Here is a 141,165-nt window from a genome sequence, read left to right on the forward strand (position 1 = left end):
TAAGCAATTGTCAAGCAAATAATAATTGTCAAGTAAGTAAGGGCAAAATTGGAAGAAAATTCTTATCTCACTTCTACAAAAGCTTTCAAGGAGGTTTCTGCAATGAATTGTTACTGTTCATGGGAGGTGAATGCAATTTTTAAATCTAGAGGGGAGGTTAGTGCAAATATCATAAATCTCAGGGGAGGTTTCTGCAATTATCCCTGAACTCAATGGACGTAAGAACTAAAAGTGACAAATAAATCACTAAAACAGCAATATATTAAGGGATAATTGCAGAAACCTCCCCTGAGATTTCTGACATTTGCACTGACCTCCCCTCTAGGTTTAGAAATTGCATTAACCTCCCCTGAACAGTAACAATTCGTTGCAGAAACCTCCTTGAAAGCTTTTGTAGAAGTGAGATAAGAATTTTCTTCCAATTTTGCCCTTACTTGCTTGACAATTATTATTTGCTTGACAATTGCTTAACTAATTATCTAATTAGTTAATAGTTAAACTAATTAACTATTAACTAATTATATAATTAACTAATTAATTAATTAACTAATTATCTAATTAATTAATTAACTAATTAACTAATTAACTAAAACTATTGTCTGTCCGAAACTAACAAACTATTTGCATGTTAAACTAATTAACTGCTTAACTAATTAACTAATTAACTAATTAACAAACTATTTGCATGTTAAACTATATGCAGTACGCATTACCTATTTAAAGTATCGGCTCTTTATAGGTATTTTACTTTCAAACATTTAATTTATGATAAAAATATCAATGTTTGTAAGTAAAATTCAAAAAGTGTTACAGTAATATTCAATGTTTCGATCACCACTTATCTGTATGGTCGTTATATCCTGCCATCTGAGCAGTCTCAAGTATCTATGCGGTATGAACCACTGCAACATGCACACATTGGAGCTTAAAAGGCACATCAATGTGAACAAATGACTTGCTACAATTTGTGATTCAGTCAAGTTGGTCCTTCTACTTTCTGACTATAGATTGCCCCTATTTAGAAGTTGCTTGCTTAGTCATTTTACTTCTTTTTTTCCCTCTTCCCTAGCTTAGACCTATTGATCCGCTTGTTAGGCAACGATTTGTGTTATGATTATTCTTGTTAAAAACATTCAGCTAATAGGAAAGGACTAATGCAGGATGGGACTTTGCTTTTCAGGGATTTGTCTGTACCGGATGGCAGGATATTACTGTAACACTTTTTGAATTTTACTTACAAACATCGATGTTTTTATCATAAATTAAATGTTTGAAAATAAAATACCCATAAAGAGCTGATATTTTAAATAGATAATGCGTACTGCATATAGTTTAACATGCAAATAGTTTGTTAATTAGTTAGTTAGTTAATTAGTTAATTAGTTTAACATGCAAATAGTTTGTTAGTTTTGGATAGACAACAGTTTTAGTTAATTAGTTAATTAGATAAACAGAAATTAGTTAATTAGTTAATTAATTAATTAGATAATTAGTTAGTTAATTAGTTAAGCAGTTAATTAGTTAATTAGTTTAACATGCAAATAGTTTGTTAGTTTCGGATAGACAACAGCTTTAGTTAATTAGTTAATTAATTTAACATGCAAATAGTTTGTTAGTTTCGGATAGACAACAATTTTAGTTAATTAGATAATTAGATAAACAAAAATTAGTTAATTAATTAATTAATTAATTAGATAATTAGGTAGTCAATTAGTTAAGCAGTTAATTAGTTTAACATGCAAATAGTTTGTTAGTTTCGGACAGACAACAGCTTTAGTTAATTAGTTAATTACATAAATAAAAATTAGTTAATTAGTTAATTAATTAGATAATTAGTTAATTAGTTAATAGTTAATTAGATAATTAGTTAATAGTTAATTAGTTTAACTATGCAGAAATAGTTTGATTAGTTAATAACTATTAACAATTAGATAATTAGTTAATAGTTAATTAGATAATTAGTTATTAATTAATTAGATTATTAGTTATTTAGTTAATTAGTTAAACTATGCAGAAATAGTTAATTTAGTGTAATTTTTATTAACAAATGTTTTGTTGGGTTTGATGAAAGTACTCATCACATTCATTTGGTAAAATTAAATCATGTCAGGGATACTTTAGTAAATTGACCCACTTTTGCCTATTAAATTGCCTCCAACTTTTGATAGGGGAGGTCAGTGCTATTTCAAAATTGATAGGGGAGGTAAATGCTATTACTATAAAAGTCAGGGGAGGTTTCTGCAATTATTCCATATATTAAAATATCGTAACAAAACTTGTCACTTACTAAACTTTGTCTTCCATAATCAATTTCATATGTCAATTTCAAATCAAATCAATTTCCACTATCCGCTGTCCTCTGGATGTGGTCTACCATCCATATGCAGTAATTATGGCTGCAAGTTTGACCCACCACAGGCCAAATCCCAGAAAAAGGTTCATCTGAGAGCGAGAAAGAGTAGTTGATTTGTTTGTTCATTTTTGTTCAAGGCAATTAATCGTGGCACTTTTTCTTTTTTTTTTTTCCGTATTATTATTATATTATACTCTCCTGTCCATAGGGGTGTGCATCGAAATTTTGGTACCTGATAATTCGACCGAATTCGATTTCGAATTCACCAATTTCGAATTCGAATTCGTACCGAATTCGGAATTCGGTAAATTCTGATTTCACCGAATTCGAAAAAATTTATATATTATTATATAATATAAAATTTATAATATAATAGAATATAATATTATATTATATAAATTTTATATAGTATAAATTTTATATTACATGTATACAAAATATATTTATATATTAAAAACGAATTTGAAATCGAAATCGGAATTCGAATTCCGATTTCAAAATTGTGAATTCGAAATCGGAAATTCCGATTTGAAAAACTCCATTACCGAATTCGAACCAAATTCGAAATACATGAATTCGGAAAGCCCGAATTCGATTCCGATTTCCGATTTACCGATTTCGAAAATTTCGAATTCAATTCGAATTCGGTCGATAAATCAATTTTTCGATTTTGCACACCCCTACCTGTCCATTTGTTAACAGGGATAATTTCAGAAACCTCTCCCTGAGGTTTGTAACAATTGTACCTATCTCTCTTGAGGTTTAGAAAATTATGAAAACCTTACCTAAAAAGCATGTTTTGGTAACAAATAGTGATGTAAGCACAAAAAGTCCAATGAATATCTTTTATTACCCCTATTTAATTTACAAAACAAATTAAATTATAAAAGAAATCAAATATCAGCATTACTTGCTAAGTAAAAAGTTTTAAGATAGTTCTTTGCAGCAAAATTTAGAGTATGTTTCAAGACATCATTTTTTAATGTTTGAACTTCTAAATAAGTTGTAAAGAAACTATTTTTTAACAAATGCATCCCTAGTAGTCGGCTATTTATAAAACTAAGCCAAAAGTCCATTTAAATTACCTTGAAATTGAATATAATGTATTAAGTGAGACGATGTTAGAACTTTTGGATAAAGAAATATTTACAAAAAGCGATTTTCCTTTTTTTTTTACACCCACTTGTCACTTAGAAGTTATAGAGTTGTCAAGGCTATCATAGTATTTTCATAACACCAAAAGAGGTAAGTGTAAATTTTCAAAAACTTCAGTAGAGATTTATGAAATTTTCCCTTGTTAATATCATGCATATTTTCAGTTTTTGAAAATCGCAAAATAAGAGTCATTCTTTTAAAAGTCAATGCAATATTTCATTAATTTTTTCACTTTGTCATTTAAAAAAAAATAGCCTTTTCCATCTACTTATATATTTCTCACACTTTTAAATTTTAAATATAAGGATAATAATGTAAAACTATCCAAATCCAACTCATCCAAATATAATAATCAATAAGTATATGTTCCCTTAAAAAATTACTTTCCTAAAAAACGACTCAATTTATGAGATGGAGGGCAAAAAGTATAATAAGCACACCATTTTAGAATAAAGAGTGAGCAAGGAGGCCGACTCTAATTGTGGATGTCAGCGATTAATTCTAAAGTGCCAAGATGAGAAATTCTATTCAGGTACGGAAGTACCTTTTCCTAGTTCAAACCTTGCTAGCAGGGAATGTTTTTGGGACGTAACTAACTACTGAGACGGACGACACAATGTCCAAAAAGCTGGCTCTTTAGTTAGTGGAATTTCGATCCTGCGATGTGATTTATGAAAAATAAAAAAGTGATTAAAAAGAAAAAAAGTATATTAAAAAATATATTTGTAATATAAACAACTAATTTTTTGACAAATAATTTCTATTCAAATGCAACGGTCAAATATTTTCCTTCAAGAAGTTGATTAAAGATGAGCAGCAATTAGTGCTCAATGAATCCACAGTTGCTAAGGTCACAAATTTTTTTTTTGTTCATAAAAATTTGGCGCATTGATCTGATTACTCAATCAAGACTTCTTGCTTAACCAACTTGATCTTTGGGTGCAGGTCTTCACTAAAGGAAACAAAGCAGAAAACTAAAGTGAAGCCCTGATGCAAGGAGCAGAAACTTACGGGTTTTTGAGTTTTTAACCCCTAACCATTTGCTGGTTAGGTCACATACTATATTCATAACTTGAAATATATACATATACATATATATATATATATATATGCGTGTGCAGTATGTACCTTTATTTTCAAAGCCATGGCCTGTGGGACAATTCTCCAATGTTGTAAAGCATTTCTGATTAGACTAATTATTTAGTTGATTGGTTGATCAAGTCGAAGGATCAACTATGAAGGTTTACCAACCTGAAGAAGGATATTCTTGCTTTCTCCTGTTTGGATTATTTTGAAAATAAAATTGATTAATAAATAGGTTTCTTAATTATCCTTTTTTTAACTATTTTCTTTAGCTATTAACTTTTATACATTTTCAGTGTATAGATTTTTTTTTTTTTTTTTTTTGCACAAGCAAGCGTAGATGAAAGACATATTATGACTGTTCAAATTTTAAATTCACTTTTTGTTCATGTGTCATATATCTATACTTGTTTAATGTAAACAAATATTTGCACTGATAGCGTATAAAATATTAATCAATTTTTTTTTAAAATTTTTTTACATATATCACATAATTATTCTTAAAAAATTTCAAATAATCTTCACTCCAAACAAAATGATTTGCTTTTCAAGCAGGCCCCAGCTCTACACCTACTATTCTATATCGTTTTCAAGCCGGCCCACTTCTTACTGAAGCAAGAGTCACCAGCTGAAACTAGTAGTAGTTGAACTTATTCGGTGAACATACCGAAAAAGAAGTTGAATGGACCCAACTTCGTTAAACAATAGCAACCCCTCAATTGGTGCACCATGGCCTCCTAAAGGCCACAAAAGAAAGATCAAGGAGGTTTTTCCAATGGGGGATTTTTTTTTTTTTTGGGTGGTTTCTACACATTTCTACACAAGTCTGTGAATTAACACACCAAATATTTAGCCAATAACATTTGTAGATAATAGTACAACAATACATAAAACTATGTATGGTGTACCAGTGTGTGCATTTTTTTAAGTTATTGGTGTGTTTGGATCATGAGTTCTTAACATGTTACATTATAGAAAAATGCTACGTTCTTTTTGCGTACGGTATTCTAGATTTTAATCCATTTACATCTTATCACATCATTTTATTGATTCAAAATCTTAAAATAATTTAAAAGTTGATAATTTTTATTTTATATCAAACAGCAGTGAATTTGATTTCATCGGCGGCAGAGTACCCCTAACGGAACTATAGAACTCTCCTATATTATAAGCACTCCAAAAAAAGGAAAGCATATTGACTATTAATGTTTTAAATTTACTAGTCATATTTCAAATAACCCGTGTTCTAAAATTACCACTCATAATGTATTCGAAGAAGAAATTTATCCTTTCACATTAAAAAAAAAAAACTTAATCCACTTCTTATTCAGTGCCCTAGGCCTAGGGAAACTAAATAGACAAGCCTTTTACACATCACTTTAATACGTAAATGCTTTCAGAACTGAATCCATGCTAAGGTGCAAGAAGCATTAAACAAGTCATGGCAAGTGTCTCAAAGGTCAGTAGCATGTCCTGTCAGTTTCGGGTGAGAATTAATGCACATTTATTCATTCACGAAGCTTCTGATGACTTCTTAATTCACACAACTCAAAAAGAAAGGAAGAAAAAAAAATCGATGGAGCTAAAGTATGTTAATATGAAAACCTAAGTGTAGTATTAAAATTTGTTCTACACCTCAAAAACTTCTAACTAATGCCATAGGTACTGTACCTACTGCACATTAATCAAAATTATTTCCTACTATTACCATTTAATCAAAATGTGCTACAAAGAAAGATTGAGGTCCAAGTCATGATGGTGTTCACCTCCAGCTTTATGATCATCTTGATCTTGAGCTACATCAGCTTCTTTCCTTGAATTTGAAGGGCCTGCTTCTTCTTGGTTTATAATCATACCAGGAGGCGGAGGAGGAGGAGGAGTGCATAACTCCTTCTGAGCTGGTTGATCTTCCATGAAATCTCCGGGCTGGAATGTGGGGTTCCAAACTGCACTGGGCTTGTTCTGATCATGATTAGCCCTTTTCTTCTGATCTTCCTCTAACCTTAACCTATCTGCATTGCTCATAACCATCCTTTCCCTGATATCTCGAGTACTTCTGATTAAAGCAAAGAACGTCTCCATCTTCTCTTCTTCATTATCTTCTTCTGCTTCTGCATCATCCATCTTTCTCTTCTTCCTCTCCCCATCCATACTGCAAAATAACAAGGCTGGAGATAATAAGGGCCTGGCTAGCAGCTTGTTTTGGAATTGAGAATGATGGATAGTGGCCTGAATAGCACTAGTAAAGATAGATATGATTTGGGTGATTGACTTCAACCTGGTCTGTCCAAGTGACCTGCTATGATTTGTATTGCTTTGGTCTTCGCATAGTTATAAAGAAATCAATTGTCTCTATAACTTTAACACCACAAAACCAACAATTTATTTTGAGATGGGGCACCAGTTCATCTTGGTCAAAAAATATCACGATGTCTCTTGTCAGTACTTTAATTTGTAGGTCATGATCAGAGCCACTTCCACTGATTTATAGCATCTGCACTGAAGAACAAAAATCTGATTCTTATCACATTTCACTTCTAAGGTGTCGTCGTGATGAGTGACATATTGCAGATAAGCGTCATTTCTTACGTCAGATGGTGAACGTAATGCTTTGGCCCAACCATTATTTAGTAGCATGATCAATGATGGCCACCCATAATGGTGACGTTAGATATTCTGATATCGGTGATGATGCCCAATTGCTGGCGGCTTCTTTGTACGATTTTTTTTTGTTGGGGTGGAATGTTTCTAGGTAAGCGCGTTCCCTACTCCACAATGTCACCCTCTATATTTTCCACACGGTTTTTGCCCGTACCTCCTCTGAAAGTTTGAATGTGGTTCAATCCACCCACCCTCTGAAAAAGGATGCCCACCACTTCAAGAAATCTACTCAGATTTGATTCCCATCCCATCCCTTCCCTCGAACTGGAAAACTTTCGATAAAAATCCTATGTCGATTTGGAGCAAGTATTAAGCATGTCCAGTAGTTATTTCAAAACAAATAAAAAAGTATCACGTGAGTATATAAAAACCCTCCTCAGTAATTCACATGTCAAGTGGAGTCTACTACTGGATATGCTAAATTGAATCAAGTATAACCCTTGTATATTTACGTACGACTCTTTTATTGATCTCGGAACAACTATTAGACCTGTCAAGTAGTTGCTCTTACCAACATAAAATTTTTATCCCTTCTTTCTACGACGATGGAATGGGAGAAATGGAAGAAACCTGCAATAACTATCGAGCAACCTGCCTTGGACCTTTGTAATCGTTTGGAGAAATTCTAGTCAAGCCCTCCCATAAGCAATCTTTTACCAAATAGTTAGGAGTCCAATATTGTGCCCCCTGCGGTTCTAAGATGTCCTAGGTGCATTCTTTCATCCGTAGAGAGTGATGGCTTTTGGAATGGTTTAACAAAATTTTGCGCAAAAATTAATGAGCTAAGAATAGGGTTGTAAATAGAAGAAACGCTACATCAAATTGGCCCTCACCAAGCTGATTATGAGGCTGCAGATGGGGCAAATGTTACATCAGACTGGCCCTTAACGAGCAAAATACAAGTTTGAGATGCAACAAATCTGCTGCTAAATGCTCACACCTCTGTAGTAACCACAACACGCGGACTTAATCACCAAAACATGACCAGAGCTTTAAAACCCTTATTCTTTTACCAGGCCCACAGATGTGGAAGCAAGGTTAATGACGAATGTACTCGTAAAGGAGGCCACACGTTCATGGAAATCGATCTGTCAAGGGCAAACTCTGGCAGGCAGGACCATTTCCAAGATGGACCCTTTGCCGTGCGAAGACTTTATCAGTCATCTACCCACTGAACCCTATGTTTTGCCCAAAGATAGATTGTTTTATCTGGACCCCTACTACCCATCTCGTACAGCTCCGATGGAATATTATTCTTGCCCATCTCCTGCAATACTGGGGATAAAATGTTCCATGCAGCTGAAACCTCATCGCTTCTCATGAATAGATGGTTGTCTCCATCTATGATATCGTGGAGAAGCTGCTCATATGAATCAGGCACCTCAACATTATACCTGACATTTCAAGACAATGTCAGGCATTATGAAGCATAAGGAAGAAGTTAATCTTTAGCATCATAGCACAAGATTGCACACGAAAGCAAAAAGGCTACTGGAAGAAAAGTAAATGGCATACTTGTCTTTGTAAAGCAAATTCAGTTCTGAGGCATCCAATTCCATGCCCAATCCTGGGACCTTATTGTTGACTCTGACTAGGATTGCCTCATCAGGAGCATCACGTAAAATTAGCTCGTTTGTGGCAAGATCATTATTCCGTGCAGTATTCTTGAGGTAAAGATTTCCTGGGACATGACGGAAGTGTATGCGTATTTCGACCCTGCAGAAGAAGTTCTCCAAGTCAATAACATGTCTAAGCCAAAGTCGAGATACAAAGGAAAGAAGTATGGTCAAATAGAGACAAAATTTTAGAATGAGAGCATGAGGAAGGTGATGCCAGTCCTGCACAATAACCAGAACTAGAATCTATGCTACCATTGAAGCTCGATAATCCAAAATACAACCAGAAAAGGTGAAAGTTGAAACAGATGGAACTTTATGAACTTCTGAAAAGATGCGTAAATGCACCATTCAATTCAACTACCCTCCACCGCTATCAAATATGCAAGTGTATTGCTGGCCGATGTATGGATTACAATGCACCATTCTTCTTCCTGTAAATGCTTCATTCTTTAACAGAGCATCGAGAATGTGCATCAGGTTGAACATTGGTCAAAAGCAGGTTTCACAAAAATGTCCATGTCCAGTGTACCCTTGTAATTGGTCATTGAGAAACAAATTAAAGTTTGAAGAAATTGAAACCAGAACAGAAGCTGAGAGAAGTAGCTCATTTCTAATCAAAGCAGTTCTAAACACCAAGTAAAATCCAGATTCCAGGTTAGAGGGAAATTCTCCTGAATTTTTATTAAAAATCACCATATTTCTCACTTATGCAATTAAATTGTTGAACAACTTCATGAAATTAAAACTTCATTGATGAAAGAAAAGTACACCACCTATTTTTTCCAAGGCCCCTGCCAGCTTTAATCAGAAAAGGAACCCCGTCCCAACGTGCATTGTCAATGTACAGAGCAGCAGCGAAGTATGTAGGAGCCAGATTTAGACTGTCAGCAGAATTGCCTACAGAAACAGATTTGGACCGTCCAATAATAACGTCACTAGGTTCCAGTTTCTTGATTGATCTCAAAACCTTGACCTACAAAAGACAAAAATTTGGACTTTGAGGAGATGCACACTTTCACTCAATGTACAAAGTTTAACCTCATTGCTCATATCCATCCAAAAACTAATCTAAGTTCTAAACCACACTTGACAAAATTGAAAGGTACTGATCCATTGTGCTGTCTTTCAATTCAAAATCATAATAGTAGCTCCCAGTAGATACATCAAAAAGCAGATTCAAACTATTTGTCTCAAAGAAACAGCAAAAACAAAAACTAAATCAGTACCCTGAAACCATTTAAACGATTCGAAAAACTGCACTGTAATATGTTTAAAAGTTTAGCGGAAGTAAGGTGTTACCCTCAGATAGATTAGTAATTTTTGCACAGGAAAAAGGTATCACAAATATATATATATATATATATATATATATATATATAAAAGTCACATGCCTTCTCATTGCGAACATCTTCACCATCAAGGGTTATAGGTGGTTCCATAGCAAGCAAAGCAATTGTCTGGAGTATGTGACTATGTACTACATCACCTATAATCCCATTCTCGTCCAAATATCTGATAGAAAAAGTCAAAAGTTAAAGGTACTTTCAAGAATTATAAATTATGTAATAAACACCAGTCATAAGACAATGAAATACGTTCAGCTGCTTATATATATATATATATATATATGTATATATGTATGTATGTATGTATGTAGTCGACCTTGATTGTGCATGCGTAGCCAAGTCATCCGACCAAACAACCTACAAAACTTAGTTAACAGAAGTGAAGACGGGAATAATACTTAAAGCCACATTTTCAACTCAATGAATTAGCTAGTAATATTACCTGAATGTTGTCAATGTAATTTCGGTTCCATAGTGGCATAAAAACTAGATTAGAAAACCTTAACACTGCTAGATTTTCAATGGTATTCCTTCCCAAAAGATGATCAATCCTGAAAATATGGGAAACAGATCAATGGTAAATACTTGATAAATAAATATGAATCTGATCCTATGCAATTTTAACAGTTGCACCTGTATAATTGCTTTTCCTCAAATTTTGAATGAATGGACCGAGTGAACTGATCAGAAGACAGCAGATCCAAACCAAAGGGTTTTTCAATTATAATACGGCTCCATCCTTTTTGTGTTTGAGCATGTTCAGAGAGAGAAAATGCAACATCAAGGAGTGCTTCTTGGGGGACTGACAGGTAAAACATTCTGTTTGCTTCAAATTGTCCCTGAGGTAGGCCAGCTGTTAGCGAATTACAAATCAACAAAATCCAAAATAATTTCAAGCGAAAGGATGTCAATCCTACACATAACAGTTCCAATAGATTGACATTATTTACCTCAACTTGTTCCATTCGAGCTGTGAGCTTCAACATTCCTTCTCTATTGTCATATCCTCCATCAACAAAGTATGTTCGTCTAAGGAAAGCATCTATTTTGTCTTCACAACCTTGTCTGCAGATGTTATTCAACTCGGTGATATACACGTGCATATTCTATACATGAATACATATTCATCATCTGTTTAGTAAATTAAGGAGTGACAAAACTCTACAACTTCCACAAAGTAATTTATCATTTGAAGTTCAACTCATTTAGAGCTTTTGGACTTCTGCATAGAAAGACAGATGTGAGAGAGAACTGAATCAATTCCAAGTTTTAATTGGCAGTCTAACTCAAGGTGAAGCTAAGGTGATCAACATATTTTGAGGATGCAGAAGTCCTTTTTCCTTCATTGCACTGTCTCTGTGTCACAAACTAAAAGAAACACATTTTGCGCATTTATTGTATAAATGAAAGTCAAGTTCATTTCACATCACTTGGCCAGTTTTCTGCGGAAGTGAGGCTTTCAGTTTTAATGGAACCATATACTACATTGCTAATCCAAGGTCAATTCTACGAGACATTATACCAGGGAATCCAACACACAAGTAGAAACCTAAAAAGTTTTCACTTACTCATAATTGCCCCTTTTTTGGATGTTAGTAGTGTCAAATTCCATGCCATGAAGAAAGTTGAAGGACATTGAAATTCTATGTTCTCAAGGTACAGGGGTGAATTGTGTCAAGAAGATGAGAAGACAGGATAAAGCAAGGATACTATCTTGCGAAATGGTCAATATCATTATGAACTCTATTATAGTTTGAGATAGAGTCGTCTTCTTATGAAAAGAGTTTTCCATGAAACCAAGAATAGAAGTTTTTCTGTGTTATTAATTGCTCATAAGTTACAAAAGTAAAAGGGAATCTAGACTTTGCAGCTACTGAATTCCCAAAAATGGTTATCTCAAAAAGATACTGAAGTTAGAAAGAAAAGGCCAAAATGTCTTTTCTAATTAATAAGGAAACTGAGGAGCATACTGATGATCGATGCGACAAGCTAAAGTTGATGCTATTATGGATCTCAGATCCTCATCTGTTAAAGTTTTCCTTGAATACCCAAATACAGCAACATTCTGCAACCATAAGAAGGCGAGTCAGACTAGATAATTCTGCTGAAAAAGAATATTAAAAAAAATTCACAATCAGGGATACTATTGGGAAGATGCTCATATTTCATCTTGCCAAAAAACAAAAACATGTTGCCTCGAATCTTTCCCTCCAAAGATCTTGCATGCAAAGATCTTGCATGCATTTGAAATTTTCTTGTGACTTCTAATTTTGATTCTTATTCTTAACAAGTGGGGAGGGAAGCATAAGATGGTAGGAGCACTCTCTACAAAGGGAGTGAGTAGTTGTCATCATACAATTCAAATTATAGATATCTAAAGCTATCAAATGGTTATGTAGTGTTTTCTCTCCAACTACCCTATAAAATGCCTCTGAACACTATTCAAACTAACAGCACCCGATATGCAGTTGACTCACGTGTTTGGGTTGACTTCAGGGTATCAAACAAAAACACAAATACCACCAAAGTTAACCCAAGTACAAGGCAAAAAGAGAGAGTCAAAATAATAAGACGACGAATGGAATGGAGGCCCCCTTTCCCCTTCCTCCATCCCCCCCCCCCCCCCCCCCAAAAAAAATGAAAAAAAACTGTTTCTTTTATATGTATTTGGATTACAATAGCCAATAGGTGCAAGTGAGGATCCACGAAGCACCCAACTCTTTCATACATCTAGTGAAAAGACCAGTAAAAGCATTTTACAGAAAAGGTACAGAAAAGGTTTAAAGAATAAAAAAAATAATACTAATAATAATTCATGAACTAAAAGACTAAGCTACAGTTATCCAAAACAAAGCAGAAGTCGTCTGTGCCATACCTCTGGAAGGTTACCACTGTAATAAAGAGCAAATAATGCGGGAAATATTTTTCTCCTCGCCAGTTCACCAGTAGCACCGATGACAGCAATGCTAAGAAATGGTGACCGACCAACTTCGGGGGTATAGCTCTGCAGCAAAGATGCTGGCGATTTCGTAGCATTTAATGTTTTTAATGAAATATTGAAATGAGAAGTTGGTTCAGAACTTTCTTCCTCTTGCGAACTTGCTTTTGCCTTGGCACCAGTGGAAGATAAAGATTCTGAGGAAGCATTCATTCCAGATCTAAATGGAAGCGCAAAATTTGATACTGGAACTGCTTCAGGACACAGACTTGTTCTCCCCAAACCTTCCTTAGAATCTGTGTGCTTCATCAATTGAAGCTATTATTTGTGAGGCCTAAATTATTATAAAAATAGCTCCTACATAGCTCGAGAAGAAATTAAACTTTTCTATTTGTTCTTTTCTTCTTTTATTATTATTATTTTTTTTTGTTGTTGATGGGGGGGTGGGGAAGAGGGGGGATGGGGTAAAAATTGGAGTGGTTGGATACAAACAAATAGATAGTTAACCAGGAAAAAAGATCCACGATATCTACAAATAACCTTACTGTGCCAATATGTACAATTTGGACTTCTTTTCTAGGTAGAGTTAGCAAACTTTTCAATATTCATTTGTATTTTAGATTCTAAATCTGAAAATTTAGTTAGTCAAATGCATAAAATTTATGTGACAAATGCCAACCAGATGGTAAGGCAACTGCAGTGAAATCTTGGCCTGTAAACAATGAATCTGTATCTGAATAGTCATTAGATTGATCTTTGCCTTGCAACTGTAGAATTTTCAACACATTCTGCTGTTCACAGTTTCTGTCGGTTCGAAAATTCAAAATTTCAAGTATCCAAAGCTTCAAGCGACAAAACTTACTGCAGAACTTTTTAGCCCTTCCATGAGCCATCAGACGGCTGGATGCTGTAAGGGATACATGATTAGCTCCAACCTAAAAATAATACACATGTATTGCGTTAGTTCTTCACAAGTTTAATGTTCATCAGATCATTGATCGATTGAATTTTAACACGTATATGCTCTACTGGAGCGGTTCCAACCAAATACAGTACTCCCTTGCATGCTATGACAAAAGGCCAACAACTGACTCGTACATGAAAATAGACAATCACCTAAAGTAGTCAAAGTATTTGTCAAAGCTGGCTTTGATTAAGCCTTATTATTCTCCAGCAGGTGCAAACTTATAATTTTACATCAAATAGTTGTCGCTACCCTCAGCCATCAAAATTTCAAATCATGCCGACAAACAAACAAAAATTACAATAAAAAGCAAAGACAGTCCCTTCTTGAGCTGAATACCTTCATTAGCAATGTCAAAATAAGAAACCCCAAAATCTTCAGTGATATATTTCATGGTATTTCATAAAATAAATGGGACAACTGAAACTACAGAACATCAAAAGAAGCATCACAAAACCACATGGTGGATGGGATTAACATAAGATATCATAAATCTGAAAAATACTAGACTAACTTAGCATATCACGTTCACCTTCATACAGACTTTCCAAGATAAAATCCACCCAAGAATATTCAAATATTGCAGACGGGAGCCACATGTATCTCACCGCCACAGATGCCAAGCCTTTGCTCGTACAAGGACAATGAACATGATCCCAACAGAAAGGCAGACACTGTACTCTATCCCATTCTAAGCCAGGCAATCTATTGCTAGTTCCTCCTCATGCAATGTACAAAATTGAACCATGAAGTAATCCCAATTCCATTTACTATGTAAAGCTTAGTTTCTCTTCTTGTTCTTGTTCTTTCTTGATCCCTAGGGAGGAAGGCGGAGGACTTCCACTAGTCGAACTCCTTAGCTCCAGCAATATTGAGCAGGCATCCAACCATAGCGCTACCAGCACGATACAATTCACGTCTGGTATTTCAAATGTAAAGATTGCTACTTTATTCAAAATTATTACATTCATGCAAACTCTGCTGAGTAAAACATCCAGTATACAGTTCAAGTTTGACGAATCAGCTCAGAAATTTTCAAAAAAAAAAAAAAAAAACCTCCACTGACTCATCAGGAGAAACCAAGAAAAGCAACATAATTTATGGACCATAATAGAATTTACTTCCGATAAAAAATTTTTTTAAAAAAAAGTACACTGAGAACTATAAAATGATTCAGTACCCAGGTGTTGAATAATTAAATAAGCTAACTCAGGAAAATGATCAGAAGAATAGATAAAAGCCCATTTTATCAAACGTAAATTAAAAGAGCTCTGATGGGTCAGCAAGAAATATAACGTAAACAAAATTTGACGGCACTTAACAGAGAAGGAAGAACTCCGAAATGGGGTGGCCGAAGAAACAGCCATCTTCCGATGAATGTGCCGGCCGCCGGAGGTCTCCAGAGAAGGCAGTGATAGTTTCTGGGATGAAAGTGATGCCATCGACATTTTTTTCACTATGATTGGATTCCTCAAACTTTGAGAGCTTCAGTTCTTCGATACATTCGAAGAATCAAACAAGAAAGTGAATAAACCCCTGAGACTGACAACGCACGAGGTTTATGCCCTTCGAATGAAAAATTTGCGATCCGGTCCTTATACTTTTCTTTTCATGCTCGGTGTTGAAGTTTATTTTGGTGTCAAAGTTTGGCCCTTGACATTTCAAAATATTGGAAATTAGGATTCCGTTTCAATGCACTGACACTATAATGATTTTTTTACACTAACATTTATGAATATATATCGCATGTGCATGATTTAAATTCATATTATATAACATAATCTAAATTTATTAATATAAAAAAAATTACATATTGACGTTGAAAGTGTGTAAAAAATTTGCTTTTTTGTTTTTTGATGCGTTTTGATCTAAGCAGAAACCATGGAAAGGTTTATGCATTCAATTTTTGTGATGCAAGCATTGCTTAATCCGTTAGATAGTAGACAGATTAATTTATGAAATTTATCAAGTGTGTTAATGAAACATGTTAACAAGATGAACAAAGTAGTAGCTTAAGATTTTTTTTTTTTTTTTTTTGTTTCACTAAAGTAAGACCAAAATCATCTTTCTTGTCAAACATAATTGCATCTATATAATGAGCACCACTATTGATTATACTAATTCTATTCCCTTGCTAGAAAAGACTATAATAGTTCTATCATTCCCTTCCAAGGCAGTTCTCACTATTGAGGTTGCCAGCAATTATATGCCACTTGATGCCAAACTCACAACTTAGACAGGGGTTTGTTTCATATCTTATTAGTATTCTTTCTTTCCATGAAAAAAAAAAGAAGTTAATCTATGACAAATGTCTTTGTGATGCTGATTTCTGGTTTTATCTACCTTCATAATTTGCACGGTCCAGAAACTTTTCAGCTAAAAACAATTATAATCAGCCGATTGTTTGGAGTTATTGAAACTGCACAAGAGTGGGTTCTCTTTTGAGAAAAACAAATAGAGGAATTTTAATTGCTGACAAAAAAAAAAAAAAAAAAACCCAGAGAATCTATTGTGGAACCAATAAAACCACATGAAAGAAACCACAGCTTAACTCATTTTTTAAAGCAAAACAAAAAGGGAAAAGAAAATAGTAATGGGTTTTTCATTTTATTTTTGTTAGTAACAATTCTTCTCCACCAACTAGGGGCCAGCATACTTATTCAGTTTCCTTCGTACTAAACTCAAACAATACTACGGCATTTCTATCAATATCCGTAATATAATTTACCTCTAATATCATGGCATTTCCACTTTTGACTCCTTAAACAACATAAATTAATTTTTTTTTTTTTGGTTTAAAGAGAGATTTCAAGTCTTATAAAGAGAAAGAATGAAAGGAGATAACTTCTAAGTTGAATCACCCCATCAATATTCTTATCACCTAAGTTGGATCACGAATCTCATTATCACCCCAACAATATTCTTATCACCTGAGTTGAATCTTGGAGATACAAATTAATTTCCATTTCAGCTCTCACAAATACCCCGTAGGCCCTAACCAATGGTTTTGTTTCGTAACTGCTGCCAACCTAAGTATTACTACTACATTTAGGGGCGCTTGGTTCATGCTTTGGAATTGGAAAGGGAAATGGAATAATGGATAGAAAATCAGTATGGGTTTGAATTGGTGCTATCATTCCCACAGGCAATGCTTGGTGTGGGATGGATATTAAAATTTATTTTTGCTTCTTTTTTTCTCCTTTGGACTTTTTGTCTTCTTGGCTCGATGCCTCCCCACCGCTAACGTTACCTGACGACCACCAATCAAAACTTCTTCTTTTGTGCTTCGTTTTGCAATTATCAATCAAAAATCCATGTCTGCAATAAAAGATTTGGCACATGGTGTCTTTTTATTTTTCGTTGTTCTGAAATTGGCAAATGGAACTTTAATTAAACAATCACAAAAACAAATCCCAAAATGAAATGGTGAATTCCATCCCAATCCTTTGAAATCTGTTTGCAAGCACAACTCCAATCCACCTATGGCCACCAGCATTCTTGCCATTAAACATCAGTTTTGCTTTTCACAAGGAGAAGAGGGAGGTTGGGTTGCCTGCTGAGAGGGACGATTTGATAGTGAAAGAGGAATTTAGCGGAGGAGGAGGAGGGGGCTTGGGAGCTTTGATCTCGGCGAGGTAGACGGACCCGATGTCGCCGGAGCCGAGGCAGTGAAGGAAGCAGAGGTCGGAGAGGGAGAGGGTGGAGCAAGGGGAAGTGAGTTGGAAGCGAGTTATTCACTGTTGGAACTTGGAAATGAGTTGAGGGTTTTGAGTGATTCCTCCCAATTTAGTCAGGAATCATGAATTGGGCATGATTCTAATATTTCAATTGCCATTAGTTCCCCTCAAACCAAGCGGCCCCTTAGTTCCCAGGTCAAGTATCACTGCCTCGAGTCCAAGTGTCGAGCGTCTTTAAACCATAATTATTAAATCCGATCCGGTCCGACGGTTCAACCGGTCAAACCTCAAACCTCAAGCATAAAACCTAAGCACACTCACCGCTAGCCCAATAGCTCACTTGGTGCTTATTCACTCCTTCTATATTATATATTAGATTTTTATTCTTATTTTATTTCTTCAAAACAAAATTTGTTTGGAATCTTTTAATAAAATTTTATTATTCCCTAAATTCTATAAATTATGAAATGGATTTAAAAAATAACATATTACACAATTCATTTTAAAAACAAATATTATTCTTAATAACCTTTTGCACTTAAAATTCGTAAATAAAGTAGATAATTACTCTTAGATAAATTTTTATACTTGAAGTTTGGTAGATTACTAATTAAATTTAGATTTTGTTAATTCTTATAAGAATTAATGATTCTATAATAAATTGGACTAATTGAGTATTTACTATAACATAGTTTATTATAGTTTTAATCATATCAAAAATTATAAAACATAATATTAAAATATATGTAGTGACCCACCGGTTGGATCACTTACCCACTGGTTGAACCAGTAACCCATTGACCCACCTCTTTCACCGGGTTCCTCCCCGGGTCGGGTTTAATAACTATGCTTTAAACCTTCTAACGTTTTTAGGGGTAATTTTTTTTGGGTCAATTCCAAAATCCCCCTTCCAAACTTTCAATTTCATCACTCTGCTCCCTAAATGTTCAATTGCATCATTATCTATCTGTGGTGTTTTAATTTTCCGAATCGAGTGTAATCAACAAATAAGTTTCAATTCCTCTCTCATTTGGTCACATGACATGCATATTTTATCGACAGATATTTCATGCTTAATTTTGATCCAAAAAATACATTGCATAAAAACTTTTTATGCGCACAATTCTTATATATAAAGTGAGACACGTGAAAGTTCTATGTACATTGAGAGGTTTTGACCTAGTAGTTAAATTTGAGACCCCAACATTTAAAGTTCTTGGATTGAAATCCTCCTTTTCCCTTCTCGTTTTTTAATTTCATCCCTGTTTTGTTAAAAAAAAATTAAAAAAAAGAGAATTCTATGTGCTAAAGTCAATTATAAATTTGTATTTTTAGAACAAAATAAAATTTTTAAGGATTATTTAGTCTTTTCATTGATGACATGCACACTAATCAACTAATGTCATATAAATGAAAAGATGGATTATAAGAACTAATATGCTGATTCTATTTGACTGAGAAATTTTAATGCCACCAGGAAAATTGATCAATTGAACATTTAGAGGGTAAAGTGATGAAATTGTATGGGGTTTTCTTGTATTAACATCTTTGTTTTTTCTATATTGGGATGTGTGGGGAATTATTTGCTAGGATTGGGGTAGGGTGGGGTAGGCAGTGGATAGCCTTTGTTTTGTTGGGACTAAAAAATCAAAAAGACATTATTGAAAAGTCCATCATATCATTTCTTATAGGCTAAAGCACAATAATTACGTACAAATACTTAATTGCAGGGATAATTTCAGAAACCTCTCTTAAAGTGTCTAACAATTTCACAAGTCTTCCTGAGATTTGTAAAAGTATACAAACCTCCCCTGAGATTAAGATTTTGGTAACAAAATTAGTCCAAATCATAAAAAAGAATAATATTAAAAATACTTTAAAAAGAGAGATGAAACTCTTATTGCATAAATATCCCTTATGCATGTATATAAGTTGTATTAGTAAAAGAATGAAAATAATTAAAAATTAAAAATAATTAATACACACATTTCACCATTCAAAAAGTTTACATTTAATATATTAGACAATACAAATATATAATAAAACTACATTAATGATCACAAGATTCAGCAAAACAAACCAATCATATCTCTTAACATGAGATTTGTATAATTCTTGTGATTTTGAACAGAAAAAAGTTTCGAATTTTGTCTTTTTTTCCCCTCATTTTTTTTTTTACTTTCACGAAATTAGTTTACAAGTATCATGGTTTTAAAAGTTTCAAAAATTTTTTTTCATGAACAACTTTCTTTGCTCCTGTATTTTTTCCTTCTACCAAAACCTCTCTTCTTACACTGCATACAATTGATTTTTGATCATTGTCAAGTTCTATCAATCACAAAATAACATAATTTGATATATCCATTGGTATTATTTTGTAATTGCAAGTCACCATTCATCATTAAAGAAATTTTCAACAGTTACTTCCATTAGTTAGTTACTAATATTTAATTAGTATTCTAATTATTCAACCGTTAGATATTACTTTCTAATAAGACATAATGTACTAGCGTATATGAGTAATTTTTCTCCATGTAATGTGAGTAACTAGGCCCATAATTCTGTCAAGGGAGGTAAGTATAATTTTACAAACCTTAGGAGAGGCTAATGAGATTATTAGAAACCTCAGGGGAGGTTTCTAGAATTATCCCTTAATTGTATTGTATGTATTCTCCATGTTGTTTTATTTTTCTATGATGAAAACGACCTGCCACTACTACGTTCTTAATGTATGTTTTTATTTAATCTAATCAATCAAATAATTAAAAGGTGTCAAACACTTTAGTCTTACAGCCATTATTACTACTGACTGCTTAATAGCTTTGTGTAGATAAGAGTGGTGGTTGAGCCATTTCTTCTTTTGGCTCCCTTGATTCCCTCAGGTGAGCATAAAGCTCTCATCTTTATACTATTTGCTTTGTTCCTTTTCTTGATTGCTGCATACTATCAAGTCCTTTATCTTCTTCTTTCTTTCTGGTGAAATTTCTGGGTCTTGATGATCCGTGTGGTATGTGATGATCAATTGCTTTATCTTCTATGTTTGAGTTGAATTTCGTCTGGGTTTGTGTGTTACCGTTGATTCTTGGTAAGCTCGACTCATTCAGTCATGAACTTTAGTATCTGTATGGTGAACTAGTCATAATTGGACTTTTGGAGGGGTTTTAGCTTTCTTGATGTGGTTTTGTTAGATTTTGGATCAATATTTGGGCTTTATTTGATCTTATCATGAATTCTGAAAAGTAGGATTTTCCATACTCATTCCGAACTTATCAGCTTTGTAATTTTCAAGTATGCATCTTTTATGGGACTGATTCATATGCTTCTGATTTTGGTGTTTTAATTCGTTTTGGAGCTTTATCGGTTTATTCAACCGACAATTGTCAGCATAGTTGTCATTTGGAAAAGCTCGATTTTGGATGTAGTATCATGATTATGTCAACGGGTCACTGATGGCTTGGCCCTTATGATTTAAATCCTTTATCATGTTCATTTAGATGACACTTTTTTTTGTCAATAAAACATATTTAATGGATACATTGATATGAGAAGTGGAGGATTAAATTTCAAATTCAATTTATAAAAGAACAATTGTAGATAAAGAAGATGTTTTCTTTGTAATTATAAATTGATTGCTTCCTTTGTGTTTGATGCAGGGATCTAGATATCTGTTTTTATCGTTGGATGCTTTAACAGTGTAAAGCTTCATACCGTAAGGCTTGTTGATTGATGGGGTCTGAAGGGCCTCCTGCTGTAACCATCCATGTGACTGGTTTTAAAAAATTTCATGGAGTTGCGGAGAATCCTACTGAGACAATTGTCAGTAATCTAAAAGAGTATGTGAAAAAAAGGGGTTTGCCCAAAGGGGTAATCCTTGGCAGTTGCAGTATTCTTGAGACTGCAGGACAGGGAGCAGTTGTTCCTTTATATCAGACACTGCAATCTGTTATCAGCACAGCTGAGAACGAGTCATCCACTCCTGGTAGAGTTATTTGGGTATGTTTGTTGCATTTGTTTTTCTCTTCATCTGCTTCTTTTCGTGCTACCATTAATGAAGAAAGCAAAGTATTGATTGATTGCTCACTTATACATGTATTAGCCAAACTTTGACATCTAATGACTCTCTTAAGGCCAGTATTTTTGACATTCTAAATTATTCCCTTGTTGAGTAAGACATTGGGAAAATGTGAATTTGGACTTTTGCTGGATTGCATGTTGAGTATGGCATTGACTGGTAACTGGTCTGTCATATTTGATACAAGTGTGCGCGCTTGTAATTCCTGATAAGTACTGGTTTTTCAAAATGTACCTTTCCTCTCAGTTTAGAAAGGCTCCTTTCAGTAGATATCAGGATCAAAATAAACTTCAGCATTGGTATTTGACTCTTTAAGTACCTTGACTAAGACATTCTAAAATTATGTGATGGATGCCTTCACGGCATTTATTAATTTGCATTTTTTGCTAGAAAAATCGAGCCTTTAACTGCAGTTACTAGTGACTAGTTGAATGTTAATTAAATGAGAGTTGATTGTTGAAAGTCCACAGAAGCATGTGCATCAGGCTGAAATCAGAGTTCTCAATTGGACATGATTCACTTAACTGCTGGTTGGACGTGTTGAAACATCCTTCAGGCATTTCAGCTTTAACTCTTGGTTGGGTATTACAAAGATGACTGTGAATGTGATCAAAAATTGAATAGTGGACTTACTTTCTGACACCTATCTATACTCTTTTATGAACAAGTGCTCAGACTGTCCACCTATAATATTAAACTATGGTTATTGGATGGCAAAGTATTTAACTTTAAACCAAAGTAATGCCTTTTTTCTGCTTCCGTGCTTCCAGTGTTAGATGTACAACCTGTATTGCAAAGAAGCCAACCTTCTATTATGTTTTAAAAGAAAATTACTAATAAGGAACTTTGCATGGTGAGTGGTCATTGGAAAGTGCAACGCGATCAGAACACAAATAAAATTCTAGAATTATCAGAGAGTGATTGTTATTAACTTGTTATGGTTGTGATTTGAATGTCTGCACCATGACTCTAGTGTAATCACATAGGATTGTTTAATGGGTTTAAACAGTTAAATTTCCTGAATTCATATAGTAACTTTTCCAATTATCTTGATTCTGAGTCCTTAGGTCCATTTCGGAGTTAATAGTGGTGCAACAAAGTTTGCAATAGAGAATCAAGCAGTCAATGAAGCTACATTTCGCTGCCCTGATGAGATGGGGTGGAAGCCTCAGGTCTGTTGTTGCGTTGATCACTTTCTCATTTTAAGTATCTATTTCCATTTCTGACTTAGTTAGTGCTTTAACATCTGTCATTTCAGAAAGTCCCTATTATCCCAGCAGATGGTGGAATTTCAAGAGCACGAGAGGTATAGTGGTTTTATGGCTTCCTTTCGCAGCTCCAGAAGAAACTTCTGTATCTTGCTTCAAGTTTTTTGTTCAGATAAGTTGACAACATGTGGTGGTGTGAAAAAATGAATAGAGGTGCCACTAAGCTGACTATAATTCTTAACAGTGAACGGTGGCCTATCTAGAACATGTTATAATTTCATCTACTCTTGCATCCTCGGCATGCTCTTTCACCTACTTGTTGGATCACTCTTTTCCTTGGATGTTATCCCTGTATTTCTTTTTCATCTCATTTCTGTTACCTCGGCATGCTCTTTCACCTGCTTGTTGGATCACTCTTTTCCTTGGATGTTATCCCTGTATTTCTTTTTCATCTCATTTCTGTTACCTCCATTTTGCATGGTTTATTTTGTTCCTTTTTGGATCTCTCTTTTAACTGGAAAGGCTTTTCAAGTATAGAGTTAATGGGTATGAAAATTGCTGAAGTTTCTGATATAGGTTTCTTTAGAACTGTATTTGGTTTGCCAACTGTATTATGAAAAGGGTGAAACTGAGATGATTAACTTCTGCACTTACAAATCATGGTTTTTGTTTGTGGGCATGATTCTGGATTCAAAGACACAAGTTTGTTGATTTAACTCAATATGTTTTGTTCCTGGAGTCTGTGGGGGAGGGTTTGGGGGAAGGAGAAGACTTGGGCTGTTTAGTAAGATGGAAATCGAGCAGGATTATAATGCACAACCTTTTTATGTCATGCAATTAAATTGATTTTTAGTCCTTTTCTTTTCTTCTTGTGTACATTTTTACCCAAAAATACCTAATTCCAGAGAAATCAGTAACTACAATAAAGGTTGAAATCGGTGGTTGACCTTCAGATTCTAACTGCTATGTTTTTAGATGCCATATATCCTATGCAAATGAAAGAACTGACCAAAGGAACATGCACTTCCTGGCCGCCTAATACTAGAATAAGAGATTAACACTGGGCAGTTGAAACTTACATCAGGATAAACCTTTCCTTTGTCAACCTTGATGAAGCTGTGTCACCTATAGTGTGTTTACCGTCTCAATTTAAGTGAATACGTAATTTTAGAAGAAATCAATGCCTTTCTATAGATTTTCCCAGAGTAAAGGGAGACACTACTATTTCAAACAGATGTATCTATATTTCGGTAGCTCTTCAGAACTCTCTAATTTTTTAAATCTTATCTCTGTAGTTACTCTTAGTATTCCTTAGCCTAGCTTCTGTTTTTCTCAGTACTTTTATTTGTTATGTTGTAGCATAATTCATTGCATCTTCTGGAGCTTGTATGATGAACTGGGGAACTGATTATTGGTATATGTTTGATTTTTTGTGCATCTAGACTTCTCTTCCTGTTGAAGAGATCACAAAGGCATTGGCTAAGATGGGCTATGAAGTGATGACCTCTGATGATGCTGGCCGATTTGTGTGCAACTATGTATACTATCATTCCTTGCGTTTCGCAGAGCAGAATGGAATCAAATCTCTATTTGTACATGTGCCTCTCTTCTTTACTATAGATGAGGAGACACAAATGCAATTTGCTGCTTCCTTATTGGAGGTACTTGCCTCTTTATCTTAGACTATCACATTCTTGTCTCTCTTTTCATCTCGATCTGGTGGCATATTTGCCTCGTCGTGGTGGTCGTGCATGTGACGATGGATGCAGATATCTGTGTGTCAAGCTTCAATAAACTTTTGATTGTATGTGGAATGGAAATGCGATTTTTGCTGGTGAATTATATCATATATCAGGGGTTGTGTTACGATATTTGAGAAGCACAATGGCTTTTGAATATTGAAGCAATGGTTCATGTTGATTTGGTGTATCTGATTGCAGCTTTTCAAGTTTCCTTTACTGAACGCCACAAATTTTCTCCTCCTGCTCATAAAATTTCTTTGCAGATGGAGACAAGACTCTTTAATTCAGGTTTTACTATTACTGTGTTTCTAAATGCTGTATTTGTTTGTTCCAATTTCCAGTAAAATCCAGGTTTGAAGTTTACACATTTCTTAGTTTGTGATAAGTGGTACACCATTTCCCTACTTTCCTCTCTTTCATTAAACTTGAGACGGAGGCCTTCATCCGTTCTCCATTAGGAGCGTTTTTTGGGTAAGTAAGAATTTATTAGTACCCAAGAATCAAAATAACATAGTACGAGATATGTTTCAAGTCAACAGCTTTAACTTGCACAACTCACATTTGACGCTAATCTCACAACAGTTTGAGATGCTTTGTGTATCGACTACAAATGTAGCAGCAGCAACTAACGATCAAACACTTTGCAGCCATCTATTAGTATCCGTCTGCTTGACTTTCTTGAAGGAGAACAGTCTGCATCTGATCACCTCAAAGATCTCTTCTTGAATAACCTTTGTATCCTTGCATTGATTACTAAATTGCCTTGCATTCCTTTCTTTTTTCCAAATGCAGTAAACAACAGATGCTAGCAAAACTCTTCCTCGGGTTTTGGCATGAGATTTGCCTTTGAAGTTAATTCCAACCCATTCATCAAATTGCTCCAATTGGTTTGAGGCCATTGGACAGCACATTTGGATTTGACGAAACTCCAAATACTATTAGTCACAGAGCAATCAAAAAACAGATGACTGTGGTGTCGTATGCACCCAGAGGCAGGAAACCCCATCACCTCCAAATTTTTGCTACTAGACATATATATATATATAACCACATTAATTAGTTTTTGGATGACTATAGGAAATCTCAACTGAATAATTAAATGAATGCACAAATTTTTGTCACTCGATGATATGTATTATTATACAGTACCATAAACAAATTAAAGAGAATTGGTGTTTCAACTTGTTCCAAGTTGCAGGACGGCCATTTTTTGGTCAACGGCATCTTTCATGCCCCCTCCCCTGGTGGGTGTCACCAAATGGTCGCTGCTTCAATAGCATATGACGGACGCATTTGTGTTAGTTTGGACTCGTTGGCCAAGAGCTATCTTGCTAGCCAATAACCACAAATTGGAATGTTGTGAGATGCTTCACCTTTTTTTTCTGATTGCACTCCTATGTCTAGTCAATAAATGAGGCAGGAAACCCCATCACCTCCAAGATTTGGAACAAGAAACTCCACTTTACAGTGTCATATGCTTTATGCAAATCAACTTTAATGGTACACCGTGGACTCGTTGTATCCTTGTGGTAGTTTCTCAGTAGTTCTTGTGCAAGTAATACATTGCCAACAATTTTCCTCCCTGGAACAAAAGCAGATTGTGAGGGACTAACTAGTTGAGGCAAAATCTCTTTGATTCTATTTGCAATAATCTTTGTAATACACTTATACGAAGTGTTACAACAAGAGATCGACCTATAGTTAGATAAAAAGGAAGGGTTCTGGACCTGAGGACCCAAAGTCATGATTGTAGAGTTAATTTCCTTCAAGAGTTTACAATCTCTAAAGAAAGAGATCATAGTTTTTGTTACCTCTTCGCCAATAATAGGCCAAACCTGCTTGAAAAACTTAGCATTGAAACCATCAGCCTTCCTATTAGCAATAGAGAACAAATTATGCAGAATTTCTTCAGCAGCAACCTCCCGCATCAAGTAGCTTTGTTGGTCTTGGTTGGGGACTTTAGCAACAAAAGGAGAAAAATCAACAGGAGCTTCATCAATATGTGATTGTGGTGGGTCGAGCAATTGCCGAAAGTGGGATATGACTTCCCTTTTCAACTCATCATAATCTTCTACTCGTGTCCCATCTTTCCTGGTAATTGACATTATTCTATTACACCGATTTCTTTGGTTAACCATTTTGAAGAAAAAACTCATATTTTGATCTCCAAGATTCAGCCATGAAGCTCGAGATTTTTGCTTGTAGAAGTTCTCTTCATCTTGACCGAGGTCTCTATACTTCTTTACCAACAAATTTTCTTTGGAAAGCAATTCTTCGTCCCTGAGATGGTTATCAATTTGACTTTGAATGGCCTTCAGATCATTTTTTGCCTCTAACACTTTCATAGATAAGTCCCATATTCCTTTTTGTTGAATTTCTTCTACTCCTGCTTCGTCATTTTCAATTTCTGACAGATACTAAACATGGGAGTCCCTCGAACATCAATATTCCATGTTCTTGCTACTAAAGGCATAAACTTCTCATTTTCAGTCCAAAAATCAAGAGAATTTAAAGGGTTTCTTGACTCTTCGCATTTTTGGAAGGATTTTCACAAGAATTTTAGCATGATCAGAGATACCTTTAGGTAAAAAACTAGCATTAGAGAAGGGAAAAATGCCTGAACCAACTCTCATTAACTAATACTCTATCAATTTACCTGTAAATAATATTCTCATCTTGCCAGTTATTACACCATGTGAACTGCATCCCTGTGTAGTTCAAATCCTCTAACTCAGCGTCAATACAACAGTCATTAAAATCATTCATGTACTGTGGCCAATCATTGGAGCCCCCGCATCCTTCATATCCAAACCTGATAGCATTGAAATCTCCAGCTATTATCCATCGAGTGGAGTGCATCAGGCTAGCAAAGTCTACTAGGTCCTTCCAAAACTCTTTCCTGTTTGTGGAGTCATTGTCTCCATGGACAAAAGATATAATGTACCTGAAGTCTAATATTATTCATTGAGTTAATCTTACAATGCATGACTTGGTCCGAGGAGCCAATACAAAAGACATTCAAAAAGTTTGGGTTCCAACACACCCAAATTCTACCAAGAGAAGACCAGTTGTAGTTATAAAGAAATCTCCAAGAGGGAGCAATTGCAGTTGAGATTTTATCTTTTTTCACAGCTTTCACTTTTGTTTCCAAAACAGCTCCTAACTTAATATTATTATCTACCAAAGAAGACCTAACTTCCTTTTGCATGATAGATTTATTCAATCCTCTAACATTCCAGCATCCAGTATACATAGACAAAAAGTTGGGATAAGATTTAATATTGATTACCCTTTGCAGGGGATGTCCCCTGCACCATCTTCTGACAAATGCTTGTTCTTCTTCTTCTTTTTCTTTCCATTTCTCTTCTTGAAGTTAGCTATGATCTCATTCAAAATTAGCACAAGAAGTTTCAAGTTCCTCGATAACTTCCGCATCAACAGCATTTAACTCCACAAAGGAATTGTAATGTGAAGAATCCTTGGGCTGGTTTTGTTGTGGTGCAAGTGCAACCATTCAAAATTCCATCTTGAACAATCTAGATGTTTGTTTCATCAACTCAAACAAACATGGGAATTAAGGGCAAGGGGTGCCATTTGTGAGCCTTCTTGACTTCTCAGAGTGTGTCCTAATGGTAATACACCATTAATCAGGCCAACTAAGCAAAGATTGGTTCTAGCAGTGAAGGAGTGTGTCGGGGCAAGACCAACACTAACCATAATCTCCACATCGACCATATGTCTATCAATAAAAATCACAGAAAATAAGTTATCCAAGTCCTAACTCATCAAAGATTTGTGGATCCCTCGTCCAAATACGAACATTTTTTTAAAAAAATCTTTTAGTTCATGTATTTTCACTTTTCGCTTCACACTTAATTTGATGTAATAATATACACTGTCAGTATGTGAAAAATTAATCCTAACCATATAATCGGCCTTATGTCTGTTAATTTGCAAACCAGAAGGTTGATAAGTATTGGTAACGTGGTGATGCTATTCTTCTTCTTTTTCTTTTATCAAGAAAAAAAATTAGTTTAAATTCATAAGCTCAGAATATCATCTCCTTCATAAAATCACATTTTGATTCCTATCGGCTAAACTGAGTCTTGGAGACAGATATGAGAATTTTTTTTCAAAAAAAAAAAAAAAATCTTGTGAGGTATTTTACGCAAGTGCAAGATTGACTTGGGCTGGAAAGCTTGAAAACCCAATCCAATTGCCGTTCGAAGTTTGAACCGATCTTGAGGACTTATCTGGGCTTTATTAGGATCGGGTGTTCTGTTGAGTTTGGGAAAGAACTATAGTCCATATCCGTTATTGAAAACACCGTCTAATTACATATTTACATAGATGCAGCCTGATTTGTACACTAATATATTTTTACTTTCTTATACACTGTCACTGTACAGATTTTTTGTTTTATACGAGCAGGTTTATATCATTACTACATGACATGAATTTAAATTTTAAATTCAAATCATGCACATGTGGTATATATCTGTAGCTATAAGTATAAAAAAATCACTAAACTGTCAGTGTATAAAAAGTTAATCCATTTTTTAATTCATTTTAAATTGTTTTTACAACTAATCAATTCTTGCGTTGTGCTTAACTGCTAATCATTATGACAATCTTGTCTCTTTCGACTTTCTAATCATTATGCTAATCCTTTCTTAGCATATTCAATGCATAAAATGTAGTCAAGTTTTTCATAAATTTTCTTTTTCCATGTGACGTAAAAGCCACTAATGTGCTAATCAACAACTAGTAACAAAGTAAGTATAAGGGCTTGATACCACATTGCAGGTTGATTAAAATTGATTGTCTCTAGGCAGTAGAATAATTAGGATAAATTTTGCATATATATACACGATTACATTTACCACAGCTCATATTATAATGTAATTAATTATTGGAGAAACAACAAAATATAAATTAGATTGTCACCCGTGTAGATTATAGTAGCTACTAATTGTCGTGTAACACCTATCTTAACATTGCAAATGGTGTGCTAAATAAAAAGAAGCAGCTTCCTTTATCTCTAGTTCTTTAACCGATTTTTATACAGGAGCAATGATCGACTTAAGTGATAGAATCGTTTTTTTCTCAAGACTGCAAGCCATATTTGGAGTCTTATTGTTGTGCTATTCCAATCATGCAAGCCCCCTTCTCCAAATAGCAACAAAATGTTGTACTCCCCTAAAACATATTATAACAAATAAATAATATTTTTGACACAGACAGTGTATATCTAATATAAACTAATTAAAATTATATATATAATATACATTAACGAGTATAAAAGCATGTCATGTGCATAAAATATGAATTTCAGAACAAAATTAAAACTACATGATATATATATATATATATATATATATATCTAAATATGCTAGTATTAGTATATATAATGTTGGTGTGAGAAATACCCATCTTTCAGCTAAGCACAAAATAGAGTTATGGTGCATATCTCTTTAAGAACTTGATGCAAAATTCCTCGTTCTCACATCTCTTATTACTTCCCTGCAATGTTGTCGTGCTCCTCCATAGAAGGGCACAAATCCAACCGCTTTAAATCATCTGTCCCAGATTTTGTCTCTATTCCATCTTTGTTTAAATGACATGTGTATTATACTATTGGACTTATCCCCAATAAAATTTAAGAGTTATTATCGCTGAACTTATTCATAATAGAATTTTAAAACTTATTAATCAATACACGTAGCAGTTGAACAAAGACGGAACAGACGGGATAAAGATGAAATTCGAGACAGTCGATTTCAAAACGCAAATCCAACAATCTTGTTGGAATACCAGCACATAGTAGTGTTGTGATTTGTCCATGAAATTCAACTGCATGGGAGTGCGTGCGAATGGTGGAGATCTGGGCATGGATATGTGCTTGTGCTCGTGCACCGGCCGTCAACTTTGGAGAGCATGCTTCCTCCTCCTCCATTGCCCTTTTGAACTTCGGAATGTTGTGCTAATCATACAACACTAGGAGAAAACAGCCGCCCCTCCACTTGCTGTTTCTACTATGAAATATATGGACTTAATCTGTTTTTTTTTTTTTTTTGTTTTTATTCCATGATTCTTTTCATTTTTTGGTCAATTTTAGAACGTGTTGAAGAAATTTTTATTCTCTTCTTCCACAATTTTTCTTTAGTTTCTTTGGAATACAATAATTCCAGATGTTAAGTGGATTTAATCTATCATTAGGACTGTAGGTGTCAACGCAAAATTGAAATAATTACATAGCAGGACCACCATTAGCTAATACGTGTATGGGGATGGTCAGTTGATGAGAAGTCAAATACGCAGAGAGAAATCTCTATTATAGTGTTTTAGGGATGATAATCAAGTAAATAGGGTGTGAAAAAAAAAAGTTAATAGGGTTTGTTCTAGGAGCTTTTTTTTTTTTTTAAACGAAGCTAATAGTTAAGAATATTAGAAGAAGCCCCGAAAAATGCAAACCAATTTGTGTCTGTTTATTTGAGCACCTTAAGTACAATAGATTAGGTACGTACTATTTGAGATTTGTGGTAAAGGAAACAATTTATGCTAACTTAATTAACGACTACTTTGTCCTGTCTGTTAATAAAACACAGGTGATTAACCCCTTGATTATCTTTGTAAAAGGAAATTTTTTAGTCAACTCCAAGAAAAGAAAAATAAGCCGTAGTCTGATTTCAGGGGGAAAAAATTTGGAGGAAATAACCAAAAACAAAATGAAAGAAAAGTTGGACCCAAATAGGCAGCATTCTTAGCAAATAGCAGTAACTAGGTATTGAGTTGTTCCACTTGATTTACTCATTATTGGGTGAAGATCCTCTCCTTTCTATTGGATTTCTCTCCGTTGATCTTTTTTTTTTTTTTTTTTTTTTGACGACTGGGGGTATCCTGGTCAATTGACCAGATTAATCCCCCCAGGCTGGAAGAGCCCGCCCCAAGGATTCCAGCGCGGTACGGAGAGAGAGTCGAACACGGGACCTTGCTCCTGAAGAGGAGGCTACTGGACCGGTCGCACTAACCCGGGGGCTGGATTTCTCTCCATTGATCTATCCATTCATTTATATCTAAATCATTGTCGTTTTGTAAATCATCCAATTGTGCCATTATTATTATTATTTTGATCTCTAGATTAACATACTAAAAAATGATATAATTTTTTGAGAACATTTCTACATTCAATTTAGACGAAACATTTAAATGGTGAAAATGGATCAAAATTGTAATAATATTCGCAATGATTAATCAAAGAGTAAACCTAATCAATTTAATACAAAATTTGATGTACAACTAGCATAAGTGATGAAATAGATTATGAACGATATTAATTTTTGAAAATAATTTTTAAATTAACTTTATTCGAGCGTAATGATGAGAAATTCTCTCCAACTCAATGGAGAGGAGCCTAGTCCTAACATTGTGCAGATCCTTTTTGCCCATCTGCATGCGTAAAGAGAGGAGAATATATATGCAGTTTTTGCTCTTAAGAAATTTGCAATTGCTTAGTCTATTTTTGGCAAACCTTTTGATGCAATTATGATTTGCTTGGCCAAAAGTAAAAGCCAATGGCTACCTTGTATTCGAAGTCAGAAGAGATACTACAGCATCAACAAAACCCATCATGACGCTTCCACTACAACAAGAACAATTCAATTGTAGAGATGTCTGAATCATGATGTATATACCTATCTAGTTTTATTTTTTGGAGAATGCCAATGGTTCAACTTGACTTTTGTCTCTCAAATTTTAGCTATTTCTAGTGTAATTAAGTCCAAGGTTCAGTTTTTCTTCTTTTGTTCCTTGTTTTCTCCATTTTATGGAATTTCAAATTAGTCAGCTCTATCTTGAATCATGCAGCAGAAACCTGACAGAGACCTAGAAGAAACCTTCGATGCTTTGTTAAAAATATTCTGTAACTTCTTTCTTCTTGAAACTCTTATAAAGCTGCTTTAACCAGTCACCTATATCTTGGATGTCAATGATGCTACCTTTGTTTTTAATTTTTAAAGGCAAAATGATCTTCTTTATTTCAACACAAATTCAGCAGCTATAAAACAAGAGAAGTAGAAAGTTTCTGTAATATAATAACATCCTGTTAACAAAACCTCAGGAGTTTAATATTAATTATAATTGACGTGCCAATTTTATTCTTTTCCAACTATGGCTTATGTGAAAACCCTTTCCTCTTTTTTGGGTTTGATGAATATATATGCAATACTTAAAAATGCCAGCTAACTGTTGTCTATCTTAAACATTCTTCTACCTTTTCTATTTCAATTTTTTTGTTAACCAATACGTACTACCTATCTGATTTACAAATTGGGTAGACCACGCAGATCAATTCATATTTTCATATCATTTGGCAGAGTAAATGTAAATTAGTTCATGAGTATATATTGTAATTATACTGTCTACAATTCAGCAGAACCTTAAACATAAGTAGCCATGTCTAGAAGTTATGGGACTAAAGTAAACACATACTATTTTTATAAGGCCATGTATGCAAGAATATTCTTTTTATCCATTGGTGTTGAAGTTTGGATGCATTATGCCATTACCTATACTCTATAGAGGCAACAAAATGTATAACTGATCCATGCCGTGAATTCAGTTTATATATTCTTTGAAATGAAAATTGGTTTGGAATCCTCATGATTCTTATCTTTGTTTGTAATTAAAAGCTAAGTCTACGATTATCATTGCCAAATACAAAACCAAGTTGGCGGAAGTTTGACTTACAGACAAAGTTTGTATACTTTTGTATTTCGAACTTTCTTCTTCTTCTTCTTTTTTCTGGGATAAATCAGAAGATTCAGAATTCATTTAAGTTCTAAAAGTCTATAGACTATAACTCCAGTGATACGTAAATCTATGCATGCTTATTTGACATGCACTAATGACTAGAACTATACATTGATTATTGATTAATGATCAGCACACAAGTACATCATTTGGTGGCATGGAGTCAGGAGGGTATCCTTCCAACAAGCAGAAAACTGGTGGAATTGTAAGAGTTTTAAGGCATCCATAAGCATTCCAGCAATAGGGATCCAATATATTCTGTCCCTGAGCAGGAAACAATTCAACATCTGAAAGCGTGAGATTTGTACATGGCACAGAATCACTGCAGGCTAATCGCATTGGTGGGCTTCTCACATCATAAGTCCCTTTAATGTTTGTGTACAATATGTCAGAAACGTATACTGCTGAAGTCTGATTCTGGCAGCCCTTTGTCTCGCAGTAGTATTGGTCTATGATGATGGGATTTCGAACTGTGTCCATAACAATGTTGTTGAAAGTCACCTTTGATACTGATCCAAATCCACCTTGCCATGTTTTGATTCTCACACCATTAGCTGAGTGCTTGATCAATGAGTCTGTCACTGTTATATTTGACACACATGCTTTGGTGTTCTGTTTGCCAAGGCTGCCAATGCTGTAACAAGATAAAACATGAGGTTGAGGATATCTTAAAGAAAAGGCTAAACTCCTTTTTTTTTTCCTTTTAAGGGGCGATGGGGGATAATGGGTAGCTTTAGTGCTCCATTTTCCATCAGCATTCTTGAAAATGGAGAGCCTTTGATATTTGTTATACATCTTTTAGTGTCACGACAGCAGTCCAAATCTCAACTCGATTGCTAGTTGCTGGAATGAGCCCGGTAAGCGGGCATGACTTGTTTTGACTAGATTTCAATTCGTTAGCTGGGCAATTATGCTTATGCTTAATGTCCACTTCCAAGGAATCTTGAAATTTTAGGGTCTCGCACTTTTGGTGGTTGTGGTGATAGTTTCACACTTAATTTGGAGGTTTTGGAAATGGAAATAAACTTTGTTTCTGCCTTAGTTTAGTACAAAAGAAGAGACACAGAGATTGCAGGGCAGATACCTTATTCCATGACTGGGACCACATGTTATGTTCCTTATGTCTACATTATGACAACCAGCTCCAATTGATACACAGTCATCACCTATGCAAAAAGGCAAAACTATAAAGAGTGATGCAATAGACTTGAAACCTTAAAAGGTGCCTATGAAGAAAGAAAGAAAGGAGCTTTCGAGAGGCTAAAATATTACTAGTACCGTTGTAAATTATTGTGTTATGTATCCTGACATCACTTGTGTTCTCTATGTGAATACCATCGGTGTTGGGACTAAGAGAAGGCGATTTTATGTAGAGTGAATAAACATTGACATCTTGGCAGCCATCAAAACGGAAATGGAATTGAGGGCTGTCTCTAACTCTTAGCCCTTGTACTGTCAAATTGGAGCTCATAAAAAACCTTATAGCCTGCAGCAAGTACAGCAATTCATCAGGATTACTTCAGAAGGAATTATATATATATATATATATATATATATATATAGAACTGCAACAACAAAATATAGTAGTCATGTTTTGCTTAGGATTTAGGACTTACAACCGGGCTGTCACAAGGACCATGTGAAGTGGTTCCATTTACTCCCTGTGACATTAGTACAATAAGGTTTAAGTCCTAACAAAAGGGTAAAAGGGCTTTAACAATAATACTACAACAAAAAAGATATACTTTGTGAGGTTTGCAGGGAAGATTCCACCAGTTTTCTCCTCTCCCATCTATTAGTCCACCACCTTGCATTGTCATTCCGCTGACTCTGTAGAAGACTAGCCATTGTCGCTTACTGTAATTCTTTGGCCATGAATCAGGTCCATCTGGTGGCATAATAGTTCCTTCAATCTGTATACAGTTAGACATGAAAAGAAATCATCAACGTGTGTTCAATCATTAGTTCAACACATATATACCCCTTCTAGTGAATGCAACGTTACCTGGAAAACTAGTCCACTTTTGCAAGGACCTGTGAAGATGGTAGACTGTATCATGAAGGAATAGCGACTGGGAACTAAAAGAATGCCCGAGTCAGTATGGCAAGCATCATCCCAGGCCATTTTGAACGCTTGTGTGTCATCAGTGACACCGTCACCTACAGCCCCATAAGATAAAACATTGAAAATTGCTGCAGAATCTGCAGGACTCGGGGAATGAGCCTCAGGTGCAGGAGAAGGAGGTAGTGAAATTTGAGACAGAACACGAAAATGTGGTTCTTGTGGCTCTTGGAAGAAGTTACTAAGAAGCCTGCTCTCAGCTTGGAAAGCTGAAAAACAGAAGAAAATACAGAAAAACAGCAGGAAAACCTTATTAAATTCCATAATAAGTGTAGCTTGTATCCAAAAACAGAGGATTCTTTTTATACAAAAACGACACAGTGGTACACAAAAAGAATTTGACTACTTGCAGCTTAGCATGCACTCGGCACTCCCTGGTAGCTACAGAAATGTCTCTATTGAGTAATGGGTAGGTTGTGGAGATGGAGCATGCTTTTGATATTCAGAGAATGGAACTCAAGATCAGAGGTAGTTTTGTCACTATCAATAGCTCAAGATCATAGGTTCCCAGGGTGAAGGCTCCCACGTTTTCAGGAAGTCTAAAGAAGCCACCAACAGAACTAAGTTGTTTCCGTGACCACTGCCCACTAAGGCCACTATTGCTTCAACTTGGCTGATCTCTTCAGTTTTTACAAGTAAACTGTATATGTTAGCTAAGAATGTTGCAGAATCCATCAGCTGAATGAAATCAGATTTATACTACATTGGAACTGTAACAAACTGTTAGTGGAAGCTACCTTTTTTCAGGGTCGGTATATGCAGTTATGCACCTCTCATTTTTTTAATCTTAGCAAAACCGACCAATTCCATCTAGAGAATGGCATTTCAGTTGAGGATATGTGGAGAGTTCATTGGTGGATTCTGAAGAAGAAAAAAAGGGTGTGTGCTGCATTTGTTGGTTTATCAGAAAGTAATCATTGATGTATAAAATCTATTAAGATATCCTCATCAACTGCTGAATGCATGCCCTCCCATTGCTTCCACTTTCCCTGGTCCCCAAAGTATTCATCTTTTTAAGGGTGGCCTGGCATTCTATTAAAAAAAGATGGTACCTCTATAACTGCACTGCACTTTCATTTCAGAAGATTACTGGCTTAGGTTTTTGGTTTGTTGATTAGATAACTTGGTATTTCCTCGTGCGAAGAGTACTTTCAGAGCAAAATCTGACTTGTGCCTTTAGCATTTTAAGAAGTTTTAATTGAAAACTATGAACTAATCTGAAATTACTAGCACAATGAATCCAAGGTAGGTTAATAATACGTACAAAATCCTGATCATTATACATTTGCTAATTTGCCGGTAATGATCAGTCAATAGATACAGAAGTGACAAAAAAGAGATTAGTGTTATAGAAGTTCAGCCAACCAATTCGGTAATAACTAATAAGTTGTAGATTACTTCAGTTTACATTGAAATAAAAAACATGGAGTACTTCTTCCTTCTTTTTTTTTTTGGTGAAGAAAAGTTTGGATGGATTCGGTTTCGGTCATCATTACGAATCAAAACATGCTTCTAAAACTATGGGTTACTTACAAAGATTTTTACACGTCACCCGGCAACACAACCTTTCCATCAGGCTTACACGACTTTAATTTTTTGAGAAAGTGATCCGTCATTATTATCAACTGAACCAACTTGTGTTAACAATATGAAATTCTATAATTTCACTCAAAGTAGATCAAGTTAACAGGATGGCAAAATAATTCAATGGAATAAATGTAACAACTCACAAAATTCACCAAATTTAGAATTGATTTCACTAAAAGTAGATCAGGGTTAATAGGATGGCAAAGTAATTCAATGGAATGAATGTAACAACCCACGAACTCTATCAAATTTTAGAAAAGACGTACTATAAGATGCCGATAACCATTTTAGCCCTCTTGGAACTCTAGCTAAAATGAAGTAATGAACTATACTAGCAGAAGAATTTCTTGATTTAACAGGGCCAATTTGAGACATCCAGGTTTATGAAACCCATATTCATTAAGCGGGATTTGATTATTTTATTTCCTTTTTTTTTTTGATAAAACATAAGTCAATATTATTAATAATCTAACTGAAAATCGTCCAACACGATTTGCTTGACAAAGTAATCTGCATTAATGGCAGAAAATATATTGAACATCTCACGGATATATTTGATCTGAAAAATCATAAGATTTAACAAAGTTACAAAATATAAAAGATTACACTATGAATTATAAATCATCAAATTTGATCAATTGAATGAACCGCTCCATAGATATCTGTGCATGTCTATTCTCTCATATCTGCTATCTAACTGGTTCAAGGTCAAAACTGATGTTGAGGTCTGACGAGAAGACCCATGAAATTTTAGATCTAACATATAGATCTGAAAAAATTCTTAGATCTGAGAAAATAAATAAGAAAAAAATAAAAACTAAACACAACTCTTAGCAGAATAGCTAAATATCTTGCTGCTAAACAGATCAAGTTTGATCTTCTGGACTTCTAATTTTTTTTTTTTTAATTTGGCAGGCTTTCCAAACCCGTAGCTAAATATACTGGGAAAACAGAAGGAAAAAAAAAAAACATATCCTTTTTGTTTTAATTTGTTCTCTACCGTTTCCTTTGACAAATGAAAATAATTAACAAGTATACCTTTAATTTGCCATTATCAGTCAATTAAACACTGAGTAGTGGGCTGATGGTTGAAAATATATCATTAACATGTCATAGAAATAATAGATACATCAGATCAAGGAAAATTACAAATATTAGGTTCTTTGCACTGGTGACTGTGATTTTCGAGTATTGCATCCTACGCATGTAGATAATTAACTTGACATTTCATTTCTATTTAAGTTGTAACTAATTAATTATGATCGAAAGGAAAAATTACGTCAAACTGTACAGAGAATTGCCCTTTTCAATCGAATCTTAATCTCGTCCTGATGCAAATCCAACTAATCAAGTGTTACTGGATTAACCAAATCTTAAATCGAAGTTTTTTTTTTATCTTTTTTTTTTTAAATTTTATACATATTGGGTTAATTAGAAGCTAATTTATGACTTTGAGGATAAAAGCTACAGATGGAGGATTTATCAGACATCTGTCAGAAGATTACTTGTTTAATATTGCAACGTCATCCAATCTCAGCCGATTGTCTAATTCTTGATGCATTGATTACCCGATTAAATAACAGTTACCACAACTAAACAGATGATATTAATTCTAAACTAGAAAGTAGAAAAAGAACCAAAAGTATAAATCTTGCAACGGACCAAAATAAAGTATAAACCATATAACTGGACTATTCTTCATTCATTTTTTCTTTCTTTTAATTTTTCATTTCTTGTATTCTCCAATCACACTTTGACATCGGAAATGGAGTCTTTACCAATATCATCCAGAAACAAAATGTTTGTTCTTCCTATTTGGCTTGTTCTGCTTGCAGACAAGAGTTGTTGTTGTTGTTGTTGTTTTATTACACTTGGTACTAGGGATGGCAATGGGGGCGGGTGCCCGCGGGGGCTCCCGGGGCAGGGGTTGGGACGGGGGATGGGGCGGGGGTGGGGGGGAATTTTTTGCCCCCGCTTAGAAACGGGGCGGGGGGCGGGGGAGTATACCCCCGCCCCGCCACCCGCAAAACAAAAAAATAAAATAAAAAATATATATATATAAATATATATATAATTATATATAATATGTAAGTTAATTAGTTATAAACTTATGATAATGATATTATTAGTTAGATGTATTATATAATGTATATTAGTTTATGTAATATAATTGATATTATCAATTATATGAATAATTATACATGTCTACTAATAGAATTTATTAATTAGTTATACTAAATTTACTAATACATTTATACTAAATTTCTAATTACACTTAATAGAATAACACTTTTTTCTCAAAAAAAAGCACAAACACAATAATGAATTAGTGATTGCATTTGTACTAAAAGTGAAAACTTGACTATTTTAGTTATATTTATTTCATCATATAGGATTGTATTCAAATAACTTCTGCTTGATTGTTTTTATGAGTTTCAATTGTAAAATTACAATGGATAATAATTTGGTGATGTGTTGATATTTTAGTACTTTATTATTTATTAAAATTTAATTATAATAAAATTTTATTAACCCCGCGGGTGCCCCCGCGGGGGAAACGGGGCGGGGCGGGGGGAGCAGGAGACGGGGGACGGGGGGAACTAATAGGCAACGGGGCGGGGGGCGGGGGAGGGGTCCCCCGCCCCAACCCCGCCCCGTTGCCATCCCTACTTGGTACCATGTAACCAGGGCAGGGAATTGATTAAAGGTGGAGATGAAATTGTTTTTTCATAGATGGAGAATGGATTGCTATATCTTAATCTCTTGTTTAGGCTTCTTTAATGGAATCTTTTTTGGCTTGGCTGAGGAAGTGCTTCTACTTTGGCCTGTAGTGGCACTTGCTTCCAAGCCAGCAAATATTCCTAGGCATTCTTAATTAGCTGTAACAATAGAATAAAATAATCTATCAGTTGAAGTGAAATAATTGTTTATTTTATTGAGTTGGTCTTCAGTAGGATTGCAAATAAATCGAGTTACATCGAATTTTGGTCTAATCGCGTCGAATCTGGACTCAATTTTACTGAGTTCAAACTCGACTCAATTTTTTTTGCTTTTTCGGTATTAGGTTGGCAGATAAAATTTAATGTAAACAATTTAGTGACTTGCATATGCGAATATATAGATGAAAATAGCAAATTGGTTCAATTCCTTTCTTCTTCTTCTTCAACCTTTTTTTGGACGACAAAACTGCAGAACGGCCAAGTGACTAGGCAATTTCCGGTTACATCCCTTTTAATTTCCGGCTAGACCAGGCTTTTCTGTCAGTTGACTGATTCGCCAAAGACAAATTAGTTATAACTAACCAATTACATCAGTAAGGCCTAACCAAAAAATGACGAATATAAAGGGTCAAGCATCCTGTAGAAAGGTAATAATTTAAATTTAATATGTTAATTAGTAATTACTTAAAACACAAGTTTGATTAAATTCTACAATCACTGTCACTATAGGTATTTTGATTACAATCCGTAGAGCGGTTAATAACTTTACACCAATGGGTTTTAGTAATAAAGATTAGTGAAACCCTACTCTTAGTAGTTAATCATAAAACTCATAGAAAGGATGTATCTATAAAACTCATTAATCGACTATGATTGACCTTAAACATGTTAGAACATTTTCAAACATTGAAAATTTGGACAGAATCCTAAAAGCAGCTTTCTGCGTTTCGTTTGCAACATTTTAGGTTTCAACAGAGATACAACTCCAAACATATTTCTAACGATTATTAGCTGTTCAGAAGACGTGAAACCTTATTTATATGGATCAATTTGGGGTCTTTTGGCTGCAAACTCTAGAAAATTATTGCTCATTCTCTTCTTTGTTCTTGGAAGTAGTAACAAAGATTTGCAACCAAGCTTCATCTTATTCTAGAGGATATTCGTCCTTGATTTTTTCACTTTATAGTGGACAAATAAAGGTTTAAGGAAATTGATCTGTAATCACGATTTGAAACATTTTTCTTAGTTAGTCTTGTTGTAGTTGTAGCCATTTTATAGTATTCTCTTTGTTGTTCTAACAAAACAAACATCTCAAAAAAAAAAACTTATTCCTTGCTTTGAAACTCACTTACTAAACGCTGGAGGGAAGAGACTTAACCCCCCCCCCCCCCCCCAAAAAAAAAAAAAAAACTCACTTTCTAAACATCTCCTAATTAGCACTGTGGCTTCTAATATATTGATAAATTAGTAGACTTTATTGGTTTGATGCTAAACTTTTACTGCAATGACATGGTCATCGCCGGCCTTATTTTATGATGCATGTTCAGTGATCCATTTTTGGGTCAATATAGCAAGGAAGGATATACCACAAGGATGAGGAAACAAAACAAAGATCATGCATGCATGTTAGTGATGATATCCATCACCTCACCAAAAGCAGGCCACCGTTTATTAGTAACAAGCAGCAAAGAATTGTGACTTGTGAGGACTTGATTTGTCCAGAACTTATCAGTAGCAATTAGCAATTAGTACTATAAAAGAAATGAGATTAGTAACGATTAATTTTCATTGGGTAAATATCATGGACCATTCTCAAGATCTAGTACGAGTCATGATATATCACAAATTTATTTTTTATTTTAGAAAAAGCCTTTTTTTTTTTATTTGGTGCCACAGAAGCACATGATAATAGGATTGAAATTCTATGCAAATGCAAGAGCAATGGTATTGTTCAGTTGACGATCCAATTGTGTTTAATTTTAATGTCGACGGAAGGGATTGATCGTAGGATATCCTTCATTGATGAACGACAAAATTTGCAAAGGACTAATTTAATTTTGCACTCTCGAACCTTATCACTTTTTTTCACTTGGCACTCGCACTGCGCGAACTTTGTCACTTTTTTCACTTCGCACTACAAACTTCAATTTGGACCACTTTGCATTCTAAACTCTAAATTTTTAACATTTTACATCCTAAACTCTCAAGATGTCTGATTTAAATCCAATCAATGACAATGTTACCAAAATTAACGAGATACACGGCGATGCAGATTAATAATACTGTATCGATGTGTTGTAATTATGAACTCTTAGTTTCTTTCGACTATTTTAACACATTGCCATTAATTTTTATGATCCGAATCACTAACATTGTTAGTCCAAATTAACGAGATAAAAAACATTATACCATATAATTCAAACTAGAAATCGTAGAAGTCCCGGATCCCACGATAATGATGGCAAAAACAGGGTAGAACCACTATTACAACTTTAAAACTATCATTCACCCCTAAAATTCTTATGTTATTGAAAAAAAAAACACTAAATAGGAGAGCCCTTTGAGGCAATAAATTACCATTCTTGCACAAGTTTGTTTCACTTCCTAAACTAACCCCTACAAGTACCAAAGAGAGTTTATTTTAATTAAGCAAAATAACAAAAACTGGTTTTAGAAAGTTGAGGGCATGGGGGTCAATGTAATTTCACCAACCAAAGTAGAAAAATCTCTTGGACAGTTCATGATCCTAAGATTAAAACCAATTAAGTCAACTAACTAACATGACTTGAGTAAACACATAATTTAATTAGACATAGACTTGTCATCTTATCAATAAATAAATAAACACAGACTTGTATCTCTTTATCATTAAACCTCTTATATCCATTTGGCAATTATCCCGCAACTTACAATACCATCTGCCGAATCAAATTGCTCGTCAGCTGAATGCTCCTAACCGAGACAATTTCTTTATGTCCCAAGTCCAAAAGATTAAAAAAAGGAAATGAAGTAACCATTCTTCACTACCTTTAAATGCAACTTGTTACTCACTTTCTTGTATCAACATAGGCCAATGCTGCAACATTTCTAAAAACTGAAGTTCTTGATCGTATTCTTTCCAACAAAAGAATGCCTCAGAACTCACCAAATTCTTCTCCAAAATCTAGATGGTCTCCAATAGGTGACACATCAATTGAAGAAACATACTCTTCAAGACCATCTTCAGTTTGCAGAACTTCAGTTGTAAGTGACAAAACAATAAACTTCACAAGTGAGTATAACTTTGAGACACCAAGAACCATCTTACAAACGCCAATCTACCCTGGAAACTCCACACCGGATATAAGGCAAACGATACAGAATGCATCTCCTGGAACTGCAAAAAGTATCGCGTTTAACATGTATCAGAGCTTGAAGCAGCATGGATTGAGAGATGAAATTGGTAGAGCATTCACGAGAGACAGGTCAGAAAATGAAGAGATCAGGTCAGCTGAGGAAGACAGCAGGAGGGGTGAAGAGCTCTTGGGGATGGAATACATATTGAGAGATGGATTTGTTAGTTATCTTCGAGATGTGGCGAAGATTGCTCCTCCCATTCCTCAAGAGGTAACTTAATTAAACTATGCTTTTTCATCGGTAAGTTTTACCACCGGTCATTGCTTTTAATGCAGATATGAGGCTGGTTTTAGATGTTGATGATACCTCCTAAGATTCTTCATCAAATAAAATTAAACACAGAAAATGCTTGTCCACAATGCATGCAGTATATTTTGATTATTAGTGCAAGGAGGTAACAGAAATTTACTGTAAAAGGATATCCAAACTGCATGAAAAATGCCGCAATTGCAGGAAGATAAGTGCCAAGAAAGGACCAAGGGTTACTTTCCACCATTAGCGACTGGATTTATCTTTTGTACGCTATCATTGTAAAAACTTATTTACACAAGGAGTTCTAGATTAGTTGCGTGCTAAAATTTCAGGACACTTACTAGATAAAATTTCCTATACATGATACTCCAGGATTATTTCTATTCTCAGTGTAAGAAGGATTGTTAAATCCAATGAGACCATTTTTAGTTCTTGCTAACATATCTAGGATAAAAAGAAAAAAAATAGAAATGCAAAAAACCATCCTTGGCAAAGAATTGTAAGTGTTCGGACCCAGTATTTCCTTTCTCATGATGTTGGGATTTGTTAAGTACGTAAAGGGGATGTAATAATGCAAAACTCATACAAAATTTTAAAAAACCCTTGGGAATCTCTGTTCTGGCTAGGCCGGAGTACTGCAATTTGTCTCTTTATATTTCTGACTTTTGAGTCTTGACTGTGATAGCTTATATCCAGACAGTAAAAGTCCGAATTGGGATGGTCAATTTTCTAGGTCAATTTAAAATTGAATGCCTGCATCAAGAAATCATAGTAATTATATGAAATGCATACGTCGTTAGTAGCTTTATAAAGTAGTATAATATTTATATTAAATCAAATGTCTGCATCAAGTATCCAATAAAGATGCATGTTGAAAGCCTCTGCTTTTGTTCGAAAATCAGAAATACTTCCATATGATTTCAGGACATAACAATGACTTCAGATGTCTAAGTCATCATTCAAGATATCGAACACTCAACAAATTTCCAATTCTTGATTGCTTATGGGCCAAAGGTAAACTCGTTAGCATAAAATGATTTTGAAAAACCAATACAGGATTCGTTGTCCTTTTGTCACGATGATATCAATCTATGCATTTAGGAAGCCTGCAACTAGCTGGAAACCGTTTGTCTATCCTAATCAAGGATCTATGTACACTATCTTGTCGTGGAAGAGAGAGAGAACCAAAGTATTACTTCCTATATTCACCTGAATTTCTAATGGTAAGAGTGGAAGAATTCACATTGCAGGTAATCAGATTTTCCGGCATAAGCTATGCAAAGAAGTTTGAGATACCCAGCAACAAATACGAAACATTTGGAAATAAAGTGGTGGGATGGTTTACAGGGCCCTTTAAGAAAATATTCCAGTGTAAGAATTCTACCTGGATTAATATTTTGAAGGGGGTAGATGGTTATATCATGCCTGGTTCAACGACCCTTCTACTTGGGCCTCCAGGTATGAACAGTATCCATCTGCACAATTTTTGGAAAGGTGACAACCATCAAATCTGCAATTTTCTGCACGAGTATTGAACCATGATTCCAATGCTGCAGGTTGTGGCAAGAGCACTCTTTTAGAAATACTTGCTGGAAGAGCTAAAGGAGACAAGAATTCTCACCTGCAAGGAGTGGTTATGTACAACGATAAATATGCATCTGAGGTTCATCTAAGCAGACTTGTTGCCTATGTCAGTGGCCAGCTCAACAAGTATGCAGCTTCCCTACTTACCAGCATGACAATTTCTAGCCAAACAAAGAAAGCTTTCACTAGAATATATTTGAAACTCATCGAACCCTATTTGTTATTAGTTCATGAACTTTGAAAAGTTTTATTTCCAGAAGAAGGATTCAATTCTGCAGGTTATCTAATATTTGCTGATATCAAGGACTAAAAGAAGCCAATCACTTTTTTTCTGTGTTGCAGTCACCTTTCATAAGTTTCATAAACCTTCTTTTGATATTTACCGCTTTTTCTGCCCTAAATCTGCAGACATATTCCATTTTTATCTGTTCGAGAGACACTAGAGTTTGCAAGGGATTGCAGCCAAACACTTCGTCCAGAGAACTTCACTCCTCAAATGAGAAAATTCTTTGCCCATGCACTTGTAGAGGGACAAGATCCATTCTTAGAGTACATATTGGAGATTCTGAACTTGAAGAACATTGAACACAAACTTACTGGAGAAGCAATTTCAGATACTGATCGCCAGAAGCTCACAACAGCGGAATTAGCATTGGGGACTTATGCTGTCATGCTTTATGACCAGCCACTTTCAGGGTCTGATCTTGCAGCCACTTATGACCTGGCGGACACAATAAGAACAGTATGCAGAATTCAACAATCTTCTGCGATCATGTCACTAACGCACTTATCACAAGAAATATTTGATCTCTTCGACAGAATCATACTTCTAGGCGATGGTCATGTGGTGTTCCAAGGACCTCGACAAGATGCAGTTCCCTATTTCAATAAACTTGGGTCAGTAATAATAAAAATGCATAATTCCAAAAAGTCCTAAACTATCTTAAGAGTGTGGTACTTTTGATTTCTGGAGGTGCAATCCTAGTGATATAACTCAATATGAGCTATTTTGGTGGAATGTGCAGATATGAGAAGCCATTGCATGTGGAATCAGCTGAGTTCCTGGAAGATATAGTGGCTGGATATGGTTCCCGATATATAGCACCAGAAGCGACTCCATTGTCAATAGATCAGTTGGTTGGGAACTATAGGAATTCGGATCACTACAAAGACATTATAAGAATTGTCACCAAGGACAAAGTGAAGCACACTTACTGGATCGAGACTGAGCCCGGGCTTGGCCTTTCTCTGAAAACACCATCCACGTACAGTTCCTTGGTTGATGCCAAGCCAAGAAAGTTGACAGGTACGTCTGCCCATCAAACCTCATAGTAATGCTCCAATACACAGGATTCTATGCACCATCTCCACTGATTACAAACTTCGAAGTTATAGAATAAGAAAAAAATTGTGCTTTAGCTATTAATAGTCAACGTAAGCAAAACCATGCTTGGCTGCAGAATTGGTAGTTAGCAAGATTTCTAGCAAAGTTGGTCAGTCAGGAGGAATTGAGAGCACAGGCAGAGTTCAAATTGGAGATATCGTTACAGCATTGTCTGTAAACGGTGAAGAATCGACATATCTGGCATTGGGGCCACAAAGACACCAGCATGAGTATGCCTCTCATGCATATTCTACATTGAAGAAGGCTGTGGGGCATATACGTATTCAAGTGGAACGTTATGAGACAAAGGTACAGATTCTCTTCGAAAAAAAAAAACTAACTAGAAAAAGGAGACTACAAGGACTTTCGTTTAATATTGTGACAAGCAAGCACCTTCAATAGAGCTAAAAAGAAGATGCTAGTTCCAAAATAACTGAAATAACTTTTGCTGGTATAGGAGGAAAGTTATCAACCCCAATGGGAGAAATCTCAAACGCCATTTACACAAACATGGTTGAAATCTACAAAAACACTCATCGGCAGGCAAATTAAGATCACCAAACGCCTCCAAATTTTACTCATGTTAAGGCTATTCCAGGTAAGTATCAAATCTTGGTATTAATCCTAATTAAATATATTGGAAATAGCTGAACAATGTCACAGTCAATTTTTTGTAATACCCTCTTGGATACAAATAATGTCGATTCTGTTCATCTGAAGTTTATGCCAACTCTACCTAACAAAGACTGCTGCTATTGCAGGCAATGATACTTGGCTTGTTTACTGGGACTCTGTTCTACAAGCTCGGAGGGCAATATGACCAACAGAAAATGAACTCTGTGAGGGCCTTGGGGTTTGTGTCGACAATGAGCATAATGCTCATAAACTTGGTACAGCTCCCACTTTATTTGCTCCAACGGCCTATCTTTTATAAGCATCAAGCACAGAAATTCTTTCGAGCTTCCTCATATGTTGTGGCCCATTCCATAGTCAACATCCCGCAAACTCTAATAGAAGTAAACAACTAAATGACTTCCTTTTGCAGAAATATAATAAGAGAAATCTATAGTGCGAGACTGATAGATCTTATGACTACTGTATTTTGCAGGCAGCATCTTATACATTCTCCATGTATTTTCTGGTCGGGCTATCATTTTCAGGGAAGGGAACAGCTTTGGTTGAATATCTGCTTCTCTTATTCCTGGTGGCATACTTTGGTTCATCAGTTTTTTTCTTTCTAAGTGCCGTGTCTTCAATTCCAGAGACTGGGAATGCTTTAGCAGGTACAGAAACTCCTTGCAAAAGCACTTAAAATCACTTTTTCTCCCACATATCATATCATGATTCATCTTGGGCATGACAGGGTAAAAGACAATATAGTTAGTAAAAGTTTAGTTAAAAATAATTTATCTACCCAACACATGACAGTCCTAAAATCCTACATTTTCCATGTGTAGTCACAATCACTTGATTAACAAGTTACAGGTCAAATTATAGGTTTGTCCTCCAAAGACGGAAAGTTTTTCTCCCCACCTCTCTCTCTCTCTCTGCTACAAATAACATTCATCATTTAATATCTTGCAGGTCTTCTGGTCTCAATCTTCATCTTATTCAGTGGCTTTGTAATCTACCCATCCAATATTCCTACCTACTGGAAATGGCTAACATATATAAATCCAATCCGCTGGGCCAATATTTCATATTGCCGATCCCAGTTCCAGTATTATGATGATCCATGCTCCAACTATAAAGGTCAATTTCCTTTCTGTGATCAATTCCCATCAAATACAGTTGGGAAGGCCTATTTGCTTTATTATGAGCTTTTAAATGACAACTTTGGACCATGGTTTCCATATGCTGTCCTAATAGGATGGACAGCAGTTATGACCATATTAGCATTATGTGGTTTGAAAACCCTAGAGTTCAAAGGATTAAACCAGTCGCTGCCACATCTCAAGAGGAGTACTGTGGTAAGCAACTTTAGGAAAGACAAAGAGAGAGAATTGTCATCAAGTGGCAGTGCAAGTGACCAAGACTTATATCCCACCATGGACACCAGACCAAATATACTGCCACCTGGTGTTAAAGTGACAGATGACCGTGGAGTTGAGAGATGGATTGAGGATATTGCCATTGATATGGAGAGAAGAGAATTGGGAATTCCAGTAGAGCCTGTGTCCTTCATGTTTGAAGATCTATCTTTCACAAGGTATCTTAACAAACTAAACTTCTGGCTAGCATGACGATGATTCCTAACTACTCAAAAATGATATACATTGCTTTGTAAGGGAATAAGAATCAGTTTAAATTAAATAAGGCTTGGTCCAGCTATAGCATCTTTCATTTATGTATTTATTTTTCACAGTGCTGATACTCATTTAACCGTCCAAACATACTTGTGGGAAAAAAAAATCATATACCAGGTTTGACATAGAAATGAAGAAAAAGATATTGGTTTTCAACCGCATCACAGGCTATGCGAATCCTCAAAACATGCTAGCTCTATTAGGTGGTTCACAAGAAAGCAAGTCCACACTCCTGAAATGCTTGGCAGGGAGGATACCTTCAAGTCCCTACCTCCAAGGTGACCTGCGGGCAAATGATGTCATACCTGGAGAAACTTTCTTCAGACTAATAGGCTATGTTGAGATGGTTGATGCACACCAGCCGTATCTCTCTGTCCGTGAATCTCTTCAATTCAGTGCAGCACTTAGACTAAACAGAAAAATAGACACCAGAAGCCGTCATATCCATGTTGAGTTAGTTCTGGATCAACTTGGTTTATTGCCTTACTCTAACCAACTTGTTGGTTCACTTCGTGATGCTACAGGGAGAACATTTGAGATAGCCAAGAAGATGACAATTGGAGTAGAGCTTGCCGCAAACCCAAGTATTCTTTTCCTGGAGGAGCCAATATATGGACTAGATAGTGCAGGGATCTCGAGTATCCTCGCCATTCTTTCGGGATTGTCAGCTTCTGGTCTGAATATAATTGCAACCCTCACACACGCAACTGTTCGATCACTTTCTTTCTTTGATCAAGCTCTAATTCTAACAAGAGAAGGAGAACAAGCCTATTTTGGCCCAATCGGACCAAACTGTGAGGATTTGCTAAATTATTTTTCACCAATCCCAAGCTCCCCCAGAAAGCTAACTGGAGAAAGTCCCATTAGCTTGGTAATGGGATATTTAGGACAAGGCATTAAAAGTAGGGGAACTCCATCCATAAACTTTGCAGACAAGTATAGAGCTAGCTCCCTGCATAAGCAGGTGAATGAAGAGATTGCCGCAATAAAGAATCTACGCAAAGTTAGAGTACCCAAAAAGACTGCCCCAGCCTACCCAGCTCCATATTCACGCCAAGCAGGTCAGGTGCTCTTGAGAACACAAAGGTTCTTATGGAGAAACGTGCAATACACATATGGCAGGCTTACGGGGTGCATCATGATAGGTTTCTTAATGGGCTCCCTATACTATCAGATCAAATACTCGGACCTATATGGTGTGACATCAAGATCACTCTACATATACATGCAAGTTATCCTAATTGGAGTAATCGCCGCAAACAACGTAATCCCACAGATTGGTACGGACAGACTCGTTTATTTGAGGGAGAAAAGGGCAGGAATGTATCTGCCAATATTCTATCCGTTATCGTGGGCAGTGGGTGAGATTCCATACTTGTTCATCGTAACGCTTGCAATGGTAGGTATTGGAAATGGCTTGGCAGGAATTGGAACAAGATCAGTACCAGAATTCCTAGAATATTGGCTTGTGCTCTGTGTATTCACTTTGTGTGTCACGTACTTTGGTATGATGGTGACTTTCCTAGCCCCACTGCCGATATTTGCAGCATTTCTGGTTTCAATCCTAACTTCACTCTGGGTGTCAGCTTCTGGAGTAGTTGTCGTGCTGTCGAACATTAAGTTCTACCGTTGGATGTACTGGACCAACCCTTTTCAATATGCAATGAATGCATTGACTTCAATCAGTTTTTACTGCAACCCGAAGACGTGTGCATCAGATTGCAGCTGCAAAAGGCTCCCAGATGGCTCCTATGTGTGGGATCGGTTGGCAAACTCGCGAGCGCTAAGCCACACAAGGATAAATACGGACATACTCATCTTATCAGCCATGGGCGTTCTGTTTGCCAGCCTAGCCTTGCTCTTCTTTTCCATGTTGAGACACAACAAAAATCCTTCTGAATAGAGTTACATTTCAAACCCCATTCATCTCAGAAGGCATTGAGCTGGTTCACTAAAATCCCAAAGAGACTTGATATGCAATTAATCGAGTTAATCATAAGCTTAGTAGGACTTAATTGTTGGTGGTGTCAATTGTTAAGCTTGGCAGTCGAGTCAAGTTTGAGCTGTCATAAGGATCTTTAGTCCACGAATCATGAGCAGGCAAGAATGAGAAACTTGTCTGCAGGTGTTTTGGTAATAGTTGTAGAACACATTTATTGCGTTAAAGCAAAAATAAACGAACCTTTGGTGCCGTACATCTATCTACGGTTTTCATTTGCAGATATCATAATCACTTCTTATTGCACCTTGATTCTCTCCAACGAGTCAGTCAGACATTGATTTGAAATAAGTGTATCCTTCATTTAAAAAAAAAAAAAAAAAAAGTGTATCCTAATACACATATACAGGTTCTCTTGCAAAATTTTTTCTTCCTTTCGTCTGTCCTCCGTTCTCAGCCCCCTCTTTATCATGTATGTAAGCGGTGGCAGCTATGAGTCTTGAACCTGAGTATAACAGCATGACGAAGTATCCTACACTTGCAAATACTTTAAAAATAATAATAATAACAAAATACCGACCAAGTATGTTTTGATTGGGTATCTTATAAGCTTTGATATTTACAAATCATGGAGTACTATCTTGCAGAGTTTAGTGATAGGCTCCAGAAATACAAATCAAGACCTGACTGTATTCTTTTCCGGTGCTATTGTAGTTAGGAAAAACATTTGCAGGCGGTAAAGAAGAACTCTCTTTTATCCTAAACCAGATTACAAAATATGAGTGACCCATTTTTCAGTACTATAATAAGATAAGTTGTAACATCAACTGAGTGAAATAATATGAAGAAACTGATTTGTGGTGTGCAATTCCTAACATGCAAGACTTGAAAGTGAAGGAATTTTAAATCTCTAAGCTATGCATAGGCGGCTCCTAGCCGTCATCGAAAGTTAGGATCAGTGTTTTCAACAAAGCCTACTATCAATAACTTCCAAACCAATAAAGCTTGTTAACATCTCAAGAACATCCCATGTCATAAGATTGTGTACATGTTAAAATTGTGTGAATTGTTACTAAAAAGGTTACTAACTTATCTTTGAAAGTCAAAGATCGAACAACTACAGATTTCAATTTGGCACTTGAGGTGCTTAATTAGCCTCAGGTACACGTACAAATAAAGAAAACAACAGATCCTCACCTGTATCCATGCTTCAAGCAAAGATATGTAATCATTTTCTGGATCCAGACCCACTGAAATCAGATATTTTTACTCCAATCTATTATATAAGTTGTTGATCTTGAAGTTCCCTAAGTTAATGATTAAAAAGGGAAAAAATTGTTCCACTCCATATGCAACCCATTTATAGTCTATATCAAAAGCCCACAAATGATGCTACAACAACGCCTAGGAAATATTAAAGCCATATATTTTTAGCCCTCAATAAGAAAAACATCGTAGAATTATTAATGCCGCCACATATTCATAGAAAAATGACAAATTAGAGCTCAAATGAGTCTTGGTGAAAATTCCAGAATGAAATAACATGTGGAAAGGTTAACTCAAAGCAATTCTTCATCATTCAAGAGCTATGAGGTGCTAGAACTAAAACATTAAGGAAATGTGCAACCCTTGTCCTTTGATCCATATAACCACAAAAACATATCCAAATAAAAGCTAATAGCAAAAAAGACATGGAAACTGATGCATAAAGTATGAGGTAAATACCTATCCCCAATCAATAAAGGGTAAAGGAGGATATCCAGCTTCTGGAGGAGGCATCAAGGATGGAGGTAGGTTGCCCCATGAAATATGCACATTCTGACTGGATATCTGACCTATTTCAACCACGAAGATAACAAGATTAGATGGAAACAAGTTAAGAAAGAATATGTTTAATATTCCTTCTAATACGGAGAGTAGGGCAAAAAGGGGAAAAGAGGAACTGGTCAATGTGCCTTTAAAAGGATTTGATGGAATTATTTCCAAGATTATTTTGTAATCAACCATTATCAATGAAATTTATTGCTAAATGTAAAACCAATGGGGGAAAAAGCAGTATCAGATATTCTTCAACCACAAGTTTGTGAAGTCTATCGGTAGGAATAACTATTCATAATCACCCCTTCTCCCTCCTCTTCCCCCAATAGACTCTCCTTTAATTAACAAAAAAGAAAAACTTTGAATACTACAGTAAAACAATGAGTTTGATTAAGTAGCTCTATATGGTTCCGCCTTTAAAAGGCATGTAGACCAGCGGACAGAGTACCTCCCCATGGACCCCTCTTGCCAACAAGCAAAATGGCCTAGCAAACTAAAGCCTTTCCTGCATCATGATGGACTACACCTAAAATGGTGGCTATCCAAGTTGTGTCATCTTTGTTCTCTGTGCTCAAATTATGAAAATAAGCTGTAGTATGGTAGTAATTGTAGTTATAAGGAGGTGATACAGAGAACATAGGATCGATGGCATAGGCATCTTCAGTTTCAGCTATAACTATAAATCTACCAAAAACCTGATTTCAGTTTCAGCTATTGCTATAAATCTACCAAAAACCTGATTAGTAACTTCATAAAACACATGTTAGAAGAGGTAAAACCTAATGTTACCCTTCATTTTTTTTAATAAAAAAAAAAAGCATCATCTATGCGGATTGGTCCTCAGAGTTTGGATGGGCTGTTTCAAGTCTGGTCTTAGGATTCCATACAAGCAAAGTCTCAAGCCTTTTGACAAGATTTCTGATGACTAACGGTTAAATGAATGGACAAGATCCCAATTCATGCCTCCTAAATCTCATAGCTGCTATCTTTGAAACAGTTATCATCTCCTTGTATTCACAAACATACTGTTAAACTGGGCTCATATTGAAGCTTTCTAATGACTGATGTATTAGTATAGCACATAAATTGACAAATGACTTCATAGTTTACATCCATCATAGGACTTGTATCCCTCTACCCCAATTGACCAGAGTGCTTTCAAAACGAGTTCTGCTACCCCTCTTTGGTTATTGCTAATCCATTTGATCAGGTGTATATTTGCTTTAAGGTATCTAGTACGTGTTTGGTCCAATTATTGCCTTAAGGTTGAGTCTGCACAGAAGAAAATATCCCGATCCAACAATAGAAGGAAAGTAAGCAAGAAAGACTGCATGCAAGATTAAAATATAATAACACAACCAGATCATTGAGACAAAAGAGGCACCTGGCAGCACTTGATCATTCGGATTTTGTTTCGGATGATAGTACTTACAAGAATCCCCATATTGGCATGAGCCCTGAGAACATCAAAAGTTTAGAATATTAATCAAATATAATTCTCCAACAATTCAACAGATGTCATGCCATACAAATACAAATTCCTACAATTTAGTCGCTATCAATAAAAAGCAAACAAGAAATTCAAATCATTTAACTCAAAAAAAAAAAAAGTACATGAGGAGTGCATTTCCCTTGATATCCCGATCCAACAATAGAAGGAAAGTAAGCAAGAAAGACTGCATGCAAGATTAAAATATAATAACACAACCAGATCATTGAGACAAAAGAGGCACCTGGCAGCACTTGATCATTCGGATTTTGTTTCGGATGATAGTACTTACAAGAATCCCCATATTGGCATGAGCCCTGAGAACATCAAAAGTTTAGAATATTAATCAAATATAATTCTCCAACAATTCAACAGATGTCATGCCATACAAATACAAATTCCTACAATTTAGTCGCTATCAATAAAAAGCAAACAAGAAATTCAAATCATTTAACTCAAAAAAAAAAAAAGTACATGAGGAGTGCATTTCCCTTGTTTGTTAATTGACAAGTAAAAGTGCTATAGGCTAAATGTCCAGTAATAAAGTTGTTCAAGTAAAATTTGTCTTTACCGTTCGGACGAATCGATTGCAAACACCTTGTTTTCCCAAGGCCCCTGGAGCAGGAATCTGATTTGCATCTGCTAACAGAAATAATAACATTTGCAAAACAATAAAAATACAAACAATTATAGAATCAACTTAGGGATTAAAGCAAGCTGAAAAAATAAAGAAAGGAAATGTAAATAAGTAGGGAAGGAAGAAAGGGAACTAACAGCGCAAGGAGTCGTACCAGAGAGCCTTGGCCCTCTGGTGATGGACGCCTTGGAGGTGGCGCTTCCGGGCTGCGGCGGTGTCTTGGAATTCTTTGTCGCAGTAATCGCAGTAATACTTCCCCAACGGCATTTTTTAACTGAGTGTGTTTGACTGTTTGACACTTTTATCTACTATCTTGTAAGATTTGGGACGATACAACTGTTCATGTTTTTTCATTGTTAATTAATGACAACTTAAAATGATTCACCCCCATAATTTCTTCACACAAATGGCAGTTAAGGTGTAGTTAATTATTGAGGTCATCAAAGTCATGGGGTGGAATGTGTTATAATTATGGGTGTCAACGGGTTGGATTCGGACCGGAATTAAAAATTTCGAATCCAAATCCAACTCATATATCCGACGGATCTTGATTTTAGAGTTCTGGAACTGGATCCAACAGGTCTAGGTCGGAAAGGTTCAAATTTAATTATTTTAAAATTAAATTTAAAACCAATCACAAATCCAATTTTCAAACTTAAACAAATCAAATTACAAAATTAAATCACAAATAACTCGCAATAATTAATTCAAAACTAATTACGAATCAATTTACAAAGTCATTACTAAATTGTTAATTTGATAAAAGAATGTATTTAAAAATATTTATATTTTATAATTATTAATATATTGTTCGGATTTAGGTCGGATACGGGTCGAAATCCTATATTCCATATCCGACCCCTTTTTTGTTAGAGTAAATGAGTCCGAATTCGAATTCGGGTATCGAAATTATTTTTCAACCTAAATTCAAAAAAATTTATCGGATCCGAGTCAGGTCCGAGTCCAAACCCGACTCGCTGACACCCCTAGTTATAATACATTACATATTTGGAGATTATTGTCGTAATTGCTTGAAGCAGAAAAAAGGAAAAGTTGATGATGGTTATGGACTCATCATGGTCTCTGCTTTTTATTTTGAAAGATCTTCTTCATCAAATATCAGAGGCGCACGTAAAAGAAAGACCACAAAAATTGTGTTGTAAAGGGCACAAGGAGTTTGAGAATACAAGAAGGCTTTTGCTTGTTTCAAATTTAGTTATTTTATTCTCGACCAAATACAAATAGGGTGAACATATTTTTCCAAGTGTTCAGTTTCACCGTATTTTTTGTATTTGTATGCACTTGCACATTTCATGATGCGAATAGATTTATCTTATTTGTAGTATCAAGAACTCCCAAGCGCGATGCGCACAGATCCTAAGCCGATCATTGACTATGACACCAAAATGTTTTTACTTGTTTTCCTACAGTACCATACTACTACTACATCTACATATAAACCATCGAGCTCTGGTTGAATGAGCACCAAAAAGGGGACTAAATTCCTCTTTCGATCGTAGATCGGAGGTTAGAAACTCATCTGTAATAAAAAAAAATTCAAAAAAAGTGTCAGAATATTCCTTTAATCAAGTCGAATCTGTATGCCTACTAACCCCGAATTCAGTTTTTTTAAACCCCCCCTTCTCTTCTTATAGAATAAAACAGATTAAATTATAGATCCTATAGGATAAGATGGATTAAATTATAGAAATGTTATCCTTGTAGAATAAGATAGATTAAATTATAAAAATGTTATCCCTTTTTATAGAAGGAGATAGATTAAGTTATAGAACCTATAAAATAAAATAGATTAAGTTGTAGAAATGTTATCCCTATAGAATAAAATATATTAAGTTATAAAAATGTTATCCCTGTAACCAGAAAAAAAAAAAAAAAAAAACTAAGACTACATGTACTACTATTATCATTATAAACTTTTCCTTCGGTAGAATAAGCTAAATTAGATTATAAAAATGATAGTTGGAGAAAAAAACTAAAATTACATATACTACTATTATCATTATAAACTTTCCCTCCCCTCTTTCTGTAAAATAAAATAAATTAAGTTATAGAAATATTATCGTAGCCGGAAAAAAAATACTAAAACTACATATACTACTATTATCATCATAAACTTCTAGCATTTTATAAACCAATGTCTGGGCGGCCTCACGTTTTGCGTGAGACCCCATTCGGCCATTCAACTAGCACAAGTATAATTAATACTACCAAACTGGAAGATATAGAAAACTCTTAAAAGAAGGATCCAATAAGCGAATGAGTAATCAATCCTGCGGGAGAGCAGCTCGATGTAGGGGCACCAGGCTTTTCGTATAATGAATGCAACGATGCTCATAAGAAGTGGGTGGTCTTCCAAGTTTCTTAAAGGTATTCTGGTCAAGATGATAAAGAACCAAGCCTCTTTCACCACAATCCAGCCACAATTCTCCATTCTGAAAGTGCACAACCTCTAATCTCCGGCTGAAGCTGTAACATTCCGATTCCAGAGGTCGAGGACCACCATATAGGTTTGGCCGAAGACACCATTTTCTAACCCAAGCCCAGCTCGCGTAGTCCTCGAGCAACCATATATCAATGACGGTATAACCCCGATACACATTACAGAAGGATAGATGTTCATCCACCACTAAAAGCCGCATATTTCTGTGATTCACTCTGGAGTTGCACTCGCCACCAGGATGAGGCAAGGTAGAGAAATCCTCGGTATCCATCCCAAAAATTGTTATTCCACTGGTGCAAGGTGGGATATCTTCCTCAGCGTCAGCAATACGGCCGCAACTTGTGATCCAATGAAGAGCTCCATTGCAGATTGCAGGTGGGGTATCATACTGAGGGGGAGAACCTGAAGGTGGGCTTTTTATCTTTCTCCAACTCCTTCCTCCGAGGCTGTAGATAAAGAACTGGAAACCAATACACAGGTAAAGAATCTTAAGTTCGTTTGCCGATGGATCGTAAAAGAAGGCACAGGAAGCACCTTCATTAGGACCATCTAGAACCAGTAGTTCTTGTGTTAAAGGGTTGAATACATAATAACGCCAGCGAGCAAAGGCATCCCTGAACAAAAGCAGTCCATGACATGAATCAACAACTTCGGTGTCACCTTGACTCATCTTTATTTCAGGCCTAAGCCGCAATTTTTTTATTTTGTTCCTGCGGTTGCTTGCTTGATCCAAAATGTAGAAAGCCAATTTTCCAGTTCCCCTCCAATCCGTTAGATCCGTGGCTTGCACAAAAATGAGTGGAGCAGACCTATCCAGGTGCAATTTGATAAAATAATCTGAGGAAGTCAATGATCTCCAGCGCCTGCACACCCTTCGACAGTCTGCGACACGATCTGCAGGAAGTCTAAGCAGGATGTCTATCACGACATCGTCAGGAAGCTGTGCAACAACGTTATCACTGCCACGAAACGATAATGCGCTAATTATCCTTCTCAAAACAAGGGCAATGCATGCGAAGCACCACCGGAGAGCTAAGTAGCACCACCGGAGAACCACGTTTGAGGCGGCCAACCAATCAACAATGTCCAGTCCTTAAAAAAATACTCGAGTATAAATAATAGCAAGAAGAAATTAATATCGACATGCCGGAACAACATGGAGATAATACGACGGGGAGGGGATTGAGATGAACATTGTAGTCTAAAATCAAGATTCCAGAGACCCAAAAAAAAAAAAAAGTGGAGGAATTCAACCTGGTAGTTGAATTTGCACAAATTATCCCACTCAAGGAGTCGGATCGGAGTCTGAGTTTGAGCATGAGGAGAGAACCTAACCTCAGATGCCAATAACTTTACTGAATTAGCCTCGATGCAGGATAGATTTAGTTCTATTTAATAACTCTCCAACTTCCATTTGTGCTCAATCTTAAATAATGCTACATTCGGGTTAAAGCAAAGCAAGTTCGCTCTAAAATTGGTTTAATTGACTTAAAAATCACAATATCTTCTTGACTTCTCATGCTAGAATATGAGATGACCAACATTGAGGAGAAGTAAGTGAACGCATATCCTAATAAGTGACTTGGAATGAAATACACAAGAGTGAGCCAATCAATTTACTTCAACATTCATTCCTCTGGACTCGTAATCGAAACCTTTACCAGTATTCGACATAACATGGTAGCATGCATCGATATTCGACAAAACATCGTTATTTGGCCTTGAAATCCTTCCCCTCACCTAGGCGAGCCGGTCGTGTACGCCATCGGCCAAACAGCCAACCTATATGACTATACCCACATCATAAATACATTCTGTAACTAATTTTTTTATAAGTTTCCGACCACTTATAGTAGTAACACACACATACACAAAAAAGCTATATATATTTTCTATCCAAACATGCGACAAAGTGTTTTTTCAAAACAATGTTTCAAATAATTTTCTATCCAAACACACTCACTTGAAGTTTATTTTTGTTTAAATTCGTACAGAATAAATGCAGTTAACGTGATTTTTTTGATAGAATAACGCTCCAAATTGACAAAGACTTTGCATTATATGCACATATGCTCTTTTTTCCACCAAGAAAACTCCAAAGACTTTGCTACATCCTGAAACAGATTTGATCTATGAAAAGAAAAAGGCTGAGGTAAATGACATAACACAGAAAGCCATAGTAGAAGATTTTTGGAGATCAAAACAAGTTATATTTCGTTTACCTTCATCCCAAGCAACAATCAGCACGTTCCAAATATGGCGTTTACATGTGCAGAAGATATTTTTCAATCCAAAACAAGTTCTTTTTTTCTGATCGGAGGGAGTCGTACGGGCCATCCGTGCTGGGTTTAAGGGATGCTGAAAAGAGTAGGAAAATAAAAGGGTTATTGGAGAGAGAGGAAACGAAAAAGCGAGGAATCGGCTTTATTTATTTATATTTTTTGTGGGTGAGAAGAAATTTGTTGTAGAGGAAACTCCTAGTCCTCGAAGGACTGGATTGCTTTGTGACTTTAAGAGGAAATAGTATGGCAAAAGAATACCTTTTGGAGTTAACTTGGAAGTGGTTTTCAGACCACAGTTAGGATTAGGATTATGCTTCGTTTTCAAGGTACTTGGGTCTTGTTGAAGATATGTAGAAAGATTTGATAATATAAATATTAGGAAAGATTTGATTATAGTATCATATATTAATTAGGTATTATATGATTATAGTGTCATATATTAATTAGGTAATAGTATGATTATAGTATCATATGATTATAGTATCCACTTGTGTATATATATATTTGTATATTGTGTAGTCCAAAGTGAGATGAAGAAAAGTATTTTTTCTCTCCATTTTTCTTAGTTTACAGGTTTGATTTCCTAGAAAATTTTACAGAGGCTGTGTTTGATAATTTGATTCAGCACTAAAACTTAATGAATTGAGACTTTAATATGTTCAAATATGTTTGATAATAAAAAATAGAATATCTTAATTAATTAATCAACTTTGCATTATGTAGATAAAATTTATTTAAAACAACAACTGATAAACGATTCACTTATTACTTAATGCAGAATATGCTTAAATATTCAAATTTTAGTACGTAACAATTTAATTAAATTAATGGATTCGTATTTCAAATTTCGGCTTTCCATTTTATCAAACACACATACAGTTATGTTATATATATATATATATATATGAACTAGATTTTAGTGCTTGATGGTCTGTATTTTCTTTTTTAAATACATTCAGCAAGAATTTTACACAATGCTTACTTTATCACTGGTAGCTGTGCTTGGGACCCTTGGTAACTGATTCAGCTATTAACAGTTGTAGGGATGCTGCTATATCAAATTCAATATCGTTGTCCATTGAAGACTTTGATGATTTACTTGCTGCATTAACTATGGTGAACTTGATTTCAGGATTTTCATGATTTACCTGCCACATTCACTTCACGATATGTTTTCCGGTGGTTTAATTCGAAGCATGATCATGATGACACAATCTATCATTTACCATTCTCTTGCAGGGATTTTGCTTTTGTTAGGCGAAAAACAAAAAAAATAGAAACAACAATAGTTGCTTATTTGATGTGTCCAGATGGGAGCTAGTTTCATATTGGATAATGGAATCCAAAACCCTCTTTAATTAAAGCTTCATCATTCAATCATAAACCATGAAAAGGAGGCCGATGGTGACAAGCAAGTTCCGTGAAGAATTCATGATCATCACACAAGAAGCTTCATAATCCAGCTCCGTGTTCCTTCTACCAACAATTTTTCAGCCTTCCCACATACTATAGCAGTCTTGAGAGACGGATAAGGGGCCGGTACAATTTGGCCTCTTGTGCAATCGAAAAGGTTATTGTACTTTTTTCAGAAGGTGTTATATGTTTAAAATCATTGTTGTATTAAATTATTGAGTTGATCTACAAAAACAAAAATTATATGTACAACAAAGATATGTAAGCATACGCCAAATCAAGTGAAATGTACAATAACTGCACCATTGTACGAAAATCCCAATTGTATTGGTTTCTTCTCCCTTGAAAGACATATATGGTCGTACACAAAAAGTGGGAGTGGCATCAGTCCCCTTCATGCAACCGTTGGACTTTGGTCCAATGGTTGAGAAGAGTCTCTTGAAGCGCTCCCGAGGTTCAAATCCCGCCTAATGCATTGCAAGGAAGCACAAAGGAAGAGTCCAGTAATGCACTTATCTAATTTGGTGGTTCACACCCCAACCCCTTTCAAAGCCTAGTTGGACTTCCCCCTCCCCCATAGTATAGAAGTAGTGTAGATTGTTATCGATAGACCGCAAAAAAATTCAGTCCCCTTCATACCCTGGAATAACTTTGAGAAATTGCACATTCACAGGCAGGATTATTAAAGCTACATATCACCCCCGTGACAATTGCACATTGAGGAAACAGATAAATTTGCATGTTTGACCAGAAAGTTGCAGCAGTAGGCTAGCTTCACATGTTCAGCTTGAAAACTCATTTCCTCTAGGCTGTTGCCGAAGATTCCTGCACAATAAGCTCAACATATGTGCAATAAAATGATAACCATGTAGTGTGGTTCCAAGTGAAGGTACATGGATATCTGATTATGAAGTCATATCCACTGAATAAAGCAAATTGGTGCTCCTGAAAGATCTTCAAGCACATGGATTGATGTTTGCCAACTATAAATTCTATCTACAGTACCTTTAGCTCTGCCACTTACATGATAACCAAATTAACCAAAATCAATTAAATGTCCAACATACTACAAATTTCTCCATAGATTTCATCCACTACTTTGCACCCCGTCTGAAAGAAAAATAAAAAACAAAAACAACATCCACCAACTGCATCACTTTGGAGCAAATTAACTAGGATAAAGCATCAGCAGAAGATAAATGTATCAAATTCCCTTCTCATAGAAGAGTTAATTCGGCACACCTAAAGCGAAAGACAGTTCACTAACAAATTAGTGAGGCAACACTGTTCAACAAGTAAAAGAGCAGAATTCCCTAGTTAAATATGGACTTCAAACCTAACAATTTTGCTACCCTAAAGAACAAAATCTTCAGAATATTCAAGTTTCAATGTACCTGTGTGAAGCTTCAGCACATGCAAAACTATTCTATAAGGATCTTCTTCAGGAATACAAAATCATTAAATAGGTGACTTGAACAAGAGAATTCGGCATCTCAATTATTCTAGCATATACAAGGAACAAAGCAAATCATTGCTTGAAGAAGCAATTTATGAACCAGCAAATGTCTCATTGTGCATGCCAATTAATTGTTCTGTTCCCACATGGGCCAGTGTACACTGTAACTGTTTTTTTGCACATCAATGTGCTTAGTCATTCTCTCCTTGCACTTAAAAGATGATTCCTTGATGTAGAAAATTAATGCGTTTACAGCCATCTTACTTGTTAGATTAACCAATTCGCTTTTCCTTTTTGCTCTCTCTCTCTCTCTCTCTCTCTCTCTAAGCTACACTAGCCTACTTTTTTCACTATACATTATTCTCAACATCAATAAACACAAGCAATATCACATATGTACAAAAATTGAAGCATAAGCATTGTGCTAATTTTCTGTACACAGTTATATTTAAATCCTAGCCATTTACAAATTTATTGTGCTCCAGCCAAGAAATAGTAAATTTCTCCTTACGAAAATCTTTACAGGTCATTTGATAGGGTCAGTCAATTTCACATATTATTGCAGATGAAGCACGAGTTTAAACTAAAAACTCACTAGCAAAACCTGCCAGCCGGAGCAAAATGAAAAAAGAAAACCCAGAGAATAAAGTCAGATAACAACTGCCAAAGTTAACTAGTTAGACAGTGCTATTGATCCGGAAGCTCCCCATTCCAATTAAACAACTATCCTCTTAAACGGTAAACTTGACTGTGTCAACAAACAAGACAGAGAAAGAAATCCACCACCTATTTTACATATGTTCGTAAAATTGCTTGGACTACATCCAGTAAACAGATATGTTTTATGTTACCTTCTGGGTTTGACAATCTAACTTGAAGCAAAATAAAAAAGAAAAAACCTTAGGCAATTCATATTATTCTTTACCTAAACCTGGCCCGCTTGGTAAGGCTGCCGCCAGAATTTCTTCTCTCAGGTGCCCGGGCTTTTCCAAAAGCCTTCATTTTTCTTCTCTTTCTGTCCTCCTCGCTATCCGATTCATGTCCTTTCTCCCTATCTGCATTGCTTGCTTCCCTTTCCAACTCTTCCCAAGTTTTTCCCTCATCTTCTTCAGAATCTTCATCAGAATCATCTTCTTCATCGTCCTCAGATTCCACAAGTGACTCGCTGTCATCACCCTCCTCTTCTGAAACTGAGTCAGACTGTGCATCTGAAGGGACATATCCTTGATCCGATTCCTCTGAGTTCTCAGAGTCTGAATCACTAGCCTCCATGTTCAGAAATTCCCATCCACCATCCTCGATAAACTTTTCAGGGTCATCTGTAATTGTCTTCAATATTGGGCGCCAGTTCAGATTTAGCCTGCTCTCATAGTACTTAAGATCTGTGGTATCAAGCCATTCCTTTATACCATCAAGTGCCGTAGAAGGAATAGAATCAATCCGCATAACATCTTTCTTGAAATCCTTGAATACAATAGTCATATCAAAATTCTTCTGTCCAAGACCAACTCTCTCCAAATTAACTATCTCAATCTCGCTGAGAGTAACTACCACAAAGGGTGTCTCTATGAGCTCAACCAGACAGCTTGAAGTGGGAACAATAAAAGCAGATGCTTTGTGGGGTACCCCATGGAAGCCAAGCTCTCGCAAGGGCTGATCAAACTCCAAATCAAGGGCTTTAAATTGAGACTGCCCCCAGAGGTCATTTACTCTATTTACAAAGTTCTGGAAATCCAAGTTAATCTTGTTCCTCCTATCCCTCTCCCGTTGTTCTTCCTCAATTTCATCAGGGTCATATGCAGATCTCTTCCCACCTCCAATCGTCTGCACCACATCCATTACTTCAACATAGAATTGGACATCTTTTGTCTTCTTATTTCCCACCATTATGTGATTGTGCAGATGAAAGTGCAGGAGGGTGATCATTTCCTTCTCTGCTGGTTGGAAGAATGCGTGCTTGATGTTTGCATACATAATATCAACTCTCTCGTCGGGCCTTGAAGTTGAATACCGAAGTCCATTTGTATGTGCTTCAAGTGTCCCAGTTAGCTTTCTTCCACGACCGCCAAATACTGGACGAATCCACAGGTCAGTCAACTTCATGGGCTTAAATTTGGATCCAGCAAGTTGAAGTTTCTCTTGAGTGACTAAAGTTGCTCTCTCAGCTTTTTCTGATTCGCGGGACGCAACCTGCCTGCGAAGGGTTTTAATTTGTTGCACTACTTCACTAATGTGCCTTGGATCCTTGGAGCGAAATGAAACTTCCTTAACATATATAGAACCTTGAAACTTCATTGTGTTTGAATCATGAGGGTTGAAAGGAGTTCCAGGTACATTAAAGATTATGCGAATGTAGCAGGAACGATTTGTATCTTGCTGGCTAGACACACTCTTCACATGACCAACATGGAAAGGAACCACGGTTCCATGAATAGGCAAGAGGATGGCCTCATTCCTCTGGTCAACCTGGATCATAAAATCTTTAGGAGGAGGCAGATCATTGACATTCTTATATGCAATCAATTCACTAGAAGGCTTTCCAGAGCCACGGTTATCTGCAACTCCAGATCCAGTACCAGCAAGCCTCCTAGCAGTCTCCTCATTCTTTTGACGGGCCAGTTCAGCTTGGTGTTGCCTCCTTAGTTCCTCCTTTGACATCTCGTGGTTCACCGACCTCAGTGTTGCCTTAGATGGGAGTACCTCAGCATTGCCAGTTTTAGCCTTCATCTTTGGCTGCTCTTCTTGTTCATCTTCATCTTCATCCTCATTGAATGAGTATGCCACATCATTCACAGCTTTAGAACTCAGTGAAGTAAGCACCTCTGGGGCATTTTGACTGACAATAACCGTGTCAGAAAGCAAAAGAGAGAATTTTTGAGTTTTTGGGTTTTTCGTCTCTGTTTGTAGATTCTGAAAACCAAGAGATACATTAAAAACCATGCCTGCTTTCAAAATTTTCTCATTCTTGCCATTAAGATTATGACCTGACTCGCGAAATTCAAGGCCAATTCCAGTTCCTGCAGATTTTGTCAGGCTTGGAGCTAATTCTGCTGCCTCCTTTTCAACTACTGCAACAGCTGCTTGGTATGCATCACCAGCCTTGCTTCCAGGTTTCAAAGCAGCGATTGCCGCACCCTGTGCCTTAACAAGGACTGCATAAGCTTTTTTCTGAACTGGATTAGCATCAATTAAAAAAGTCCGAGCAACATTTGAGCAGTAGCTGTTATAACGAGCACCAATGGCACAAATGATTACACTGGTAGAATCATAGTAAAGATTACTATCATTGCTAGCTGCACTTGGCTTAAGATCAAACTCTCCCCCACTCTGAAATATAGGCGGGTAACAGATATCAACATTTTCAGCTTTAAGCTTTACCTTAATCTTTGCAGGTTCCAATATAACCTTTTCTGTGTCATCCATCAATGAGGAATGAGAAACTTTCTTTTCTTCATCAATTACTTTTTCCAACCTTGGGACCACAAAATGCTTCATAACTGATGAAGTCAGGTAAGCAGCTTTTTTCACATTTGTGATCTCAGCTTCATCTTTAATTGCAAATAGGTCTGAGAAGCCATTAGTTATATCACAAAGCTGAAAATTTGCACTCTTCAATTTCTGATCCCAGGTTTCCAATAGATTTCCTTCAGGGGCCTCTCTCGCAATGTGCCCAACCACAGGAGTATCACCACCATCCAATCTTGATTGGGCATGCACAGCACGAAATATCTTATCCATCAATGCAGTCCCATCATCATTTTTGGCCTTCACATGGATCACAACTTCTACCCCCATAACATCCTTAGCAGATCTTTTCACAACTTCCAGCAAAGACGCCTTCTTCTGGCTACACAAGAAATGGATCTGCTTCTTCATAAACACCATGATTGTATCTGGAAACTCATATCCGACTAACCAAACATTCAGGGCTGATGATTTCAGGTACCTCAGATCCTCTGAAGGTGGAGGAGTCGCTATAGCAAGAACTTCAGAAGCACCCCATAAATCATTGTTATATTCAGTCCAATGAGAGTACAGCATCTTTAACCGCTTACTGAAATTCTCCAGATTAATTGCATATGAAGTGGACCCTCCAGGAGCCTTGCTATTATTGCTTTTAGCATTGCCATTACGACGATCCGCCATTAAAAGGGTTTTAACTTATAAGCCTCAGGTCCTCAAACAACAAAACAAGTTATTCAACAATTCGGATCACCTGTAACCATTAAAAACAGGAAAACCATTACTCTGTAATCTGCTCACCCCTCTTTTTCTACATTTTCATTTAAACTTTGCCAAAGCAAAAGAGAGAGCACCAAGAAGTAGCCACATCAGCTTTTTCCTTTCTATCAATTATATCGATGAACAATTAATCTCTCCCACAATAACATTGTAGAAAATGTTTTAAACAAGCACATTTAAATTCAAGCAGTAACCTCCATTCAAATTTTAAGTCTAGTCTCCTCATTTCCAGCAGAGGCATGCATCTAAACTTGCTCGTGTGAAGATTTGTTTACACCGTCTCTGTGGCGTAGCAAAAGTTAAACCTTGCAACCATATGTACAAGTACAAAAGTTTCAGATTTAGCTCAAATTGAGAAACTGAAAGAGAACTGGACCGATCATTTTCAGCTTTAAAATCATCAAGAATTGCTATTGACTTAAGCGCTGCCTATAAGTTAATTTAGCTTTCATTTTAAAAACAATCACCAATTGAGCTGGTTTCCATTCATTTCTTTTCCTCCCATAATTCATCAGAACACCATAAAATCGAGGAGCTCAATTAAGGAAACAAAAGGTAGAGTCTGATTAAACTCACACTGGGATTGGTCTGATATGAGAAATGAAGATTGCCGATCCTTGATTCACCTATTAGAAGAACTCAGAAAGTTTTAGCTGATCAAATAACTCCAAAATCGAAGAAACAAAGAAAAGAACCAGTATAATTTCAGAAAAGCTTACCGATTGAGGCTTTTACCCGATGATGGATCCATTATCTTTGCCAAGATCAGAACAGATAACCCACATCGTGATGTTGAAGTATGTTAATTTGGGTAGGTAACATAGTAGGATTGATTTATTAAAGACTAACCAAGGGAAGTCAATGGATGATTCAATGATTTTTTTTTTTTTTTGGGTATTGATTGAAATGAAGAAACGTTGTATATAAGTGTTTTAAAAGAAAAGGAGGAGGAGGGGAGGGGGGGGGAGGGGGGGAAGAAAGAGAAGGATGGGAGGACTGGGAGATAGATTATTTGCGGCATATGGGATATTTATGGGTATTTTGTAAGCCAAGCCCAGTGGGTGGTAAAGAAATCGGGTTTATGTAGCCAAACCACGAACCAAACTATTTAATTCTCAGTCTATATTGTTCTTGAGGCAATTTCAGTTTCAGAAATCATCATTATAGATTCGTTCTTTATTATGATTTTAAATCTCAATATTGTAGTAATTAGGATGAATTCATGTCATTTGCATTGTATATTTGGTAAGTAAAAGATTATTTCTACATTAAATTTCAAGTATTATTCAAATCAATTTCATCGCAGCTGTAAATCTCGGATTGAATCCTACTGTAAATCAAATGAACAAGAAAAAAATTATCAAGTAAATTAATATTTGAGTCACAAATTAAAAAAAAAGGTATGTGTGTGTGTGATGATGATGTTTTAAGATATTCTTCCTCTACTATTAATATAATTTACTAGAAATAAAATATACACAGAAGAATGTTGATTTTCATGAAGACACAATGGACCAATTGATATCTACTAACTTTGAATATAACAAATATGAGCAAAGACTCATCCGTTCTATATTTTAAAAAAAAAAGTATACTAAAAATTAATCTATTCCTTATCATGGATTATGTACAATTTATAAGAACTAATCTTGGGCCTGTTTGGAACCTGAGTTTTTTGAGAGTTTATCTAAAACTTTACTGTAGTGCATTGTAGAAGTTTTTGAAAAATTTTTATAGAAGTTTCTGTAAGGTGAAAATTTTTTTTTTCCTTTTCTCTTTTTCTTTCTTTTTCTCTTTCTCTTTCTTTTTCTTTTTCTTTCTTTCCTTTTTCTTTTCTTTCCTCTCTTCTTCTTCTTCTTCTTCCTTCCCCCTCCCCCTTCCCCATTACCTCTGCCACCCATCTCCAGTACCTCCGCCAGCACAACCTCTCTTTTTTTTTTTTTTTCTTTTCTCCTCTACCCCCCTCCCTCTCCCTCCCCCGCTACCCCTTTCCTCCCCTCTCCCCCGCCACCCCTCCACTCCCTTCCCCGTTTCTCCCTCCTTGGGCCGCCACCCCTCCCACTCCCTCCCTCGCCCACCATCTCTTTCCTACCCTCTGCCCCTTCCCTCTCTCCACCGCCACCCTCTCTGCCCCTTCCCGCTTCTCACCTTCCCTCTGCCCCTTTCTTTTTTTCACATTTTCCCTCTCCCTCTCCTTCCGTCTCATCTCCTTGCTCTTGTCGGCAGATGAAGCAGCGAAATGAAATTTTTTTTTTTGGGCAATTTTCCTTCTCCCCCCTCCTCCCCTTTCCCCGCCACCCTCACCCTCTCCCGTGCGATCTGGTCTAGCGACCAGATTGGCTAGAGGGGAAGGGGAAGGGTGGTGGGGGAGGAGTGGGAGAGACGCAGAGAGAAAAAAAAAGACAGAGGGGAGGATGGCAGGGGAGGAAGAGGGGGAGAGGGAAAAAGGGCAAAAAAAAAAATCGGCACCGGAAGAGGTGATCGGCGCCGGAACCGGCGGCAGAGGTGGTGCCCGGCGACGAAGATGGTTGTGGGTTGGGGGGGGAGGAAGAAGAAGAAGAAAAGGGAAAGGGAATTTTTTTTTTTTTGTGTTTTGGATATTTTAAGTGTGTAGGTAAAAAATTTTGAGAAGTTTTTTGGGGTTCCTGTAGCAAAAGTTGTTAAAAAACTAGTAAGTAAAAAACTTGTCCAAAAACCTGGCTTCCAAACAGGCCCCTTATGAATTACATGATTATAATCGTTACTTACTAAATAACAAAAATAGCAGCACATACGAAACAACAATCGTAGCTAAGTGATCAAGGACTCAGGTACATTTTGCTTAGAACATGGTCCACAATTCCATATTAATTGGAATACCGTTGAAACAAAATTATATATTAATTCTTATAACTAAGGTGCAGTTTGTGAGAAGTTAATTATATTCGTGGGCTTAACCGGTCTCTAAAATTTGGTCTTAGACTAACTTAAGTTTTCCGGGCTCTCTAGTCCATCAAACCTAAAACCAATTGTGAGCCATGGTATAGTACTAAAATCTAAAACCACTATATATATATATATATATCTGTAATCAAAATTTCTCTCGTCTTCAATTCAAATTTGGCCACGAAAACTATTGGATATTGTCTCCTCTGCGTCGGAGCTATCTTCTTCTTCCCCGAGGCATCACCATTTTTTGGTTCTTGACCAATCATTAGTCATCAAGCATAATCAGAAGTTCAGAATTCCGCCGAACTACTTTCTTCTCTTCCACTAGCCGGTACAATGTACAATTTGGTGGCTTTGAGTGTGCGTGCGCGTGCTCGTCGTCGTTTAATAGTTTAAAATTTTAGGAGCTCTTCAGAAGGCTTAGTATGTAAGGTCACATTTTGATTTCATAGTAGATGACCACGTCAAACCATTTGTTATATGAATTTTCACTTGTAAACCCTAGCTCCTTTAGAAGGATTAAATTTTTTTTAATGAACGCTAGAAAAAGGCCTAATTTTGGGGATTCTTTATGTTTTTGCCTTTATAATAGAAGCATGCATTTAAGTTGGATATATGATTCTCGTGGCTGGTTTAATCTTCGTTTATCAGTACTTAAAAGAACATTTAAGTTGTCTGGTCAATGATTTTATGCAAATACTTTTGAAATTTCGATTTTTTGACATGAGAATTTGATTTTTGCATGCAAATGTTGGATACACTGAGCATAATTTGTTGCCATTAATTCACAGGTGCATAGGTTTACAGTTTCTCTAAGAGCTACTAGTTATGGCATAGGATCATGTAGTTGCAGTGAAAGATGCCATTAATGAATCATCTCAATTTGTTTTGTCAGTGACATTTTGGCCAAAAAGAAGAAAAATAAGAAGAACAAGAAAACATAAGAAGAAATAGAAGAAGGATACAATTCAAATGGATGAAGTTGAGCAGCTTGGTACAACTGATAAGCAACCTAGGCCTGCCCAAGGATCATATGACAATTCTGGTCATGTTGTGATTCAAATGTATCATGTTTAGGGAGATCTTCTGCCACTATTGGATGACCTTGAAGATAGATGCAAAGACCTTTTTGAGCAGCTTGGTATGACTAATGAGCAACCTAGGCCTGCCTAAGGATCAGATGGCAATTCTGGTCATCTTGTGGTTCAAATGTACCATGTTCAGAGAGATCTTCTCCACTATTGGATGACCATGAAAATAGATGCAAAGATCTTTTTGATAAGGATGAAAAGTTATAGAAACCTAAGGCCTGTTTGGAAGTGAGTTTTTTGGCCAAGTTTTTTAGCTACAAATTTTTTAACAACTTTAGCTACAGGAACCCAAAAAAACTTATCAAATTTTTTAACCTACACATTTCAAAATATCTAATACACAAAAAACTTCTATCTTTCTTCTTCTTTCTCCCCCACCCCATCCACCATACCTTCATCGCCGGCCACCATCTCCGCCGCCGTTTCCGGCGCCGGCTTTCCCAAATTTTTTTTTCCTTCCTTTCTCCCTCCCCTCTCCCCCTTTCCTCCCTGGCCAAACTCCCCCAACCTATGCAGTAGCAGCAGTTACTTACCTCCTACTCTGATTTTTCTTTCTCCCTCCAGTCACGCCAACGCTACGACTGACGGGAGAACAGGGGAACAGGAAGGGGGTGGCGGGAAACGGGAAACGGGAAGGGGAACAGGGGAGAGGGTGGCGGGGCAGAGGAGGTGGCAGGGGGAGAAGGTGACAGGGCAGCGGGGGAAGGCGAAGGGGCAGGACAGAGGGGCTAGCGGGGCAGCGGGGGAAGGGCTGGCGGGGGGAGGGAGTGGCGGGGCAGAGGGGAGGGGGAAGGGGCAGAGAGGCTGGCGGGGGGAGGGAGTGGCGGGGCAGAGGGAGTGGCGTGCAGAGGGGAGGGGGAAGAGGCAGAGAGGCTGGCGGGGGAAATGCAGAGGAGACGACAAGGGGAAAGGGAGGGGTGGCGGGAGGGGGAAGGAAGAAGAAGAAGAATAAGAAGAAAAAAGAGAGGAAAGAAAATAAAAAGGAAAAAAAGAAAAAAAAAAAGAAAAGGAAAAAAAAATTCACCTTACAAAAACATTTACAAAATTTTTTATCTTACAAAAACTTCTACAAAAAAGTTTTTCACCTTACAAAAACTTCTAAATTTTTTCAAAAACTTCTACAGTGCACTACAGTAAAGTTTTAGACAAAATCCAAAAAACTCAAGTTCCAAACAGACCCCTAGTTTATGTGACCAAACCACGTACCAAACTATTTAATTCTCGAGTCTATATTGTTCTTAAGGCAATTTCAATTTTAGAAATCATTATTATAGATTCATTCTTTATTATGATTTTAAATCTCAATATAGTAGTAGTTAGGATGAATTCATGTCATTTGCATTGTATATTTGGAAAGTAAAAGATCATTTCCACATTAAATTTCAAGTGTTATTCAAGTCAATTCCATCGCAGCTGTAAATCTCGGATTGAATCCTACTGTAAATTAAAAGAACAAGAAAAAAATTATCGAGTAAATAGATATTTGAGTCACAAATTAAAAAATAAAGGTATGTGTGTGTGTGATGATGATGTTTTAAGATATTCTTCCTCTGCTATTAATATATTTTACTAGAAATAAAATATACATAGAAGAATGTTAATTTTCATGAAGACACAATGAACCAATTGATACCACTTGTCACGGGTTGCTTGTTTTTCTATAATCCAACATACCGTGTTGCACTAGCAAACGTTCAAAATTTAAGTTATGAAAGGTGATACGTTCCTCGATCAACACGTTTCGAGACACGTAGCACGTTTGCCCAAGGATCTAGCGAGGATGTCCAACGCTTGGAGTTGCGGGGTCTAAAACCAAACGGACAACACGATTTGATTCAAGACGGTAGACGACACTCCGATGAAGGTGAATACTCCAGGGGAATAGGTCGGTAGAACAATCTAGGACAGGACGCAAGACTGCTCAAAACCCTTGCCAAAGCAAGTAAAGGGGTCGAATCTCTCTCTCAAGAAGAATCGAAAATATGCAAAACTTTATTGATAAAACGACTACCTTAAACCTTACAAAGCAAGCCTATTTATAGGCTAAAGTGACTAAAACCCTAAAGGCTAGGAAAAGGAAAAAGTCGGCCCATGTTTTTGGAACAAGATGGGCCGGCCCATGCTCTTACTTAATCATTAACTAATTGCTAACTAATTGATGGGGCCTAAGGCCTTATTCGCTTGGTGGCCCGCTTGACTCTTCGTGGACTTGGATCATGGTGTAAACGACTCGATTGTCTCTCTCCAAGCCCTCAATATCTTAGTGAACTCCATGTTGGTCTTGAACGTTCCTTGAATTGCTTAGCCCGTGCACATGTGACTGGGCCTAATGGTACTTGAACTGGGTCATTGGTGGGCCAAGGTCCGTGCACACATCAGTCCCCTCCTCTTAAGAAGGATTTGTCCTCAAATCTAGATGGGGATGGAAGATACTAACAAGAGTTAGTAGTATGACAACTCAAATCGATAGTGCGTTTGGAAGTCAGCCACGTTGGGAACAAATGAAAGGTCACGAGCCAAGTTAAATGTCGTTTGGTCAGCTTCATTAGGCTCTCAAACAAGGACATGCGCCAAGATAGGAAAGAGCTTGTGTAAGGCTCGCGAAACTTCCAGGTAGCAATCCAAAGCGCTCTAATCATCCTTCGGCCATGCATTGTTATAGTGTCACCATTCTCATGCACAAGATAAGGATCTTCAGAATGATGCTCATGGGAGCAAGAGAAATTCCAAATCGGGTTTGTCAAGGTGGTATGACTCGTCCCTGATTGTTGCTGATTTGGCACAACTTGCCTATTTGGAGGTGAAACATTGAACCAATCGGGTTGCACTTCCCTAGAAGTACGAACCAGTGATGTAAGACCAACGTTCGGATCTTTATTGACACATTTGTGGGTATCACCCGACAAAAGTGGCAGCAATGAAGTGAGACGCACTCCATATGAATCATATGAATTTGTGCAAGTTGGAGTTGGTGAAGTAAGCTCGTGGTGACCAGCTTTTGGACATGTGAAGAAGCACGAACATGCTCCACTTTCAGCAGGAATAAGCACGAAATCGGGTTGCAAGTCCTTAACCATAGTTGGAAAATTTTGGACAGCATTACAACCTACAAAAACAAAATAACCTTCAACTTGAAGCAATTCGGAAATCGGGTAAAGAACTAATGGTACATTATTAACTAGATGGTAAGAAGGTGTAGAGCAAGATGGAAATGAGAAAACTCCCTTTGACACTTCAATATTCCTTCTACCAATTGATTCAACTTGAGATGCCAGTGCTAGTCCTTTACACTTCTCTTTAACACCTACATGAGAGCGACAAGAGTTAGTGCTAGTATCATGCTCAAAATAAGGCAAAGGTGAGGAATAAACCATAGGTAGAGAACAAGCAGTAGAATCTGAAATTTCCCTTTTAAGACGAGCTCGAATCAATCCTCCAATGGTGTGGACGGGTTTGAGTTGACATGGTTCCATGAATTGAGACCAAAGAGATTTAGCTCCTAGAAGACAAACTCCATGGAAACTCGCAAAGTGTCCAAGTGACATGGGAATGGAACATGCCATGACCAACTCTACTTGACTTTGTTTAATCTGCACAAAAGAAGAGGTACTAAACAAAACACATGTTAGCTTGTTAGCAAACAACACGTCCAGACTTTCAACTTTTGCGAACATAGCCAACTCCTCCTCTTTACTCATCAATAAGGCCAAACTATTCTTGCCTTTTCCCACTCCATTTGTCTCGGACCATTGTCCATTCATTGCACTTGAGTTCGGATTATGTTCATGGCTTAGTTGCATCTCATTCATAGAGGGCTCTTCAATCGACGAGGGACTAGGATGAATATTTCCTTTGTTACCACCAGTCGACACATGATTAAGTTGCTCCAAGTGGGAATCCCATACTTGGCTAAGTCTTTCCATCATAGAATCAATCAATGCATTAGTCCGACTTCGGAATTTATCCTTTGATTCACGAAGCTTTGACTCAATTCGAGAATTCTCAAACTCCTCGTCTTGATTGTCAAGACACTTCTTAGATGCACCTCGTTTGCTTGAAGTTGACCTCGATTTAGATGCTCTACGCAGACTTCTTTGGTCCTTCTCACACTCATCACAATTTTGTTTATACCTTTCATATACACACAAAGCACGGTGGCGTTGCATCTCCTCCCGGAGTGAATGATACCCATGTTGTGAACTGGATTGCATGGAACTAGAGTACTTGTGAGTAGGCATCTTGAGACCCCTCCTCTTGAAAGGCTCATTCTCCAAGAATTCTTGGTTGTATCGGTAAGATGCAACTTCTCTAGGCATGAGTGCGTGACCTGCCAAAATGGTAAGCAAAGAAAAGGAGATTTCTCACGTCACACAAGCTCACGTGTATGTGCTCATCCCTCGTGTATCTCTCGAAGCGTTCTAATGGACTTACCAAATACCTTTACCTGTTGGATTAGGTAGTTGAGAAATGCTGCTCAAGTCCAACAACCGTTACCAACCTTTCCACAAGTGTAACCACAAGAATGTAGGAGAAAAAGTAGGAAAGTGTTCCTAAAATCTAGGAGAAAATATAGGAGCAAATGTAGGAGAAAATGTAGGAAAGTTTCCTAAAATCTAGGAAGAGAATATAGGAGATTTTCCTAAAGTGGATGAGAGAATATAGGAGAGTTTCCTAAAGTGGATGAGAGAATATAGGAAAGGTCCCAAAAATTAATGAGAGAATTTGAGGAGAGTTTCCTAAAAAATGGATGAGAAAATTTAGGAAAGTTTCCAAAAAAATAGATGAGAGAGTTTTAGGAAAATTTCCTAAAAATGGATGAATGGATGAGAGAATTTAGGAAAGTTTCCAAAAAAATGGATGAGAGAGTTTTAGGAAAATTTCCAAAAAAAAATGGATGAGAGAATTTAGGAAAGTTTCCTAAAAATGGATGAGAGAATTTAGGAAAGTTTCCAAAAAAAAATGGATGAGAGAGTTTGGGAAAGTTTCCTAAAAAGGTAGGAAAGAGAGTGTCCAAGTGAGTACAAAGAGTTATCCAAGTGCTTTACTTAGTTTCTTAATTGATTTTGGAAACAAGTTAGTTTTTGGAAACCTTTTGAAAATCCTTTACCTCTTGAACAACTTTTGGTAACCTTCTTGAAACAACTTTTGGTAATCTTCTTGAAACAACTTTTGGTAACCTTCTTGAAACAACCTTTGGTAATCTTCTTGAAACAACGTTTGGTAACTTCCAAATTCTATTCCAAGAAAGATTGCACAAATCAGATTTGGTTCCCTATTCAAAACAATTCGGTTGCCCCTTTCTTTCCTTTCCCTTTTTTTTTTTTCTTGCCAACCGATTCCTTTTTTCTTTCTTTTTTTTTCGTTTTTGTTTTCTATTTTTTTTTTCTTGACTACAACTATCAACCACGACACAAAACAAGGAAGTCCACAAATAATAACTACCAAGAACTCCAAGATCTTTCAAGAACTTCCAAGGAAGTTGTCAGGAACTTCAGAAATTTCAAGATTGTGGTCAAGAATTCAAGAAGCTCAAGACTATTGTAAGTTCTCTTCAAGATTCACAAAATTCCAACAAGTTTTGCCAAAAATCCAGATTTGAAAACCAAGTAAATAAGTTGGATAACACAAACAACAAGGCTGGACAGATTTGTATTCGGATGAACAGTAACTATGAACAGTGTTGGTGAACAGTGTCTCTTTTTTTTGTTTTTTTTTTTTTTGAACAAGGCAGCGGAAAGTACTAAGAATTCTACGACACAACTACAAAAAATATGGATATAACGAAAGATACCTCTACCAAAGCTCTGAAGCCAACTGATACGTTCCTCGATCAACACGTTTCGAGACACGTAGCACGTTTGCCCAAGGATCTAGCGAGGATGTCCAACGCTTGGAGTTGCGGGGTCTAAAACCAAACGGACAACACGATTTGATTCAAGACGGTAGACGACACTCCGATGAAGGTGAATACTCCAGGGGAATAGGTCGGTAGAACAATCTAGGACAGGACGCAAGACTGCTCAAAACCCTTGCCAAAGCAAGTAAAGGGGTCGAATCTCTCTCTCAAGAAGAATCGAAAATATGCAAAACTTTATTGATAAAACGACTACCTTAAACCTTACAAAGCAAGCCTATTTATAGGCTAAAGTGACTAAAACCCTAAAGGCTAGGAAAAGGAAAAAGTCGGCCCATGTTTTTGGAACAAGATGGGCCGGCCCATGCTCTTACTTAATCATTAACTAATTGCTAACTAATTGATGGGGCCTAAGGCCTTATTCGCTTGGTGGCCCGCTTGACTCTTCGTGGACTTGGATCATGGTGTAAACGACTCGATTGTCTCTCTCCAAGCCCTCAATATCTTAGTGAACTCCATGTTGGTCTTGAACGTTCCTTGAATTGCTTAGCCCGTGCACATGTGACTGGGCCCAATGGTACTTGAACTGGGTCATTGGTGGGCCAAGGTCCGTGCACACATCAAAAGGTTGGCTAGTTCAGCCTGAATGCTAAACGTGCGGAAGCGTAAAAGTTATAGACAAAAGTAGAAAGTAATGGAGGTAAAGGAAAGTTTCTTTATTGCACCTGAGAACTTTGGTACAAAGGTTGTCATAAATGGAAAGAGCTTGCCCTATTTATAGGCAAATCAAGAAACTATACACAACTCTAAAGAATTTTACAAAACGTACACCTAAGATTGGTCTATAAAAGTCTCTACACTAATCTACTATTATCTACAAGGCTCTAGGCCATTCTACAAGACTCTTAAATAGCCTAGAACGTTTCGTAAGCTTCTAACATATACTATATGCTTCCAGCATCATATTGTGTAGTTTCCATGCCTTAGTCAAACCAACAAGGGTTGACACTTAGAAGGGGAAATAAGGTGTGGGTCTACTACCAGTATTAGTTTTTCTGTCAGGACTACTATGTACAGTGTGCATGGTTTGGCCAACCGGGCATGGTCGCATGCGGTTGCGCGCGGACAATGTGCGATCCATGCCATCCTTCCCCATTCGAACAAGGCATCGACCCTATGTCTTAACTAGCCTCATATGCTCATATGAGGTCTTCAAATTGTCACAATTTTTTGGTCGATTCCCAACTAATCTCCGCATCGGGTAGCTCATGTCAATGCACCAAGTACTCCTTTGATGGTACGCAATTTCTGTGTCCAATGGTACGGTCGGCCATGATCTTCTCCACAATCTTGTCGTGCTCATCCCTCATACCTGCAGGTGCTCTTGCTGACACGTTCATTGACGGATCGTGCGGATTTTGATAAAACTGTGAGGATCCGAATTTTTTCTTGCTTTTAATTCTATTTTTTGGCTTATTTAATTATTTATTCACCCGTTTTCTCCGAATAATTTATTTCAACCATTTTAAAATCATTTACATGGAATACTGTCCCACTTATATTTTAAAACGTCCCGTTAGTAAATTTAATTTTTCGGAGGCTCGTTTATTAAGAAATAGTGAATACATGTTTTTCGAGACAATATTTGAATCGAGAGTGCAATAATTCTAGCGAATTAAGAATGAGTAATAATAGACTAAGAAAAGTTAATTGATGGATTAGAGGTGAGTGAGTTAAAAATTTAAACTTATACCGCGAATGCGTTGAAAGATTCCCGAAAGTCGCGCCTGTACAAACTAATTGGAGATTTGAGAAATTAATATTTGTGAGGACTCAAATTTTTATTTCAAAAATAGTTATTTTTAGGATTATTTACCCTAGTATTAGTGAGTTATATTATCGTTACAAGAATTTCTTTTGAGTTTCGTTTTATCGCGCGCGAATCGGAAGTTCGCTTATTTCGCGTCAAAACGGTTAAGTGGAGATTTAAGAAACTAATACTAGACTACTAAGAGTGAATAATTATAATGTTAAAGGAAGTACATTAGAGGTTTAATGCACAAGTGAAACAAACCCGAGAGAAAATGGATACGAAACGAGCGCGCGTAAGTACTATTCATAGTTGACTTTTGCACAAAATTTTAACCACAAAACACTTAAACTTCCAAGGGAAGCTTTATTCATCAGCCACACTCTCTCTCCTCACCTCCATACCCGACCAAACCAGCCAAGGAAGAAGAAGAGAAAGCTCTTCATCATTCTTGCTTCATTCTTGCACAATTTCACTCCAAAATCTTCACTCAACTTCCTTATCACCTAGAGATTAACTTAAGCTTGGTGGAAGACTTCATCTTGGCGGTTTTCTTGAAGCTTTTGTGATCAAAATTTCTGATTCTTCAAGGGTTCAAGAGGTATACACCTCAACTCATCCAATTTTTCATTTCTTGGCTTTAATGAGTTTCATTCTTGGTTTGAAGCTTGTAGCTTCCTTGTTGTTGTTATTATTTGGATTGAATTGGTTGAAGTGGGCTCTATAAACTTCCACCTTGGTTATATAAGGACTGCCATGACGTTAAAATGGGTGTTAGTGTGTTTGTGATGAGTGTTAAGGTTAGAAATTGAAAGAAAGATCGAAGGAAATTGTGTAGGAATGCTGGCCGAATCTGTCCTATTTTTGCCGTGCCTTTATTTCAAATTTTTGATACTCAAATTACTGTGAAACTGATGTATATATGTTGTATATGGTGTGTAGAAAGTTTCTACCAAAAATCATTTGAATTGGTTGAGCAAAATTTGAAGTTTCGAAATGTAAAGAAATCTGGAAATGTGTTCTGGCAGCTTGAACAGTGTCTCTTTGATCGAACATATCTCTTTGAACAGATATCGAAATCGAGTGCCGTTTGTGGCATTTGAAACTAGACAATTGTAGCTTTTCAACGGTATAAAATTCACCTTCTAATTCGAAATGAGTGAGCTGTAGTGATTCGGCAAAATTGCTGTCTTGTTCTGGTAGTCTATCCTAGAGAAAGGTAGAAGCTACACTTTGTGGTTCTATTTGCCCTCACTTATGAACTGATTTTGAAAATGACTTGTTCTGATAAAATGTAGAGTTTTGAGTCTATTTTCTAACGCCACTAACTATTCTCAATTCCAAGTTGTATAGAGCAACATATGATTCAATTTCCAAACTGCAACAAAACTGAAAAATCCTTCTTTTTGCTGGCCGACTAGTTTAGTTGTTTGTGAAATGTTTTATTTTGAAATTTTGATGTTAACCAACTATAAATTGCTTATGAAATTTTTCTTGGACCTTGGTTTCACAAATGAACCAAAATGGGACTGATTTCATGGTGCAAAGTGTTTGAAAAGGAAAAGAAAGCAAGAAGACATATTTGCTTTGGGAATTTCTTGGACTTTGGTAGTTTTGTTAACTATCTTCCCGTACGAGTTTTTACGTGAAATTTGATAGAGGAGTAGTCTTCCTATGGAAGTCGAATTGTACCGAATTTGGTGATATTCTAAGACCATTTCGATACCCAAATGATGTGCCAAAGTTGTTCTTCAAATCTGAAAAATTTACTGAACTGTCTTAAATTTTGGCCAACTTGAGCTGCTATATTTTGGCACTCAAAACTCCGAATTTAGTTTCGTTTGTTGTGTTTGAAACCTTGATTGAAATTCTCATTGTGTTACAAATTTCAGAAACTAGTTCACTTTTTGTGAATTTTGCCGAATTTCCAAAGTTTGCCGAAAAACAAGACTAAAATTGTCTTGTATGCTTATATCAGCCACTTTGAGCTGAAATTTGAATGTCTTTCGTTTAGGATCTTGTAAAAGTGTCTTCTAGAAACTTTTAGTACTTTGAACTAAGATTTTAACGGTATAAAGTTTTCCAATTTTGGACCTATTGAGTGCAAGTTCTGATTTTTCTAAGTTGACGTGCAAAAACTGAAATTTTCCGATTCGATGGGAAATGAGTTTTTGGAAACTCTTTCCTATCCTTTGATATTGATTGACTGTTTTAAAGTTGATTTCATGAAGGAAATCAGTTTTTCTTGTGTTATTATACCCCACTTTTAAGTCTTGATTTACGAGTAATTAAGACTCTTTTTCATGATATTTTCTTAGTATTGTACAAGTATACAATTTTCCTTGTTAACAAGGAGTTTATAAGTGATAGTGTGTGATAATAAATTATTATTTGCTCCGCCGCTCAAGAGGACCTTCAAAAGGAACTCGAAGCGGACACCGAAAAGTTGTTTGAGGACTTACTCTCTATTTTGATTGGTGAGTGTCAAGTGCATGACTTGTTGCAATAATGTGAATTGCACCTTATGGTTTGAATGATTGATAATTGTTGAGTCGAGTGTGTACTTTATCGCACTCGTACTCCTTTAACTGATTGAAATAATGAATTGTTCATGACTGAACTGTAATTGATTGACTGAACTGAAATTGATTGACTGAATGTCGTTGGAGTGAATCTCCTCGACCCATAACTGAATTGAATTAAACTGTGGGGACGCCCAAATCTCAATTGGCCGACCTTGCGACTCGAGCCAGCAAGGGCTTGGTCGAGGAGTTTGGTGAACCATGAGATAACTGTAAGATTGATCTATTGAGAGATCTTACTTGGCCTACTCGCGTAGTAGTGTCTTTTATTGAAGTGTGGGCCCGGTGCGGTATATGGTGGACGGAACTGTGACGTAAATGGAGTTCTACGGACGTAAATGCCGATCCAATTGACGGAGTGTTATCGCGGGAAGGTATTCGATCGAGATTTGACGAAGCAAGTGGAATTTAGCTCCTGAGAGCTCCTGTATCCTCATTGAATGTGTTTAATTGAAAGTCGTGAACTGCCTGAATGTTACAGCTTTAATTCTTGTTTAAATGCCCTTGCTACTTGAACTATATGTTTTGCATGTTTTCTTGGCCTCACGAGCATCCGCTCACCCCGTTAGATTTGTTTTTCTTAACAGGAGCTGAACTGGAAGGGATTATGGAAAAACCTATTTGATGGCTCTTTTGCCTAAAATTTTGGAATGTATTTGTTTAGACATCCTTTTAGGAAGTTGTATATTTTGGAAAGTGAATGTATTTTGAACTTGTGGTGTAAGATTGGATATTTATATATAGAAGCGACTCCTCTTTCTTTCTTCGTCTTGTCTTATTAGTTAGGGTAAAATACACTAAACCCCTTTGTAGTTTGAGTTATTGTCATAAAAACTGCTCATTGTTTAAAAACACACATTGAACCTCCTTACACTATGGACTAATCTGGAATTTGGATGAAAAAGATCCAAATTAACGGAGAGTAAGTCACACTCGCCTAATACGTGAGTAAAATTGATCACGTTGATTTTTCTGCATAAAAACTGATTTCTTCTTCCAATTATACCCTCCTTCTTTTCTTTCTTTTTTTCACTTTCTTTTGCTTTCCTTCTCCCAAAATCAAAAGGTTGCTTTTTATTCTTTTTCCTTTTCTTTCGTTTCATCTCCTTCCTTCTCCCGCAATCAAAACAGAGACAGCAGATGCACAAAAACACCAACCCCCTCACAACCACGACCACTGTGACCATTCTTTCTCCTTCTTATATTTATCTTCTGTTGCAGCATCAGGGGATTCTTAAGAAAGTTCATGTCAAACTTTGGCTTCTTCTCCAATAGAAATCTCCTTACAGCAACACCTTTAATCTCTTAAGTAATTACCCTTAACCCATTCTTTGGTAACAAGATTTGATGCCATCACCATTGCCATCGTAGTCACCAATTGATACATAAGGTGGGCAGAAATCCAGATGGATTTGAGATATGAATCAAGGCAGCCTCACAATTTTTCTTTTAATCCATGCAAATATCTGACTTTTTGTGTGTAATTGGTGTCATATAACCATTTTACTGGTTCAAAGGACTGCTTTTATATAGTAATTTGTTGGTTTTGCTTTGTTTTTTGACTGAAATTTATAGTTTTGCCTATCACTGTTCATGCCTATGTTTGTTACTCTTTGCTTGTTTTTGGTCAAATATGATTCATAATCATGATCTACGCTGAAATTGGATTTGAGGGTGTAATTTTTGTTAAATTCCACCACTGGTGGTAGCTACTAGCGGCGCTGCTTCTACTATCGCTGCCGCAAGATCTGTAAATGATAATAATAGATAAGGAAGAAGAGAAATTTTGAAAATTTTCACCTTGACTCATAAAGTCTGTTTGTAAACCCACAAAGACGATGATAGATGTGGCGACAGCGGTAGCAAAATAATGAAAGCTGCTTTATCGCCGGAGAAGATGAAGAATGTTTTGAAATTTTAGTTTGGCCCCTTAATTTTTTCCTTAGACAATTCAAGATTCATGAATTTAGATGAAATCTGAGACCCAATGGTGCTGAAGATGATGATGAAGGTAATGACCACGAGAATTATAGTGACGGTGACGATGTCGGTGATGGCAAGGTGACAATTGCTGGACTGAAGAAAGGAAGAAAATGAGAAGAAAATGGAAGGGAAAGGAAAACAGAAAAAGGAAAAAAAAAAAGAACAAAAAGAAAGGCGATGGGTTCTGAAATCTGAACATCATCTGGTTGGAGAAGACAACAAATTTTTAGAATTTGTTGAATTAACCCCTGAATTTTACTTTTTTCTTAAATGAAGCAAGAAAGTTTTTAAAATTTTAAGTAAAACCCGAACTAACTTTTGGTATAGTTTGAAAACAAGGTTAATATAGGAATTTTATATTATTTCATCAAATTGGATGATTTCCGTCCGTTGGCCAAATTAATCCAAACCATGAGGGGGCTCTTTGGGAGTTTTTAAACAATGAGGAGGTTTTATGATAATAACCCAAACCACAAGGGGGTTTAGTGTATTCTATCCTATTAGTTATTATGGTATTAAGTTTGAACGGGAATTGTACTGAATCCTGACAAGAGTTGGGCAGACGTCTCGCCGATACCCTTTGGTTCGCCTTAGGGAGAAGGGGGGATGTCACAAAAACGGCTTGAGTAGGCTGATATGAAAGATCGGATGGAGTTAGGACAAGGTCTTGGGCAACTCCACCTTGTACACTACGTTGCCAATCTTCTTAAGCATAGTAAACGCCCTCTCATATTAACGCATAGGACCGTTGTGCACTCCGCGGATACGTCCGTATTAATAAAGTTTCATATCTGCTAACTGTCAACATTACAAGCATGAGCAAAGACTATGCCTGTCAACGGGTCGGGTCCGGGCTAGAATTCATTATTCCGGACCCGGACCCGGCATACCAAATCGGATCCGGATTCAACCCGTTTACCCGACGGGTCTTCTACTTTATGTTTCGGTTCCGGATCCGGATCCGACGGGTCTCAGATTCGGGTTCGAGTTTACCAGAAAAAAATTATGAAAATTTACAATTTCTAATAAAAATGAGAAGAAATATATTTATACACTAATTTCTAACTAATACAAAAAAAAATCAAATAAGAAAATAAATCAAATTGACTTTACTCAAATATATCGCCCTAATCAAATTATATTGATAAATATACATATTTTAAATTATTAATCCATTTATATCCGGATCCGGGTCTAATACGGGTCGGAATACTATATTCCGTATCCGACCCATTTTTTTATTTGACAAAACGGATCCGAATCCGGGTTTGGATAACGGAATTAAATCCCTACCCATACCCGCAATAATTTCACGAATCCGGGCTGGGTCCGGGTCGTTGACAGGCCTAGCAAAGACTCATCAATTCTATATAAAAAATGCACCATCACACTGAAAATTAATCTATTTCTCATCATGGAATGTACTTAAAGTATAAGAACTAATTATATAAATTACTCCTTCCGTCCCATTGAAAGTGTCATGTTTACCATTTTGGTCTGTCCCAAATATTTGTCACTTGCCAAAAATGGATATGAACTTATTAATAATTTTCAATACTTACCCCTATCTCACTTGACTAAAAAGTACCCAGAAAGTCTTCTACCAAGACTTGCAACTTTGTTGTTCAATTGATTGATATGGACACACCAACCATTTTGAAATGATTGTCTTCCCGTGTCTTCACACTCTAATTCAAACTAGAATAAGTCATGTGAACCAATAAAACAGTTTTGATTTCATAGTAGATGATCATGTCAAACCATTTTTCATATGAATTTTCACTTGTAAACCCTAGCTCCTTTAGAAAGATTAATTTTTTTTTCAAATAAACGCTAGGAAAGGCCTAATTTGGGGATATTCTTTATGTTTGTGCCTTTATAATAGAATGATGCATTTAAGTTGGATATATGATGCTCGTGGCTGGTTTAATCTTCGTTCATCTGTACTTAAAAAGAACATTTAAATTGTCTGGTCAATGATTTTATGCAAATACTTTTGAAGTTGCGATTTTTTGATATGAGAATTTGATTTTTGCGTGCGGACGTTGGATACCTTGAGCTTAATTTGTCACCATTAATTCACAGGTACATAGGTTTTCGGTTTCTCTAAGAGCTATTAGTTATGGCAAAGGATCATGTAATTGCAGTAAAAGATGCTGTTCACAGGCTTCAACTTTCTCTTCTAGAAGGCATTCAGGATGAGAACAAATTATTTGCAGCTGGTTCAGTGATGTCACAAAGTGACTATCAAGATGTGGTTACAGAGAGATCCATAACTAATTTGTGTGGTTACCCTCTCTGTGGCAATTCTTTGCCTTTGGAAAGGCCAAGAAAAGGCAGATATCGGATTTCACTCAAGGAACATAAAGTTTATGATCTTCATGAAACGTACATGTACTGCTCCACAAATTGTGTGGTGAATAGTCGGGCTTTTGTAGCTAGTCTGCAGGAGGAGAGATCTTCAACTTTAAACCCGGTGAAACTGAACGAAATTTTGAGGCTATTTGAGGGATTAAGTTTGGAAGAGTCCAGTGGTGGTTTTGGAAAGAACAGCGATTTAGAGTTGTCAAAGTTGAGGATTCAAGAAATGACTGACACAGGGTCTGGGGAAGTGTCTCTTGAGGAGTGGATTGGACCTTCAAATGCTATTGAAGGCTATGTTCCTCTGAAAGACTCTTGCTCCAACATCCAACAGGCAAGAAACCTTGAAAAAGGTAAAAGATGCAGGCATTCAACGTATCATAATATTAATCTTTTCAAGGATTTAGCCAATAAACTAAATTCATACTACTGTTGCTTTGTCTTTTCTGGGATTATCCTCTTGTAGATCAGTCTATGCTAATTGATTGATATGAGCTGTAAATGCTCATTGCAGGGTGTAAGTCTGAGCATGCTCATATCCAGCAGATAAAAGACAATTTTTTTAATGACGTGGACTTCACAAGTACTTTAATTATTCAAGATGAGTATAGTATGTCGAAATCTCCAGATCCGGCAAGGAGTATCTCTGGTCATAAAACTGATAAGCAGAAAGGAAAAATGAAGCACAAAGACATGAAAGATGATGAATCCACCGAATTAGAAGGGCGAGTTGTTTCTGAGGGAAATAAAATTGAAAAGAAAAATTTGGATAAGGCACCAAGGAAACCTGCCATTAAAGACAATCTAGGAGACAGTCTAGGTGACTTATCAAATGATATCGATGAGAAGCTTGTCATTTCAGACTCGTTTTCTGGTCCTGGCCGGAATGATCTAAATAAGAACATGAGTGAAGCAGCTTCAGAATTTCAAGCTGAAAAGGCATCTAGTTCTACTGCCAACATGCTAAAGCCTTCTTTAAAATCAACAAAGGGAAAGAGGGGAACTCGTTCTGTCACTTGGGCTGATGAGAAAGTTGATGGTAATGGCAGCAAAAGCCTTTGTGACTTATCAAATGATATCGATGAGAAGCTTGTCATTTCAGACTCGTTTTCTGGTCCTGGCGGGAATGATCTAAATAAGAACACGAGTGAAGCAGCTTCAGAATTTCAAGCTGAAAAGGCATCTAGTTCTACTGCCAACATGCTAAAGCCTTCTTTAAAATCAACAAAGGGAAAGGGGGGAACTCGTTCTGTCACTTGGGCTGATGAGAAAGTTGATGGTAATGGCAGCAAAAGCCTTTGTGAGTTTCGAGAATTAGAGGACACAAAAAATATTTTCAGCCAACCTGGTTCTGCAGTTATGGAAGTAAATGAGGATCCATATAGGTTTGCATCAGCTGAAGTGTGTGCAAGAGCGCTCAGCGAAGCAGCAGAGGCTGTTGTATCTGGAGATGCTGATACTTCTGATGCAGGTAAAGGGATATTGCTTACTTGTCTAGTCTAAGAATACAGTCAAGTTTAGATAGTTGAGTACGTTTATAAATGAAATTGTGTTCTATTGCATTTCATTATGTAACAGTGGCTGAAGCTGGAATTATTGTATTACCTCCTCATCCAGAAGTGCATGGAACTGAAGCTCAAGTGGAAGTTGATATGCCTGATTCCGAAACAAATGTTTTAAAATGGCCAATGAAATCAGGCTTATCAAACTCTGATCTGTTGGACCCCAATGATTCTTGGTATGATACGCCACCAGAGGGGTTCAGTTTGAATGTAAGTTTGTCTTTTGAGTCATTGCTTTCTCTTTTTTTTTTTGTCATTTTTCTTCACATGCATGAATTTGTTAAGTTAAAAAATCTAAAATTTAATTTCTCCCAGTTATCGCCATTTGCAACAATGTTTATGGCACTATTTGGATGGATATCATCGTCTTCCTTGGCCTATATATATGGACATGATGAAAGCCTTCATGAAGATTATCTGTATATCAATGGGAGGGAGTACCCCCGCAAGATTTTTTCCACTGATGGTCGCTCTCTTGAAATTAAGCAAGCTCTGGCTGGCTGTCTTGCTCGGGCTTTACCAGCGCTTGTTGCCGATCTCCAGCTTCCAATGCCACTATCTACTCTGGAGAAAGAAATGGTAATGATTTAGATTTTGTTACCCATTTCTTCTTCTTCTTCTTTTTTAAGGGGGGGTTGGGTGGAGGGGTGGTTGAAGAGAATTGATGCTCCTTGTTTTCCTTAATATTGGAGTCTATGGAAAATATGCTACAATTGTTGCAACAACTTTAGCCCTAGAAGCTCTGACACCAGTCCTCCTTTTGTATGACCCTTCTCATGTTAAGAAAAGGAAACAGACACTTTTTTCCCTTTGTTTATTTTGGCACCCAGGGTGGTTTTTTTTTTTTTTTTTTTTGTGTGTTGTGGGGGCAGAATGGAAAAAAAGCAGCGCTCTATTTAGAGCCAGTGATTGCTTTTTTCGCACTTAAAGCCACATTGTTGGATTCTTTATGCAACTGGCTGTCTCTTCTAACTGTAAGTCATTCACTGTTGTTTTCTCAGTGAATATCTTTGTGTTAGTTAGACAATCAGAGAACTACAAATCAGTTCTTCTTCATCCTTACTGTGAAACTTTGCATTCATGTCGATAAAGTCCACTTCTGTATGACCATTTTGCGTGCTTCATGAATCCATAAGGCATCTATAGCTGTTGGGTCTGAGAAAGGAGAGATGTGCAGCTAGAGGATGTATTATATAAGATTACCTTGACTCTGGAGTTACAATGGAGCAACTTCATTTTAGAATCTTAGCTGAAGCTCATTCTTTTTCCTTGTGTTAATTGTTGTCTAAACCGTTTTAAAATGTTTTCTGGCTTGACCTTTTGTAAAGAAAACTTGTTTCTATTATCTCCCAAGGTTTTACAGTCGTAGGATTTTGCAAATAAAAGTGAAAACATAGTATGAATGAGGATCTTTTTTTCTGGGTACATAAGTTATAGGAACTGCATGGTTTAGAGGAATTCAGGTGTTGGTTTTAGATGAGCACGTCCTCATTTTTTTCTTAAGGTTTTGATGACTTGAAACAGAAGTTATGTGTCTCTTTTAGGGCTATGCACTTCACTCGCTTCGCACTTCTAGCTGCAGTTTTGCAGGAATGAAATCACAAAATGCAGGAAGCCTCTGTGTGCAATTTGCTTTCTTCTCATCAGACATTGGGTTTTAGACTGATCTTATTCACTCTGCCTATTGGAGGTTAAATAATTAATTTCTATCTAGTCTTTTCGTAATGACCACAATATTATGCATATATTCTCATCGAAGTTTGGGCAATGAATTAATCTAATTATGTCAGAATCTGAAACTTCTTTTATGATGATGGGCTTTTTACTGAGAGAGCTGAACTAAGGTGGCATTAATGTGTTTTTTCCTGTGTTGCTTGACTAGCTGTCTTGCTTTCTTTGGACTGGACCATACTCAGGGCAAGAAAGGAACCAGGCATTATTGTACTTTTTGTTTCCATTCATTTTAATTAAATTGAAGATTGAAAAAGAACCAAGTGTGGGACCTTTTTGTCTTTTGATTTTGTTCTTCCTTTTTAGTAAACTGCTGCTCTTTTGTGTGTGTGTGTGTGTGTGTATACATTATTTATTTATTTATTAGTGCAGGACCATCTACTTGATACAATGTCTTTTATGGATCCACTTCCACCATTCAGGATGAAGCAGTGGCAACTGCTTGTTCTCTTGCTTCTTGATGCTTTATCAGTTTATAGGATTCCTGCACTGACTCCTTACATGACTGGTAGAAGAATTCTGCTTCCAAAGGTGAGATATTTGCATCATATGGTTTTTCTGGTTTTTGACGTGGCACAGATTTATTTTGCTTTCTCACATTTGCGTGCTTATCCTTGTTTCAGCTAATCTGTCAGATAAACAGATTATCTTCTAAATTATGTGCAAGACCCTCATGAAAAGTTTTGGGAGCGAAACATTTTTTTTAAGAATATGTTAAGGAGATGACAACAAAATGCTTGTTTTTCTGGGTAGTCTATGTCTTGTAGCTTTTAAGCCTTGCTTATTGTAAAATGGATCCGTATTGGTTTCTGTTATTGGGGAATATGTCCTTTTAAGCAGTCAAATATTAACATTTACACTTTGTACAAAATTTGGTTAAACTGTGCAGACGAGGAGGTAATTATGCTAAGGAAACAGTGGATGAAATTTTTCTGCTTAAAGTGACACCACCATCATGTCTAGGATATTCTGTTCCTGAAGTCCACTGTTTATCGTTTCCTGAATGGGTATATGGTTGTATATCAAGTCCACTTGTTTTTTTTTTTTAAATCTCTTTTGCAACCTTGAATGTGGTGTATGATGGATTTACTAGCATCTTGGATCTGTAATTTTGTCAAAATGCTCCAAGACCTCTCTTCGAAGCAATTTTGGAATGAGCAACTTTTGGCGGTTCAACATTGCAAGATTCAGAGCTTGTAACTCATAAAAAGTTGTTTGTTATGGTCATAGGTGCTGCAAGGGGCGCAAATAAGTGCAGAAGAATACGAGATTATGAAGGACCTGATTATTCCACTTGGCAGAGTTCCTCAATTTGCAATGCAGTGCGGCGCTTAAATTGTGACTAAATAGCTTCCCTCGACTCCGTCGCCCATTTTGCTCGTCGGGATTCTCTAATGGGGTTGCTGCTGGAAATTTAATGTTCGTACACTTCTTTTTGGTTCTTCCGAGTTGAAATTCCTGTGTCTAGGTAAGATAACCTTACCAGCCCCTCCTTTCCTCCGGATCCCTGAGGCGTCAATTTGAATTGTGAACGAACCTCTTCAATGAGAGACGACAAAAGAAATGGGTGGATTTAAGCTGTTTGAGTTTCCACTTAAAAATCATCCTGTATTGTGTAATTGCAGATGGCACAAGCTTAGCCATGGCGATGACATTAACTAGCGTCAGTGGTCAGCAAAAAGTAACAGATGAAGGAATAATTAGCAGGAGGGTTCCGAAATTACTCCCTTTGAGAAACACATATTTTGGCTTGTCCTCAGTTCATGTATATATATATACCTTTGCTGGGCTCTAAACTTTTGGTGTAAAAAATTTAAAATCAATCCAGCAGCCCCAAATTGGGTATTTGTTTTTCAATTTATATTCAATTACAGACATTTTTTAGTTTCATGTCCTGGAGTCTTAGCCCAGCAGTTGACAATGTAAAGGATATGATATTGAATTCTCTGTTCTTTTTTTTTTTTTCTTTTTTGATCCGATCAGTATTTCTCATACTTTATGTACTCGTATTATAAGACTAAAATAGTACATAATTAAATAAACTTAAAAAAGCACTATCATCATTGTCCCCCCAGATTTATCGTTGAATGTTGACAAAGGGCTTCATTCATGGGCCCCTAGCATGGCTTTAAAAGATGCCCTGCGAGCTGTGAAAGTTACCTTTGATCTGCTCAAGCCTAAATTACAAGTTGAATGATGATAGTTTAGTAGTAACTAAAAATGAATGTCACAATGCGTTTTCTAAATTTGTGTCAAAGTCACGTATGTGTACTTTTATACTGAACATTTATCACTTGGACTTTTGAAGTATGTCGTTTTTGAAAATTGTTGCTAGTAAATTGAAAACTTCTAAATAATTCTTGAAAGGAAACTTCCTTTGAAGTCAACTGGTACCGCATAGATATTGAAATGATACCGGTTTGGATTGCGAGTTTTTTAGGTGGGTGCGTGTATAAAATTTTACTGTAACTTATTGTAAAAATTATATAAAAATTTTTGTGTGTTTGAATAGAGTATTATTTGAAATAATTAATGTAGCACTTTTTTGTGATGTAATGTATATGAGATAAAAAATTAGGTGAGAATATAAAAAGGTGGATTGAGGAATAAATTTATGTGTGAAATAATTTTTTTTTTGAGTATTATTTGTTTTTGTTTTTGCTTTCCTTTTCTTTCTTTTTTTCCTTTCTTCTTGATCTTCACAATAGACAAAAGGAAAACCAAATGAGACATCGCTAAAAAGCCTTGCAAAGTTTTATCAGCTAAAATCAAGATGCTGTAGGAGCACAATGAACACTTTTTTTTTTTCTTCTCTCAGAATTCCAAACTGTTTTCTCCTTTTTTTTTTTTAATCTCTTGTCCAATCTCTTCCAAACTGTGCCCGGAGAGAAGGCAAAAGTTTCTTTTTTTTTTTTTTTTTTTTTTCCAAAACGATATTTGATTATATTACTTCCAAAACATGTACAAGTGCGAGCAAAGACTCAAGATAACTTTACAATCAGTGTGTTTAACACTGAGGAAACAAAAGTTCCTCGTCGATTGTGATGCCTAAGGCATATAGACTAATCCTAGAACTTAGATGATTGTTACCACTATTAACTAGACAAAAGGAGCACATATGAACAGCCCTTTCAATTGTACAATATCCTCCACCAGAGTAGCTACTCTAATATCGCTTGCCTTTTGAGATCGTATGTGATTGAGGAGTTGCTTGTTCAGTACCTGGAATTGTACCTTCCTTTGTTGCAAGGTGGTTGCTTTGCACATAGCCAGCTTTAGTGCTACTTTTGAACAAAAGTTTCGGCTGTGCCCATTTTGAACAATTCCTGACGCCTTAAGATTAATTAATAAAAAATAGTAACGAGTTGCCTACCGGCGGCGTGAAGCTGCTGATTTAGGTGATGCATTGAAAACGCTAATAATTGAAGACTGGTAAATTAAATATTAAATAATAATGGGACCATTTGTTTAACGGATGAAGTTTGACCATGTAATCATGTCATTTTGCGCCTGTCCAATGTTGCAAACATGACAGGCAGCGTTGTTTTAGTTTGTACAGTTCTTAATTATTCAATTGCTCATTTCCAAATTACTAGTCAATAATTTCCTTTTTTTCCTAAGGGAAGTAAACCAAATCAAAACATGTAAAGCTAGACTAATTGCTACAAGTCAAGTCAAATATGGGGTACGAACTTTGGCAGACTTGTTATACTGGGGAAAAATGTGGGATCTCTGCTTGTTAAATTATGGGTCCAATCAAAGCAAGTTGGATATATATCACTCTAGATTTTTTTTTTTTAATAAGTGAGAGGATTTGGATTCAGAACTTCCTACTTATAATTCTCCTTACTTTACCACCTAACTTAATTTTCTTAATTTTCCTATCGGGTTAGACTTCAGAACTTAAGCAAATTATATATGTACTAAAAACAAAATGAAAAAGATTTGAGTAAACTGTATACCAACCACTTTTAAATGACAGCATTTTTTACCCATCAAATTTTCATTGTTCCAAAAATCTCAAAATATTTTCTTAAGTTCAAACCAAAAATTACATACTAACCTGATTCTAAATTCATTCAGGATGTTCAACAGTGAACAAAACCTAACTTTATGTACAAAATGTATATCACAATAATGACAACTAGGTAATCATTTTCCAAGTACATCCAAATGAGAAGTCAATTTGGAAATATTAATGTAATTTTTAATTGCAAAAGAACGAAAAGAAACCTTTTTGTTTATTGTAGACAACAAACATTAATAACAAAATGTAAATTTGGTAAAGCAAGTTCCATATGAGAAAAAACACAAAAAGAAAAGAATTAAAAAAGTGCCCTCCTAGTATTTCAAAAAAAAAAAAAAAAAGGAAAAGAAAAAAAACTATCTCCTATTCATAGAAGTGCCGGAAATCATTGGACTCATCTAAATCTAATCTCCCCAAACACATAATAGATTCTGGATTTATCCATCATGCTTCATCTTGTTATTCATTTTTTCTAATCAATTTTTCTAATATGTGTTCACTGAAATAATGAGTTTCTTTAACAAGTACCCATTAAATACTCATTAATATACCTATATTTCTTCTAATCTATTGTATATAAATATATTTATATATGTACACATTTAAATAATCAGACATTAGCAAAAATCTAAGTCTGAAAGTACATATTAATTAGCTCCCAATGGACACCGACCCTTTTTACTAAGTATTTCTTTAATGGAGATCAAGTATGCAACTATTATTGATTACCGAAGCCGGTTTTTGAACGGTCAAAAGTCAAAACCACAACTGCCTACACAACTTAGGTTAACGGCGCTGATTTGCAACCTTTAACTTCTTTTTTTTTTTAAAAAAACTTAGATTAACGGCCCTAATTTGCTACCTTTAACTTTCTCCAACTTAGATTAACGGTCCTAATTTGCTACCTTTAACTTCCCTTAAAAAAAAAAAACTTTATTTTTTTCCTTTATTTCATGAAGTTATTTCTATACAGAAAAAAAAGAGGGTTCAAGTTTGTTTTTAGGTGTTATTAATTCCTTTATGCAACTAAATGGGGCAGTTGCTTATTTCTGGTTACTTTCAAATAGAAAATTATAAAATACTTTCTAGGGTGCTTTGCCAACCCCCCAGCACCCCCTCAAAGAAAAAAAGAAAAAAAGAAAAGCTTTTTGAAGTTTAATGGCAAAACTACTCTTTTAGTTTTCAATTATTTTACCAAAAAATAACCTTTTCTTTGAAATTTTAAGAAGAAATAGTGAGCAAAGACATCCCGTGGATAGAAATTAACACATATGATTGTGTTTGGATTGCATTTTCCGTCATTTTTCATGGAAAAATTACTGTAGCGATTTGATATATGTGAGGGAAAAAGGCGATAGGGAAATATGATCACGGAAAACGACAATATTTTCCGACGGAAACAAGCAATCCAAACAAGGCCACAGTTCTAATAAAATTGAGAACACTAAAATTTGGCCATAAAAATTAATTACTTCAGCACTTTCTGTAGTATAATATATGTGAAGCAGTAAAAAGAATGGTCGGAGCACAAAATTTTTAATCCAATTTACAACAAAAAACGTGGTACACAAAAAAGAAAAAAAAAGAAAACATGTAATTGTGATTTTTTTTTAATCTATTGTTGCAATATTACAGAATTTTCTATTGGAGGAAATAGGAAAATTTTAGGTAGAAAGTTATTGGTAAAACGTGGTCATACTTTTAGTACTATTTCGCTATCAACAAATGGAATAATGTGAATATGTTTATTGACTTTTTATTGCTTTGAATTTGGATTTATGCCACAATCACAATCATTTCATATTCCTATTCAAATAGTAAAAACAACCCAAATACTCCAATTTATAGTGGCCAAGCTTTGACTGTCCGTCACGCCCTTCCCCCAGTATTCGACACCCTCAAAAAATATAAAAAAAGGAAAATAAATAGTTCCCCCCCCCTAAAAAATAAAAATCATAACACCTGTCTTCTCTTCTCTCTCTTTCTCTCTCCTGCTTTGCCGTTTCTTTCTGTCTCTCTCTGCATCAAGCTCTCTCTCTCTCTTCGCTCTTTCTCTCTCTAAACTATAATTACCATTTTACATTTATTTTTCTGGTGTGTGTTGTGTGGGGGTGATGGTGTTATCTTCACCTCAATTGATCACAACGCCCCACCGATTATGAAGATCGGTGATATCTTACCATCCTTTTAATTTTGTCGGTAAATTCCTTGTTTCTCCGATTTTATGCATCAAATTTGTGGTTGTTTTGGGCCTTTTTTTTTAAAAATTTTTTTGTGTGCTTTTGTCCTGCTGATAATTTTGGATGCTCATGACTAGAAGTTAATTTAGATGCGGATCTACAGATTATAGGCGTTTCAGGTTTTAGCAAATAGATAAGTTTCCTTTTTGTCCCTTTTTTTAAACCTGATTTTTGTACTGTGGATTTATCTGGATTTGGTGAGTTAGCTCGTTAGATCTTGGTAGATTTTGCTTTCTAATTTGTTTTTGGAAAAGTTATTAACGTGAACATTTTCCCAAAAAAATGACCTTTAATTTTTGGTAATTATGACTTGTATGCTTTCGTTATTTTTGTGTATTCTTTCTTTGTATTTTTTCTTAGGCTGCTTTTCTCGTGTCTTCTGGATGAGTTAAATGAACTAGTATACCTGAACTATTTTTTAGATTTTGCTTTTAGTTATTTGTAAGTAATTCAGCTAAAGATTCGAAATTATATGCCTTATGTATTTTCAGCTGGCTAGAATATTTCAGAGCTCAGAGCTTAGAGAGAAATTTTTTTTTGTTATCTTGTTCTCTTTTCAGTTTAAGAAGTGATTTTTGGTCCACCAATTGTTTTGAGGAAAGCTGATTTCCTTGTGCTGGTACAACTGTGGAACCAACCCACCAGGGTACACAGGGGTTTAGATTTTTTTTTCCTTCATTTTTTATTGAAGGAGGGTTCTGTATTGTACTTTTTGGTGAGAAAGTACAAATTTTACTAGGATATAGCTACAATTTATAGTTTTAAGAAAGAAGGAACAATTTCTAAACTTTTGGTTCACTTAAATTGAATTTCCTTGCAATCATATGAGAATGGTATAATTGACAGTTGAACTTAAATAGCACAAACTATTGTGAGCATTTATATTTAGGAATGACAGGTAACAAAAAGGTATCCACTTTTAACTGTAAACGAAGAAATAAACCTGTGAGAAGCCTATGTACAACAGTTGTTGGTTATGGTGTAGAAATTGCATTTTATTCTGTGTCACCAGGGATTTCAAACATGAAGATTTTATGCTTTAATTTCTGAGGATGCTTCTGGTGAAGTTTGGATTTGGGATTTGTGTGCACATAATTAGTTTGAATTGCTAACATGTCATATATTTGACTCAATTTCTTTGCTTGTACTATTTAAGTTGTTATATAGCCTGAGTTAAATGATTAAGTGGAGAAATTGGTGAAAGAAAGACATGAACACCCATGCAAACGGGTTTAATGTTCAAGCATTTCTTATTGCAAATTTGGACAGGTTAATGATTTCTGATATACAGTGAAAAAGAATTTAGCAAATGGCATCTGTGGGAGTAGCACCTACTTCTGGTTTGAGGGAATCTAGTGCCCATGTTGTTGGTGTTGATAGGTTACCTGAAGAAATGAATGACATGAAAATCAGGGATGATAAGGTACATGTCTCAACTATATGAAATTTCTGCTTCTTCTGGGGTAGCATTTACGTCTCTTTGATGGCTTTATAGTTCTTTGTGTGGGCATTTTTTCAAAATTGTGATTTACTTATCTGGTTTTGGTAGGAAATGGAAGCTACCATTGTCGATGGTAATGGGACTGAGACAGGCCATATAATAGTGACAACCATTGGTGGTCGCAATGGCCAGCCAAAGCAGGTAGCATTCATTGTCTCTTACTTTTGTGTGTCTCTGTTTCTAAGATTTTGTTGCACATGACAAGTTTGTCTTTTCTCCAAATCAAGTAGTTATTTGCATCTTCAGCCTTTTGTTTCTTGTGAAAACTAATAGATGACTAGTCATAGAACAGGAACTGTTTGACAGCAGATTTATGGGTTTTTTTTTTTTTTTTAAAGATTATCCCTGACTTCCTACTTATAATCCCTCCCACCTTACCACCCAACCCTCACCACACCCCCTGAGGTGGCTAATATATGAGTTGGATGGTTCTGAAATTATCCAATATTGTGTGTATGGACTTGTTAGTATGAATGAGCTACTGTTACTACACATATAAAGGAAGAGAAAATAGAATGTAATGTGCTCTATTTTATGAAAGTTTATTGTAAGAAATGAATTTTCACTATCTAGTGCATTATTGCAAGAATAGCTGTTGGCTAGATATACTAACAAAATGGGGAATAATACGCAAAAAAAAAATCTTATGTTTTGTTTTCTTCCTCCTGTTTTTGTCGGGCAGTACAGACACTGAATCTTACCTGAATTTATAACTTACAATGTGTTCTGGTGTTTTCAGACCATAAGTTACATGGCAGAGCGTGTTGTTGGGCATGGATCTTTTGGAGTAGTATTCCAGGTAAGACGTGTCAATTGCTGCCTGAGTTTGGTTGGAGATGGGGATATAGTGCCACTGTACTTCCTTTTTCCCTTTAAATATGTAGACCACCTGTTTTCTTGCTAAATTTCAAAAATTTCCAGGCAAAATGTTTAGAGACAGGTGAGACTGTTGCTATAAAGAAGGTTCTTCAAGACAAGAGATACAAGAACCGAGAGTTGCAAACCATGCGCCTACTTGACCACCCAAATGTTGTGTCTTTGAAGCACTGCTTTTTTTCAACTACAGAAAAGGATGAATTATATCTCAATTTGGTGCTTGAGTATGTCCCAGAAACTGTTCATCGTGTTATCAAGCACTACAATAAGTTGAACCAAAGGATGCCCCTGATATATGTGAAGTTGTATACATATCAGGTAGTTTTCCAGTTATTGATTCTGTAAGTCATTCATATGTCCTATTTGAACTGTTTGTTAGACTTTTTAAGTGTTTGCAAGTTCATGCATGTACCCAATTTGGTGTACTTATGTGATCGTATAGTAGCTTAATTCAACATACTTGTTTTGTCATTGTATAAATATTTTTATATGATGTACTGATGTACATCGATAGTACCAGCTTCCCCAGATTGCGTCAGCATGGCAAAGTGCTGGTCCAAATTTTTCCAGTTTGAGATGTTAGTAGTGAAATTCTCGATAGATTTTGATGTGAATAACATGGTCTGACCATGATTTTGTCATCTAGTGTTGCTCTCTCATGGTAGGAAACTGCAAAATCCATGTTAACTATGTGTATAGGAGGTTTTTAATATTTTAAGGGTCACCTACACACTCAGAGGCATGTATCGTCAAGGCAAGTTATGACACAGAGTATACATAAGGTACTTGCTACAAAAGTTTGCTGCTGTTGGAAAACATGAAAGAAACATTAAGGGTCACCTAGAGGCATGTATCGTCAAGGCAAGTTATGACACAGAGTCTACATAAGGTGCTGGCTACGAAAGTTTGCTGCTGTTGGAAAACATGAAAGAAACATATAGCAAGTTATTCATAAATTTGGTGTACTTGTGTCAACACAGACTAACTCAATTCCACATATTTGTTTTGTCATTGAATAAATAGTTATACATGATGCCTCAGATTGCATCTGCATGGCAAAGTGCTGTGCCAAGTTTTTGCAGTTTGAGATGTCAGATGGATTTTGCGTTTTGATGTGAGCAGAATGGTGTCTGCCATGATTTTGTTGTATTCTGACTTTCTTTATGGCAGGAGGGAAACAGCAAATTCCATGTTAAATATGTTTTGAGGAGCCCTTTTAAAAAAAAATATATATATATTTTTTTTAAGGGTCATCTACACACTCGGATGCATGTATTATCAAGTTATGACTCTTGAGTATGCGTAAGGTGCTGGCTATGCTAGTTCATTGTTGTTGGAAAACATGAAAGAAAAATTTAACAAATGATTAATTAATATCAGTAGGAGCTGCGCTCTTAGCAGTTCAGGGTTCTCTTGCTTCTCCTTTGCTTGTGTAACTTCATTTGTTGCGGAAAATCGTTTTCCAATAATTGGTTTATTGTCAAGTTTTCAGCACAACTCATTGCCTGAGAGTTTGGTTTGAAAATTCTGTATTGTCTAGAGAATGACATCCTACTGTGCTGCAGATTTTCAGGGCCCTGTCTTACATCCATCGTAGTATTGGAGTGTGTCATCGGGATATCAAGCCGCAAAATCTCCTGGTATGATATCATGTCAACCATTTGCTTACGCGTTTCCATGGTGGTACTTTAAAAGCACCACTGTTGCATTTTGCTTTCAACTGGTTTGTTGTTTGATTTTTGTCCTTCTAGAAACTATCGCAATTTTTTCGTCATTGTCATTTACACATTCTTTTTTTTCTTAATTATCCTTACCTGTTCCAGCAGACTGGAACAATGTCTTAAAGGTCCAGTAAATTGTGAAGTGCTAGTGTGTTAAAACTTTTCTTTTGGTTTTGTTCCCATCTATTTTGGGGGTTTCTGGGGTAATGGGTTGGTGTATTTTGTTGTTCTTGTTCTTTGTTTTTTATCTTTAAATTGTTATAGAAGGGAGGGATGGCAAGGAAGAAGCAGGAAATGAGAATCGAGTCCTTGTACTCAAGATGAGGAGACAAGATCCTTAATCAGTGGGCTTGATTCTTGGGATTATTAAGGTTTTATTTTGGTAAAGACACTGCCATAATATTGTTTTATGTTCATCTGAATTGTAACTGCATTCAAGTACAGAAATGTTTTATCAAATTTTCTTGAATTACTACTGGTTATTCAATATCTAAATGATTTTTATTGATGAAATTGTTTTGTTTGTTCAATACATATGATGTTGCCTCGATTATCAAGTTCAAGGTCTCATTCATATTTGAATGTACCTTTAGAGATAGAATTTTGCTTTGTGGCTGAGATTATTATTTCTTATCACAGGTGAATCCTCATACTCATCAGGTTAAATTATGCGATTTTGGAAGTGCTAAAGTTTTGGTATGCTTTGGTGTTCCTTCTGTACATCTGCACTCAATGGTGTTCTGATCACTCCGTGCTTTTCTTTGATGCTTGATGTTTTTCACTCCTGAATGTGGCAGGTAAAAGGGGAGCCGAATATTTCTTACATTTGCTCTAGGTATTACCGAGCACCTGAGCTTATATTCGGGGCAACTGAGTATACGACTGCCATTGACATTTGGTCTGCTGGCTGTGTCCTTGCTGAACTACTACTTGGACAGGTAGAATGTGGTTTTCTTTGTGCATTTGTTCCTTTGACCTTTGACCTTTGTTTATCATGTAGATTCTAACATGTGTGGTTTCTGATTTGCTTCCAGCCTTTGTTTCCTGGTGAGAGTGGAGTGGACCAACTTGTTGAGATCATTAAGGTACCATTTTCTGTCGATCTTTTCCTTGCTTTGACATTTGGTGGTTGCAGTTCTATTTGCAGTAATACTGTTGACTTCTTGTTTATCCTAGCTAAAATAAATTGGTTTGGATGAGCATGATGTGGGAGATGCTCATTTTGGTTGCCCTGTTTGGTAGGCTTTCAGGTTATTTCATATCCTTGTAATAAAGCTGACATTTTCAGGTTTTGGGTACTCCGACAAGGGAGGAAATCAAATGCATGAATCCCAACTACACTGAATTCAAATTTCCACAGATTAAGGCTCATCCATGGCACAAGGTAATTTTTGAGTTCCAGCAAAAAACCTTGAGTTGTTTTTTTTATGATTCAGCTCTTTTATTGTTTCCCTTGAATGGCAGATATTCCATAAGCGTATGCCCCCTGAAGCTGTTGATCTGGTTTCGAGACTCCTTCAGTACTCTCCTAATTTACGATGCTCAGCTGTGAGTTTGTGCAATTTGTCTCTTGAACCTTTTCTCGTCCCTCTAATTGAAACTTATATTTCTTGTGGAGGAGGCTTGATCTGCAATGTCTGGATTTGATTTTAATGCAGCTGGATGCCTTGACCCATCCTTTCTTTGATGAATTACGTGATCCATCCAGCCGCTTGCCCAATGGACGTTTTCTTCCTCCATTATTCAACTTTAAGCCTCATGGTATGAAACTTCTTGACAGGCTCATGGAATTTCTCGCCTTTTAATGTGAATTCCAACTAAATTTGTTGAATTTTTTCTTGCTATCAGAGTTGAAGGGTGTCCCGGTGGAGACTCTTGTCAAACTGATCCCAGAGCATGCTAGGAAGCAGTGCCCCTTTCTTGCACTGTGAATGAGTAAAGGTTGACAAGAAACCATTTCATATGGAAGTTGTGGTTTCAATTAATCGAAAATCTATTGTGTCTTCTTCTTCTATATCCCCTTGTTTCTTTCCGGTTGTATCTCGCTGTATTGTAAGAGCAGTTTTAGGCATATGCTATCAAATCAGACGACCAAAACTAACTTGGGTACCATGTTTAGCTGTCCTCTTGTTGTCAGCCAGCATATTGTAACATTATGTTGATAAACATAATCAACTATTTGAACCATGATGTGTTGTTGGTGTTCAATGTAATCTGTCGGAGTGATCAATGATTTAATATGCTATGGTCGAGAAGCTTTTGTACTCCTTCATGATGGATGCGCGTACATCCATATAAAGTTAGGGATGTTGTCAGCTTGTGACCTTGCATGCGGAGTAACAAGTCGTAAGAGCACAAATACAAATCGGTTATTCTTTTTTTGTCAGTAATGATACATTTGTATAACGTACTCTATCCTAATCTAGGGGTAGGGGGAGTCTAAGGATGTTGCAATTTCTAATTAGCGAACCAAGTATAAGCCTGTCAATATTATAGGAAAGTGGCACTCGCAATTGGTGGATCTTTTGCACCAAATTGGGACAGGATGAAAAAGCAGTGGGGTTGGCTTTTTGGATGGAACATAGATCTTTTCAGTTTAATTATTTCCATGACCATAACAATTGTCATCAAAACATTAATAGTATTCTGGCTGTTACTGGTTTTCTCTGACAAAAATTAGAACTACTTGTTATGCTAGGTTAGCAATCTACTACAATTTGATTAGATTTGATTCGATTCATTCTATCATTAGAAAAAAAATTCAGCCCTTAGGCTTTAGCCATAATATCCTTCTGACAAATGGGCTTCCATTGTCCTTGCTAACCATTATAAAAATAGAAAAATTGATGTAAGCTGGAACATCTCGATGAAAGATGACAGGTAATTGAAGGAACGCATAAGATTTAGAATCATCATCATAAAAATTGAAAAACTAATATAGTTTGGGATATCTCGATGAAAGATCGCAGGTAGCGCTAACCATTGTAAAAATATAAAAACAAATATAATCGGGAACGCCTTGATGAAAGATCACAGGTTGCTAGCTGAAGGAGCACAAAGGATTCTACAGACACTTATCACGTACTGAGTAATAGTTTCTGTTACAAGCAAAACAATAATAATGCTGAGATGCAAAACGAGCCCATTTGACAGTAGTAGTATTAAGGAGGATATCTAGAATGGAAAGCCATCATATCTAGAAATTTTGAAGCATAAAAATGAGAAAAAAAAAATTTAAAATTTAAAAGAAAAGGTACAATCTGCGAACCAAACTCTTTGACAAGTCAGAGAATATGATTTCATATTAAATCACAAGGACTCTTTTAAACCAATTAAATTTTGAAGAGATATTCCGACAGAAAAAAAAAAAAAAAGGACTCTTTTAAACATAGAGATCATGTCTGTAGCTATACGAGTCATAAAAATTTCATTCAACGAGTGCTGTCAAGTATCTAGCAGAAGCCTACATTAAGACCCTAGATTCGGATGTCATTAACAAGATGATTGAGGGATAATTATGTAATTCGAATACTGGCGCCTTATATTAGCAATAAAATTCTAAATTTGAATATGAAGCATAATTCACTTTGGACTAAAGTCATGTAAATTTTACTTTCTATAAATAAAATAAGAAACGCCTAGAATGTATGAAATAGAATAGAATTTCGAAAGAATTACATAAATGTTAATTTTCAAAAGAAAAATAAATCCGAAAAAAAGAAAGCCATATATGAAGTTAGCTTTTTTATTGTCCTGTTCATTTATCATCTATCACCCATGAGTAATGTAAAATAAAGAATTAAAAAAAAATAAAAGAAAGCTTGATTTGATTCTACAGCATCACTGCGCAAGTTAACATCTGATGGCTTCATTTAAAAAAAAAATAAAATAAAAAGAAGATAAAATTAGATTTAGATTGAGGTGATGTTAATATTTATTCTATGTAACTTCAAACAGAAAATCCAAAACAAAATTAGACCTGGGCTGAAGTTAATACTTATTACTGGAATTTTCGGTAGATAAATTATTAATAAATTGTTTGAGAGTGGAGACTGTTGAATGGATACCAAGAACTCTTCTTACGTCTAAAAATTGTTTGGATAGGATAGATTGGAAAATTTTTTTTTTTCTTAAAATTCAAAAGTTACATTTTTCAATCATCTTTTTATCTTACATACAACACATTAAAAAAGTAGTATAATGCCAATTTTTTTTATAGACTTGTAGAATAAGTACGTACATTGCACAAATATTTAATTGATTTTTTGTTTTTGTTTTTGTTTTAGTACACTCGCGGGAAGCTGTTTAAAAAGCTTAGTATGAAATTAGTATCCTTGTACATTGCACAAATAGCAGATAAAAACAATTTATATCTTTCAAATTAGGTTAATCAAACATTAATTGCTTCATAATTGGAACAGTAATATGCTTCAATACTTCTCATGTAAAAGTTAATTGTACCAGCACTCAAAAAAGTATGCATGTCTTCCCAGGAAGCCCAACTTAATTTAAAACTCAATCCCTTCCTTGAGATAGTTCAAAAAAATTGGATCAATTCAATTAAGGATTTATTCTTAATTCATTTTGTTAGCTGATAGCTAACACACTACTCTGATGCAATGCAACACCTTCAAAAGGCTTCGGTTGCTCCTTAAAGCTAGTGGCTATTAAGCATAACACTACTATAAAGCACAACACTACTATAAGACTGCTTGTTTGATGAAATTGAAATTTGAAATCTGATGCATAAACTTGAAAGTTTGAACTGAAATTTTAACATTTGAACCTATTCTACATTAAATTATACATGAATAGCTTACCACTTATTTCTTGAAGTAAGTCTTGTCTAAATAATTTAAAGTTACTTAATTAATTAAGATGCTTTATTTTTTTATTATCAAATACAAACATATTAAAGTTTGAATCGATTAAATTTAAGCGCTGAATTGAATTATCAAACAAGACTTTAGTTTACCTAACTTAATTACCAGTCTTTATATTTATTGCTAAATCCTTTTTATTTGAAATATCTTTTTAATTTGGTGTATAATTTTCATGATTACCTCATGAAGCTCAGGGAATGAGTTTGTTGTCCTTTGTACAAGTGCTTAATATCTTTTTCTCTTCTTCTTATTATCTTGGTTTTCATGCTTTTGCAGCACTGTTAATAGATAGCACTACTTTTCAAGGCGTAGTCTAAGTTGATAGTTTGTATATCAGGTTTATCACTCCAGCTTTGTTGAAGAGGATGGGATTTCATTTTAACACCATGTTTTATATCACTCCAGCTCATCAATCTCTTCTATATTACAAACTAATAATGTCCATCTTTTGATTCTAGAAATGCACGCATTCTCTCTTTGTTGATCATAATGTCTTGTTCAAGTGCATGATAGCTTCATTGGAATGTTTAATTTGTTCCATTATGTTGCTGGAAATGGCATAATCGATGATTATGCAATAGTTGATTGATGGCAAATATTTCAGGGATTCTAAGGTTGGTTTGCTTTCATTTTTAGCAAGCTAAGAACATAATGTGTGTGGAAGTCTGAGTATACTTGTTTTGGGTTATTTGCTGTTCTGGGCCTTCAATGTTATGTTGCCTTTTATAAGTTATTATCGCCTAGAGGTGATTGTCTAATACTATATGACATGAAGTGCAATGAATCCTATGATGATTCATCCGGCTAATTACTCAGAATATTGACCAAAAAAAATTGGAAGAATGGGATTCTGACAATGGTCCTGTACAGATCTATTGCTGCCGGGCTGACAGCAAAGTCCAAATTAAAAAAAAAAAATGAACAGAAGCTGCTGGGCAGCCCAGCAGCACATCAAACTAGAGGATGCACAATTTTTCTCGGAGGCTAACCAAAGAGCTAGGATTTAATAGGCTAAAGTAAATATGTTAAGTATTGAGCATCTAAACGAAATATTGTAAAACATGCTAAAGAATTGTCATAGGCGTGCCAACTCTTGTTCTTCATTTTTGTATTGTAGGTGATAGATGAAACAAATGTTTCTAGATGGTATCCTGCCTCTGGTTCTCAATTTGACATGACGTGTGGATGGAGATAAAAATTGCCTTAAGTTAGTCTGGACGAAAACTTAATATAAATATCAGCCTACTAATTTTCGAGGTGTGATTTGTGGTTGCTACTATTGTAACCTGCGGTCCTATATATAACATGTTTTTAAATTATCATTTCCTATACATGTTTTTAAATTTCGAATATTTCAATATGAGGATTTAACGTTATTTAATCTTAACTTATTTGAATGCTTATTGTTATTTTTAAATTTCACCATTTCATCATTTCACGCTATCAAACTTTTCTTCTTTTCTATTTTTTGCCTTTTTTTTTATATTGCCATCCAAAATTTGTATTTATAAAATTATAGTGTAAATTAAAAATTACTTTTTTTGTTTAACAACCTAATATAATGTTTACTTCTACCTCTATTCTTATACTTAATCACTATCATTGAATAATTTATTGTTATATTTTATTTGGATAAATATCAATTTTCTTTGCATTTTAAAAAAATAAAATTGTTAATGTTTAGCTTTTTCTATAGCGATGATGTTAATGTTTTGGTTTGGTTCAATTGTCATGTTATCTAGCTCCTACAGGCGGATTAATTCGCTCAATTGGTCCATACAAAATATTAGACAACACTGTAGAATCTTTGAAACTGAAGTGAAGTCTTTTACAACAGAAATGAATAAAAAACTTGAGCCGAATGATGTCGTTGTGGACCGACCTGCAGCTTTTGACCAGTGCGTATACCACATTCGTCAGCATTTACGCTCACTACAATTTTTTGTGCATCCAAAATTGTTATTTTTTGTCATTTTGGCTATTACAGTCCTTATTGGGTTCATAATGCCAACGGTGGCATTCACTGGGTGCTGCGATGGTATGAAGAAAATCAATTTCTTTTGTGTTTTTTGTTTTCCTTGTTTACATTGACTTATCTTTTTGATCTTCTGTTTCTATATGCAGATAAGTTGAACTTAATAAACTGTACCAACTATGTATTTTGTTGGAATTTCAACGATATGGACCATTTTAGATGAAGTTTCACTAATTTAAAGCTTTATCTATTTGATGGAGCTTGAGCAAAAATACATCATCGAACTCATACAGTGTAGTATTTTAAAAATTTTACTGCTTAAAGGGAGCCTAAATTTATCCCCAAAAAAAGGCTAAAACTGGTTATTTTGACACAAATTATTAATAAATTTGTTCTTCAATTCTTATTATATATGGACTATAACGTTTTCAAGACACACACAACCCCATTTCCATCAATATTCCCTTCAGATATCAAATTTTGAATACATATGTCATGATTCGATAGATAGGGATAATTTCAGAAACCTCTCCTAAGGTTTTTGACTATTTGACTTAGTTCCCTTGAAGTTTTAAAAATTACACTTACCTCACTTGATTTGACACTTTGGTAACCAAACCTTAAAATAAGGTAAAAAATATAACTAATACCCTAAAATGCCCCTATCTTATAAAGTTCAATTAATTCTTCTAAATAGTTGTAAAGTAATTTGACACAATTATAGGAAAAAAAAGGAGTCTCAAGTTTTTCACGCCAATATTTGTTATTTAATAATCAACTATAACAATAAATCTTTTGCTATGATAAGCTATTTTTTTATAGTGCTTTATTGGGAATATAGATTATTTTTAAGAAAAAAGAGGAAAGTGTTACCTTGTGTTTTTAAGTTTATGGACTATTTTTTTAAATAAAAATTCATTGACTAGTTTAGTGATGGAACCACCATAGTTTGGTAGTGATTTTGGACCATTTGTTTTTAATTATTGTTGATTTTGATACAAAAAAAAAGTTACAAAAAATTGGATGATATTAAAAATCATAAAAAAAGTTACTAGTTTATCTGGATAAATATTAGCGACAACATTAATAGTTCTTCTATACTTCTAATGAAATGTAAGAGAAATGAATAAGGAAAAAGGAAAAAGATTATAAAATCCATCTTTTGTATAAACAAGGCAGCAAGAGAGTTTTATTAAAATATTAAGGTTAGTATTGTCATTTGAAATGGGTAAGGGAGGTAGGTGTTATTTTTGAAACTTTAAGGGAGCCACGTGAAATTATCAAAAACCTCAGGGGAGGTTTCTGAAATTATCCCCGATAGATAACAAAAACCATAAAAGTCAATCACAATAAGTATTTGTAATCCAAAATAATAGCATATGTAAAAATGCATCATGCTTTACTTAAAAAAAACTAAGAATTACAAAAAAAAAACCCTAAACAAATAGTTACATTGTGATCTTAAGAGAGAAAGCATGCATACCTGAAAAAGACGAAACCTGTGAGAGTTTGCTTCCAATCTCTCAAGCACTTGACAAATTGTTGTATTAAGCACCTTTTTTCTTCAAACCAATGATGTTTTGCTATCATAAAAACCAACCAACAGCAATAAATTAAAGCCAACAGTAAGACTTAACATGTTTAAAAAGTCCCTCTCTAAATATTTTCAGAGTTTTACCAAGTTGTCAAATTGTCATTTTGGATGCTGTGGTAAGGGAGACCACCCAACTTTCAAAAATAACTCTACCATTGATTTCTTTCATTTTCTTTTTTTTTTGGCCTGTCAATATAGTTTCAGTGCACCATGAGAACACCTATGGCAACAGCAATCTGCATCCAAGTTAGAAGAGAGAGAGAGAGAGCAATGCAACATAAATAAACAACAACAAACCAAAGGTAGAGAACCATCATATCACCATAATCTTTTAAGATACAAGATCAAACTATTGTTACCATATAAAATTATTGGTTACACTATCATTCTTCAGAGCATATGCTTTAGATTTCACGTGACAATCACATACCAGGAACCAAAAAATGACAACCATAAATCAGAATCGCAAAATTTTGATCAAGTAGAGAGGAATAAATTGTCTCCAAATCACAAAAGATAGAAGCACAAAGTGAAAAAAAATCAAAACTACGGTACATATTTAACTGAATCTGAATCCACTAACTTTTTTGTTGTGACTATCATAATTGTTTTGTTGCTTTATAGGCTGTACTCTTCATGATATTTGGCATGTAGTAGTAGTAAAATTTCTGTTAAAATTCGCAGTTCTTTGGCTCATATTAAATGTGAAATATGACCACATAAATTAAAAGAAAATAAAAAATTAGATTCAATAATACAAGCCTTACTTGTAGCAGATTAAAACACCTAAAACCTCCGATTTCAAACAAGTCTAACGTCAGCAAAGGTACAAAAGAATAGAAAAAGTAAGGAAAAAAAAGAAAAAATGGAGAACAAAAAACAGAAATGTCTTTTACCTTTTTAGTAGTGATTTTATAGCTATGTAAATGGTGACAAAACATATAAAATAAGCAAAAGCAAAGCCAATAAAAACATGTTAAGGCTGTTTAAATGAAAATGTAGAAAAAGAGGGGGGATTTCTCAGAATACGTCTAAAGCAACAATCAACAAAAAAGGAAAACGTTAACGCTTTCTCACAAGTAAAAGATTATAGATGTTTGAGACAAATTTTGTGGCGTAACTAATTACATTTTTGGCAAAATGAAATCTATCTATTACATGACCTAACTAAATACATTTATTGGGCACCTATCTATTATAATTTGATATTTAAATGCCCCTTAAATAATCATCAAAAATTAAATAAAATAAATGAAAACTTGAAATGAATAAAATGAGTAAATAAAAGAAAAAGCACTCAAAACATGCAATCACGCATAAAAAAACACATAGTAGCACATAAAAGGACTTAAAACAATAATAGAAGGTACCTCCGTTGAAGTAGTGGTTAAATGAGGTAGAATTTGCCTTATTTATACTCCAAAATCAACAAAATGATTAAGACACCAATTTTATTAATAATTTAAAAAAAAAGTAATCATATAGCAAATTATTTTAAAGAAATACAAATAAATAAAAAATTTCTAAAAAATTTACTAATTAAATGCATTCAAATGAAGGATGATTAACAATTAAAAGAGATGAACAATTGTAATTATGAAATCAAAACCATTAGAGACTCAATTGCAAAAAAATTGAAAAGTTTTTAGGGTCAAATTATAATTACTAAAAAAATTAGGGGTCAAAATTGAATAGAAGATAAAGTTTAAGGACCAAAATGAAATTAAATTAAGGATCTAATTGAAAGGAATTCAAAATTGTAGGCCCACAATGAAATTATTCAAAAGATTAGGGATTGGATTGTAAATTTCATTTATGGTTTTGAAAGAAAATGAACCTTGGGCCGCCTTTAAATGTTTTCTTGGGCTGAGAATCCTAATCGATCCAGAGAAAACTGAAGAAAAGTGTGGGCCAGCCCCTTTGTTTTTAAACCAAACCCAACAAAAAATAAATCGGGCTTAAGCATCAAAGCCCACATGTGAACCCAACTACAAATCAAGTCTTTGCCCAAAAACACAAAGAAAATAGCCCAAAAGGTTTGAGGAAGTTCAAACATACCAACAAAATCAGAAAAAAAAAGATCCGAAAATAGCCAACAAAATCAATCCGCCAGAAACTGGAAATATTCCGGCCAAAGAGGCTGGAATCTCGCAGGAACTCCCATTTTCAAGCTTTTAAACCTGTATTTTTAGATATACACGAAACTCATACCATTGTGAACTCAAAATAACCTCAAATAGAGTTTAGAAACCAAATAATCATAAAAAATATAGATCCAAATTTCTTGAACATAAACTCTCATAAACACACTCAAATATCTGGTATTAATGTTGAATTGAACAAGGAGAAGTTGGGGAAATACCTAATGAAGCTTTGTGAGAAGATTAGAGCTAAAAAAAATGCAGATAGAAGTAGTTTGACGAAGCTTCAAACTTGCTCCAGGGTAGCCAAATCAATGATTTCGGGGCTGAATTTGAGAGCTTTCTAGAATTTTTTGTGAAAAGTTTTCTGAATGAAACTTTCTCTCCCAACTTCCTAGTTTGTGTTTAAATCAACAGCTTCTCAAATGAAGCTATATCGAAGGAAAAAATTCGGTTGGAACCAGGCTAAAAAGTCAGCCTTTTCCGAAAATTTTTGCGGAAAAAATTTCTTTTTCTTCTTTGTTTCCCTCTTTTCCTTCTCTCTCTTTTTCCTGCCGTTTTTTCTCACTCCTTCGCACCCTCAAGCTAAGTTCCTTGCTATTTAAACGAAACAAAACACATTGAACCTAAGAACAAGGGCTTGCATGAAGCCAAGTTTCTTGTTCATTGGATCCATTTTTCCAGCTGTCTTTGATAGATTTTTGAGGTGATGAGGTGGCTTTTGTACTGGTAAGCTTGGAGAAAAAGAAAAGAAAGAAAAATCGAATCCAAAAATGTATCAAAATCTAGTTGCATTGTACTGGTTCCTTGCTGCAATTTTGTAGTAGGAACAAGCCGCGCGCGTGCAACAAATTTTTTTTTTAACTGCATTTTCTCATTTTTGTTCTTTTTCCTTCTTTTCCCTTCTTTGACTTTCCTACAAAACAATCAAATAAAATCAAATGAGATAAAATGATTTCTTAGAAAAATAAAAATAAAATAAAAATAATAAAATAATTTATCAAAATTTTGGTGTCTACTTAAATGAAAATGTAGAAAAAGAGGGGGATTTCTCAGAATATGTCTAAAGCAACAATCAACAAAAAAGGAAAACGTTAAAGCTTTCTCACAAGTAAAAGATTATAGATGTTTGAGACAAATTTCGTGGCGTAGCTCGTCTGAATGCTTCAAATTAGAAAGAAAAAAAACAACCAATAAAACTAACAAAATCGTAGGAGATTGTGGTGATGCATAAATTACTATGGGTAATGATGAAAAGCAAAGGAAATTTGCAGAAAAATCTTACCTAGTAGAGACTTCCTTATCAGATCTGTAAACAGAAAATAGATTTTAACAAATTTTTATTTGAGAAAGATAGAGTAGAGTTTGGAAGCAAACTCGGTTGCAATTTTTGGGATGATGTATGAAATGATAGATTGTGTCATCATGATCATGCTTCGAATTAATTAAACCACTGGAAAACATATCCTGAAGTGAATGGAGCAGGTAATCATGAAAATCCTGAAATCAAGTTCAGGATAGTTAATGCAGCAAGTAAATCATCAAAGTCTTCAGTGGACAACGATATTGAATTCGATGTAGCAGCATCCCTACAACTGTTAATAGCTGAATCAGTTACCAAGGGTCCCAAGCACAGCCACCAGTGATAAAGTAAGCATTGTGTCAAATTCTTGCTGAATGTATTTAAAGAAAGAAAATACAGACCATCAAGCACTAAAATCTAGTTCCAAAAAAAAAAAAAAAAAATATATATATATATATATATATATATATATATAACCTAACTATACGTGTGTTTGATAAAACTGAAGTTCGAAATCTGAAATATGAATCCTTTAATTTACTAAATTGTTACGTACTAAAATTTTAACATTTGAGCATATGCTGCATTAAGTAATAAGTGAATTGCTTATTAGTTATTGCTTTGAGTAAATTTTACCGAAATAATGCAAAGTTGATTAATTAATTAGGATATTCGATTTTTGATTATCAAACATATTTGAACATATTAAAGTCTCAATTCATTAAATTCAAGTGCTGAATCGAATTATCAAACACGGTCGTAAAATTTTCTAGGAAATCAGACCCAAGTAGGGATGTGCAAAATCGAAAAATTCCGATTTACCGACCGAATTCGAATTGAATTCGGAATTTCGAATTCGGTAATTCGGAATGGAAGTAGGAATATCCAATTTCGAATTGGTCGAATTCAGGTTGAATTCGGTAATGAGATTTTTCAAATCGGAAATACCGATTTCGAATTCACAATTCGAAATTGAAATCGAAATCGAAATTCGGAATTCCTATTTCGATTTCAAATCTATTTTTCATATATTTCATATAGATATATATATATAATAGAACATTTATATTATAATAATAATTTTTATATTCATGAATTCAGTGTAATCGGAATTCCTATTTCGATTTCAATTTCGTTTTCACACATATATATAATATTTTTTTATATATATGTAATATAATATTTATATAATAATAATAATAATTTTTATATTCATGAATTCGGTGAAATCGGAATTTACTGAATTCCGAATTGAATTCAGAACGAATTCGAATTCGGAATTGGTGGATTCGAAATCGAAATCGGTCGAAAATTCTGATACCAAAATTCCGAAAAATTTCGATTTCAAAGTTCCGAATTACCGATTTCAATTTCGATTCACACCCCTAGACCCAAGTACCTTGAAAACCAAGCATAATCCTAATCCTAACTGTGGTCTGAAAACCACTTCCAAGTTAACTCCAAAAGGTATTCTTTTGCCATACTCTTCCCTCTTAAATTCACAAAGCAATCCAGGGCTTCGAGGACTAGGAGTTTGCTCTACAACAAATTTCTTGTCACCCACAAATAATATAAATAAATGAAGCAGATTCCTCGCTTTTTCGTTTCCTCTCTCTCCAATACCCCTTTTATTTTCCTACTCTTTTCCGCATCCCTTAAACCCAGCACGCATGGCCCGTACGACTCCCTCCGATAAAAAAAAAGAAGAACTTGTTTTGGATTGAAAAATATCTTCTGCACAAGTAAACGCCGCATTTGTAATGTGCTGATTGTTGTTTGGGATGAAGGTAAACGAAATATAACTTGTTTTGATCTCCAAAAATCTTTTAGTATGGCTTTCTGTGTTATGTCATTTATCTCAGCCTTTTTTTTTTTTTCCATAGATCAAATCTGTATCAGGATATAGCAAAGTCTTTGGAGTTTTCTTGGTGGAAAAAAGACCATATGTGCAAGTAATGCAAAGTCTTTGTCAATAATTTGGAACTTTATTCTATAAAAAATATCACGTTAACTGCATTTATTCTATACGAATTTAAACAAAAATAAACCCAGGTATTATTTCAAGTGAATGTGTTTGGAATTTGGATAGAAAATTATTTGGAAGGTATATTGTTTTGAAAAAACACTCTGTCGTTTAGAATAATGTCGAAGGGTGTGCAGGCGCTGGAGATCATTGACTTCCTCAGATTATTTTATCAAATTGCACCTGGATAGGTCTGCTCCACTCATTTTTGTGCAAGCCACGGATCTAACGGATTGGAGGGGAACTGGAAAATTGGCTTTCTACATTTTGGATCAAGCAAGCAACCGCAGGAGCAAAATAAAAAAATTGCGGCTTAGGCCTGAAATAAAGATGAGTTCGAGGTGACACCGAAGTTGTTGATTCATGTCATGGACTGCTTTTGTTCAGGGATGCCTTTGCTCGCTGGCGTTATTATGTATTCAACCCTTTAACACAAGAACTATTGGTTCTAGATGGTCCTAATGAAGGTGCTTCCTGTGCCTTCTTTTATGATCCATCGGCAAACGAACTTAAGATTCTTTACTTGAGTATTGGTTTCCAGTTCTTTATCTACAGCCTCGGAGGAAGGAGCTGGAGAAAGATAAAAAGCCCACCTTCAGGTTCTCCCCCTCAATATGATACCCCACCTGCAATCTGCAATGGAGCTCTTCATTGGATCACAAGTTGCAGCCGTGCTGCTGAGGAAGATATCCCACCTTGCACCAGTGGAATAACAATTTTTGGGATGGATACCGAAGATTTCTCTACCTTGCCTCATCCTGGTGACGAGTGCAACTCCAGAGTGAATCACAGAAATATGCGGCTTTTAGTGGTGGATGAACATCTATCCTTCTGTAATGTGTATCGGGGCTATACCGTCATTGATATATGGTTGCTGGAGGACTACGCGAGCTGGGCTTGGGTTAGAAAATGGTGTCTTCGGCCAAACCTAGATGGTCCTCGACCTCTGGAATCGGAATGTTACAGCTTCAGCCGGAGATTAGAGGTTGTGCACTTTCAGAATGGAGAATTGTGGCTGGATTGTGGTGAAAGAGGCTTGGTTCTTTATCATCCTGACCATAATACCTTTAAGAAACTTGGAAGACCACCCACTTCTTATGAGCATCGTTGCATTCCTTATACGAAAAGCCTGGTGCCCCTACATCGAGCTGCTCTCCCGCAGGATTGATTACTCAGTCGCTTATTGGATCCTTCTTTTTAAGAGTTTTCTATATCTTCCAGTTTGGTAGTATTAATTTATACTTGTGCTAGTTGAATGGGGTCTCACGCAAAACGTGAGGCCGCCCAAACATAGGTTTATAAAATGCTAGAAGTTTATGATGATAATAGTAGTATGTGTAGTTTTAGTATTTAATTTTTTCTACGATAATATTTTTATAATTTAATCTATCTTACCTTACAGGATTCTACAGGAAGGGAAAGTTTATAATGATAATAGTAGTATAGTATTTTTTTTCCGGCTACGATAATATTTTTATAACATAATCTATTTTATTTTATAGAAATAAGGGAGCGAAAGTTTATAATGATAATAGTAGTATATCTAGTTTTACGTTTTTTTTTCCAACTACGATAACATTTTTATAATCTAATTTATCTTATTCTATAGGAAGGGAAAGTTTATAACAATAATAGTAGTACATGTAGTTTTAGTTTTTTTTTTTTGGCTATAAGGATAATATTTTTATAACTTAATCTATCTTATTCTATAGGAATAACATTTCTATAACTTAATCTATTTTATTCTATAGGTTCTATAACTTAATCTATCTCCTTCTATAGGAAGAGATAATATTTTTATAACTTAATCTATCTTATTTTATAGGAAGATGGGAGAGGGTTTAAAGAGACTGTATTAGGGGCTAGTAGGCATACAGATCTAACTAGATTAAAAGAGTACTCTGACATTTTATTTGAATTTTTTTCTCACTACAAATGCGTTTCGACCCCCCGATCTATGATTCAAAGAGGAATTAGTCCCCTTTTTGGTGCTCATTGAACCAAAGCTCAATGGTTTATATGTAGACGTAGTAGGACTGTAGGAGAACAAGTAAGTACCCGTTTGGTTGCCACTTCGGAATGGCAATGATAATCGCTATCAAAACCTCTTCAATCGGAATAGGTTTATGTTATTCCTTTTCAGGTGTTTGGTTTAGGAAAAACAATGGGAATGATTATTGATTTTGTTGTTTGGTTTATTCACAGTCATCAATGGAAATGCAAGCCGAATTCAACAACTATTTTCCACGAGTAAATAAAAATTTTATTCTCCAAATCCCTCTTATAAACAATAAATAAAAGTATGGAAACTCATCTACCCATAAACTACCAGCTCTTTATATGGATTTGCTAAAGATCTAACAGGGTTGTGACTAGGGAACTCATTTACTAACTTGCAGCTCTTTATCAAGTTTGACAGTTTCTTTGTGGTGGACCCTGTGGGAAACTCGGATGGACTGGCAGTTTTTTGGAAAAAAAGATTTTAATGTCAAAAAAGTGTTTTTTACCAGTTTTACCATCGAACCCCTGATTTTTGACAATGATTTGAACCAGGATTGGTGGTGTGTTTGCATTTATGCTAGTAATAATGACCAAATTAGAAGAGCCCAGTGGAATTTAGTGAGTAGGAGAAAGCTTTTATTGGGGAATAACTGGATCATTATGGGAGATATGAACAAAATTTCTTCAAACAGGGATAAATGGGGTGGTAGAGTAAGATCTGAAAATACTTTCAAAGATTTCAAAACTTTATAAACAACAATGATTTGTTAGATTTGGACTTTGAAGCGAACCCTTGGACTTGGAGTAATAGACGGAATGGGGATGGGGAAATCAAAGAAAGACTTGACAGAGTTCTCTGCACTAGGAGTTGGCTGGATAACCATGATAGAGCTAAATGCTATCACATAGAAAAAGAAGCTTCTAACCATTGCATTCTTATATTGGATACTAACCGCATCAAGAAAAAACAGAGGAACAGATTCATGTTTGATAAAAAGTGGCTGTTGTATATAAGGATGGCAACGGGACGGGGTTGGGGCGGGCCTACAAATTCCCGCTGCCCCGTCCTCCACTTCCCCCGCCCCGCCCCGCTTCCTTCACGGGTGCCCCCGTCGGACTAATAAAAATTTGTTATATAATTTTATTATAGTTAAGTTTTAGCAAATAATTAAGTACTAAAATATCAACACATCACCAAATTATTATTCATTGTAATTTCACAATTGAAACTTATAAAAACAATCAAACAAAAGCTATTTGAATATAATCCAACATGATGAAATAAATATAACTAAAGTAGTCAAGTTTTCACTTTTGGCACAAATACAATCACTAATTCATTATTGTGCTTGTGCTTTTTTTTGAGAAAAAATGTTATTTGTATTAAGTGTAATTAGGGATTTAGTATAAATGTATTAGTAAATTTAGTATAACCAATTAATAATTTGTATTAGTACACATATATAATTATTAGTGTAATTGATAATATCAATTATATTACATATACTAATATACATTATATAACACATATAACTAATAATATCATTATCATAAGTTTGTAACTAATTAAATTATATATTATATATATAATTATATACATATATATATTTTATCTATTTATTTTTTAAAGTGGGTGGCGGGGCGGGGGAGAAAAAAATTCCTCCCGCCCCACTCCCAGCCCCATTAGCCTCTCGCGGGGCGGGTGGCCGTGCCATCCTTAGTTGTATAAAGAGGTGGGGGATGTTAAAAAAGGCTTGGACTAACAATCAGCAAGGGTCTAGATTCTTTAAGAGTCCATTGTAAGATAAAAAACTGCGGAATTGCCCTTCTTAGAAGGAAGAAGGGAAGCCTTAATAGCAATGTTGGAAAACTTATCAAACAGATTAAAGAACAATAAAAACTGTAAAAGAAGGAAACATGCAGGGAAAGAACATCAAATTGACTGGTTTGCACAAAAGGCTAGCAGAAGCTTATAAAGTTGAGAAGCTGTATTGGAGTAAAAAATCTAGAGTCAAATGGCTGAGAGAGGGGGATAAAAACACAGTTAATTCCAGGCTTGTGTAGCCAGCAAAAGAAAGAGGAACAGAATCGCCAAGTTAAGGAACAGTAAGGGAGAATGATGCTGCAATAAGGATGAGGTCACCAATGAAATCATAAATTATTTTCAGCTGTTATTCACTTCTGATCAACCCAATGACTTCAGTAGCATCCTCCAGGGAATTCCACAGACAATATCTAATGAGATGAACTCCCAGCTCATCAGGCCTGCCACAAAATTGGAAATCAGGACAGCACTCTTTTCTATGGATCCAAATAAATCTCCTGGACCAGATGGTATGTCCCCTTTGTTCTTTCAGAAATTTTGGAATATCATAAAATATGAGTTGTAGAGCTGGCAATTTGTCCCAAGTCCCAATGGGCTACCCATGCCCAAAGGAACTTTGGGCGGGATGGGTATTATAATTTGGTATTGGGTTTAAGTTGGGACACATCCCAACTATACCCATTAATGAATGGGAAAGGATGGGAAATACTTGGGTACCCATTGGGCTCAAATGGCAAGGGCTCCGTTTGGATTAGCTGTTTTTGGTAGGTGTTTTTGAAATATTTTATTGTAGCAGTGTATATGAAAAATTTTTACTATAAAATTTTTTTGAAATATTTGATATATTAATATGGATGGGATGTTTCTTGAGTTATTGTATATTACTGTAACATTGTATTTGAAAAACTTATTTTTTGAAAAATAAAGTCAATCCAAACGGAATCTTAGATTCAAAAATTATCTTTAACAATTTTTATAGTCATACCAGCGAATATAATCTAGTAGTCTTCCTAGTCATTATCCACAAGAATTTCCAGCATTTCAGTTAGTTTAGACCTGTCATCCTTGGACAATGATAAGGATAAATATTCAACATCCTAAGGACCTTGGCCATCTTGATATATGTTGGAATATGGCTCTATATCTATCTTTTCCTTTATTTGTTAATCCAATTTTTGGTGGGAATCTTGAGTATAAAGCACTTGCATGTTTATTTAATAAAACTAAAAGAAATTTAATAAATCAAAAATATTAAAATTATATAAAAATAAAAAATGAATTAAAGGAAAAAAAATATGTAGAAAATGGATTTGGGTATTGGGCGGGATCAATCTAAACCCATCCCAAAATGATCCCGCCCAAGTTAGTCCCAAAACACATATGGGTAAGGTTGGACCCAAACCCATATGACTCGGTTCCATCTCAAACCCAAGCAAATCCCGCCCATCCCGCCCATTTTGCCACCTCTAATGAGTTGGTCGCTGCCATTAAAAGCTTTTCTCATTCTAGCAACTTTCTAAAGGCTGTTAATGCGACACTTATATGCCTGGTTCCAAAAATTGATACCCCTACTCTAGTAGCTCATTTTAGACCCATTAGCCTATGTAATGTACTGTATAAATCATGTTCTAGGTTGATAGAACAGGTTTAAATCATAGCCAAAATTCTGGTGAATAGGTTTAAACATGTTCTAGGTTGCTGCATTAGCCCAAGCCAATTTGCCTTTGTACCTAGTAGACAGATCTTAGATAATGTCCTTATTGCCTATGAATACATTCACTTTTTAAATCACAAAAGATCTGGTAGGGATGGGTATATGGCAGTAAAGCTGGATATGTCTAAAGCTTATGATAGGGAAGAATGGGTCTACTTGGCTAGATGGGTCTCTACCCTCAGTGGATAAAATGGATCATGAATTGCATTTCTTCTGAATCTTCTTATGCTGTTAATATTAATGGTGAGGAAAAGGGTTTTATCCAATGTTTTTAAACTCGGACCGGTCAGTGAACCGGAGAGGTGGCCGGTTTGCGGTTCGACCGGTCCAACCGGGCGGTTCAAAGGTTCACTGTTTTTTTTTTTTTTTTTTTTTTTTTTTTTAGTGTTAAGTACTAAGCAGGTTTCATTCTACACTTGAACTTTACCAACATAACTTAATTTAAGTTATGATAATAATAAATTTTCTAAAAGTTATACACAAAACATGGAATGATAAATATAATTAAAATATCATAATTCACCACAAGTTTTCATAAATTCATTATAAACATAAATAGATACAATCCAAATGTGCACCAATTATCACAAATAAAAACACAAAAAATAAATAAATTAAATATTGAAATTCTTTTACAACCCTTAAAAAAATCCATAAAAGAGTTCAAGTTAAGACAAACTATTTGAATAGCAAACTTTTATCAGTGGCATGATAAGCAACCACACCACCTTCACAATTTCATCAACTTAAGCTGAAAAAGTTAAAATTTTATTATAAAAATATAAATCTAATTGCTCAAACTAAAAAAAACTAAAAATTTTTGAAAAACAAATATACAGTTAAACACATAAAAAATTAATTGCTACTAAACATTACTAATTAACATGTTATATTAAATTCAATGATCCTATACCATTAATTATTTTAAATTCAATTATCAATAGCTACGATTATGTGCCAACTACCATATTTTTGACCAACCCAATGTTATTATTTGTAATTCCTACCAAATTCCTACACGGATGTGCACTACTTTTGCAAAAATTTCATCCTTAATTAATCGAATAAAAATAAAACAAAAATGAGGGAAACATATGAAAACTGAGGGGAAAAAGAAGAAAATGCAAAAAATCAACTAAAGATAATAATATAGAAAAAAACCTTGAAAAGAAAAAAATTAAACTTACTAAAATGTTGGAAAACAAGAAAAGTTGAAATTTTCAACTTGTTTACAATCTGCTAAAGATAATAACCTGATAATAATGGTGAAGACTTGAGGAAATCTTGTTGTGGATATTTGGGTTAAAAATGGTTAAGAAGAAAAAATTGAAAAAAAAAAATAAGAGAAGAACTTGATGTTTTAATATATTTTTTAGTCAAGTAGAATTCTCAACAAACTTAAGTACAGTCTAGCGGTAAGATTGTCATATTTAAACTTGGAGACCCAAGTTCGAATCTTAGCTACACCATTCTTGATATTTTGTTGAAGAATTTAAAAAACCGCCGGTTCACGGTTCTTAACGGTTCGCACGGTTCGTCCGGTTCGTCCGGGTTTCAACGGTTCTCCATGAACTTCCGGCTTTAACATTAGACCGGACCGGTGACATGGCCGGTTCGCGGTCCAACCGGTCGAACCGGCCGGTCCGGTCCGGTTCTGAAAACATTGGTTTTATCAGACCCCTGTCTGTTTCTTATTTGGGCAGAAGGCTTGTCTAATTTGTTAAAGCAAACTGCCAGGCGGGGTCTAATATCGGAAGTAAAAGTTGCTAACAAAAGTCCCAGTCTATCTCATTTATTTTTTGCAGATCACTCACTAATTTTCTGTAAGGCAAATGGGAGGGAAGCTGAGCAAATCATGAGAACACTGGAGACATATGCAAAATCCACAAGGCAAATGGGTCGCCATCGCGGGTCGCGGTCGTGTCGCGGTTTCAGTTGTTCCACATCCATCGCGGCATATTGGTTGAATATCGGGTGATACGCACATTATAGCACATGAAAATTTTCAAAAATTTTGAAAAAATTACTAAAATTAGAAAATATAAAAAAAGGTACAATTTAAAAAAATATCCGAGTCAACTCCGAGTTAACTAGGATATTTCAGCCGATATCATGCATCACGGATTCGAATCAGCTAATATCGGCCGAGTCAGAGTGAATCGTTGCGAATATGGTAATATCCGCGGTTTGAGGATCCGCATCGTACCGGTCCCCTCCGTTCCGGTTACGACTCGGCCGATATTGCGAACCATGATCCAAAAAAATCTTCAATTTTGTTTAGCAAGAACGTGACAAATGAGAAGAGGCAGGAAGTACTCTCAGTGATGCAGCACATGAAGGAAGCCAAGCAGAGTAAATATTTGGGACTCCCAATGGTGATTGGGAGATCAAAAAGGCAAGTCTTTGATTATGTCAGGGAAAGAGTCATTAGTAGAATCACCAATTGGAAAGAAAAACTGTTGAGTCAAGTTGGCAAGGAAGTTCTTCTCGAATCAGTAGTGCTTTCTCTTCCCGCTTATATAATGTCTTCCTGAAAGCTGCCTAAAATGCTTTGTAAAGATATATGTAGGGAAGTGGCAAATTTTTGGTGGGGCCAAAGTGGAGATGACAGAAAAATATATTGGATAAAATGGGGAAGGCTGACAGAAGTAAAAACCAGAGGTGGTCTTGGTTTCAGGGCTTTAGAAGAATTCAATGAGGCACTACTAGCAAAGCAGCTATGGAGAATACTGACAAGACCCAATTTACTGGTGAGTAAGATACTAAAAGGGATATACTTCAAGGGGAAACAATATGGGAAACGAATCTAAAGAATGGGGGTTCATGGTGCTGGAGGAGAATTTTAAGTGCAAAAGAACTACTGCAGAACGGTATAAGGAAGAGAGTAGGTGATGGCAAAACTATTGATAGTTGGAAGGACAAGTGGCTAGAAGATTCAACTGATGGAAATATAAGTAATGGACACACCCATGACACAGAGTTTCAATGGGTAAGTGAGTTAATCAGGAATGGAGAATGGGATGAAGATACTCTTGGCAGAATCTTTGATGAGGAGGATAGAAAGAGCATTAAAAAGATTCCAATCAGTCTATTTGAATCAAAGGATAGACTACACTCGTCAGGAACAAGCTCAGGAGAATATACTGTCAAATCTGGATATGCTTTAGCAAAAAAAGCTAAGAGAGGAAGGAAACCAAAAGAAAAAAGATGAAGGATCAAGTAGCAGAAACCAGGGGACCACAAAAAGCTGGAAGTTCATTTGGAACTTGAATGTAAAACATAAGATAAAGCAATTTATTTGGAAATGTCTACAAGGAATCCTGCCCGTAAATGAAGTCATTAAGTCACGGAGTGGCAAAAGAGATCATTTAGGTAGATGCTGTGGAGAAAGCCAAGAAACATTGGAGCATATGTTGTTCTTGTGCAAAAATGCACAGCAGATTTGGAAAGCAAGCCCAATTCAGTGGGATGGACTTGACACGTATAGGGGTAATTTCTGGCTATGGTGGGAAAGGTTATTGGAGGCTACTAAAAGGGATGAAAGGATAATACACATTGAAGCCACGGTATATATACTCTGGCATATCTGGAAGGCCAGAAATGAGATAAATTTCAAACACAAAATTCTAAACCTAGTTCAAGTCATCCAGAAAGCAATGTCAGAATGGCTGGAGTACCAAAAAGCATTGGAGGAAGAACAAAGACAGGAAGATGAAGAACAACAGAGAGCAGAACAGAAGGCTAGGTGGACAGCTCCAAAAGGGGAGTGCATAAAAATCAACACAGATGCTGCATTAGAACAGAAAGAAAATAGAGCAAGTTGGGGGATAATCGCATGTGATAAGGATGGCAAACTGGTTGGCTCATAGGCGTGCCTCTCAAAAATATGCTGAGAAGCAAAAGTGGAGGAAGCATTAGCACTAAGAGCAGCAATGGTTCGGGCAAGGAATGAGGGTTGGAGAAATGAGGAATTTGAGACAGATTGCAAAGTAGTGGTTGACAAACTTAGAGAGGGAACTGAGGAAGATGCTCAAATTTCCACCATCATAAAGGTTATTAAGCGACAACGGTTAACTTTTGATAAGTGTTGTTTCTCCTTTACTAAAAGAGAGAACAACCATGTTAGTCATAGTTTAGCAAAATTTGCTGTCAACTTGAAATTTGAGACTGTTTGGAAGACTGACTTCCCAGCTTGGCTGACTGATGCAGTACAAGCTGATATTGAAAAGCAGTTGCTCTAAGTTGTATATTTGATTATTATTAATCAGTGAAATGTTGCTGCTTTTGAAAAAAAAATATCAATGCCAATATCTTCAATCCATCTCTCTACTCCACGGTCATCTGCCACTTCAACACCACGTGGCAGTATATTTGGTCTGGTGTCTATGGTGGGATATAAGTCTTGCTCACTTGCACTGCCACTTGATGACAATTCTGTGTCTGTCTTTTCTAAAGTTGCTTACAGCAGTACTCCTCTTGAGATGTGGCAGGGACTGGTTTGATCCTTTGAACTCTAGCGTTTTCAAACTACATAATGCTAACATGGTCATAACTCTGCACAATTCACCTAAGTTTTTACCAAGCCTAGTATGTTGAGGTTCCTCACTGCCTTGAACTGAAAACAACCTCTAAACGGACCTTGGAATAGCATGCTTTATTAAATCTGTAGAATTTATTGAAGCTGAGTCCCAAATTTGAAATACCAGTTTTATTTTATCCATTAATTCCAGCACAATACTACTTATCTACAATAAGTCATTGACAATACTCAAAATTTGTACAAACCCACAGATAAATACCAAGTAACTCACCTAAATTACATAGAATCCAAAAAGATGTGATATTTAGTACCTCATGTCACCATTTGGACATTCAAGTTAAATCCTAAAGTGCAATTTCCTTGTCTACAAGTCCTCTAATTGCTTGTAAAAGGACCAAGCTCTACACAACACCAGCGAACTTATAATCAAACTTAGTATGTTCTAAAAACTCTGTCTTAAGCCTTGTAGAATGGTAAAAAAACAATTTCCAAATGAATTGATCCCCTATACCGTTTTAACTTGCTCTGTTTATTTCACCCCAGTACTACTTATTTACCACAAAATCATTGACGATGCTCAAAATTTGTAAAAGAAAAACCCACGGATAAATCCCAAGTAATTCACCTAAGTTAGACAGAATCCAAAAAGATGCAATACATACTTGTGTACAAGTCCTCCGATTGCCTACTAAGGAACCAAACTTTGCACAGCATCAACAAACGTCTAAACAAAGTTAGTATTATTTGGTTAATCATTGCCTTAAGCCTTGTAGAATGGTTAAAAAAAAAATCCAAATGAACCTTGCTGACTTGCAATTCTTGGGATTTCTTAAATCTAACTTTCTGTTCTAAATGCCTTTTTTCTTTTCTCCATTTGTTTGACCAGAACACAGCTCATTTATCATAAAATTAATTGGCAATATTCCAAATATTCAACAACCCACAATTAAACTCTTAAGTAACCCACCTATACTAATTAGAATCTAACAACATGCAGATATACTTTGTTCCTTCTTTCATCATTTGAGTATCCAATTGATACCCTGAAGCGCAATGTCCTTACCTATGAATCCTATATTTGCATGCAAAGGGTAAAACTCTACAAATCTACCTAACTTCTTAGTAACCTAGTATATTCTGAGTATTCTTTGCTTGAAACCTTGTAGAATAGTCAAAAACATCCTCCACTTGAACGCAAGTGCAATATGCTTTCTTGCAAATGTCTGGAATTTCTAAAACCTGAGTTTCAGTTTCTAAATAAAATTTTTTTCTTCTCCATTTATTTGACCACAACACCACAAAACTGTAACAAACCCACAGATATATTACAAGTAACTCATCTAGAAAAGACAAAATCCATAAAAATCTCAGAAATCCAAAATGATGCTCTACTTAGTTCCTTGTGTCATATTCAACTTAAACACTAAACTACAACATCCTCATCTAAGAGGTGTTCAAAGGCCTGTCTAGTTGACCAATGAAGTCCTTCCAAGAATTGGAACACATGAGCAAACTCTTTAGACCCGAACAATATCAAAAAAAAAAAAAAATTGCATTGTTGATTCTTAAAACTGAAACTTTGGTTCTAATGAAAACCTTTGTCTGTATCCATGACATCATCATTTCTAGAGAAGTCAAATGCGCACCTATCTCCTCTTTTCTGGAAATTAAAATCCAGCATTTTTAGGCCCTCACTACCCTAGGCATTACCCATTTCATTCCAAACAATTCATTCGTCTCTGGCAACAATCTACAGCCATTTCTAAATTAGAATTAAAATTTTCTAGTGTGATTCATTATTCTCTCTATTGGGTTTCAATCTTTACTGATAAGCAGCATAGTTCAAAAATATAAACTGACGCAAGTACTGATTGTGCAGTTAGCTTTCATATTTCAGTCTCAAAATGTATAAAATCATTAAAAATATTAGCCAAAGATTTTAATGTAGGCAACAAAGAAATTTTTCACTAAAGAATTCTGGCTGCTAATAGTGTAATTGAAAGACTCAAAGCTCTATATGGTACCATCTATCCCTTTTGACTTACAAAAAAAGAACCCATTCCCTATCTAATAGAAAGGTATATGAGTAGCTGAAATAAGCCATATAGGGCAAATGGCACGTAATTTAAACCATAAGGTGTTTTGAGTCCAGCAACTACACTATCTGAGGCCAAAATGTTTAGTAAATAATTACATGCAGCCTACTTTAAATGCTTCGATAAATACTTGTATTGAATTTAATCATTTTGACACTGAAATATGAAACAAAGTGCACAATCGGTCCATGAGATCAGTTTATGTTTTTGAACTATGCCACATAACATTAAAGGCTGAAACCCAACAAAGATAACAAAAAATCAAACTAGACAATTTGAAATCTGATTGGAAGATCGCTGTAGATTGTTGATATAGACCAATGACTGGAATTAAGTGGGTGATATCTATAGTAGTGAGGGCCTAACTAAAAAATTACTGGATTTCAATTTCCAGAAAAAAGGAGATAGGCATGCATAATTGGTTCCTTTCACACTTAAGAGGGTGCAATGGATAGTAATAACATGAAGGGCTTTCTTTTTTTTTTTTTTGTCAAAAAATAAAGGGCTTTCAATAGAGCCAAAATTTAAATTTGAAGAATCAAGAATGCAAATTTGAGTTTGATGTTGTTTTCATCTTAGGAGTTCATTCTTACATGTTTAGAGGATTGGAGGGACCTCACAGGTCAACCAGTAGCTTTTGCATACTGCATTGTGAATTCTTGGCCTACTGATATGGATATGAAATCTTTGTAGGGGTACAAAAGTGCTTGTGATACACTATTCTATTCCATTGTATCTCTAGGAAATACTCATAGGTTTACAGGAAGATGAGCCATAAATGGGAAAATGGGATATCACCTACTAAATAGTGGGGGCTTTACCTAAGACATGAAACCAAAAGACAGGGCCTTGAGAAGAGTAATTAGTCCATCAAAAAATTTGAAGAAAATTGAAGAGGAAAATCAGACTAGAACACAAATCATGATGGATAGAAAGGCCTACCCCTCTGGGTTGTCAGGAACCAAAAATTTCTTCCTCGAGATATGACATTCAGAAGCTATGTCAAAGAAAGTACAACAATGTCCAAAAGTCCAAATGAACAGCATAGAGAATCGCTAAGTCATATCGAAGCATCAGTTATACCATGATACTTTTTGCCTCCAATGTATCGTTTGAATGTGAGTTTATAGGAATTCTAAGAAATAAGAACTCCAATAGGAGATAACAGATCATGCAGGTATTTGAAAGTCGAAATTAAAGAACTTACCAGTAATAACTGTTCATCCTATTTACCAGTAAATGAATGATAAATTAACTATGTCCATTTTAAGAGATCTGGAAGTTTCTTTTTTTCTCTTCAAATGATTTCAGCATAATCAGAAAGATATATGGATATCCAGAATAATAGGTAAAATAAATACACTCCAAACCTACAAGAAAAGTTCAAAAATCATGTCCTCCAAAGAGTATATCTTTCTATTTCAGTTTCTAACATGCATTTATTGACCATGGACAATTAAATATGAGAAGGAAAAGCAGGACAGAAAACAAAACCATAAGAAGCCCTATTCCTACTCTGGGAAGGTTTGTCATCTTCGGAAGTCCTTGTATGGACTGAAACAAAGTCCTCGTGCTTGGTTTGGAAAATTTAGTCTAGCAGTTGAAAGGTTTGGGATGCAGAAGAGCAAATCTGATCATTCTGTTTTCGACAAACAGTCTGAAACTGGTATTATTTTGTTGGTAGTATATGTGGATGATATTGTTATCACTGGGAATAATGCTGCAAGTATTTCATCTCTTAAAACTTTTCTCCATAGTAAATTTCAGACAAAGGATTTGGAACTGTTAAAGTATTTTTTAGGTATTGAGGTAGCAAAGAGTAGGAAGGCGATATTTCTGTCCCAAAGGAAATATATTCCATCCAAAACTTCGTTAACATGGTATTAGAGCCCTACAATCAAGGTTAGGGTCTCTGTCCGCTGCCAGAAAATTCATTAGTCATCATTCGGTTCATCTGGTTCTGTATAGGACACATTTGTGTTCTATTCTTCACCATTGTTTTAAAGAGTTCAGATCTGTCCTTTTTTCTATTTTTTTTTCTGTTAATTCTGAACCCATGGCAGAAACGAAATCTGTCGTTACGTCTGATGTGGTTCCTGTGATGTCTAAGATCACGAACCACAAACTCAACAATTCTAACTATCTTGATTGGAGTAAAACGGTTCATCTTTATCGGCGAAGCATTGATAAAGACAATCATCTAACTGATGATCCTCCAAAAGATGGTTCAAGATAGACATGGCTAAGGGAGGATGCTAGATTGTTCCTGCAAATTCTATTGACATGAGGTAATTAGCTTAATTAATCACTGTGAATTTGTTAAGGAGTTAATGGAGTATTTAGAATTTTTGTATTCTGGTAAAGGGGATATTTCTCGCATATATGAGGTGTGTCAAGCCTTTTATCGTGCAGAGAAACAAGATAAGTCCATCATGACTTATTTTATGGATTTAAAGAAAACTTATGAGGAGTTTAATCTGTTATTACCGTTAGTTCTGATGTGAAAGTTCAGCAAACTCAACGGGAACAGATGGCAATTATGAGTTTTTTGGCTGGTCTTTCACCTAAATTTGAAGCTGCTAAATCTCAGATTCTTTCGAGTCCTGAGATCTCATCCTTGCAAGATGTGTTTAGTAGGGTGCTTCGCACAGAGAATTTCCAATCTGTTCAGTTCAGCAGTGCTCTTGTTGGTCAAACTAACAAATATGAATTTGGAAAACAGCAATACAAAGGTGGTGGTAAAGAAATTGACACGCGGGGACAAAATGCAGAAGTGGTTGTGTGTCACTATTGTCATAAGCCGGGTCATATGAAGCATGATTGTAAGAAATTCCAGTACAGGAGCTAGAGAACTCAATCCGCACATATTGCTTCTACCAATGATGCGATTAACCATGAAAAGTCTGTTACGATCTCTGCAGATGAATTTGCTAAATTTTCTCAGTATCAAGAGTCATTAAAGTCTCCATCTACTCCCGTAACTGCCATCGCTGAGTCAGGTAAACCAAACACATGCCTTGTGTTCTCGTCCTCCAAATGGGTAATTGATTCTAGTGCCACAGATCATATGACAAGTAATTCTAGTCTATTTTCTACCTTTCAACCACACACATCTGCACCTACAGTAACCTTAACTGATGGGTCAAAATATCGTGTTCTTGGATCAGGCTCACTTAACCCCACTCCATTAATCTCATTGTCATCTGTCTTAAGTTTGCCTGAGTTGTCTTTTAATCTAATTTCTGTGAGTAAACTTACTTGTGTCCTCAATTGTTCTGCCCAATTCTTTCCTGACTATTGCTTGTTTCAGGATCTTACGACGGAACAAATTATTGGTAAAGGGCATGAATCTGGAGGTCTTTACATCCTTGACACACAAATACCAAAGTCCATAGCTTGTTCTGGAATTGTAACTCCATTTGAAGCACATTGTAGGTTGGGTCATCCTTCTCTCCCGTTGTTAAAGATACTTTGTCCACAATTTCAGAGTTTGTCTTCATTAGATTGTGAGTTTTGTCAGTTTGCCAAACATCATCGTATTAATCTAAGTCCTAGAGTCAATAAACGAGCGGATGCTCCTTTTGCATTAGTTCATTCAGATGTCTGGGGACCTAGTCCAGTCATTTCTAAAACTGAATTCAAGTATTTTGTTACTTTTGTCGATGACCATTCTCGTATGACTTAGTTATATTTAATAAAAAATCGGTCAGAGTTGTTTTCTCATTTTTGTGCCTTTTGTGCTGAGGTTAAGACTCAATTTAAGCGGTCTGTTCAAATATTGCGAAGTGACAATGCCAAAGAATATTTGTTCGCACCTTTTCAATCTTATATGGTGCAAAATGACATTATTCATCAAATCTCTTGTGTGGATACACCATCCAAAAACGGGGTCGCAGAACGAAAGAATAGACATTTGCTCGAAACTGCAAGAGCCTTATCATTTCAAATGTATGTTCCTAAATATTTTTGGGCTGATGCAGTGTCCACAGCTTGCTTTCTAATCAATCGTCTGCCTTCATCTGTTCTGAATGGTGGGACTCCTTATAATACTCTTTTTTCAAATAGACATTTGTTTCTCATTGAACCTAAAATCTTTGGGTGTACATGTTTTGTCCGCGACTCTTGTCCCCAAGTCACTAAATTAGACCCCAAATCATTGAAATGTATTTTTCTTGGTTATTCCCGTGTCCAAAAAGGATATAGATGTTATTGTCCTAGTCTCGGTAGGTACATTGTGTCAGTTAATGTTACTTTTCTTGAAAATACACCTTTTATCCCATCCTCATCTCATTCATGTCAAGAGAAGGATGATGATTTGTTAATCTATACTGTCCCATCTTCAAGTTCTTCCCCTGCTAAACCTCCAATTACTCAGGTATATTCTCGACGACAAAAGCCTCCTGATGCATGCCCTGAACCAGTTCCTTCGTTACCAAATCCTGTCTCAAGTGATGATCTTCCTATTGCTCTTCGCAAAGGTAAGCGTCAATGCACTTATCCTGTGTCTTCGTGTGTATCTTATAATCATTTACCCACCTCTTCTTGTTCCTTTATTGCATCTATTGATTCTATCTCCCTTCCTAAAATTGTTCATGAAGCCCTATCCCATCTCGGATGGCGCAATGCTATGATAGAAGAGATGAATGCTCTAGATGGTAATGATACTTGAAACTTAGTAAATTTACCTGTAGGGAAGAAGGCTATTGGGAGTAAGTGGGTTTTTGTAGTTAAATTCAATCCTGATGGGTCGGTTGCTCGGTTGAAAGCTCGCCTTGTTGCCAAAGGCTATGCCCAAATCTATGGAAATGATTATTCTGACACTTTTTTCCCTGTTGCTAAGTTAACATCTGTCAGATTATTCATTTCTATGGCAGCCACTCATAATTGGCCTTTGCATCAACTAGATATCATGAATGCCTTTCTTCATGGAGACCTCCAAGAGGAAGTTTATATGGAGCAACCACCAGGGTTTGTTGCTCAGGGGGAGTCTGGGAAGGTTTGTCATCTTCGGAAGTCCTTGTATGGACTGAAACAAAGTCCTCGTGCTTGGTTTGGAAAATTTAGTCTAGCAATTGAAAGGTTTGGGATGCAGAAAAGCAAATCTGATCATTCTGTTTTCTACAAACAGTCTGAAACTGGTATTATTTTGTTGGTAGTATATGTGGATGATATTGTTATCAGTGGGAATGATGCTGCAGGTATTTCATCTCTTAAAACTTTTCTTCATAGTCAATTTCAGACAAAGGATTTGGGACTGTTAAAGTATTTTTTGGGTATTGAGGTAGCAAAGAGTAGGAAGGGGATATTTCTGTCCCAAAGGAAATATATTTCATCCAAAACTTCATTAACACCTGCCTTGAAGTAGAAGACAACCATGCATATGCAACTAGAATATGAAATTACACTTTTCAGCAAGAGGGTATACCTAGATTAACTCCTATTTAAGTATGAAGAACAAATGGGTAGCAGATGAACAGAAATCAAAGTATAATAGTCAAGAAAGCAAGGATTCCAAAAAAAGAAAAAAGAAAAGGGAAAGGAAAGGAAACAAGTTTGTCAAAATAATTTCGTGCAAGGAAAAAGTAAGAGCAAATGGAGAAATCAGCAACAAAGCTAGAATCTGTGAATCATCTGAAAGGAAACCTGGAGGGAAAAGAGAGGCCTATTCATTTAAGAAAGGCAGTAGGATTTTCATTCAGGAGTTTCTCATTGACTAAAGAAGGAAGATAGAAACAAGTAGAGATACTGTTGACTGGCAGACATATTCTTTTTGCCCAACAATTGGGTAGATGGTATACAGTGAAACCAAAAGTGGCTCATGCGTGTTGTCACAAGGGAAAGTTCAAAGCCTAAATGAAAGACAGCAATAGTTTTGTTGCCAGTTAACAACTAAAGAAATTATTAGCAATCCATTATAAGTCTTTAGCTACTCAAACAAATCTTTTTCTTTTTTTTTTTTAGAATCCCCATATAAGCACCAAGATCAGTTAAATATCAAATGCAATATGACAGAAAGTAATACCATCACTCACAAGACAAATTACTACTGAACATGCTTGGGCAGCATTATTATAATCTAGCTACATGTCTTTTAGCAAATGTACTAAGCATAACAAAAGACAGCTGATGCAAAAATAAAGCAAGAAAAGACAAATTGTACAATTCAACAGTGAGAACAGACCATGCAACAGAAAATCTAAAGTTTTCATACTTCAATCTAAAAATGACTAGAGTTAGTAAAACTAATCAAAGTGTTAAAAGTAAGCAATAAGTATTAAGTTAACTTTTCGGCCCTGGATAGTCTAGTTGCAAGACTCAAAAGCTCCGTTTTGTTTAAAAATATATCTTCTACCCTTTTGCAGCTTATGAAAAAAAGTACCCATTAACCCATCAAATGGATAGACTTGCGAATAGATAAAATAAGCCATGAAGGGCAGATGGTATAGTATTTAAACCATCGGAGCTTTGTGATTCGAGCACCTCCACTATCTGGGGCAATAAAATCTAGTCAATCTTTTACTAGTTGCCAGCACTAGATTCTTTAAATATTTACTGGCTTTTGTTAATTGTCTTGATATTATAAATACAGAAAAATACATTAACAAGCAGTCTACAAGCTCAATTTATGTTTCTGAATTATGGCGTTTATCATGAGATATCAAAACCCAAATGAGAGAATAAAGAACCACCATAAGGAACTCCATATGACTACCCTTCAAGCATGAAACAACCATGGAGAAATAATTGCTAACTAATTTCGTTTTATTTTCTCTTTTTTTAAATTTCAAATTGCACCAACATAACATAAAAGATTATGGTAATCTTGCTTAAACCAGAACCAAAATAGAGAGGTAGACAGAACACTCTAAGACCTTCAGTTTCTAACATGTAAAAAGTAGACACAATAATTATGAGTGTTCAAACAAATTAATCTACACCATCAATACTAAATTGGAAGCAAAATTCAATATAACTAGGTCTAACCCACTGAAAGCAAAGACATGAATCGGACAAATTCACTGATAATTTGCCATTAGGTGAAACTTGAACGCAAATAATGGATATGTCTCTTATATGCATAGCAAGAAAGCACGGAATTTGAAGAATTACATCTCCAGGGAAAGGAAACAAAAATAAAAAGGAAAAGAGAAATAATACTTGCCTGAAATCGTTTCTCCTCAAAAAGTTTTCTTCTCAGCTCCAGAAAACAGCTAACTCTTGACAGAATCAAGCCAAAGAAAAAAAAAAAAGCAACTCTTTTCCCAAGAAACAAATACGTCCCCAATTTTCTGATTTTTCTCCTCCCTTTCCCTTTCCCTTCCCTTTTCCCTTTCCTTTCCCTTTCCCTCCCCCGCTCTCTCTATCTCTCTTGAATTTTTGGAAAGTAAGAATACAAATGTGAGCATATATACAGAGTGTCTGCTGATTGCCGGGAAACGGCTAGTTTTGGCTCGCAAGTGTGACCCGAGTTCCAACGGTAAATTCGAATGGGTCGGTTGGAAAGCGCAAATTTGGAAAAAATTTTTTTTAATATAATGTATGTAAGATAAAAAAGTGATTGAAAATATAAAAAATTATTTGGCATTTTTCTTTATGATGCGACTCAAATGATATTTGAAAAAAAAATCTACATTACTAGTATGATGAAGAATTGTTATGAAGTAATTAAATAATTGTAGATGTCTATCACATTTATCTTGTCTTCTAGATGATGACAAACCTTTTCGAAGTGATAAAACTATCACGAATTTTGAGGTACTAAACCTAGCACGATTTTCGATAAAACTATTACGACTTTCAAGGTGATCACTATCTTGAAGAAATTAGTTGATGTACCAAAGTACTAGAAAACTGAAATTTCATAAGAATTGCTCTTCTTTTTCACTTTCCTCTTTCCTGAGTTCATCAATTTTTTTAATTTTTTTAGCATAGTACCCATAATATAAACAGTACAAATCCACGGCTATATTAGTATTAGTTTTATAATATGTTATCATCACGAATCTTTACTTTTGAGTAAAAGTGAAACATAAGTCTCTATCTTGAGCGAAGGTGAAGCATGAGTCTCTATTTCGAATAATTGTTGAACACATATTTCTATTCTTAAACTCTCTTTGAGGTAAGTTTTTTCTTTACAAATTTATTTCAATTTCTTATAACTAATCTTTGAATAATTGTAAAGTACAAGTACCTACTACTGAATAATCACTAAGTATAAACATATACTTTTTTGCATCTTTGAAGTAATATTTCTTTTTTCAATTCTACTCATTTATTTTATTATTGAAAGAATTATTTACTATAGATACTGGATGTCAAAATACATCCTGATGCAATAAGTTTTAAAGATACTATTATAAAAAAATCAATTATGCTTGAGGATCCACTTTTCCTTGAAATAATTAAAAGAAAAAGATTCAACCGCATGAAAATGATTGTTCTTTCAAAAGGTTGGTATGATAAATTTACCTATGGCTGCAAGAATATAAATCTACAATACCATGTTGCCCTTGAACTAAATTGTCCTTACTAACCTTATTTTCTCAACCAAATTCTATATATATACATAACTTTATCAATTGGGCTTTGCGAATAAGGGTTTCAATAAGTCCAAACTTAACCCAAAGAAAAATTTTATTCAAAACTCTTGAATGGGTTGGATTTTATTCAATTTAACCTTAATTTAGCTAAAATTTGGCTCATTATTTAATTAAATTTAGATTCAAAAACTATGTTAAAACCCATTTTTAACGGTTTGAATGCGCGGAGTTTGAATGAATGCAAATTTTTATATATCAAAACCCTTGATTTACTTTATAATTCAAAAGTTTCAAATTATTTTATTTTAATAAAAGTTATAAATTATTAAAACGATCTTACAAATTAAGGGGTATTTAAGTTATTAAAATAGTAATCATATCTCATCCAATCTCCAACCAAATGAAGGATAGAATTATTTCCTAATATATCATATCCAACCTAAACCAACCAAAAACTAGATAATTTGGATTATTAATCCTAAGATGACTCAACCCAAGATTAATAATCCGAGAATGAGTCATCCCATCTCATCCAATCCGTGAATCAAACGAACTCGGAAGGTGTATGATGATTGATTTAATTTATGATAGTAATAATAGAATTTTCTTCTTGAAGAAGAAATAGATGCTAAATAATTGGGATCAAAGGATTATGTTGATGATATTTATCACATAAGAATTATAGTATCAATGATACGTGTCATTAATAGTGCTATTACGCACACTATATTTAAAAATAAAAGGTACTTTTCGTATTGGAGTCCATGAGTAGTAGTGCTAAATTGATTGAAAATTCCGGAAAAGCCACTATCATATTTCTCCTTTGGAGGAGAAAAATTTGTCATAAATAAAGCATTACTTTCTATGTTAGCCATTTCCAGTAGGTAAGAATATTGAATGGGTAGATTACAAAGCCACTGAATAAGAGGAAGATTGAGACCAAAGATCTGCAAGATATTAAATGATGAATGTTATTTGTAGTGGAGAGATAGAGAGAGGTGGGGAGAAAATTTTTCCGTCCTTGGAGAACAAACCTATAATTTGATCTGTAATTTGTTAATCAAGTGATTGTGACTACACATGGAAAATGTAGGATTTTAGGACCGCCATTTGTTGGGTAGATAACTTTTGTTTAACTAAACATCTATTGTCTATATTGCCTTTTACCCTGTCACTAATCTTGTCGTGCCCACGACGAATTATGATATGATATGTGGGAGAAAAAGTGATTTTAAGTGCTTTTGCTAAAGCATTCCCAATCTCTGGAATTGAAGATATGGCACTTATAAAAATAACTGATGAACCAAAGTATGGCACCAGGAATAAGAGAAGCAGATACTCAACCAAAGCTGCTCCCCTCCCTGAAAATGATAGCCCGACCAGAAAATACATGGAGAATGTATAAGATGCTGCCTGCAAAATACAGTAGTCATGAGATCTATCAGTCTCGCACTATAGATTTCTCTTTTTATATTTCTGCAAAAGGAAGTCATTTAGTTGTTTACTTCCATTAGAGTTTGCGGGATGTTGACTATGGAATGGGCCACAACATATGAGGAAGCTTGATAGAATTTCTGTGCTCGATGCTTGTAAAAGATAGGCCTTTGGAGCATATAAAGTGGGAGCTGTACCAAGTTTATGAGCATTATGCTCATGGTCGACACAAACCCAAGGCCCTGACAGAGTTCATTTTCTGTTGGTCATATTGCCTTCCGAGCTTGCATAACAGAGTCCCAGTAAACAAGCCAAGTATGATTGCCTGCAATAGCAGCAGTCTTTGATAGGTAGAGTTGGCATAAACTTCAGATGATCAGAATCTACATTATTTGTAACTAAGAGGGCATTACAAAAAATTGACTGTGACATTGTTCAGCTATTTCCAATATATTTAATTTGGACTAATACCAAGATTTGATACTTACCTGGAATAGCCTTAACATGAGTAAAATTTGGAGGCGTTTGGTGATCTTAATTTGCCTGCCGATGAGTGTTTTTGTAGATTTCAACCATGTTTGTGTAAATGGCGTTTGAGATTTCTCCCATTGGGGTTGATAACTTTCCTGCTATATCACCAAAAGTTATTTCAGTTATTTTGGAACTAGCATCTTCTTTTTAGCTCAATTGAAGGTGCTTGCTTTTCACAATATTAAACGAAAGTCCTTGTAGTCTCCTTTTTCTAGTTTTTTTTTTTTCCTTTTAAGAGAATCTGTACCTTTGTCTCATAACGTTCCACTTGAATACGTATATGCCCCGCAGCCTTCGTCAATGTAGAGTATGCATGAGAGGCATGCTCATGCTGGTGTCTTTGTGGCCCCAATGCCAGATATGTCGATTCTTCACCGTTTACAGACAATGCTGTAACGATATCTCCAATTTGAACTCTGCCTGTGCTCTCAATTCCTCCTGACTGACCAACTTCGCTAGAAATCTTGCTAGCTACCAATTCTGCAACCAAGCATGGTTTTGCTTACGTTGACTATTAATAGCTAAAGCACAATTTTTTTCTTATTCTATAACTTCGAAGTTTGTAATCAGTGGAGATGGTGCATAGAACCCTGTGTATTGGAGCATTGCTATCAGGTTTGATGGGCAGACGTACCTGTCAACTTTCTTGGCTTGGCATCAACCAAGGAGCTGTACATGGATGGTGTTTTCAGAGACAGGCCGAGCCCGGGCTCAGTTTCGATCAAGTAAGTGTGCTTCACTCTGTCCCCGGTGACAATTCTTATAATGTCTTTGTAGTGATCCTAATTCCTATAGTTCCCAATTAACTGAACTATTGATCACAAAGGAGTCGCTTCTGGTGCTATATACCAGGAACCATATCCAGCCACTATATGTTCCAGGAACTCAGCTGATTCCACATGTAATGGCTTCTCATATCTGCACATTCCACCAAAATAGCTCACATTGAGTTGGATCACTAGGATTGCACCTCCAGAAGTCAAAAGTACCACACTCACTATAACATAGTTTAGGAGTTTTTGGAATTATGCATTTTTATTATTGCTGACCCAAGTTTATTGAAATAGGGAACTGCATCTTCTCGAGGTCCTTGGAACACCAAATGACCACCACCTAGAAGTATGATTCTGTCGAAGAGATCAAATACTTCTTGTGATAAGTGCGTTAGTGACATGATCGCAGAAGATTGTTGAATTCTGCATACTTCTTATTGTGTCCACCAGGTCATAAGTAGCTGCAAGATCAGACCCTGAAAGTGGCTGGGTCATAAAGCATGACAGCACAAGTCCCCAGTGCTAATTCCGCTGTTGTGTGCTTCTGGCGATCAGTATCTGAAATTGCTTCTCCAGTAAGTTTGTGTTCAATGTTCTTCAAGTTCAGAATCTCCAATATATATTCTAAGAATGAATCTTATCCCTCTACAAGTGCATGTGCAAAGAATTTTCTCATTTGAGGAGTGAAGTTCTGGAAGAAGTTTTTGACTGCACTCCCTTGCAAACTCTAGTGTCTCTCGAACAGATAAAAATGGAATATGTCTGCAGATTTGGGGATATAAAGTAGAAATCTTATTAAAAAAAACATATATACACTTTGTTTTAAAAACAAAGATCCACAATTGAAAAAAAAAAAAAAGACTGAGTCAATTGAGAAACCGAACGGGTTTCTGACTGAACCATCGAATCAACCGGGTTATCCAGGTTTGATTGGGTCAATTTCTTGTCCAACCAAACTAGAGACCTAGCCCGATCTAATGCATAGATCATCGACCTGATTGATTCAACCGTCGGATCGAACTGGCTTTAATAATTATGATTTATGATCAATATATGAAGTTTTAAGGAAGGCTTGAGATTCCATTAGCCACCATTTGGACAAATCAAATATGTAAACTATCTATAATGAATAGGGTTTCCACTTTTCTAACCAAAGCAAAATTGCACTACAAGTGATTGGTAATTGACAGATTGTGTCATCATGATCATGCTTCGATTTGAACTACGGAAAACATATTCTGAGGTGAATGGAGCAATAAACCATGAAACCAAATTCAGCAAAGTTAATGCAGTGATCAGTAAATAATCAAAGTCTATATTTGGACAACGGTATCTGAAGTAGCAGTACCCCAATAAATGTTAATAGCTGAATCAGTTTCCACGGGTTCCAAGCACAGCCAACAAAGAAACCAAAAAGAAAAAAAATAAGGAAACAGACTGCATGTTGTACATTTTTCTAGGAAATCAGACCCAAGTTGCTCAAACTCAAAGAAAATTCTAAGGGATAACTTCAGAAACCTCTCCTGACATTTTTCATAATATCACTTAACACTCCTTTGGTTTTGAAAATCTCACTTAGCTCTCTTAAATTGACATTTTGTAACATTTTAGCCCCCTTGGAGGAAATGCAAGAAAGATAAATTTTTTATTCCAATACTACCCTTATGTTATCCTACTTATGAAGTTTACTACAACAATAAAAAAATAAAATAAGGTTAAAAAGTAAAAAAATGAAATATGATTGGTTATAAATGTAATAATGAGTAATTTTATAGATATACAACAATTATTACCTAGTGTAATGAATGATATTTAAAAAAAAAAGGTATTATACTCCTAGATATATTTCATCATTAGATCATATTTTGATTAATTTTTTAATTCCTGACTTACTTATAAGATTTTTTCCTATAAGTAGAATTTATGTTACGAACCACAAGTATCGAGAGATTATTTTAATTTTTAATACAACTTAAATTACATCATGTATTAAAACATATTTCCAAAAATAAATATCTTGCCTTCCTTATAACTGTCCCACAAGAGAGCTGAGTGATATAATAAAAAACCTCAGGAGAGGTTTATGAAATTATCCCTATTCCTAATCCTAACTGTAGTACGTGTGAAAACCACAACCAAGTTAACTACAGAAAGTGTTTTTTTTTTTTTTTGGTCCTGACTATTCCTTCTTAAATTCACAAAGCAATCCAGGGCTCCGAGGACTGGGAGATTGCGCTACAACAAATTTCTTGTCATCCGCAAAATAAAAATAAATAAATAAACGAAGCCGATTCCCAGCTTTTCCGCTTCCTCTCTCACCAATATCTTTTTCTACTGTTTTCCTCATCCTTAAAACCCTGCATGCATGGCCCTGCAACTCCCTCCGATCATCCAAATTGTTTTGAATTATAAAATCTTTTACTGCATATGTTAGCGTTGTAGTTTTTGTTACGTGCTGATTGCTGTATGGGTTTGACGAAGGTAAAGGGATTCATAACTTCTTTTTTTTTTTGGCTCGCCAAAAGAACCTTTTACTTGGGTACGTTCTGCGGCAATGTCATCTACCTCAGGATTCAGGCCCTTATTTTTTTGGGTCAAACCTGTATCTGGATATAGCAAGTCATTGGAGTTTTCTGAGTGAAAAAAAGACCATTTATGCGCAAGCTGTTGTCAATTTGGAACGTACGTGTTCTATGGAAAGAATCACGTTTAGGTGCATTTATTAACAGGCACAACAAATCCCCTAAGAGCTCATAATAGACAGTATCTATCAGCAGGCTCAAATATAGAAACCCCTCCACCCTCAGCTCACCATCAAGTGTCTCCGCCCTAACGTTGGTGGTACATCACATGCACAGTATTGAGTAAACTCCACCGCCACCAGATAACTGGAGATACAATACAACGAGAGGGTCGAGCTGTTACGGTAGGAAAATGAAAACAATTACAGCTAGTTATAAATTTTTTTGGAGTCTATCCTATCATCTTATCTATCTTTTATGTATTTGCACCCGTGATTTATAGGTACTTTTCCGATTAAGTGATATATAAGTAATGTTTGGTAGCAATATTATATACTGTCTGTAAGTTTTACAATTAGCTGTTCTTTGATCAACAGACGTTTGTGACTTTGAAACTCACAACTTCTGTTATCCAAAGTATGCTCAAAATTCCTAGCCAATAAATTTACATCACTATGTGTTGGGGTATCTTGGACTTCTAAAGTCCATCGGTCAATTATGTCTGTGGTATTATAGTAGTAATAATCAGGACATCAAATAACTCCAATAGTTTCTCAATTTTCACTAGTGTTTCTATATCGTCTCTCAATATTTACAAGTGTATATTAGGTCCTCAACTTCTCAATTTGGTTTTGATTAGTCCCTAAGGACATTAGTGTCATTTAGTTGAGATTAAAAGATTGGGTTATCATCATGTTATCCTCTCAACCTATATCACTATAATCAACTTTCTTTTTATTCTTCCCTCATTTCACCTCTAAATCCAACTCAACATGTTAACAATTTTTGCACAAAAATACCCTTCTTTCTTATAGCATTACCATATTGTTATTATCACTTTACTTGCTAAACCAAAGCCTACTATCATCTTACATCTTAATGCTATTTTTAAGGCATTTTACTCCACCATTAAGCTAAATGAGCATGTTCAAAAAATTTTTGATTAAAATTATATATAAAATAAAAACTTGAAAACTGTAAATGGTTATTCTTCTTCCTTGTTTTTTTAACTCATGAGTACCAAGAAAATAAAAGCAAATAGGTTTTTACCCTATTTTTTCACTCGTATAAATACAAACAAAGAGCTAAGAGAAAGGGAGATAGAAAATCCATTTTTGAGAAGAAGAAAAATTAGAAAAAATAAAATATTATCATTACTTTAGGGTTGTTGAAGTTGGTGTTGAGTGATAGATAGAAGAGTAATGAGACTATTTAACTCTTTCTTTTTTTCTTTCCTCAGAATTGAGCTCTCTCTCTCTCTCTCTTTTGATTCCTAAGACTGCCAAAAATTAAAAAAATAAAAAAGAAATGAAAAGAACACTTTTGACTTTTTTGGCAGGATTAAAGATGGTAAAAAAATGAGAAGAACCATTCCAATTTTTTTTTTTAATTATACATGAGAGGAAAGTACTTTTGTCCAAATCTTTCAGCATACTAAATTGGTTTAATGGTCGGATAAAATTGTTCAAAAAATAATATTAAGGTGTAAACTGATAATGCCATTATAATTTATAGGGATAAAGTGATATTAATCTTAATGGCTAAACATATCTTTCCACTTGAATTAACAAATTCGGTTACATTTGACTATTACTTTTGGGGGGGATAAAGTGACTAAAAAATTATGTTGAGGGAGAAATTGATAGTAGTACAAAATATTAAGGGATAAAATGATAACAACCTAAATTAATTTAGCAGAAACTAAATTAATTTAACCTATTACAAAGTACATTCTCCTGTTTAACTCCATTTGAAGTTGAGTTGGAATGTCATATTAGTCACTTCACATGAAATTAAAAAGTTCAAGAGTACAAAACTTAACAGAGCAACTTAATTCTATCCTATTTGCATAAAACATCCTTCTGAGATACTTGAATGAAGCAATAAGATGGTACTGAAAGTATACTACTACCAATTTTATTACCAAACTAAATGCGGTATTTCATATTATTCCTATTAGTTCTAAAACAAAAAAGGTAACACTATATTTACACCTAGTTAAGCTTAGGGTTTATTCACATTATCGTGATTTTTGCCCCTTCAAATGGAGAATTCATTTAAGACATC

General features: G+C 35.5%; 11 protein-coding genes and 1 pseudogene across 38 annotated transcripts; 6 read left to right on the top strand and 6 right to left on the bottom strand.

Moving 5' to 3' along the window:
* Window positions 1-6,071: 6,071 nt before the first annotated feature.
* On the bottom strand, window positions 6,072-7,040 carry LOC113729654 (uncharacterized). Its single transcript, XM_027253912.2, has 2 exons — window positions 6,870-7,040; window positions 6,072-6,743 (listed from the first exon to the last, which is right to left on the bottom strand). Exon 2 carries the CDS (start codon window positions 6,740-6,742, stop codon window positions 6,317-6,319), a length of 426 nt encoding a protein of 141 aa, XP_027109713.1. The 5' UTR covers window position 6,743; window positions 6,870-7,040; the 3' UTR covers window positions 6,072-6,316.
* Window positions 7,041-8,030: 990 nt separating this feature from the next.
* LOC113733008 (inactive glucose-6-phosphate 1-dehydrogenase 4, chloroplastic-like) lies at window positions 8,031-15,649 on the bottom strand. Of its 2 annotated transcripts, none has more exons than XM_027259107.2 (12): window positions 15,442-15,649; window positions 14,018-14,090; window positions 13,093-13,451; window positions 12,188-12,282; window positions 11,168-11,282; window positions 10,851-11,056; window positions 10,660-10,768; window positions 10,534-10,574; window positions 10,263-10,383; window positions 9,645-9,844; window positions 8,768-8,968; window positions 8,031-8,646 (listed from the first exon to the last, which is right to left on the bottom strand). In XM_027259107.2, exons 1-12 carry the CDS (start codon window positions 15,565-15,567, stop codon window positions 8,409-8,411), a joined length of 1,884 nt encoding a protein of 627 aa, XP_027114908.1. In that variant the 5' UTR covers window positions 15,568-15,649; the 3' UTR covers window positions 8,031-8,408. The 2 variants fall into 2 exon arrangements, with proteins under 2 accessions (XP_027114908.1, XP_027114909.1); XM_027259108.2 differs by having other exon boundaries at window positions 8,219-8,646; window positions 13,093-13,458; window positions 15,442-15,580.
* Window positions 15,650-20,520: 4,871 nt separating this feature from the next.
* LOC113727842 (uncharacterized) lies at window positions 20,521-25,628 on the top strand. 5 transcript variants are annotated; one of them, XM_072080986.1, is made up of 6 exons: window positions 20,521-20,678; window positions 21,450-21,789; window positions 22,936-23,040; window positions 23,127-23,174; window positions 24,519-24,737; window positions 24,932-25,005. In XM_072080986.1, exons 2-6 carry the CDS (start codon window positions 21,523-21,525, stop codon window positions 24,950-24,952), a joined length of 660 nt encoding a protein of 219 aa, XP_071937087.1. In that variant the 5' UTR covers window positions 20,521-20,678; window positions 21,450-21,522; the 3' UTR covers window positions 24,953-25,005. The 5 variants fall into 5 exon arrangements, with proteins under 5 accessions (XP_071937087.1, XP_071937089.1, XP_071937086.1 ...); XM_072080988.1 differs by lacking the exon at window positions 24,932-25,005 and adding an exon at window positions 25,611-25,628 and having other exon boundaries at window positions 20,522-20,678; XM_072080985.1 differs by having other exon boundaries at window positions 20,522-20,678; window positions 24,519-25,005.
* Window positions 25,629-33,562: 7,934 nt separating this feature from the next.
* LOC140037069 (polygalacturonase At1g48100-like) lies at window positions 33,563-36,437 on the bottom strand. The gene is made up of 6 exons (XM_072080989.1): window positions 35,635-36,437; window positions 35,375-35,542; window positions 35,246-35,290; window positions 34,908-35,115; window positions 34,714-34,795; window positions 33,563-34,263 (listed from the first exon to the last, which is right to left on the bottom strand). Exons 1-6 carry the CDS (start codon window positions 36,013-36,015, stop codon window positions 33,759-33,761), a joined length of 1,389 nt encoding a protein of 462 aa, XP_071937090.1. The 5' UTR covers window positions 36,016-36,437; the 3' UTR covers window positions 33,563-33,758.
* A 6,458-nt stretch (window positions 36,438-42,895) lies between these two features.
* LOC140004468 (zinc finger CCCH domain-containing protein 3-like) lies at window positions 42,896-55,364 on the bottom strand. 14 transcript variants are annotated; one of them, XR_011840990.1, is made up of 9 exons: window positions 55,001-55,354; window positions 54,798-54,868; window positions 54,471-54,543; window positions 52,645-52,754; window positions 46,506-46,660; window positions 46,118-46,169; window positions 45,888-46,011; window positions 45,091-45,327; window positions 42,896-43,434 (listed from the first exon to the last, which is right to left on the bottom strand). XR_011840990.1 is itself a non-coding variant. In XM_072080996.1 (5 exons), exons 1-4 carry the CDS (start codon window positions 55,128-55,130, stop codon window positions 52,655-52,657), a joined length of 369 nt encoding a protein of 122 aa, XP_071937097.1. In that variant the 5' UTR covers window positions 55,131-55,364; the 3' UTR covers window positions 51,203-51,466; window positions 52,645-52,654. The 14 variants fall into 14 exon arrangements, 7 of the variants coding, with proteins under 7 accessions (XP_071937097.1, XP_071937096.1, XP_071937095.1 ...); XR_011840992.1 differs by having other exon boundaries at window positions 45,888-46,169; window positions 52,645-52,749; window positions 55,001-55,364; XR_011840993.1 differs by having other exon boundaries at window positions 45,888-46,169; window positions 46,506-46,671; window positions 52,645-52,749; window positions 55,001-55,364.
* LOC140036456 (ABC transporter G family member 31-like) lies at window positions 43,188-51,225 on the top strand. Its single transcript, XM_072077879.1, has 10 exons — window positions 43,188-43,664; window positions 44,957-45,164; window positions 45,263-45,416; window positions 45,699-46,187; window positions 46,316-46,596; window positions 46,751-46,983; window positions 47,132-47,272; window positions 47,436-47,690; window positions 47,783-47,957; window positions 48,259-51,225. Exons 1-10 carry the CDS (start codon window positions 43,188-43,190, stop codon window positions 48,915-48,917), a joined length of 3,072 nt encoding a protein of 1,023 aa, XP_071933980.1. The 3' UTR covers window positions 48,918-51,225.
* Window positions 49,111-50,883, top strand: LOC140036457 (ABC transporter G family member 31-like). The gene has a single exon (XM_072077880.1). It carries the CDS (start codon window positions 49,111-49,113, stop codon window positions 50,881-50,883), a length of 1,773 nt encoding a protein of 590 aa, XP_071933981.1.
* A 1,620-nt stretch (window positions 55,365-56,984) lies between the features above and the next one.
* On the bottom strand, window positions 56,985-59,741 carry LOC140037376 (F-box protein At3g07870-like). The gene is made up of 2 exons (XM_072081496.1): window positions 59,547-59,741; window positions 56,985-58,416 (listed from the first exon to the last, which is right to left on the bottom strand). Exons 1-2 carry the CDS (start codon window positions 59,659-59,661, stop codon window positions 57,149-57,151), a joined length of 1,383 nt encoding a protein of 460 aa, XP_071937597.1. The 5' UTR covers window positions 59,662-59,741; the 3' UTR covers window positions 56,985-57,148.
* A 3,424-nt stretch (window positions 59,742-63,165) lies between these two features.
* LOC113727845 (FACT complex subunit SPT16-like) lies at window positions 63,166-67,722 on the bottom strand. The gene is made up of 3 exons (XM_027252217.2): window positions 67,437-67,722; window positions 67,294-67,343; window positions 63,166-66,691 (listed from the first exon to the last, which is right to left on the bottom strand). The coding sequence occupies exon 3, from the start codon at window positions 66,619-66,621 to the stop codon at window positions 63,397-63,399; it is 3,225 nt and encodes a 1,074-aa protein (XP_027108018.2). The 5' UTR covers window positions 66,622-66,691; window positions 67,294-67,343; window positions 67,437-67,722; the 3' UTR covers window positions 63,166-63,396.
* Window positions 67,723-69,796: 2,074 nt separating this feature from the next.
* On the top strand, window positions 69,797-90,577 carry LOC113733009 (putative RNA polymerase II subunit B1 CTD phosphatase RPAP2 homolog). Of its 9 annotated transcripts, XR_011840996.1 has the most exons (8): window positions 69,797-69,976; window positions 85,051-85,679; window positions 85,841-86,797; window positions 86,905-87,098; window positions 87,204-87,467; window positions 88,987-89,150; window positions 89,850-90,087; window positions 90,245-90,577. XR_011840996.1 is itself a non-coding variant. In XM_072080997.1 (7 exons), the coding sequence occupies exons 2-7, from the start codon at window positions 85,088-85,090 to the stop codon at window positions 89,952-89,954; spliced, it is 2,271 nt and encodes a 756-aa protein (XP_071937098.1). In that variant the 5' UTR covers window positions 69,797-69,976; window positions 85,051-85,087; the 3' UTR covers window positions 89,955-90,577. The 9 variants fall into 9 exon arrangements, 4 of the variants coding, with proteins under 4 accessions (XP_071937098.1, XP_071937101.1, XP_071937099.1 ...); XM_072080997.1 differs by having other exon boundaries at window positions 88,992-89,150; window positions 89,850-90,577; XR_011840995.1 differs by lacking the exon at window positions 69,797-69,976 and having other exon boundaries at window positions 85,033-85,679; window positions 88,992-89,150.
* Window positions 90,578-94,598: 4,021 nt separating this feature from the next.
* On the top strand, window positions 94,599-101,222 carry LOC113733010 (shaggy-related protein kinase alpha). 2 transcript variants are annotated; one of them, XM_027259112.2, is made up of 13 exons: window positions 94,599-94,845; window positions 96,156-96,309; window positions 96,436-96,528; window positions 97,127-97,186; window positions 97,309-97,581; window positions 98,829-98,903; window positions 99,624-99,680; window positions 99,782-99,922; window positions 100,019-100,069; window positions 100,273-100,368; window positions 100,449-100,532; window positions 100,643-100,745; window positions 100,833-101,222. In XM_027259112.2, the coding sequence occupies exons 2-13, from the start codon at window positions 96,196-96,198 to the stop codon at window positions 100,913-100,915; spliced, it is 1,230 nt and encodes a 409-aa protein (XP_027114913.2). In that variant the 5' UTR covers window positions 94,599-94,845; window positions 96,156-96,195; the 3' UTR covers window positions 100,916-101,222. The 2 variants fall into 2 exon arrangements, with proteins under 2 accessions (XP_027114913.2, XP_027114914.2); XM_027259113.2 differs by having other exon boundaries at window positions 94,672-94,845; window positions 96,178-96,309.
* Window positions 101,223-113,022: 11,800 nt separating this feature from the next.
* On the top strand, window positions 113,023-114,071 carry LOC113729466 (F-box protein At3g07870-like; annotated as a pseudogene).
* Window positions 114,072-141,165: the final 27,094 nt, after the last annotated feature.

The sequence above is a fragment of the Coffea arabica genome, chromosome 2e (genome assembly GCF_036785885.1).
Source record: "Coffea arabica cultivar ET-39 chromosome 2e, Coffea Arabica ET-39 HiFi, whole genome shotgun sequence".
In the NCBI taxonomy this organism is placed as follows: Eukaryota; Viridiplantae; Streptophyta; class Magnoliopsida; order Gentianales; family Rubiaceae; genus Coffea; species Coffea arabica.

Excerpts from the sequence above, each read along its gene's own strand:
- LOC113729654 (XM_027253912.2), bottom strand. The coding sequence starts at position 6,742 with ATGGATGGGGAGAGGAAGAAGAGAAAGATGGATGATGCAGAAGCAGAA.
- LOC113733008 (XM_027259107.2), bottom strand. The coding sequence starts at position 15,567 with ATGTCGATGGCATCACTTTCATCCCAGAAACTATCACTGCCTTCTCTG. Across the intron at positions 12,283-13,092 it reads ACAGTGGTAACCTTCCAGAG|AATGTTGCTGTATTTGGGTA; the intron begins GTATGGCACAGA and ends TTATGGTTGCAG. Across the intron at positions 10,769-10,850 it reads GAGGAAAAGCAATTATACAG|GATTGATCATCTTTTGGGAA; the intron begins GTGCAACTGTTA and ends CCATATTTTCAG.
- LOC113727842 (XM_072080986.1), top strand. The coding sequence starts at position 21,523 with ATGGGGTCTGAAGGGCCTCCTGCTGTAACCATCCATGTGACTGGTTTT. Across the intron at positions 21,790-22,935 it reads CTCCTGGTAGAGTTATTTGG|GTCCATTTCGGAGTTAATAG; the intron begins GTATGTTTGTTG and ends CTGAGTCCTTAG. Across the intron at positions 24,738-24,931 it reads TTGCTGCTTCCTTATTGGAG|GGGTTGTGTTACGATATTTG; the intron begins GTACTTGCCTCT and ends ATCATATATCAG.
- LOC140037069 (XM_072080989.1), bottom strand. The coding sequence starts at position 36,015 with ATGGAATTTAATAAGGTTTTCCTGCTGTTTTTCTGTATTTTCTTCTGT. Across the intron at positions 35,543-35,634 it reads AAAGTGGACTAGTTTTCCAG|ATTGAAGGAACTATTATGCC; the intron begins GTAACGTTGCAT and ends AACTGTATACAG. Across the intron at positions 35,116-35,245 it reads GTCCTTGTGACAGCCCGGTT|GCTATAAGGTTTTTTATGAG; the intron begins GTAAGTCCTAAA and ends TACTTGCTGCAG.
- LOC140036456 (XM_072077879.1), top strand. The coding sequence starts at position 43,188 with ATGCCTCAGAACTCACCAAATTCTTCTCCAAAATCTAGATGGTCTCCA. Across the intron at positions 43,665-44,956 it reads CTCCTCCCATTCCTCAAGAG|GTAATCAGATTTTCCGGCAT; the intron begins GTAACTTAATTA and ends TTCACATTGCAG. Across the intron at positions 46,188-46,315 it reads CCCTATTTCAATAAACTTGG|ATATGAGAAGCCATTGCATG; the intron begins GTCAGTAATAAT and ends TGGAATGTGCAG.
- LOC140036457 (XM_072077880.1), top strand. The coding sequence starts at position 49,111 with ATGAAGAAAAAGATATTGGTTTTCAACCGCATCACAGGCTATGCGAAT.
- LOC140004468 (XM_072080992.1), bottom strand. The coding sequence starts at position 55,130 with ATGCCGTTGGGGAAGTATTACTGCGATTACTGCGACAAAGAATTCCAA. Across the intron at positions 54,869-55,000 it reads CTGGTACGACTCCTTGCGCT|CAGATGCAAATCAGATTCCT; the intron begins GTTAGTTCCCTT and ends TATTTCTGTTAG. Across the intron at positions 52,755-54,470 it reads GAATGATCAAGTGCTGCCAG|GTCAGATATCCAGTCAGAAT; the intron begins GTGCCTCTTTTG and ends TGGTTGAAATAG.
- LOC140037376 (XM_072081496.1), bottom strand. The coding sequence starts at position 59,661 with ATGGCCCGTACGACTCCCTCCGATCAGAAAAAAAGAACTTGTTTTGGA. Across the intron at positions 58,417-59,546 it reads GATTGTTGCTTGGGATGAAG|GACTGGACATTGTTGATTGG; the intron begins GTAAACGAAATA and ends TATTTTTTTAAG.
- LOC113727845 (XM_027252217.2), bottom strand. The coding sequence starts at position 66,621 with ATGGCGGATCGTCGTAATGGCAATGCTAAAAGCAATAATAGCAAGGCT.
- LOC113733009 (XM_072080997.1), top strand. The coding sequence starts at position 85,088 with ATGGCAAAGGATCATGTAATTGCAGTAAAAGATGCTGTTCACAGGCTT. Across the intron at positions 85,680-85,840 it reads GGCAAGAAACCTTGAAAAAG|GGTGTAAGTCTGAGCATGCT; the intron begins GTAAAAGATGCA and ends TGCTCATTGCAG. Across the intron at positions 89,151-89,849 it reads GAAGAATTCTGCTTCCAAAG|GTGCTGCAAGGGGCGCAAAT; the intron begins GTGAGATATTTG and ends TTATGGTCATAG.
- LOC113733010 (XM_027259112.2), top strand. The coding sequence starts at position 96,196 with ATGGCATCTGTGGGAGTAGCACCTACTTCTGGTTTGAGGGAATCTAGT. Across the intron at positions 97,187-97,308 it reads CTTTTGGAGTAGTATTCCAG|GCAAAATGTTTAGAGACAGG; the intron begins GTAAGACGTGTC and ends AAAAATTTCCAG. Across the intron at positions 100,369-100,448 it reads AGGCTCATCCATGGCACAAG|ATATTCCATAAGCGTATGCC; the intron begins GTAATTTTTGAG and ends CTTGAATGGCAG.